General features: G+C 43.7%; 3 protein-coding genes and 3 long non-coding RNA genes across 6 annotated transcripts; 3 read left to right on the forward strand and 3 right to left on the reverse strand.

Annotated features, from left to right (window-relative positions):
- Positions 1 to 731: 731 nt before the first annotated feature.
- GOLT1B (golgi transport 1B) lies at positions 732 to 14,794 on the reverse strand. The gene is made up of 5 exons (XM_068190468.1): positions 14,687 to 14,794; positions 9,339 to 9,430; positions 7,460 to 7,638; positions 4,669 to 4,750; positions 732 to 3,337 (listed from the first exon to the last, which is right to left on the reverse strand). Exons 1-5 carry the CDS (start codon positions 14,709 to 14,711, stop codon positions 3,299 to 3,301), a joined length of 417 nt encoding a protein of 138 aa, XP_068046569.1. The 5' UTR covers positions 14,712 to 14,794; the 3' UTR covers positions 732 to 3,298.
- Positions 14,795 to 16,316: 1,522 nt separating this feature from the next.
- RECQL (RecQ like helicase) lies at positions 16,317 to 30,429 on the forward strand. The gene is made up of 14 exons (XM_068190469.1): positions 16,317 to 16,389; positions 17,489 to 17,686; positions 19,536 to 19,715; positions 20,220 to 20,326; positions 21,275 to 21,473; positions 22,915 to 23,081; positions 23,472 to 23,553; positions 24,611 to 24,759; positions 24,847 to 24,964; positions 25,583 to 25,721; positions 26,438 to 26,529; positions 26,839 to 27,058; positions 28,135 to 28,264; positions 28,457 to 30,429. Exons 1-14 carry the CDS (start codon positions 16,374 to 16,376, stop codon positions 28,643 to 28,645), a joined length of 1,986 nt encoding a protein of 661 aa, XP_068046570.1. The 5' UTR covers positions 16,317 to 16,373; the 3' UTR covers positions 28,646 to 30,429.
- PYROXD1 (pyridine nucleotide-disulphide oxidoreductase domain 1) lies at positions 29,882 to 41,156 on the reverse strand. The gene is made up of 12 exons (XM_068190470.1): positions 41,036 to 41,156; positions 39,769 to 39,849; positions 38,288 to 38,407; positions 37,034 to 37,162; positions 36,150 to 36,223; positions 35,360 to 35,520; positions 34,641 to 34,741; positions 33,696 to 33,825; positions 32,742 to 32,854; positions 31,488 to 31,610; positions 31,102 to 31,239; positions 29,882 to 30,766 (listed from the first exon to the last, which is right to left on the reverse strand). Exons 1-12 carry the CDS (start codon positions 41,114 to 41,116, stop codon positions 30,518 to 30,520), a joined length of 1,500 nt encoding a protein of 499 aa, XP_068046571.1. The 5' UTR covers positions 41,117 to 41,156; the 3' UTR covers positions 29,882 to 30,517.
- On the forward strand, positions 31,912 to 38,750 carry LOC137474172 (uncharacterized). Its single transcript, XR_010999212.1, has 3 exons — positions 31,912 to 32,405; positions 33,729 to 33,770; positions 38,360 to 38,750. It is a non-coding gene; the product is annotated as an uncharacterized lncRNA (long non-coding RNA).
- A 13,600-nt stretch (positions 41,157 to 54,756) lies between the features above and the next one.
- Positions 54,757 to 55,724, forward strand: LOC137474174 (uncharacterized). Its single transcript, XR_010999214.1, has 2 exons — positions 54,757 to 55,478; positions 55,592 to 55,724. It is a non-coding gene; the product is annotated as an uncharacterized lncRNA (long non-coding RNA).
- LOC137474173 (uncharacterized) lies at positions 55,617 to 74,819 on the reverse strand. The gene is made up of 3 exons (XR_010999213.1): positions 74,516 to 74,819; positions 74,020 to 74,412; positions 55,617 to 56,357 (listed from the first exon to the last, which is right to left on the reverse strand). It is a non-coding gene; the product is annotated as an uncharacterized lncRNA (long non-coding RNA).
- Between the last annotated feature and the right edge of the window lie 33,811 nt (positions 74,820 to 108,630).

Consider the following 108,630-nt stretch of genomic DNA (forward strand, 5'->3'; position numbering starts at 1 on the left):
ACTGAAAGTAACTGGCCATGAGCCAGTTTAATTTACAGATTAAAATTATACCTCTCCTAGTTAAACAGATGTAACCAGACATTGCTGTGTAACCAGACATTGTGGGTTTTTTTTTTCCTTTCAAATTAGGAAGTGCCAGTTCTTTGGAATCCTTACTATACAAGCAACTTCGGTCAAATTAGGTTTTTAGGGCACTAACTGGTGCATAGTACCAACAAAACACCTCAACAACCAGTTAAAAGCTTTGATTTGCTGCTCTCCTGGCTCTCCTGTGAAAATCCTCAACAACAAGCCACAAGCTTGCAGAGCACCACAGAATGGTAAACCTGCTTATCAGGCCACTTTCTAGGATACACAGAACTCATGGTCGTATCCTTGAACTAAACTAAAAACCTGCTTCAGGATCTAGACACATGCTCTTTTTCTCCTGAAGTTTCACAGTTGTTTCCTCAGGAAAAAAAGGAGGTAGTTTTCCATGTAACTGAAATTTCATATTTTGTTGTGCTGTGTCTGAAACTATAACTTGAAAAATTAGGGGGATGCGTATGTAAAAGGTTTGGTGTAAAAAGGGAAGGAAACCTTTCAAGATTAATCCAAGCCCCTATTTACTGTAAAAGTCACAACAGTGTAAGACAGCCAAGCAGTAACAGCCTGTACTCCTGACCCTCTGGAAAGGTAAACTTGTCAACCGACTGTCTTAAAATGTGCACATGAAGACACAAAGACAAATCATAGAAAAAGGTTCCCATTTATTCAAGGTATGACAAGGATATTTACAGTATTCTTTTGCTCAGAATAAGATCCAACCATATGAGCTTTAAAGCAGCAATTATAAATTACATTTAAAAGGGGAAACATTCCAAGCATGTTTCTGTTAGAGATATTTTTACAAGGACAGAAACACTTTAAGGCTAAGTTGTTTTGACCTTTGCTGCCACCCACATTTATCTGGGCAAAACCGTCTCACAAACAACGTTACCTTGAGGGATAGACTATGCTAAATTCAACATACAATTCTGTTCCCTCAGATACTTTCCACAACAGTTCACATGTGAAAAAAAAAAGACTTTTGATTTAAAACAATGAATTAAATATAAATGAGATGACCTGCCTACACCCCAGATTCCCAGAGAGGCAAAAGATCATCCACAGCAACACATTAACCACCTCCAAAAGACAACATCAGCTTTCTCGTTGATGAAGGTACTTCAGCTTACCAAGCAAGTTGCTGCAGCCACAGTCATGTGGTGCAGTCCACCTCTTCCATCACATGATTTTTCAAGACAAGAACAAAAACATTCAGGTAGCTGATTTCTAAGGTAAATGATGAACACTGTCTGCTTTAGACAGCACTTGGTTCCCACAGCACAGCCTAGTGCCCTAGCACAGCAAACAGGATGAGTTGGCTAAGCTGCTGTAGTGTTATTCTCTAGTCATTGTAACACACATCAGAGCTTTAGGAGCAGTTAAAATTGGGTTATCTAAAATGGTTTATCTCTTGAGGTAGAGCCAACAAATAATATTTACTCCTGTCTCTAAACTGCAATGCACATGTCATCAAGCAAATATAGCCATTTATAAAGTAAACACACTGATTTTTGAGATGTAATTAACTGCAAAATAAAAGGTTTTGTTGTTTTTCTGGATCATTTTGTGCCTGTTTTAGAAGGAAGCACATTAAATATTGATAATAGTAGATTGTGGCTATTTATACAGTTGCAATGAAAAAAACTCTTGTTTTATACAAATAAACTTCAGAGCAACTTTCAAAAGGGTTGATATATGAGGATTTTTAAACATAAAACTTACATTAGAAAATTCCAATTTTAACTGCATAATAAAGAAAAAAAAAACAACCAAACCAGCCATTAGACCTTTAGGCTACATAGCGACTTTTAATACTACATTGGGTAATTTTTTCAGGATTACATGAAAGGGAAAAGAAAATTAAACACAACAGAACCCCCCCTCCCTTGCCTGCACAAACACAATTCACTAAACAACCACGGTTTGTTAGGTGAGGACACTGTAACTAAGACTATTGAAAGTGCACAACGTTTAACATTCCAACAGAAGCAGAAATGTGACCCGTGCATTAGGAGGGGACATTTATTCCAGGTTAGCCAAGAATCCTCAGTAACAACAAAGCTGCTGCTGTAACCAGGAGTTGTCTGAAGATAACCAGATAACCCAGTAACAAGTTACAAACACATGGAGATTGGCACTTGATCTTTACTCGGCCCCAGACACTCACCAGTTTTCTCCCCAGAGACTCACGTACACAGAACTTTAAGTTTCCATTTTATTACCGTAAAAAATAAAAGTCAATTCATAGTTCCAGAGTAAACAAAGAAAGCTTAGTTTCAAACTGTTTAAAACAAAGCGCCAAATTCTGGTAAGTTACATGTCACAGGGTTCACATCAGCACCTCACCCTAATGCAGTTTTTTGTGAACTGAGAGTATTTCACAGAGTTTCCACGTTAGTGACAAGGGGCTACATTCGCATCAGGATGCACATGGAACATGGCTCAAGGAGAACAACCTGGAAGGACTGCAAGTCAGCTTCCAGAGCTCCCCACTGAGCTCTGCATGTTCAGAACCAACATTTAAGACCAAAGTTATTTAAGATTGACCTTTTGCATATTCTGAAACAGAAGGCAAATACAATCAACTAACATTTGGCTTTGAAACATTAAGATAACAATGCTGTATGTCAGCCATATATTTACAAAAATGTTTATAACAGAACTGTGTAGGGTTTCCTTTTTATTGTCATAATACACTTATAGATGAATAGTCATCTTAACCTTCATGTAAAGATGCATCTCTTGTTAGACAAGAAGTTTCCTGTTTGATTTTTTGCACTCTTAGGATAGCAAGCAGAGGGTTGGGTAAATTTGGGTCACCCTTAAAAAGGTAGGCCTGTTTGCTCTACTACACCTTCAAAATAAGGAGGTAAAGAACAGGCACCGTTAATTCCACAAGGGTTTGTTGCCTCTAGCATGTTTTCCAAAACCAACAAAAATAGTCTTGAATGGTTGCAACATGGTTTATTCCATGACTTTCCCCTCTTCAGTTTACTTCCCGAACTCTGGAGTTACTTTCCTAGAAGCATACTTGCTGAGCTTCTTTTCTAATGTATATTGTTGACTATACATTTTAAATTAAAACTGTTATGTAAAGAATGTAACAAGCTTTTTCCTTTGTACACAATTTAATCTTTGTGCTGAGTATTCTTCAAAGGGATTTTATAAATAATACAGTAAAAGTTTAGGTCAGTCTTCCACCCTCTTGTCATTATACCATGTTGTTGCTTTCTCCAACTTTATCTACAAGCTGTGGAAAAGGAGACAAAAAGGTTTTAGGTTGATGACATTTATGTAGAGTGAAGCTGCTCTCAAATACTGCTTGCTACTTGCACAGTTAGTATGTGACTGGAAATGAGAGTCAAGTAGTACTCACCAAGGTCTCATGGTTTAGGTTTGTGAAAACCAAAATTCTTACAATTGCAATTGTGTTTCTGCATAACATGTTTTTCTCATATAGACATTGCAGTGCAACATGAAGATGCAACAGAATGAGAAAGGAAATAGAAGAATGCAGATAACACTGCCAGCTTAATGGTATAAACAAAACAATACAGTCTCAGCCACACATGCATTAGTAGACCAAGGAAGATATTTCAACTGACCATTACTGTGGATTCTCTTCTGAGCCTACGTAGGCTTTGAATAAAACATTAACAATTATCTTTTAAAAATAAGATTTAATCCCGTCATGATAAAATTAAATATGATTAGGATCAATTGACAAATGAAACATTCAATTGATCATGAATTATGAGCCACAACTTGGCCTAATTGTGAGACAGGAACAGATGATCTGGAACATTCATTTTTGAGAAACAGCCTGTATGCATCTAAGTTATTCCTACTATTAATTTTCAGTAGTAGCTATCGAAACTGTTGCTTTCAAATATTACAAATGCTTGTGTTAAAATAGATACAAAAATTAGCACAGTAAAAGTAGTTGACAAACACCCTAGATTAGCATCTTTCTGTTGTCTTCAAATCCCCAGCCATTTGGTTAAAAAAATGGAAAACTCAATTTGAAAAAATACAAATCATAGTAATAAAAGGATGTAGCCTGGTGCAGTGGACCTTAATAAATATATCTGATGAATGACTATGCATACTGAGAGTTACTGGGTTCACCATTTGAGCTGTAACATAACATTGAACTCCACTGTTTGCTTTTACAGGCCACTTCTCCTAAGGTCACCCAAATACTGCACCACAGTGTCCTCCTCATTGTACAGACAGGAGAGGCCCAGGGCAGTGGCAGGATTCACCTATGTGGTCACCCAGGGCCAACAGTGAAGCAGGAAGAACCCCAGCTTTCCCTGTCACAATGCAGGGCTCTTCCCACTTCACCACCCATGAGCAGAGGCAGCTTCTGCCAACGTGTGCTTTTTTTCGTTTTACCCCTAGAAGTCTCTCCCTGGGAATGAATGGGATGTGCATGGTGCAAGAACTGTACAGGAATGCATTTGAAGTCATTGCTCCAAAGTTATATCTGCTTTATTTTTGATGCATTTCTACAAGTGCTATATAAGTGGAATGAAAATCAGAACATGCTTCAGTTGTTGCATGAAGTACCAAACTTACCGAGCTTATTCCAGGTAAATTCAAGAGATATCCAAGAACTGGAACTCTTCTAATAAAGCCAACCACCACAGGAAAGAACCCCCTTTAGGTAAAACATCAGAAGATTGTATTAGTTTTTGTAATTAAGCTTTTCTCATATTGCTGTAACATGAAAAAAAAATTAAAAATTTTAAACCAAAATTATATTAAACCTTGCAACTTGTTAGCAGCACACTCATTTACCAAATATATCAATACACATTCATCAGAGTAAAGAGAAAACCAGGAAAGGAATAGTGTATTTTTAAATGGATTTAATTTTCTTCATAGCTGGCAACTCTCAGTCAACTCAACAAAAAATAACTCAAGTGAGACTTAGGAAAACTGATTTCTCAAAATTAGCATACATATTTTGAGATAATTTCTCTTTGTATTATAGAAAATACATTCAAGACCCAATGTAGAAAAAAGCAAAGTTAGTTCTGAGTAATTAAAACCATGTATGAGACTCTTTACATTAACTAGAGAAAATGAAGCATGACAGAGTTGTGTATTCATTTATTTCCCAAATTTAAGTCAGTGGTTTGAATGATGACCCTGGGGATGTTGCCACACAGATGCTATGGTGTAGCCTCTGCACTCTCCACCTAACCTCTGCAGCAGAAAGCCAAATTTTCTGTGGCAGTGTCTCAGCTGTTTGCAGGCAGCTGGTGGCATTCCCAGCAATCTTGTGTTGAGCATTCCCTGCATGGAGTAAGGATTAATGTGCAATGAGGCCCCAGCCACAGTGAAACAGTGAAGTTTCACAAGTCACCATCCTCTTCACCACCCTGCTAAACTATTTGCTGGGTAATATCCACACCAACAAGGGGGGTTTTGAGGTTTGTTTTTTTTGGGTTTTTTTTTTGGTTTTTTTTAAGGCCAGATTGTTTCAGTGGCCCAGTAAATTGTGAGGCAGGGCACACAAACCACTTGTAACAGATTAAAACAACTGCTGTGTCCAAGAATAAGGAACAGTCAGTACAGTAGGGATAATATTGTCAGCCACAACTCTACAAGGCTGTCATCTGAACAAGGCTCGAAAAGCACCTTAGATGACAACAGCTGTCCCATAATAGCCAGGGCAGTTTTCTGCTATGCAACCAAGCAGCAGGGTCCTGAGGAACAGTGTAAAATGGTGCTTGAGGAAAGACTTCATTTGTAACTTCAGAAGGGAGCAAGTTGCTGACAAAGAGGAGGATGGCTGAACTGAACAAGACTGAAGCAAAACCAAAAGCTTTGCTTGAAGTAGTCACTAGCCAGTCTTGTAGCAAGGGATTTAGATTCTTTCAACTAAAGAGCTCTGGAAAAGATGGTCACAGAATCATGGAATCATCAAAGTTGGAAAAGACATTTAAGATCATTCAGTCCAAACCACTGGTCTCCAGATGCTTTAAATGAAAACAGATCAGCTAAACATTCACACCTGGAATTATCCATCCCTTGTTGATTCCCTTCAAGCTAAGGGATAGTCCTGGGGATAATTATTCATCTTCTATAAACCTCTCAACATTGTTTTACCTTGCAAGCACCACTAGATAATCCATAGCCATACCTGCCTAGACAGACTAACTTATGACTCTTTTGAGATATTTTAAAAGTAGAAGTGTTCTGGAAACACATTCTACTTGCTTTGTACTGGCTGATTAAACCAAGCAGTACATGCAAGAAGTGACAATGTATTTAGTGAAATACTGTGATTATCACAGCACTTGCAGTGACAGAATTCAGAATAACACAGAGCAGAACAATAAGAAATACATTAAACACACTAAATGAATTTTCTGAAATTTCACTCTCTCCAGTAAGAGCCAAGTTCAGATTTGTTTTCAAAAATAAACATTTTATCTGAATTAAATACCAGATTAACACACACTTTTACTGTGTACAAAAATTACTCCATGAGAACAATGGTTTCACTTTGATTAACAGGAACAGTGTTATTCAGTCATTCACTTCAGGGTCTGAAACTTGATCAATAACCATTAGTGAAACAATCTGCATCTGGACAGAGGTCCAAGAACAACCAGAAGCCTCCCTTTATACTTTTTTGCATATTTTTTGCTTTGTTCTGTAGGGAAGCACAGAACTCCAACCATGGAAATAAAGATAAAAATATAGATATCTATGCAGGTTGTAACAAGTCAAATTATTTCACTATTACAGTTGCATTTATGAAGAACTTAAATTACACATTGTGAAAGTTATAGCATGTTTCAAGATTGCTGTTAAAAAAAAAAGAGAATTTCCATTTTTCCTTAACTCAGTCAAGATACTGCTAACCCAAACAAGCAGTTCTGACTCCAAGGCACAATTGTAATGAAATATGAGAGAAAACATCTTTTCCCTGGGCTGCCATAGTGATGAAGTGATAAGGTTACAAACCCAGGATGGTTGTAACTAAATATTTTGCCCCATTTAAAGAAAAGGACAAACCCCCTACTGAAAAAAGTACCAAGTATCCCTTTTCCATGAGGAGATATTTAAACTTCATACTGCTAACAATTTGGGCTCCCACACATTTTGAAGCTTTACAATTCTTTGGTTAGAAATCAACATTCTCAAAGTCACTTTGGTAAGTGACTCACAAACATTAGCAGATTTGAGTCTTGTAAAAATACTTACCAACTTGTAAATAAACAGTTTTATATAAAATCTGTCCTAAATCTGTCCATTTAAAGGATGCTGCTTTGTCAACTCTGACACAGAAACACAACCTGAATACTTTATTCCTAGATAAACTAACACAAAGTTGTTTTCAGAGAAGACTTACCTGAACAATAGGAAGAACCCATAAATCTCCAGGATCATTCCTATTAAAGGCCAACCAATGAGAACTATGAGCACACCACCCAGGAAGAAGCCCGTTGCTTTCATTTTGTGTTTTTGAAAGAAAAATCTAAATGTTCTTTCTAAACCGATAACAAAAGACAAGCCGGCCACAAATAAAACCTAGAGAAGACAAAAACAAACCAAAGAAAGAAAACAACTAATTATGTTCCCAAGCACAGGATGTTATCACATTTATATATATATTTTATAAAATTACACTGCTTTTCTTGCATAACTTCTTTTAATACCAAAACACGGTTGGTGAGAATGAATTTACTACTGATTTTCTTTTGTAAGGTCCATCTTAAAGCACTTGTAGCTCTCAGCTGCCTGAAAGTAAAGAATCTATCCTTTGAGGTCTCTGCCAAACACACTCAAGACAAAAGATCTGCTGAGAACAGTTGTATCTGCCCTGTCACATCTTTCCCACAAGTGGTGCTGAAGCTTAGTACTACTGACAGCAAAGGTTCCTAAAAACTAAAAGCACATATAACAGCACCTTTGTTCTGTGCCACTGACATCTTCAACAGCTTCTACTGATCTACTCCTAGTGCAAAGCCAGAGAAGGAAAAAGCTGAACAGTTGTTTTTTACTGTGCAGAGACTTTTTATTGTTTATTTATTTGTTCCAGTATAGACTGAACACTATCACACCAGTCCCAACTAGCCAGAACTATTTCTGGCACAGCAAACAGGACTCGGAATTATTTCAGCAACATTTTTGCTCAAAAAGCAATAGTATCTCAGGTTTTACTCAAGACTGTTTTACTCAAGTTTGAGTTTTGTATGGTATTTAATAAATCACTTTCTTAGAACCCCTGCCCTTTCTGATATAACTTTTTTTTTTTTAATAAAAACAACTCTCTGCAAGGATGCAGTACCTTTTCTTGCATTCTCTTTGGTTACCACATAGACTGTCATTGTCTCTTCCTACCTACGTTTTCATTTTCCCTAAACAGTATCTCATATTTCCACCTTACATTAGGAAAAGAAAAAATAAGAATTATTTAATTTTTCACTCTTCCACTGCATGCTTGATTTGATGGTTCACAACAATGCTTCAACTAATGCACCCAATTTCAGATACACAATGTTATATTTCCCTTCAGGGAATCTCAGTGTTTGAGAATGAAACTGATCTGTTTGGCTGCAGACTTTTGGGCATCAGCAAAAGAGGGGGTGAACCTCTACCAACCAGGCTGTGCTTCGGCTGGCTGGCAAAGCTGAGAGCAGCAGAGGCACAGAGACTATCACATGCAGAAAACACCCTGTCATTTGATATTTAGATTGGAAATTTTGTGTACCAGAACTAGGATTTATTTTCTGTGCTGCTTGAGCGACAACTTTGATTTGGTAAAAGCTGAAGATACTGAATCTCTCTTTCATGAAAGAGGTCTGGCTCTTCTAAAGCCAGAAGTGTCAGCAATTCATATTTCTTTCTTTCCTCCTACAGCACTGCAAAACTACATGTGCTAGCATGTACTTAATGATACTTATCCAAATAGATACTTAAATTCACAGTGATCTTAGAGGATCACAAAAAATCATATTTGCAGCAGCACAACTGTGGAACAAGCTGCTTCTTGTCTGCCAACATCCCACAGGCCTGACCCGAGGTGATAATCACATCAGTGTGAGCTGTTCTAACCTCAAGCAGGAAAAATGATTCACTCCTATCACTGAGCACAACTCCTCCTTTATACCAAATCACCACAGTAATCTTTGTCATGCAGCTTCTAACTGATAACATGCTGTTCTATTTTTAGTTTATCTTTAATAGATCACATACTTGATTCTAAGCACTGCAGAAAAGGCACTTACATTTCCAATAGCCAAAAGAGCTTTGTCAAAGAAGAGTATCATTCCAAAGAACAGGAAAAACACTCCAAAGCCTGTTAGTCCCATTCCAATCTCTGAAAAAGAAACAAATTTAGGCATGTAACAAAACATAGTACCAAGAAAACGTCACACATAAAAATTGGGGAAAAAATGAGAACATTCAATCTAAAGACATTTTAAATTTAGGAACTTTCCTGAGTGTACAAATATCATAAATCTTGTAGACCCCCAATTACTTCAAAAGACAGATCTTTGGAAACTGTTTATAACAAAGTCCATGTTTGGAACTGAAAGACACAAATTGAATGCAACCAAAAGCAATCAAGTATATATACATACAGCAAAGACATACATCCCTTTTGATTAATTGCTAGTATGGAGAAAAGGATTGTTTAGAAAGAGATAATGAAACTTTGTTTTCCAGATTAGATCAGCTGGTCAGAACATGGTACAAATAACACCAAGGTTGTGGGTTTGATTCCCATATGATCATTCACTGAAGGGCTGGACTGTGGATCATTGAGTGGATCCTTGTGATCCTTCTCTTTTAATTCAGAATACTCTGGGATTTGCAGATCATATCCCATTATCTTTCCCATAGTAATGTAAGTACCGTGGTCCTCTCCAACCTTCTGAGACCTCATGTTCCATCGCCCATGATTTGCAAAGCAGTTCCACTCCCCTCAGTTTCCAGAGGGAACACAACTTGGATGAATCCTGCAGGATTTTTCCAAGTTACACATGTGCTGACAGCTATCAAACACTAGCCTGGGTCTCCAGACAATTGCCAGTTTTCATAAACTGGCAGATATTAAATATTGAGGGATTAATTTTCAAGTATAATTTTCATACTTCATCTTGATTAATTAAATGGTAGAGCTACATTACACATAAATACAATATCTCTAGACTGCTAGTATTGCATAGCTGTTTCATTATATGAAATTTTTCATTGTATGATCTTAATTTGCAGATTTTTAAAAAATACCTTTTGTACTTAATATATTTGCTTATATTATGGACTGGCCAATGCTGGGTTAACAGCTGGACTCAATGCTCTTAAATGTTTTTTCCAGTCTAAACAGTTCTATAAACTTCGAGTTCTGCAAAGGATGCTCAAGAAATACTGGGAAGCCAAGAGTAGGATGAAAGGTTTTTATGAGAAAATGGGCTAGAAATGTCAAGCTAGGATTAAAACTACCATTTGACTCTAGCCTCTAAAGTATCTTGAAGATTGCTATTAGAAATACATCCTGCTTTTAATTTTAAATCTCTAAAGCCTTCCTTTGACTTTCACATAGACTGAATGGAAGAGGAAAAACCAGGAGCAGCAGCAACAGGGCTGCAAACACACACATTCATTATTGTTTTCACTGTGACCAGACATAGAAACCTACAAGTTTCTAAATTGCAAAACAAAAACAGCTTAGCAAAACCCAGCCTAACACTATGCCTGTATATATATGTATTTTGAAGTTCCAAGTAGTTTTGTATAGCCTGTCCTGAAACAAAAAAACACATCCACAATCACAGCCCTCACTGCTACTCTTGGCCAGATCTATCTCAATGTATTTTAATTGCATTTTGTTGATGTAGTTGGTCATTTGCTGTTGCTTGACAAGCTTGGGAGTAAAGGACGATAATTATGCCTGTTTCAGGACTTCCAAGCAGTTATTGGAAATAAATTTCAACACAGCTCAGAGATTTGTTACAGCAACATTCCACTCCCCAAACTTCTCTAAGGGCTTGGCTTTCAGCAAGGCTGCAGAGCACATGCTGTTAGAGCTGCAGTTCTAGAATACAGCCTGCCACTTTAGACTTTTACTGTGAGCATTTTAACACCTCACAATTAAAAGCACTAAGCAACTCAATCCAATCAATTTACTACAGGCACTCTCCGTACTTGTTTACAATGAAAAATGGAATTGCAAATTGTATTTTCAATGGATCTGCTGACTGAAGGCAACATAACAATCGCAAGTGCCCTTTTCTCCAGTATTCTTTACTTCAGAAGAGCAGAAACAATCTGTATTCTGGAAGGAAACCACTTGGAGGCAGGACTCCAGAGGAATTACCAGCTGTCAGCAAGATAAATATGCAGCCATGGGAAGTGAGTATTCACCCCTCCCAGACACAGCTCAAGGTATGGATCTGGCGAGGAGGCAGAGGCCAACTCCCAAGAGCTGCTGCAATCCCCACTCTGACACCTCTCTAATCACCCCAAACCTGTTTGCCATCACTTCTGCCACAATGGGTTCTGATTCACTGCAGAAGTCACCCATGTTCTCTGCTTAGTGGAGGGAAAAGGAAAAAGAGAAAGGAACATTATTCTCATTATCCCAAAATAACTGCTGGAAGAAGAGGAATGGTCCAGGACTATTATCCTCTAGCGCTGATATCTCAGCAGAGGGTTTTACTGCCTTGATTTGTATCAGAATTTGTAAATATATAGAGGAAGGAAAAGAAAAAGTGCTGGCATTTGGTATAAAATCATTTCAACAACAAACTATGAATATTTATAGTGGGAGCAAACTATTTTAAAATGTTTTCTCCTGTGTCAGAAGATCTTCCCCACATTAGCCAAATACAACATATCAATGCCTAGAAATATACACTAGCCATGTTGTATTTATTCTGGATTATTATGATTTCCTGAGACAAGGGAACAAATCTTCATCAATGTTTCTCCAGAAATTCCATCAGCTGTGCAAGACTACTGCAGCACTGAGTCAAAACAGCTTAGTAGATTTTAAAATTCAAAATTAAGATAGATTGCTTGTGAAAGATTAGGGCAGACAATACATATCCCCAGTCTTTTATTGTGCATAATATAGTGCAAAATAAAATGGAATTGTGTGCTATAGGCTTTTGGAAGACAAAAATGAATGCAGTTTATATTCAATGCATAAGTATTATTTTGCTAGGAGTATTTTTTAGTATTGAAAATTTAATTTGGGAAAAGCTAAGTGAATTCTTTTGCAATTACTGGTGGTTTATAACACCATTCAATGCACCACTTAAAATTATGTTCTAGACTACAGATGCAGAATTAGCTTTCCAAACATCAACAGTGGTTCTCTCCAGGTATTTATCACACTAATCTACCAGTGTCTCTATGGCTAACTCTGTATTTTTCCAGACTGCAGTGAATTTTAAAATATCTGATGAATTATCCTCAGAATTTCAGAAAAACTGAAAAAAAAACCCACTTAAAACCCCTACATGTCAGAGTATTTTATTTAGTACTCCTGTCTCTGATAGTTAAAATCAACAGTCTTAGCACTGGAAATAGCTGAAGGTCCTATATGAGGTATCAAGCAAAATAAAAACAGTGAGTCTCTTTCTGAAGAGATTTTTATTTTTTTGCCCAACAAATACTCTAGACAGAAAGTTAAGGGCAAAAGCAAAGCCCACAAGGGTTTAATCAATCAGAAACCTAAAAGTTAACCCCAAGGATTAGTACTCATCCCAGTAACAGCACAATATCTGAGTATCTCAAGAAATCATTGACCCTGAATGCTGCTAAACTCTGCTGCCTGTCTTCATCCTTAGCCTTAATTGGCTCTCCAATACCTCCATTTCCAGTATCCTGCTATCAAAGTTATTTTAACTTTTTTTTTCCCTAGATTTTTCACACCCTCCTTCATAACTGATGCTATGGTGCTTATCAGGCAGACTCATTTCCTTCTGTGGCAATCATACCAGGAATGCATCATACATGAGATGGTCATTTAAATCAAAGGCCTATCATTGTCCTTTACCCTGCAGATTAAGCTGTTTTCATGGAATCACAATTGGTAGGGCTGGAGATCACCCAGTACAACCCCCCTGCCAAGGCAGGGTCACTTGTTGCAGGTGACCATCCAGGTAGGTTTGGGATGGCTCCAGAGAGGGAGACTCCGCACCTCCCTGGGCAGCGGTTCCAGGGCTCTGTCACCTTCAGTGTAAGGAAGTGCTTCCTCATGCTGAGATTGAACTCCTTGTGCTCCACTTCGTGACCATCGCTCCTTGTTCTGTCGCTGGGCACCACTGATAAGTCTGGCACCGTCCTCCTGGCACCCATTTGAGATATTTATATGCATTAATGGGATCCCCCCTCAGTCTTCTCCGGAAAAAACAGGCCCAGCTCCCGCAGTCCCTCCTCATGACAGAGATGCTCCAGAGCCCTCACCATTTCCGTGCCCCTGTCCAGCAGCTCTCCGTCCCTGCTGCTCTGTGGAGCCCAGGACTGCACGGAGCCCTCCAGCTGTGCCCTCAGCGGGGCCGAGCAGAGGGGCAGGATGGCCCCTGACCTGCCGGCCGCACTTCCCGGAGCGCCCAGGACACCACCAGTGCTCCCGGCTAAGGATACACTTAGGAACCTCTTTACTTTCGTTTCTTTGATCTCTGTTTCCAAGCACTTCAGTGGAAACAAAACTATGGCCACATACAAATATTTTTACTATTTTCCACTTCAACGTCTCGGCCTCACCTTGAAGCCGGCTCAGCGTCAGCTGCAGACGTTTGGTGTGGTAGCAGCAAGAGCAGCACAGTAAAGCTATTTACTACTGAAATAATTAAATGGTTCCAGACCGCTGACGTCCACAGGGAGGTACACGGCAAGAGGGGAGCTAAGCGTTACTTTGTTTACCGCTCAGCTTTCGTTCATTCATTCATTCCCAGTGCTCCAAGTGCCGTGGGTACAAACCCACACAGCGGCTAGGTTAGGCAACAGGAAGTTTTTTCCTGTAAGGCTAGCCAGGCGCTGGAACAGGTAGTCCAGAGAAGCTGGGGCTGCCCCATGCCTGGAAGTGTTCCAGGCCAGCTGGACGGCCTCTGAGCAGCCCGGGCCGGCGCAAGGGGTGCCTGCCCATGGCAAGGGCTGCAGTGAAATGATCTTTAAGGTCCCTTCCAACCCAGGCCACACCGCAGCACAGCACACCGAGCATTCGCAGCCCCGGGCAAACGCCGGCCGCGCTGGTGGCAGAGCTCTCCCAAGGGCGAGGGTCCCGCCGAGCGCTGCCCTGCCGCTCTCCAGCCCATTTCCCTTGCCGTGCTCCCCGCCACCCGCCGCTACCGCGGCGCCGGGGCCGCCGCCGCGCTTTCCATTGCGGGCATGCGGCCGTAAGAGCTCCCCCGCCCCTGTCCGCTCCCACCCCGCCGCAGGCTCCAGCCGGTCTCCAGCGGCCCAGCCGGACCCTGCCCGGCCGCTCCCGGGAGGCTCCATCGCGGACAAAGGCTGCGGGCCTGGCGAGCCCCGCCACCCTGGGACCCCCCGGCCCCCGACGCCCCCAGCCCCGCAGCGGGAGGCCCCTCCGCGCTTCTCCGGCGGGAGCGGCGGCAGCGCTTACTCTGTGTGTCGGACAGGGAGATCATGGTGGCGGCGGCACCGACGGCGGCGGCGGGACGGGCGGCAGCGGGACCGGGACCGGCGGCGGCCACGTCTTCCGGAAACACGCACCCCGCCGCATGAGAGCCGCCCGCCCATTGGTCGCGCCGGCCGCCAATCAGCAGCCCCCTTGTACGGCCGCGCCGGCGCGCCGCCCCGCCCACGGCCCGCGGCCGGCGCTGATTGGCGGGAGGGGCGGCGCTCGCGCCGGGCCCCGCGCGCCAGTGGCTGAGGGCGGGCGGCGGAAAGGGCGGGGCCGGCGCGCGCGGCACAGGTGGGAGCGGGAGCCGTGAGGGGTGAGGGATAAAGGATAAGGGATAAAGGATAAGGGATAATGGATAAGGGATAAAGGATAAGGGATAAAGGATGCGGGAGCGCGGCCGGCACTAGCCCTTGGGGCAGCTGTCGGCCCGAGCCACGGCTGAGCCCGCCGCACGGGAGGACACGGCAGCGAGGCGCTGGTCCTGCTGGCCCTGGCGGCCTCTGTCCCTTTCTCCATCCATCCCGCTCCGTCCTGCACCCGCCGAGCGGGGCCTTCCCTGCCTGCCCGTCCGTCCGTCCGTCCGGCTGTCGTGTCCCGTCCCGCAGCCCTACCCAGCACGGGCTTCCGGCCCGGCAAGCGCCGTGCCCGCGGCTGGCGTGGGTGAGGAGTGCTGGGAATATTGCACTGGATATGTCCGCTATGTATAGTTGTATGCTGTTCACACTATACGCGGGTGAATGTTCCTACATTGGAGTAGATTGCCCAGGGAGGTGGTGGAGTCGCCACCCCTGGAGGTGATTAAGAGGCGTTTGGGTCTGGCCCTGGGTGATGCGGAAGTGTTTTATTCACACATCATTTTTAATATATATTTCCTTCTGCATTTATTGGAGCGGGGAAGATCTTTGTTGTGGTGGAATCAGCTGGTAGTCAGGATCTGCTGAATTCATTCCCTTTCACCTTCCATTGGACTTTGCTTCCATCTATGTAGTAAATAATTCAGGATGCAGTAACAGAAAATACCAATTTCTTGAGTTTGGTATTGTTAAGGTACAATGTGGCAAAGACTGTTGTTCAAATACTGAGCCAATGCATTTAATTCTATGATCATTTTACTAATGACCTGTTCAAAATTGATCCCCTTCTCTAAACCAAAGCATGTTTATACTTCCTCCTAACAGATCCTCTAGGTGTTATGGTGGCTGCCTTTCTGAGGGGCACAGTATAATGTGTTTAGACTTCTCTGTAAAATAATCTTTGAAGAGATCAAAAATGAAGATAGGCACTTGGTGAGTGACTGGTCTACGTTAGAGCATTCCTCTTGCAGGAAATGTACGACTTGATTAAAATTCACCTGGATTCATTTAGACGTCTGGTGAGCTGTGGCCTTGGGAATTGGTTGTGAATTTGTGTTTATCCATTTTTCAGAAGGGAAAAAGCAGTTGTCATCTAGTGGGGCTTCTTTATGTGAGTGAATTAAATTAACCAGTACTTAAACTGTTACATTAACAGCTCTGGTAATGAAGAATGTCCTGCAGTAAATTTATTCTAAGTTGAGAAAATTTACTTATAAAATATATTTTAAAATGTACTTATTTCATTTTCTTTTTAGTGACAGTTTCTTGGTTAAATAAGATCTCCTAAAGATAACGTTCTTTAATCTCCAAAGATGACAGCTGTTGCAGGTAATCCATAATTAGTATTCCATATGTTCATTTTGCTGTCTCTTAGCTAACAAGACACAATCACCTGATGTTACTGATTGTTATTTACATTGATTTAATGCATACATAAAAGAGTTTGTGGGGTCTGTGCTATTATACTTAAGATTTGAAGAAAAAAATTCTTTTACTGGATAACTTTTTATTTCTTAGGTAAAACTAAACCAAAATGCCCCATCCCTGGAAGTGTTCAAGGCATGGTTGGATGGGGCTCTGAGCAACCTGGTCCAGTGGTAGGGGAGTTGGAATGAGATGAGCTTTAATGTCCCTTCCAACCCAAGTTATTGTATGATGAAAATCAAGTTTGTCAAGGAAATTACTTGGTTTTCAATATTTTAAAAACGTGCTTCATATTTTAAGACACTTTTAGCTCTTTTCTGCTGAGTAGCAGTAGGCATTTAGGAAGACAGCTGTCACCATCTTGTGCTATTTGAGAAGAAGATATTTTTTCCATATCACACATTTTTGTTTCCCTAACCATATTACCATATCTGCTCTGGATGGGCCAGAATCTCTTGGTTTTTCTGGGTGAGGGGGAGGAAGTAATTCCTTCTGATGCTTTTCTGACCTGGCTCTGGAATTCATGCTTGGCATGCAGGTGTATGTATTAATTATTCTTTTAAACTCCAGGGACTGGATTCTAGAACACAATCTGCAGTCCACATACATGCATACCGGGATGGAAAGAGGCAAATTCCTGCCAAAGAGTCACTCGTGTAACCCGAGCTTTTGCGGAGCATTTGCTTCACTTCTTTCACATGTGAAGGATGGCTTGTGTCTGTAAAAGCATTTTCCCTCTACATCCAAACCCTGATGTTCAGCAGATCCTCTTGTTCTGTGGAGGAGGGAGATCTTGGTGCATGAAACACAGCTTGTTGCTAATGATCTTGTTTTCAACTCCAGAGGAGTTTAACTTGCTGATGTTAATGTTGCTTCTCGCATGTAAACAAATGCTTTCTATTAACAACTTGATCATTGGCTGGAGTACAGTTAATACAATTAAAACTGGCATCAGCACATGGCTGTGGTCTCTATTGTGCCTTCTCCTTGCTTCTCCCTGCAGTGCTAGAGGAGGTGCTGGTGTCCATTGAGAATGAGCTGCAAGCAGTGGAGATGCAGATACAAGAGCTTGTGGATAAGCAGCAGGAACTCCTTCAAAAGAAGATGAGAGTAAAGAATATGATAAAACAGTCCTCAGGAGACTTGGAGGCAGGTGGAAGTAAAGACACTGAAACATCAGCTGAGGAATGGAACAAAAAAGGTTTGCAGAGTCAAAGCCTAATATTTTAACAGAAGGGTGAACTAATTCAGTTGGGAAAACCGCAGAGTTTTGTTTGGATTATGATATTGTCCTATTTAATTTTAGTCAGCTGGCTGACATACCAGGGTAATGGGTTATTGTTTATACTTGTCTCACTGGACATTCCTAAACACTAATCTTGAGTTGTTCTGGGCAGAATTCTGTTCTGTCAGAATGGCCTGTTATAACTACTTTAATTCTTTGCTTGTTGCAAAGTTACTATTTGATCTGATTTGCTCTTAGAATCCCAGAGTAATTTTTTATTGCAATACTTGTATACTAAATGCTTATATTGCAATACTTCTCCTTGTTTCTATTTTAGAACAAGTTGCTTTAGATTTTCTCGGGATTTGATAATGACAATATTGCAATTCTGCACTTAAGAGTTGGTTTTTGCTGGTTTTATGTTTCCCCTTGCTTGAGTGAGGACATTGGTAGTGTTTGTGATGTGTCATGTAGCCTCACTGTCTTACCAAATTTATGCAAATTAGATAGATGCTGACTGCCAAAAATAACCAAGAATACATTATTATTGTAGAATTAGTGCAAGTGGCAAGTTCCTCGTGGTGGTGGGAGGGCTGCTGTCTTTCAAGTTAGACATTAAGTGAGGTCCTGAATAGTTGCTGCTTCTTGGCCATGTTATACCTTGCCAAATTTGACTCAGATATTATGAATTTTTTTCTTCTTTTTAATTTAATTTTCAATTTGTAAATGCCTATATCTATTACATATATATATATACGCTTTTTTGGCTTTTTAAAAATGAAATTAATGTTGTAGTTGAATCCGTATTTATCTGTATTTGAGTATTATGCATATGTAAGAATACTGATACTTTATAATTGCAAATTATTCTATTGAACACATAATTTGGTTTGTGTAGTTCTATTCTCACCTCCTGTGCTTTGAAAATTAATGTCTTTGCAATCAGCTGCTGTGTATGTATTAAACGAGCAGCAGCTAAATTTTTTTCCCCAGTATAAAGCTCATGGAGGCCAGTAGGAGGCTTTTCTTTTTTTCAGAGAGCCTTGGATTTTAACTGTGCTCTTTGTAAATCTCTTTGCAATGTCACCTCAAGTCCCAAAATTAATTCTTGAATTGCACGTGGTGTAACTTGGACCTCCCACAGTTTTACTGCATTTTAATTTTAATAGTACCAAAAAGATGCATCAGGAAGTATAATTTAAGTTTTTACAGTGTTACATCTTTTAAAAATGCAGTCTTTAGGTCTTTATTGAAGAAAAGAAAAAACTATTATAAGCATGTTGGGGTGTTGATTTTGGGGAAGATTAAACAACTTTTCCCCCTCTTTATTTTTTTAATAAATGCTTATTATTGATGGAATATATGGAAAAATGGTATCCCTCCTTCTTTATACTATTTGTAATTGCTGCATTTGTATGAAGGAAGCATTTGAGTAACTATTGTAGGGCTCAGTGTCTGGTTTTATTTGTTTTCAAGGTGGGGTTCTTATTTCTAGTTATTTTGGACTAATGAGTTAACATGATCATTAGCACTCTGAAGTTCATCTGTTTTCATTTTTTCACATTAGTTCACACCCATTTGCTTTGGTCTGGAGGTGAATCGGGTTTACAATTTGAGTTTTCAAAGGTCCACCCTAGAATATGGTGTTTCCAGACTCAGGTTGTTTGGAGTTTTTTCTGTGCCATTATGAATCTTTAAACACTTTCCCAGATCTAAAATTGTGTCAGTGCTAGATTTAGTTATTGAATATGTAAATTACTACGCCTTCTTGTATTTTAATTTGCTTATGAAATGTGTTTGTTGAGTTTGTTTTTTCCCTTAACAGATTTTCCATGGTATGAGAAGATCAAAACTGCACTGCAGAGCAAATTTAAACTCCAGAAGTTTAGATCACTGCAACTTGAAACAGTAAATGCTGCAATGGCAGGGAAGGATATATTTCTTGTCATGCCTACAGGTGGTGGAAAGAGCCTTTGTTACCAGTTACCAGCTGTCTGTTCCGATGGTATGTAAGGGGAAAAATGGACATAATAAAAAGAGTTAGATTTATTTTCTCCCTTTTCTAGTTATTTGGAGAATGAACATTATTTGGTGTAGTTTTTGTTTGGTTGGTTTATTTTTAATAGCTCATCCAATTGCACTGGCAGTTTACTTATTTAAAAAGGCCAAATTTACCACTCCCTGTCACTTCCTAGTTCTGTGGCAAATCAGCACCTCATGACACAGATATCCAGCTTGTTTTGTATATCTTTATACTCTATCTGTTGGAGCTCAGTTGTGTTTTTGGTCTAGACCTTAAAAGGAGGTGTATGTTATGGACATTTAATAAGAATTATCCCCGTGTGATCTGGCACTCACTTGTCAGCTATCCAGGAGGGGAATCCTCTGCTCTGTATGAATCTTAAGCTTACGTTTGGCCGTTTCTTCAGAGCAGGACTGATGCATCAGTAAAAAAGAATTAGAGGAGATATTTGTGACATCTGAACTGCACAATGATTGATTGTTACAGGTTTCACACTGGTGATATGTCCTTTGATATCTCTCATGGAAGATCAGCTTATGGTTTTGGAACAGCTTGGTATCTCTGCAGCCTTATTAAATGCCTCAAGCAGCAAGGTGTGTTTAAGTTCACGTGTTTTGTGGTGTATATGCTGGTGTCTTCTTACCTGTGAATGTTGAATGGATGAGACAGATTTATCAGCTAATGCTCTTCTAGCAACAGTCTCTGGCCAGGAGGGTGCTGTGATATGGGTAAGGTGATTAAGTATGATTAAGCATCTTGTGTTCATGTTTTAGTGACAACACCACACCACATGGGAACCAACACCTTTTGTGGAATAAATAGATTTCTTGGGGCTGTTTAGAGGGTGTGACGTGCCTTTGGCTGATGCGTGTTGTATATTTTTACTCAGTTTCTAGACTTGGAGTAGGTGATTTTTGTCCTCTACTACCATGTTGAGCAGTGCAGGCTTTTACATATAATTATTTATCTCTTATTATAGGGTGGTTAGCTGTTTGATCCAGAGGCCAAGAAGCAACTCATTTCCCAGTCTCATACTAGGCAATTGCTTTTTTACAGTTATTTTCCTGACTAGCAGGAGGCTGTGATCATTAACTTGCACATGACACTGGATTTGATAAGTCACTGCTTGATGCAATGTGCCAAACTTGAAGCCTGCTTTGATGCAGAATGCTCTGCAAACTCAGTAATAAAAACCTTGTTGTGTGCAAGGAATTATTTTACACTTGTAGTGTCACAGGGAGGTTTGGTACATCACAGTTTATTGGGGAAATATTGATACCACCCGATGAAGCAAAGACACATATTCAACACTTTGCTTCTTCAAAGTTCCATCACGGATTTTCTAAGTATTAAAACGACCATTTTCTATACAGTGATCTTCTACAAAGGCTCATAGTGGTCAATACCGTGGAACACTTAATCATTCTCTGATAATTACACCTTATAAATTGCTAATCACCTCTTAAGAGCCTTAGCACTAAGCAACTTCAGTGTGTTGTCCCAGTTTGTTACCCCCTGCTGTCTTGTTTTGTTTTGAACAGGAACATGTGAAGTGGGTCCACACAGAAATGCTGAAGAGGAATTCACAACTGAAGCTCATTTATGTGACCCCTGAGAAGATTGCGAAGAGCAAAATGTTCATGTCCAAGCTGGAGAAGGCTTATCAGGCCAGGTGCCTGGCTCGCATTGCTGTGGATGAGGTGCATTGCTGCAGTCAGTGGGGCCACGACTTCAGGCCTGGTATGCTCCTCAGAAATCCCCTTTGCTGGGCTGTTCTGGCATCAGTGAATAATGACCTGGGCCTTAAATAAGGCCAGCTGCTTCCTTCATGTGTTAAGTGCATTCTTAATGTGTGACACATGCCTGTGTTAGCTCAAGGACTGTAATTCATAAATCATCCAGGAGCTAAGTTCATGCAAATGATGATTTCAACATAGATTTTGCTATTAGTATTCTGAAAAATTATTTATTCTGCTTACTTTAATTGGAGCTTTATAAAATCAAAGGTTTTGCTTGGCATCTTTAATATGAACAATAGTTACCTTTAATCTACTGCTACGTGAAAGTCTCATCCTGTACACTACTCCCTAGCACTTCTGATGAAGGAGATAGAGCATTTTGTAAATTCATGATATATTTTAATCATCTCTAAAGCAAGTGGAAACAAATGCCCTTCACTTATAGGGAAAGAAAGTGTACTTCAATTTTTTTCTGTCTTGGAGATTGTAGAATATTGCAATATTCTGTTGCTGTTTCTTTGTCTTTGAAAGAAAACCTGATTTGAAGCAATATTAACTGTAAAGTCACTCTTAGCAGTTTAGCTAAGAAGTGGTGCCTGAGCCAAGAGCTAGGCTAGTTCAATAGGCAGTGTGGAATTTGGATATATACCTCTGGCTGCACTTCTGTTTGAAGGCAGCAGTACGAAGCCTTTAAACATTTTTTGTTATTACACTCTGGTCTATGTATCCAAATTCCACATTGCTTGTTTATTAGAAAAGCTGTGTTTACTCAAAAGCTGTTGTAAAAATGACCCGAATGCTGTTTGCAAAATAACCTGAATGTTGGTTAATACAATGCCACACATATCTTTCTAACTTTTGAAGAATTTCTATTTCCATACACTTTTGCCTTCTGAATTGTGACTGATAATTGCAGCCTTTCCATACCTGGAGGGGAGCCTAAAAGAAAACTAGGGAGGGACTTTTTACAGGAGCTTGGAGTGCCAAGCTAAGGGAGGATGGCTTCAAACTGAGTTTAGATTGGGTATTAGGAAGAACTGTGAGGGTGGTAACGCACTGGCACAGGCTGCCCAGAGAAGTTATGGATGCCTCATCGCTGGAATGTGTTCAAGGCCAGGTTGGATGGGGCTCTGAGCAACGTTGGGCTAGTGGAAGGTGTCCCTGCCTGTGGCAGGGGGTTGGAACAATATAGTCTTTAAGGTGTCTTCCAAACCAAATGGTTCTGTAATTGATTCTTTAAAATTCAGTTAGACGACATCTCTTTTGCGAAGTGCAACCTGCTTGTTACTTCCTTTGGATGTATAAATTAGTTCTGTAGTAGATTAGCAGTAATAACATTTATTGTTGTATTACCCCATTAAATACTATCTACATAAATGCCTTAAGTTTGCATTTGTGGTATGAGAAATCATTTTCTTTCCCCTTTTTGTTTTCTTGCTTAGACTACAAGTCTCTTGGTATCCTGAAAAGACAGTTTCCCAATACTCCCTTGATTGGATTGACAGCAACAGCTACCAATCACGTTTTAAAGGATGCTCAGAACATTTTGCACGTTCAGAAGTGCATTACCTTTACTGCTTCCTTCAATCGGCCCAACCTTTTCTATGAGGTATGTCTTGTTACCTGGTTTGTGCTGTTGTGCTGTCTCCTGCTGGGAGAGGGACAGGCAGCAGGCTCAGACTGCTTCACCCTTTTGGAAAATATATCCTATGATGGCAGAAAGGTTATGAATTATTCTGTTGTGCTGTGAATTCTGTGAAATTTCACTTTGGCCGCAGGTTTCTTTATCGTTCTTGGTGGGGAAAACTTGCAGGTTTGTTTTGGGGTTTATTTTTCAATGGACTTTTGAGTTGTAATCTGACTGTTCATAAAAAGAATATAGTAAATTTTTTTTAAGGGCAGAATAGTTATATTTATTATACTGGAAAAAGTAAAATAAGGATGTTTGGCAGACTGTTTGCCCACTTGAACTCTGACATGTGCTTAATATATTTTTGAGGTTCGGCATAAGCCTTCAAATAATGAAGATTTCATTGAGGACATAGTTAAGACCATTAATGGAAGATACAAAGGACTGTCAGGTAAAAAGTGTCACAAAAGACACATGTTCTTTCATAAGCTTTAGCATTGCAAGGATGTTGGGATGTTTTCAAATGATCTTGAAGCATCTAGAGAAATTCTGCCTTCAGCCTACATTAAACATCCAGCATTAGAATAAATGAAATTTAGTAAGATCTATACCATGAATAATTTCTCTCTTCATTCATTAATGTTTAAATGTCTTTACTGTTTACTTGTATCTTCTGAAGTATTGAACTGGAATGTTGATGTCTATAGAACAATGTTTACATAGGTAATAATAGGAGGGTTTAAGATTGTAAAAGCAAGGCTCAGAAAAGGTGATCTCTGTGTTCTTAAATCACACATTGTTTATTATCCATGTGTTAGGATACTTGTTATCTTTAACATGTTTTTTCATATTTGATCAGAAGAGTCATCTGTTACTCAGTGCCCAGAATAGGTGTTATGGGGTGAATTGCAGATAAATGCAGAATTGTAAAAGTTGAACTTGTGTAATCAATAAATTCTGCAGTGGAAGTAAAGAGGAGAGACATCTTGCCAAGGCAGCAGAACCCAGGTTCTGGAGCAGCAGTCTGTCCCTGTCTCTGCTTGGAGCACTGTGGCTGGAGGAGCAGCTCCCTGAGCAGAAGTTGTGCTAAGATGATCAAAAATCACATGGCTTTGTGTTTAATCCCTGACTTAGCCCAGCTTGACTAATGATAAAAGGCAGATCTAACTGAAACCTCATGTGAGATGCTATAGATGTTGTTGTATGCTGGGTTGCATAAGGCATAGCACCCCTTTAAAAAGCATTGTCTTCCTTGAACATTAATAGAATGCTTCCATGGTTCTATGGATTGGCACCTGTATTTCCTCTTTAGCCTTCAGGTCCAAGCTGATAACTGAATTTTCCTTCATGAATAACAATACTATGGACTACATAGGCACAAAGACTGTATAATGCTTTTTAATTATTTATTTCACAAGCTAATAAAGCTTTCACAATTGTTTTTAAGTATTTGGGATAGTTTGGCCTTTTTAAGGCATTACAATGAGGCCTCTTTCACTTTTGTGCAGGAATTGTTTACTGCTTTTCTCAGAAGGATTCTGAGCAAGTTACTATGAGTTTGCAGAAACTGGGAATCAAGGCAGGGACTTACCATGCAAACATGGATGCTAAATATAAAACCAAAGTTCATAAAGGATGGGCAACAAATCAAATCCAGGTTAAGTAAATACTTTACATGGACTTAATGTTTTATTTAAACAAATTGTTGTTTGGTATCTTGATGATTTCTTGTTCTTTTTCACAGGTTGTAGTGGCAACTGTTGCTTTTGGCATGGGAATTGATAAACCTGATGTGAGGTTTGTAATTCATCACTCTATGAGCAAGTCAATGGAAAACTACTACCAAGAGAGTGGACGTGCAGGTATTGCAGGAAGTGGCTTTTGCGAAGTTGCCATTTACATCCATTATACCAGTAAAACTGTCCTTCAGTTTTCCAGGCATTTGTGCTAAGTCTCTTGCCTTTGAGACAGTTTTCAAAGGGTGCAATGAAACTGCCTCTGTAAAGAGGCTTTAAATATAAACTGCATTCATGACTGGGCCTCTACTGCAGTGTAACAAATAACAACTGGGTATCTAGACCTCCACTCAGCATTTTTTAAATACTTGATTTTCTATCAAATCTGTGTCTTACCAGAATAATATGATACAGATTTGATATACAATTTTAGTTTTTTTATTTTGTATAGCACCTGGGATGTGTGATCTGCTCAGATTGCCTCTAGATGATGTTTAATCACTGTATGAATTTCAGAAATACAAGTGGGATGGGGAATTTTAAGGATTGATCAATTTTTAGCAGCACTAAATACCTGTTATGGCCAAACTCTACCCCCAAAAACATTTTGCAGTGTTTTGGGTTTTTTTGATCTTGTTTATCTCATTACTTTTTTAAAGGCAGATTTGAATCTATGTGGTGTCAAGGAACTTGAGGGGCAATTGGTTGAAATTGTAATTATCTGTTCATTTGAATGCATTGCAGGTAGAGATGACCAAAAAGCTGACTGCATTTTGTATTACGGGTTTGGAGATATATTCAGAATCAGCTCAATGGTGGTGATGGAAAATGTTGGCCAAGAGAAGCTGTATGATATGGTGTCTTATTGCCAAAATATGAACAAGTAAGTTACCGTGGTGGCTTGGTTGCTTAGTTTTTAAATGGGCTAATTTTGTTGGGGTTTTTAGGTGATGTTTGGAAAGAAAAAAACAAAACAAAACAAACCTCTGAAACAAAACCAAAATGAACCCATCACCAAACAAAACCACCTATAAAAACAGGAACAAACTTACCAGCTTCAGGATACAGTTCTGGAAGTGGCTATGTTGAGGTGAAATGTCTGTCAACAAACACTGTTTGGATTTCAAATCCCACTCAGAGGAAATACTGGAGTTCTGTGGTTTTGACTCTAAGCTACAGTGTTTAATGGTCACATAGGAATCCACGTGTGTTTGCTGCTTCTTCTGCTTCACTGTGATACCTGGAATACTTCATGGAAAACATCTGTATCTGTGTTGTGGACAACTGGTGCATCTAGTAAAACCTTTTGTGGCCTCAGTGTAGCAATGAGTTCATATTCTTACCATTTTTCATTCTCTTAAAACTGCAGATTATACTCTTGTGCTTCAGCCAAACTGTTCCTACATTGGTATTGGCATAGCTGATAGGGAATACTGGTGTTGCTGTATTTGTTCTCTGATTTTTCCTCTGGTAATTTTTTGTGCTTGTTTTGAGATCTGAGCTGTCCCTAGAACCTTTTTTGCCATTTTCATGCTGTATAAGGCAGGTGTTACATATCCACCTGGGATCTATAGCCCCCCTCTGCTCTCTGCTCTTCAGGTGTCACCGGGTGCTCATAGCCCACCACTTCGATGAGGTGTGGGATTCTGCAAACTGCAACAGAATGTGTGATAACTGCTGTAGAGAGAATGGTAGGTAAAGGACAGAGAACATGGGAAAAGTTGATTTAAAGAAGTACCTGGTGTAGAAAAACTGTAAGCAAATTTTCTGACCTTGTGCTTGTAATTTTGTGCTTGTATTACTGACTGTTTTCAAGGTGCAGATTTTGTTATGAATATCAGTTTTTGGTGGCCTACTGTTGCCAAGTTAATTTAAAAGCAAAACAAAAAAAAAAGCCTTGCTATTATATAGCACAAATGTATGTATTTATAACTACATATAACTATATATACAACTACAAAGAGCTTTCTATATGAATGTTCCTTGACTTTTACTTGCAGTGTGTGAGAAGATGGATGTAACAGGATACTGCAGGGATCTAATAAAGATCCTTGAGCAAGCTGACAGCATGAGTGAGAAACTCACCCCACTGAAATTAATCGATGCCTGGTCTGGGAAAGGTGTGTCCAAATTCAGGGTCCCTGAAGTTACTCCACCCAAGCACCCTCGAGAGGAGCTGGAGAGAATTGTTGCCCATTTACTGCTGCAACAGTATCTGAAGTATGTAAGATAATTACTTTGTTTTCTTTGTTTTGGTTTTTTAACATTTTGTAGTAATTTTTCCTTGCTCTCTTGTTACTTCTGTATAACATTAATGGATACATTCTGTAGTCTTGTTTTTATTTCAGATGCATTTAATGTAGTTTTAAAAACCCTTCAAGTATTGCTATATTTCCATTTCAGAAGTTGGAGGAACAGTTGAAATGCTACATCTCAGGCAATTTTAAAAAGCTGGGGTCTCCTGTATTCAGGTAGAATGTTTAAATCTGCAGCAGGAATAATTTTGGAGAAGTCTGCAGTTCATACAGATCTCATTCACATTCCATGGATAAGGAAAGCAAATGGGGTTGCCCACACGATATCTTAAGTCAGGAAAGACTGGCTAATGTGAAAAGTGGTACTCAGAAATTTTAAGAAAGCATAGTGGAACTAACAACAGTGCTGCCTCTGCAACCTGTGTGCTATGTTTTGTCTTCTCATATAATTTTATAAGTTTAAGAATATCTACATATATCTAATCCCTTTATTTTGACTTAATTTTTCTTTGCATCTCTCTGTACAGCTTTTTTTAACATTATTAAGAGGGTGAGCAGATGACTTTTTTTTCCTCATTTTCCTCCATGTGTTTCAAGAGATTGACAAGTGTGCATCTAAGTGTTTTTGTGTGTGTCAAGGTCCACAAACTGAATTATGTCAAGTGTTGATCAGAGTAGGTCTAAAGTCACCTGACTGTCTACTTGATTAGATAAAGCAGAATGAAGCTGCTATTTGGAACATCCATCAGAAGGGTTAATGTGTCCCTGTCCTTATGGAAAGAGTTGTTGAGATCTAGGCAGGCTGCCTAGGGAAGTGGTGGAGTCACCATTCCTGGGACATGTTTTTTTTTATCCACATGTTTTGTGAACAGTGTTCAGGTGCCAGGATATGGCACCTGAGGACATAGTTTAGTGGCAGTGCTGGGTTGGACTTGATAATCTTAGAGGTCTTTTCTACCCTTGATTCTATGATTTTTTTTCCCCCTGCATATTCTGGCCTGTCTCCAGCCTTCCCTTGTAACAGTGATTTCATTCATGCAGGGAGGATTTCAGCTTCACAGCCTTTGCTACAATATCCTACCTGAAGGTGGGACCAAAAGCCTGGCTGCTGAAAAACGAGGGACACGTCATCACCATAGAAGGGATAACAAACAGCAAAAGATTTTTCAAGGTATTTAGATCTGGTCTGATTTGCCATATAGGTATCTTCTCCATTACAGCTTAATTTAATGATTTGGTATCTGCTCAAAACATGTTTTGTAGTAATGCAATCAACCTCATAAATATCTTCTGTCTTGTGTGGGAACATGGAAAAAGGAGGAAAACAATGTTAGAATTTTAATTGAACTCTTAAATCTTACAGGTCAAACCATCTCAATCTTCAAATTCAAAAGGAAGCAGAGAAAATGCCCAGAGTGGATCAAAGACTGTCCAAGATGTAGTGGTGAAGAAATCACAGGAACATAAACGGCCCAGCTGTGGTCCTAACTTAAAAGCAAAGAAGCCTAAGCTTCAGGCAGGTGCAAATGACCAACCAGTGGTTATTGACTGAGCGTCACAGACTACATTTAGGATCTAATCATGATTGCTGCTCCATGGACAATGCAGCGTGCAAGTTCAGTTTGTGCTTTAGTAGTGGTATTTTTATTAAATAAAACACTGAACAGGGAACAAATATCTTTAAAAACTGTCAAGTCTAGAAGGCTAGTAGTGAAGGAAAAAGTGTTTAATATCAAAATAATTGGTGCATATCTTAGGATACAGCAATGATTACAAAACCTATATAATGACCACGTTGCCTTTTTAACTCTTTTGGATGTGTAGTATATAGTAACACTGTGGCAGGTTCAGGCAGCCTGGAAAGGACTGTCAGACACGCAGAGGTTTCCAGACTTCCTTCCTGTGGGAGTCTCCACTCACTGCTCCCCTGAGAGTCCTCTTCAGATTTCTCTCCTTTGCAGCACAGGACTTGATGGTCCTTAGCTCTGCATGAAGGCCCTGTCACCTCCTGTTCCTTTTGCCTGCTGTGCAGGTGACTTTCCTCTTCACCAGTGACTCCACTGCAGCCAGGGCACTGCTTTCCGAGGGCAGCTGCTGTCACCAGCCCCAGGGAGTGACATCAGACAGCTGGAGACTGGGATGCTCCAGCATCCTTCCTCTGGAGCCCTGGCTGGGTCAGAGCTGCTGCTGTGCCAGGGCTGGTTGTTCCAGCAGTTCTGCAGTTCAGAGTAGAGACGTGTCCCTACACCCTCTGTGGCATGTTTGAGTGAAATATTGTATGTATTTATGAGTGATTGTGTATTTATTCCTTTGAAATATGTCTGTTGCTCTTAAAATTGGACTTCTCTAGGTTGTTATTCAAATAGAAATTTGTGACTTCTGTGCTTGGCAGAAGTACCTAAATTTAAGTTTACACACAAGACAACCTGCCAGCCTAGGATACACTTGAACAGTTACTGCTGCCTGCAGTGCATTCTCAGGCACATATGCTGACTACTAGATTCAGTTTTGTTTTCTTACTTTCAACATCTTAGTCAAAGATCAGAAAGGCATGTTCAATTTCATTTAATAAATGCAAGTTCTGGGTGGTTGCTTTTTAGTTCTTCTCTCTTACACTTACATGTATAACAAATATAAAACTAATATCATTAAGAACATGCTCTCATCTTTATTCTTCTGGTAAAATTGTGACAGTGACTAAAAGCCTATCATCTTTCACCCATCCTTTAGCTGAGACCTTTACCAAAAATTGAAAATTTAGTTAAAAACAGTCATTCTCTTAAAAAACATTAAGTGATTTGTCTGGGACAAGTCTCAATATGTACTGCCAGCTTTGTATTGAGTACAATAAATTGTTCCAAATTTGACCCAAAATAAATAGCAACTCTCAGGCAGCAGCTGTAGAAAAAAATCAAAAGCCAGGATGAAACAACTGCTGTCCAGGGCTGGCATTATCCAGTACAGTACAGCTCTACCCCAACACCTGGACAGCTGAAGGGACAAGCAGTTAAAAAAACTGCTTTCAACTGACATCTCATCCTAGCTTTCATTGTGCAAAGTTTGTGTTCTGTACTTAACTGAGTACAAAATACATTTATTTCAGAAGTAAACTTATGGGGGGAAGAAAAGGAGGAAAAAAAAACCTGAGTAAGGCCATATATTTGCAACCCACATTCCAGGCAGCAACAGCTCTGAGCACCCTGTGCCCTAAAACTGTTCTCTGTTCATCTGGGCCAGCTCGACAGAGATTGTACCATTAGCTGGTACCAGTGGCAGTAACCAGTCAGTATTTTGGCAAGATCAACCCAAAATCTTAATAGAGGATTGCATTTATCCCTCATTTCTGATAATCCTGAGAAAACAGTTTCCTAAGATGTATGACTTGGTATCAAAGCTTCATACAAAATGGGAATGGGGGCATTGTTCAATCAAAATAATCTTCTATATCAATATCTGGATTTAGGAGATCTTCACCGTAGGCTGAAAGATCCATTTGATTTAGAATTAAGTTTTCAAAGGTTTCTTCCAAGTCTGTTTCACCAATGAGCACAGCTCCCATCATTCGGCCGTTCTGCATCACCACTTTCACGTACTCGTGGCCCTTGGTACATCTCAGCATCAGCTCGTGGTCTGAGCCCAAGCCCTGGGCGTTGTACCTTCCCAAAACCACCACCTAGCAGAAGGAAAAGGGAAAAGCTCTCATAAAAATGTTGCAGTGCCTTTTAGCATTTCTGCTGCTAATAGTTCTTGGCCTCAAAAGTGATGCAAACAGGGAAATATTTGTCCCTAGGGTCCCTCCACCCATCGCTGGCTAGCAAACACACAATGGACTCAAAAATCTTCCCCTTGAAATATCATACAGATTAGTTCAAATGGAGAAAATCTAAGCTAGGATTAATTCTATACAAAGAAACCTGTTTTCTCAAAGCATCTGCTCAGTGTCAGCAAGTGAATATAAGCAAGCAGTATGTGTTACTCAGTAGTTTACATCTATCAGACTGCACTGACCTTGTAATTGAAAAATTTTGTAATGTGAGCAAATAGTTCAAAGCTGAAATCCATATCAATAGATTCCCCTAAAGCATCTGCTGCCATGCACTTTGCTGCATACCATCCCATCTGCCGAGCTTGGGTCCACAGCCTCATCTGGAAGAGAAAATTGGGAAGATTTAAGTCACAAGACCATCACTGTGCCATGACCACACTCACTGCAGTGAGTACTCAAACAAATACTCAAAACAAATACTTTGTTTTTAATACTCAGAAGGGCTGGCCAGCTTGGTTTCCAGCCACCTCCACGAAACTCAGTCACCAACCACCCAGGACTATCCGCTGGCTTAACCTTTCCCTCCTTGGTGTATAACTCCCCATGGATCCCACGTGCGAGGATGTACCTGGTGCCACACGGGGCTGGGCTCCCACGCTGCCGTGCAGATATCTCCAGCTGCAAACACATCTGGCAGCGACGTGTGCATGTGCTTGTCTACCTTCAGTCCTCCATCTTCACCCACAACAAACTGAAGGGGTTCACACATCAGCCATGAAACAAGTCAGCAAGGCATCCAACTCCCTCCCCCTTCAGCAATCAGCTGTTCCTTTATTATTTACCGTATGCTGAGTGGCAAGAGCTCCATGGAAGGTACAAGGCATTACTGTTATTATTATTTCTAGAGCACAGCACAGGTTTTTAAAGGACTATTACTGATACCTAGGCAGGGAAGTCACAGGGCTTGCCAAATTCCAAATCACACTGTGTGTTACAGGATACCCAGTCTTAAGAGATGACTTTACTTGCCAAGGCAAGAAAAAACTTAATTTTTTTTTTTTTTTAAATTTAAATTTTTAAAATTGCAAAAACTTAATTCCTGATCTAAGCTTATAGCATAGGCCTGGAAATATCTCATGGCTCAACATCAGATCTATGTTTTCAGCATTTCCTTCTTTAACCAGAGCACAGCCTTTTACTTCCTAATCAGATGGCACCACTTAACCTGAAATACCACAACATCCTGGTATTTTATGGGATCATTTTTTGGTAGTAGCTGGTATGGGGCTATTTGTTGGATTTGTGATGAAAACAGTGTTAATAACCCAGGGATGTTTAGTTGTTGCTGAGCAGGCACTGAACACAGAAACAAAATGATCTTGAGGTGTGGAAATTCACATGGCAGTTATGAACTCTGGAATCACCATCTACATTTGGTTGCTGACTTCTCTTAATGAACATGAGCCCCTTGACAGCTCAGTGTCCCAGATGAAAAGTACTGGAAATAGTTGCTTTCTTTCCAGGAGCAAATACCAAGATTAGTAAGGTAAGACTATGGTACAGAACTAACATGGAAATTATTCTATATTTTTGCCACATTAGCCAATTATACAGAGGCTTTTCTCTCTGCACATGCTTAATACTGCATATGTACTATATATAAACACCTGGGGAACAAACATAATAAACCAAGACCACAAATCAAATACACTTGTATCATGTTGGATATCTCACTATCAACATAACCTGCCTTATTTTGAGATGGTGCACAGTATTTAAATCTTTAGCAATCCATGTTTCATATCAAAACACAAGCATAAACCAGCAGAAGAGGTTTCTTTATCCCTATTTGAAAAGCTTCAAAAGAAACCAATATACTTACATTATTGCCATCCAGAAATGGTTCAACATTTGGCACAACCCCAGTTGCACTGACAATGAAATTGCATCCATAAATTTTTCCATTAGTTAATTCCACATATACAGGCCACAGCACTGAAAAAGGGGAAAATTTTGCCCCAAGAATGTAACCAACTGAAGTTATTTTATTAATTATGTCTTAAGATATGAAAGGGAAAAAAAAAAAAAACCTACAAAACCTTTGAAGTAACTGCATTGGTAAAGAAAGATTAAAAATGAAAAAAATTATCAGAGATTACCTATAACTTTTCTTAACATCGCTCAGAACTAGAGAAAAAATATTTTGGATGTCAGCTCCAATTCCTACTAATAACTTTCTTCAAAATTTTCCTAAATTAAAGCCCTCTGTGTACTGTGGGATGTTCTCTCAAGTATGCAGTTGCCAAATATTCTTTTATGTAGAAATTTACAGATGCACAGAAGTGCCTCAAAAGCAAAAGAACGGCACAGATTTGACTTGTGCTGAAAGTAACAGATTACTAAAATAGTATTTTAAATATTCATTTTAATTCAGTGGAAATTATAGGCATAATTATTCATTTTTAAAAAAGGGAATATTTTCCTCTATTTGGAAGGTTTATTTCAGTTTTGATACAAAATGTTGGTGTTTTTTCTCCTGTTTTAAAATGTTTTTTCTCCTGTTTTAACTTTACTATTAAAATATTTAATGGATTTTGTTAGGATGGAATATTCTGCATACAGGATTTTGGTTACTTTGTGGAAAAAAGTGTCTGACCTGTAAAATTTTGTAATTTAATTGCAGTCCATAAATTTGATTACTGTAAACTGCTAGGCCTCAAATTATAGAGATAAAAGATTTATTTTTCAAAACTGTATTTGTTTTAAAACAGCAAACAAGATCAAACATGCTCCAGCACCGATCTATCTTCAAGGTCTTATCAGCACTGGCACTCACCCTCATCTGCTTCTACATTTTTCTCTCCTTTAGGAAAAGTCAAGGAAGTCCGCTGCAGTTGGATAAATTCTTGCTGTAAGTGTATTTTCTTTACTTCACACAGTATTTCAATATGTACTTTATGAGAAAACTAAAGAAAAAATGACAGAATTATAAACATATTGATTAGCGATCACAAGATTGAGAATAGCAAGGATATCTTCACCTAAATTGATATTACTAAAGTGGAAAACCCCCCACAATATATCTCAGCCCACTAACTGGATTCCCACACTTTCCTCATTTTGGCACAGGTTTAACCATAGCCAATGGCAATTTACCTGCTTTTTCAACAGGTATCTGATGTTCCTTGAAAATTCCTAACAATTAGATTTTTCTGGCATGCCAGAAAACATATTCAGGTCCCCCTAAGCTTACAGGAAGAGAGTTCAAACCTTATCAGAACAGAATAAACTAAACTCATCTTTTCTGTCTTTCAGGATTGCAAATCCTTTGTTTTTCTATCATGAATTAAATTTTGGTAACAATAATAAGTTTATGTTCTAAACACTGTAAAAAGAAAAAATATTCCGTACCATTGACCCACATTTCAACCATATTCTGATCTCAAGCCAGAAGTTGGAAAATTACCTGTTTCTCTAAATTCTTTTGTGAATTTGGGTGTCATTTTATTCTCCACTACACAAATACAGTTCCACAGCCTTCAACAGCCAAACCATCACTGATTAAGCTGCTAAATATCCTAAACATCCTTTAGCTGGTCTATGTCTGATCATCCTTGACAGGTCATTTTTTAAATGCAAAACAGATGCAAACACCTAACAGTTCAGGAATTCATAAATGAAAAAAAAATCAAATGTGAGGATTTTTGCTTTATTGCAAACTCTTGCCAGTGCTCATGCCCACAACATTCAAATAAATATGCCAGCAAGGTTATACCCATACCTCCTTAGTCCCTTTAAGGTGTAAGCCCTCGTGCCAGTCGGGGCCTAAGGCACTGCCCAGCTTGTCAGATGCTCCTGTAGGTCTTCCTTTCTCCTCACTTCCTGAAGAAAAGACATGGAGTATATCAGATTTAGTGTGCATACTGCCTTGTCTTCAGAATTCAGAACGAGGATTCTCAATTAATAGAAAAATACCATCTAGTGTAATATCCTTATTCTTCCTGCCTGATGTCTAGAGCCACGCTCTTCTTTTTGTTATGACTTTGGTCATACATATGTTTGTGTGATATGTGTTCATGCAGTGCTAGTTAATTGTTGTTTCTGAGACTGCAGTTTCACTCCACCTGTAATAATGTTCTGTGCGATTTCATCTGCTCCTCCAATGTCTTACTATGTGACAGCTCCTCCTTATATAATGGTGAGTTCACATCAAAACATTACAAAAAATAGAACAAGTTCTTCACAGAAGGAATGCAGGGAATTAATATAAATTTGGCACAAAGGTAAGCACTTTTTTACAGCTCACAAGAAACTATTACATTCTGTCTGCATAAATTTGGGATGGGTTTTTATGTTGCTTTTCTACTCTCAGTTTTTGAAGAAGGAAATGTCATTAATGATAACAGTAAGCCTTATTCCAAGTTGCTAAATTGACTGTTTTTAAGACTGTCTTTAATATGAAATGCTGCTGCTGCAGTGTCAGGAAGCTAAACCCCATACCTTCCACTGTGTACTTGGTTCTTTTACACTCAATTGGAGTCTCTTGGCCTTCAGCAGTGAGCTTTGGAAGGAGGAATTCAGCTGCTCCTGCATCAAAGAAAGTATTCCCAATGGCTTTGTCTTTGATAGCCCAGATTACTTCACAGCCTTGAATTTCATACCTGTGGGCATTTAAACAAGGGATAAAGTGACAGACTGCCTGAAAAGGAGCTGACTGTTAGCAACACAAGCAGAAGTGTGTCAAGTTTCCTTCCAGAAGCCAGAACTAGGGGATCCAAGACTTTCCAACCTATCAAATCCACTTCTACATATTTACATAAAGAACCCATTTAAAAAAAAAAATCTCTTCAAGTTCACAAGTCATATTTTCTCACCAACACAACCTTGACTGAACTGGGGTAGGGGATGGGGGGGCAGATCAAATTTATAATACTAATAATTACTATTTCTTCTCCCCATAATGAAAAATAAGTGCATTTCTGCCAGACTCCTACTGTCAAAAACAAGCATTTGGATCTTGTTTGCACTTGGATCTTGTTTGCACTATGTGGAACATGAACTGAATATTCTTGATATCTATGTGTCAAAGCTTCTACTGGAGCTTTCCTAATTTTATGTGTCAGTAAAAAACACTATGTTGCAAAAAACAAAAAACAAACCTGTAATCAGTTTTGCTACTAAATGTTCTAAGAGATAAAATTTTATAAGTCAACCTTCTCCCAAACTCAGGTACACTAGATTTAGCATTGCATTGTTCAAGATTTTATTTATGTATTTTTTGTTCACTTACACTAATTCAAGGGCAATCCCACCATTTCCTACCACCACTATTCTCTCAGCTTGAGCCAAATTCTTCTGAAAAGCCTGCATTAAGAAAGGAAAAATGTCAATTAGAGCATGTTCCCTCATACTGATCAACCATATCTTTTCCAGTATTTTCTTGCTCTTAGTCTTGATTTTCTCAGACTATTGATACACATCTAGCTAGGCTGAGACCTGTAACAGAAGCTGCTGTTGTAACAAACAATTTCAGTTTCACTTCAGATTCTTTGAAAATGTGACTCCTTTTTTTATCCTCAAGGTCCAGCTTTATTTGATGAATGGCAGCTCCATGTTACAGAACAGCAGTGCTCACACTGCCTCCTCTAATTCTGAAGACCTGTAGCAGTGAAACTTCACCTTTGCCTTCCAAGCTTAATTTTTAGTCTATTAAGTTATTTCTCAGGTGAAAACTTTTCCACATCTTTGACTATTTCTAACTCTTTTCTGTACAAAGAGGAGAAGCTACAGTAGAACTACAAGAGAATAAATCATTCCTTCAGTAGCTTTCCACTGTACAAAGCAGCCGTTTGTACCAGGTACCACACACACCTTCCCAGGGAAATTTCTTTACATTTTCCAATTGGATTATGCCTGGAGGGTGAAAAAAATATTGTTTATTCCATATTATCGTTTTAGAAATAATGTGTATGAGCTATCTATAAACTTAACAAATAAAGTGACATCAATTTAGTGGCATTATAAGGCTGTTTTTCTGCTAGTGAAAATGTTCCTATTTAAGAATATATAATAACAAATTATTTCCTTTTTCTCCATTTCACTCCGCAATAATTCTGGTATTTTGCACCAGATGCAGGAATATATTACACATTTTTAATTCCCAAACACAATTACCTGTGCACTGTCAGTGTCCCGGATTCCTAATACATACGGGTTCCCTTCAACAATTAATTTTGGTTTGGCTCCAGCACACAGGCAAAGTTTTTCATATATGTATTCTTTCCCATCTTCAGTGTAAATTTTCTGTTAGCAGCGAAGAGAGAAGAAAAATCAATTCACCTAAGAGAATTAATCTAAATCAAGACATCTAAGAGCACATCAGCTTTCTCTTTCTGTAATGTCACAGTAATTTGCAGATATTAAAAGCTGTAAGGGGCTTCTTAAGGAACAAGGCTTCATACTCTTCCTGACTGTGTGTCATTTATTCCCACCACACCCACCACAAATAAGTGACCAATAAAATGGGAAGTGTACACAGTGCACTCGAAGCAAGATCAAGTTTACCACTGGGTGGCACTTTGTACTCACTGGCTGTGCTGAAAGAGTTCTGTGTTTTCTATGTGACAAATGTCCCTCAGGCCCAAGGAACAGAACTATGCACTGCTGTACATTAGCAATTGAGAATCCCATTCAAACATTTCAACAGCAGTTGCTGTGCTCTGAGTTAACCAGGCACAGGATAGGACACAGTTTAGAAATCTGTTCTTTGCTGAAGAAAAAGTGAAGGCACTAAACAAGCTATGTCATTCTGAGAAAGACCTTAAATTTTAACATTTTATGACATTATTTGTTGTTCTGCAATCCAGAAGCTGCATTGTTCAAAGTGGTTTTGGGCAAAAGAGCCTCCAAATCCACATAGATTAATTATTGGTGTCCACCAAGACCTATATTAAAACACTACCCTAGTAATGCTATAAGAAAACAATTGGATTCAGAATGTTAGCAGAATCTACCTGGAATTACATCTCCAAACCTTAAAAGTGACCAAAACCAGTTTGGGATGTGAATGTGAGTTTCTCATACATGCTGAAGTGAAAAATAACATGTTGACACAGAGCTAACAAGGGTGTGTACATGCTGTCCATTGTTGATATTTGCAATGTATTTCCTGCTAAACAAGGAAGAAAAAGTGGAAATGTTGGTTCTTTCAAGATTTTTTTTGTCCTCTGTATATATTTCTACTAGAAAAACAGTGTAAAGAAGTAAGTGAAATTAGAATTAGGAAATATTTTCTTGTAATTTTGGTAACTTATCAATTCAATAACCAAAATGTTCTTGAACAAAATTTCTCACCCAAAACATTCAGCTACTTCTTATTTTTATATACATAACTTGAAAAACCAAATAAAAAAGAAAACATTAGCTTACATGTTCATCACTTTTCAACTGTTTTACTCCAGACTGTATAACTCTAATATTGGGATATCGTTTTTCTAATAGGGAACTTGGTTGCTCTTCGACATCAAATTCCTCAAGTGTTTTGGAGACCTGTAGGAGAAAGAAAAGTATTCAAAAATATGGATCATTTACCCATTTCTTTTTCTAAAGCTTTTGACAGAGGTGCTGTGTTCATTTATAGTAAAAAAGTCACCACATAAAGCCCATATTGTCTGAAAATGTGTTATCACGTAACTGCTAAAAGTTTCTTTTTCAATACAGAATCTTTTCATGCCTCTTCCTGGTTGAAGAGTCAAAGTACTACATGTTAATCCTAAAGATAGAGATTAAGCAAAAATGGAGAACCCTGGCAGTTGCTCTAACTGCTACAATGTTTTATTCCATAAAGAAGTGTATTATCAGAGTTGTTAACACTGCTTTTTCATTTATGTGACGTGATGTTAAAATCCTGGTTTTTCTCTTTTTTGTAACTTTGATAAAATAACTCATCCAGAGCCACTACCTGATATTTTAGAGACCTAGGGGGGATGGACAACATCAAACAGAAAACAAGCATAAACCAAGTTAAAACCCCAGAGAGGCAAGCCAGAACTTGAAAAACATTCAAATGATGATGACAGTTTTGTGTTTTATCCAAAAGAGAGTGGCTGCATGGAAACATCCAGGCCTGCTACTTTACTGAATATTCAGAGTTTGGAACACAGCTAGGAGCCAGAAGCCACACCATGCTTGCAATTCAAAAAGAAATTAAGATGCTCATGTCCAAAACTTAGATGCTTCTGCCTTCCAATAGTGCTGAGCTGTTCCCTTATTTTTCAGATATGTAAATTTCTGCTGATCTGAATTACAGACTTTACATCTCTGCGCTGTGCAAATGTCTCTACTGGACACTCAGCACTTTCAGAAAGCATTCTGTAGTTGGATGTTCTTTCAACAATCCCACAGAGGGCTCTCAGACTTAGCTTCATGACCCTACTAGCCACAAATCTGAATTTATGCATACATTTGATTTTCTTTTTCAAACCAGCAGGAAAGATGGCACTGAATCAGCAGCTGCTGGAGTAGGCAAAGCTCAAATCAATTCCCCAGAAGGCTATCCCTTCTTTTGCTACTTGTCAGAAGGCTGTTTCTGCCCCAAATTCAAACATGAGCAAGACTATGATACCATTTCAGTGCTTCTGAAAGGTCACTCACTAATAGAGCAGTGAAATAAAGCTTCAGTAAACACACCTCAGCCACGTAAGTACCTGGTTTAACCTTTGCCTGAATGGTGTGTGTATATTCACCAATTACTAATCACTGTAAAATAGCTCATCAGTCTTACTAACACCACTGCAATCACACTAATATGAAAACAAGCTCAAAGTTCATGAGCATCTTCCCCACTGGTTCTAAATTATCTGCACAAATAAACTTTGAACATGTCTTACTGTAAGAAAAATCTCTCTTACCTGCTTGAAATTAGTTACAGCTTTTATAACTGGGGAAGCTGTCACTAAAAAAATGTCTTCTGATGGGAATTCTGCAGCCAGCTTGTAAAGAAACAGAAACCACGATGAGAGTCATCATCAGACTTAACACAGTAAAACTACTGGTGAAAAGCAGTATGCTAATACATTACTTTGATTTTGTAGAATCTTATTGAAAAAGCACTACTGCAGGATAACAGAAGGATAAGGACTGAAGAGAATTTGGAGGCACAACATTTATTTCAATCACACATAAATATACCTTCAAGAACTGCAGCCATAGTGTAAAGGACTATTGTCACAATATTCCAAAGGCCATCTGATGGATCAGACTGTGGGGGGAAATGGCACCAAGGGAACTTTGAACTTTTGAATGTTCTTGGCCTCTCTAAGTCGAGGCAAGTGACAACTGCAGAGACGTTTTCCACGATAGCGCTCCTCTCATCTGTGGACATTGTACATATGTTTGCCAGTAGGGCTAGAAAATTACATAACCCAAGGTAGATGCATTTAGCTTGTTTTGTTTTATTACTGCTTTTTACGGTTTTTCTTATTATTTGTTGTTCTTGTATTGTTACATAATGTTCTTTATTTGTAGTGTTTTATATTTGTTTTAATTATCAATAAATTAGACAGCAGCTAGGAGCGTAGGGCAGCCACAAGCCAGTTAGGTAGAAGATAGTAAGTAGGGACAGAACCTATTATTTCATAACGCGTCAATTTACAACCAAATTGGACCACACTACCGGATTTGTCCAAGGTGGACGGGCCACCTTTACTTAACCCGGAAAAGGAACATATATTATTTATATGTGTTCGAAAAATAGCGTTTCATTACCTGCTTCGAAATAACCTTATCAGCTTTGAACCTCTGGAGAAGTACTTCTACATAGAAAAACATCCTTACATTACAGCTCTGCTGCCCTGGGGCTGCGCTTGGCTTGTGTTTTCTCCAGCGAGACGAATTATTTTTAAGACACGGGGATTAGGGGAGTGTAGGGCAGAGTATGGAAGTACTACATGCGAACACTTATGCAATTACAGGGTAGATCTGTTTCGATGACCGCGCACAAGCGCGGGCAGCGGGGCGCTTCCAGCCGCTCTCAGCCGGCGCAGGCGGCAGCACAGGGCCGCCAAGGGCCCGGCACACCGAGGCTCCCCACGGGCTGGGGGAGCCTCCCGCATCCCTGCGGACAATTCCCGGCTGGCGGGGAGCGGGGGAAGGGAGGGAGAGCCGCGGCCCCGTTACCTTCTCGGCGCAGGTGACCCCCGCGATGCCGCCGCCCACCACGGCGAACCGGCCCCGCGCCGCGCCGCCGGGCCCCGCCATCGCCCCGCCCGGCGCGGCCCCGCCTACGGCGAGCAGGAGCGGCACGACTTCCTCTCCTCCCGCGGGCACGCGTGAGCGCGTATGCAGCCGCCCCGAAGCGGCCTTTCCCCGCCGGTTTGGTTTTTCGGTGCCGTGTGTTACTATCTGCTGTACGGCTCTTGGCAAACGACGGGGATCAGACCCCGTCTGGCACCCATTCCGGGATCTAGCTGTAATCCAGTCCAGGTTTTACCCCATTCCGTGTTCCGGCTAAATCCGGTCCGGGTTTTCCCCGATTCCGTATTCTGGTATAATCCAGTCCCGGTTTTCCCCCATTCCCTACTCCAGGAAACCCAGTCCGGGTTTTCCCCCACACCATCCCCCAGGCACGCTCTGTAGCAGCAATCCCTATAAATTCCACACATATCCCTATAAATTCCATTTTCCCTCAGATTTTTTGCATATTAGGCAGCTTCATATGTAATATGAACAGCAGCAAGGCTTGCTCCGTTTATTGAGTGAGACTCAGAGTGGGATTTAGTGAAATTCCTGCGAAAATCAGTGTCCAGGGCAGCCCCAGGTGTGGTCAGTGAGGATGAGGAGGATTTGGGCAGCCTCAGGTGTGGTCAGTGAGGATGAGGAGGGGTGATACAGCCCCAGGTGTGGTCAGTGAGGATGAGGAGGATTTGGGCAGCCTCAGGTGTGGTCAGTGAGGATGAGGAGGGGTGATACAGCCCCAGGTGTGGTCAGTGAGGATGAGGAGGATTTGGGCAGCCTCAGGTGTGGTCAGTGAGGATGAGGAGGGGTGATACAGCCCCAGGTGTGGTCAGTGAGGATGAGGAGGGCCAGGGCAGTCCCTGTGCCCCAGGAGAGCGCAGGAGAGGGAGCAGCACACCTGAGCAGGTGGGGTAGCACCTGGGGGTGCAGGGGTGATCTCTTGTCTTTCTCTTTCAAATTCATCTTTCCAGTTCTATCCCAGTGCCTTCAGACCCTTCCAAGTGCCCTCAGTCCCATCCCAGTGACCCCAGAGAAAAGAGGTGTTTGAGGGGAAAACTTCCTTTTCCATTACTGGCTGTGTTTAAATTGGAGGGGATTCCCCTTCACCATGATTTTAAGGGTATCAGTTGAAGGAAAATCTCTCTTCCACGACTTACCTGCCCATCAGCTGATGGACAATTGTTATTTTCTAGTTTAATGGGAAGGAGAAAACCCTTATGATGCCATTTTATGGGTTTGAGTTGAGGGCAAACTCCCCATTTTCATCATCTTAAGGCTTAAATTTCAAGTGAATCCCTGTTATCCCTTGGCTTTAAGAGTTTAAATTGAGGAAAAAATCCGTTTTTCTGACATTTAAAGTGTTTCAATAGGAGGGGAGAGAGAAAATAGAAGGAAATGAGAAGTGGAAAAGGTCAGGAAGGAGATGAAAAAGAACATGAAAGGTGAGGGGGAAAAGAGGGGGAAAACAGAGTGAAGAAAGGGTGGGAAAAACGAGGTGGAAAAAGGCAGGAAATGTGAGTGAAAAAAGGATGAGAAACATAAGTGAAAGGCTAAAACTGTTTCCACTATCTGGCAGTAGGGATAAAGGCTAAGCTTTACTCTTCAGATTCTGCGCAGCCTCTAATAGCACTGCTGGCCAGTCATGGGGAGTGAGAGGGGGAGCTGTGCATGCACCTCTTCTCTTAAAAAGGCATTGATCCCATTGGATCAGCTTCTCTGAGGTGAACGGTATTTCATCCACTCTGTGCCCTCCATGCTTGAGCGTGTGTGTGTGTATATATATATATGTGTGTGTGTAGAGAGTAAAAAAAATGTAGATAGTTAAAAATAGTAATATTTTTATTATATTATTTTATTATATATATACTTATTTTAGTATATTTATTATTTGTTACTACTTAATATTTTATATTTTTATTATTTTATATAAATAATATATTTTATATTTTTATATGTTATATCTTATAAATTTATCATTTGATATAATTTTATTATATTTATTCTTTTATTATGTATAAAATACTATATATTATATATAGCATTATATAATATATATTTTATGATTATAATAGAATTTAAACATATATAATGCCATATATTATTATATTTAGTATTATACACTATACTATATACATATTAAATATATAGTATATATTGTAATATTATATAAATATCAAATATATCTTATAATATTATATATAAATCTATAATATTATGTGTTAGATATATTAATATATATGTAGATAGTGAAAATATGAGTGTAAAAACATGCCTGTATTTTTTATTTTTACCTAGATACACTTCATACATACATATATATAAAGATATATAACATATATTCAATATATATGTCCACAGAAGTGTTGACATGCTATAATAATAGTTAATGTTGACATGCTATAATAATAGTTAATGAAATTAATAGTTGGAATTTACATGCTGATAGAAAGGAATGATATAAAGTAAAAAGTGGGCATGGGACCCCACACATCCCCAAAGTGCTGAAGGGGCTTTGGCATGGCTGGGGAGGGGATGATCTAGAAGGCAGGGGATGTCAAGGTGGGGGTGTTGATGCATGTGTGGTACAGGAACAACAGAGATTTATTTGGGAAAGTCAAGATACTTGTCTTGACACTGAACAGAATGGTTGTCATCTTGAAACTCATCCAGATTAAACTGTTGAAGCTGTATATTAGTGTGTGTTGGAAAAGGATGCATTTGTATACAACCCCTTTGTGATTTTGTACTTACAGACAAATACAAAATGCAATCACTCAAATCCTGCATTTGTAATTTTACTAAAATTATAGGATGAGAGTTCAGTTATTGCTTGTGTTGCAACCCACCATTTGTTACAATCCAGCCTAGACATTTTGTCAAGATTTAGTGCCTACTCCCATTGCAATGAGTCTTACCTTGGTGAGAGCACTGTTGCAGCCTGGTGACCTGAGCCAGGTGCTGCAATGAGTCAGGACAAGTGGACAAAGCCCTCCTCTGATTACAGCCACCAGGATGGCGATGCTGAGCAACCTGGTGAAGGTAGCTTGGTCTGCAAGCTGCAGGTTGAGCTCTGGGTGGGAGCCAGAGACAAGAGGCCAGGAACACTTTGTTCAACAAAGGGCAAGAAAAGGTGTGGTGCCAGGAGACACAGCAGGAGCAGAGGAGTCAAGGGGAGGGCTTGCATGTTGCTTGGACTGTGAGAGGATAAAAGCCCACAGACCTTTGTTTGGGGTCCCTCCTCAGAGGCACCAGCTTGAGCTGTTTCTGCATTATTGTGCTGTGAAGAAATGGCTTTATGGAACGAGAGACAGCTGAGACTCTGCTGAAGGAAATCTCAGCTTGAACTGTCACCAAATCCACTGAAAACTAGTTGAGTAACACTCCTTAACACCAATTTAAAGCTAAGAAGGGCATAATTTATTCAGGCACCTGGTTACATGGGTGATAACTGCTAACTTTGTGTGCACACATGATTTTACAAGTGTGTTGCTTGCATATTACAATTTCCATGTGTTAAATGTATGTTATAACTTGGCCGATACCACAAAACCCTCCCCAAGTTCCCAAACTCAGTCCTTGTTTTGGCTATTGCTGCATTCCTGAGCCAGATGTCTTCTTCTCTTCCAGCTGTCCTTGCTGACAAAGCAGATTTTGCATGCTTTATTTCTCAGCTATTTCTTGCCTGTCACAGCGAGGCTGGGGAGGAACTTCAACCCTTCTGGGGGCTGCCCCCCCTTTCTTGTTCTAGTAGAGTCCTTTCGGGGGGGATGTACCTGTGGAAAGGGTTGGAAGGAAGTGCTGCGCTGCTGTCCAGGGCAGTTTGACTCGTTCTGTGCCTTCTTCGGGGGTCAGGAAAAGGGGATGAAGACTCGGGACTCTGATGTCATTTGGGGCACCCCAAGGTCCCTGGGAGGGCGAGCCACACTGCGGTGGAGGAGCAGCTGGGTGGCGAATGAGGGGGGTCATGCTGGGTATCATCCCCCAGAGGGACCAAAAGGTGCCACAAAATCCGCAGGGAGGGGTGTGAGTAGAATACTAAAACCTGTCAAGTGTTTCACGTTTTTATAGGTATTGCTAAAGAATAGGAATTTATCGCTAAATTCATTTGGAAAGAAACCCTCTCTCTATCCACTCATCTGTATACAGGAATGTAGGAAACTCTGATTAGAGATGGGTAGTAGTTTTGAAAATAACGCCATAACGTTTTTATCTGGGAATCAACCAAAAGCAAGTAGCATGAAACCATAAGAACTGCTGCAGGAACTCAAGGGAATAGAAAGGGCTCTCTTGCTCCTTTTGCCTCCGTTCTCTGCCAGTCCCCAAATCGTGTCACGGTCCCAGAACAGGTGTTTGTCATCCAGACTGCCAAAATGAAGACCTGTAAAATCCTAGCTCTGCCTTGTGTTTAATGTGTTTTGACTTCATATTTATGTCATCACAGAAAGCAAGGAAAGAAGAAATGTGACTGGTTCCCACTATTGCTGTGTGCAGGCTTTTTTTAAAGGCTGGTGTACTTATGTTCTCTTTTTCCACTCTAAACTTGGCTTTTCCTCTCCTTTTTCGAGGTCTGCTGCTTTGGGTGTCCCAAGGAGGGCTGGGTTCCCCAGCAGGGTTCTTAGGAGCTGGTGCTGATTCTGCTTTTTCTGAAGGCGTATCAAAGTGTGCCAGCAAAATGACGATTTTCTCCAGTGGAAAGCTTTCCCTCAATGACCATCAATGCATGCATGTGTTTTAGTTGTCTAACCAGATGGACTAAGAAAAGCCAACACTGCAGTAGATTTCTGTTCGGTCTGTGTCTTTGAGAGGTGGGCTGTGTGCTGGAGAGGGAGAGGTGCTGTTGGAGAGTGGCAACAGCCCCAGGTGTGAGCTGGGAGGATGACGAGGGCTCAGAGCAGCCCCGGGTGTGAGCTGGGAGGATGACGAGGGTTCAGAGCAGCCCCGGGTGTGAGCTGGGAGGATGACGAGGGCTCAGAGCAGCCCCGGGTGTGAGCTGGGAGGATGACGAGGGTTCAGAGCAGCCCCGGGTGTGAGCTGGGAGGATGATGAGGGTTCAGAGCAGCCCCGGGTGTGAGCTGGGAGGATGATGAGGGTTCAGAGCAGCCCCGGGTGTGAGCTGGGAGGATGGCGAGGGGGCAGCTCCTGCCGGGGCCTGTTTTAGGGCGTTTGCCTCAGCTCACTTTTGCATGGAGCTCCTGGAGGAGAGGGGTTTATGGGGTCTCCCCAGAGCTGTCTCATCGTCATGGAAGGACGATGAGAGCTTCTGACAGGGTCTGGGGGAGCACCTGGATGCACTTGGATATGTGGAGCATTGCTTAAAGGAGGTGCCAAGGGATAAACCTTTGTGCCGGGAACCAGCAGCTGAAAAGGCGAGGCTGTGTGGACTTGTAGTGGGGATTTTTCTCTTTTCCCTTTTCAATTTCATGCTGCCAATCCCTCCCCGGTGCCCCCAGGGAAAAAAAAAAAAAGGGGATTATGAGGACAAATGAAATTCAAATTGAGGGAAGCAAGTTCTGTTCCATTCCTGTCTGTATTTGAACTGGGGGGATCCCCCTTCAATTGTGGTTTTAAGGGTATGGATTGAAAAAAGACCGGCCTTTTTTATGGTGTTAGGTGTATCAAAGGGGTGTCAGGGAATCCCTGTGTTCCATTTTAAATGGAAAGGGAAAAATATTGTTGTCATATTATGGGTTAGATTTGAGGGTAGCCACCCCTCCCCCCATTTTTGTCATCCTAAGGTTTAAATTGAGGGGGTAGCTCTGTTGTCCCTCCTTTTAAGGGGTTTGGATTGAGGTAAAAATCCCCCTTTCTGTAGGCAAGAACATATTTATTTGCCCTTGTGTTGGTTGAAGTGAGGTGAGCACCCCCTGTGGTGTCAGTTTCGGGGTTTCAATTGAAGGGAGCTGCGTTTGAAGGGTTGAAAGCGGGGTGTGCCGCTGCATTGGAGGGCGCTTCTTCTGCCCCTGGCCTGGCACCAAACGTTCTCGCGTGGGAGCGCTCCTGGCATTGCCCGGGGAGCTGCTGAGGTGGAAGGGGAATTGGCGCGGCTGGGCAGCCGCGGGACCGCCGGAGCTCGCCGGTGCGAGCCGTGCGGAGCCGAGGGGAGCTCTGCCGGGCCGGCGGGCGGGGGACGCGGCGCGGGCGCTGCGCTGGTCCCGGCCGGAGCCGGCCGCTCCGTCCGCTCGGGGCGCGGGGCTCGGGCGCCGCCGGGGTCCCCTGGGCCCGGTGCCGGCCCCGCCGGGCAGGGGAGAGCGGGCGGGGGTCTCCCGGCGCGGCACCGCCCCTGTCTGCCCGAGGAGCCACTTTCCTGCCAGGAGCGCGGGGCCGCCCCCGGGCCCCGAGTGCCGCCGCTCCCGTGGCCTCCCCGGTGCCCCCGCACCGCGGAGCGGCGCCAGCCCGGGAGCGAGTCCCCGTAAGGGGCGCTGGGGGACACTTGTGGCTTGTCAGCTTTGGAGAGTGCTTGCCAAAGTCACTGAAAGTAGGAGAGAGTTAAAAACCCAGCCCCGACCGCGCAGGCTTTTTGTCTGCGGGCTTTGTTGGTGTTGCTCTGTAAGGAAGCCACAGCTTTGAATAATCCCGTGGGCGCCTTCTGGAAACAGTGTTCGATGCATTTCGCACTCTGTGGTGAGACCTCCGGGTCTGCCTTTTTTCATTGCTGCGTCCATCCAACGGCACGGGCGGAGGTAATTGCCGATGGGGTGTGGCGAGAGTCTTTTCGGCATGGGATTTTTGGTGGTGGTTTGGTTTTTTGTATCGGAGTAAAGTGTAATAGTTTCAGAAGAAGGAGTTACAGTTTTGGCCAAACTTTTTGTTTTAGCTAATACATGAGACATTAGGTAAAATAAGTAAAAAAAAAAAAAAAAAAAAAAAAAAAAAAGGATTTTTTCTGTTATTGTTTGTGTTCAGTATAGTTGAGAGAGAATTTGAGTGAGGATGATAGAGGATATCCTATTATAGTGTCATTTCAGGATGTTTTATTTTCTTATATTGTCGGCTTAATGCTCGAATTAATATATTTTAATTGTATGTATACATTTATATATGCATACAGGTAAATATACTTAGTGGCAATGCTATTTAATAGCGGCATTTAGATGTAGTTTTTATTCAATCTTTTTGGTGGTATATAGTGTCTTTTTTATTTTTTGGAATTTTTTACTATGTGTAATTTGGTTGTGATTTTTTAAAATAAGTTTGGTACAGCAGTGTTTAATGGTGGAGTTATTTAAGGTACAATACTTTATAGTTAATTTTTATTTGTTTCAATTATGTGAGTAGGCTAAATGGGGTTGTTGAAGGGTGAGTGGGTTTTGCTGATTTTTTTTTTTGGTGTTACAATTTATGGAGTATTTTTTTAGAAGGGAATTATAGTATTCTGAGTTGTTTGGTGTTGCTGGTCGTGTATTGTTGAGGTGATAATTGGTATTTGTTGGGGTGTTTTTTAAGAAGAATTATTATAGATGGTTTTAGGTAGTTGAGGTCAGGTGTTTAATTGTTTACTGATTTTGGTTTTATAGTAGTTATTTTAAATGTTTATTTGAGATTTTTGGGGTTTTGAAATATTTGTTTTGGAAGAAGTTCATGTTTAGAATGTAGGAGTTTTCAGGTTATAATAAATTATTAAATTTTATTTTTAGAGAGTTTTTTAGGTTTTATTACAGTTAAATTTTGTGATGTTTTTTGTTACGTTAGTAATAGAAATAGGTTTTGTTTTATATGTTGCAATGAAATTAGTGTGTACTGGTGTTCAGTAAGGTTTTATATTTTTGTAGTTTTGATGTGTTAGGTTAATGATTTTGTGTAGTTTAAAATACATGTTTTTTTGGTTCTTATTTGGTTACAGTCAAGATTTTTTTACTTTTAGGTGTTTTGTTGGCATAGATTTTAGAGGTTTTATTAAGGGGATTTGTGGGAGGCGGCCCAGGGGAAGACCATACAGGGTTGCCCTGGGATACTGCAATAGTGTAATTGCTTTAGGGTTCCTGCCTTTCCTCATGTCTGTCATTGGTTGTATCCTCCCCTGTTAATGTCCATCACCCTGTTGTATCATCCCCAGTTCTAGAAAGTTCCCTGTTCTATCTGTTGTTATTGGTTCTCTGGTTGAAGCCACACCTCTCTCCTTCTCCCATTGGTTTTCCCCCGATCACCCCATCCTATCCTATTGGTCCTTTGTACCTGACACTGCCTCTCCTCCCTCAGATATAATGTCCGACTCCTCCTCTGGGGGTGGGCTCTCAGAGTCAGCTCCCCTCTTGTGAGATTGTTCTCCTGAGCCTTTCCTGCTTCCTTTTTCCCTTGCTTCACCTACAATAAACCCACAAGAACAGCAGCGCTCTGAGTCTCCTCCTGCCATTTGGTGGGTAGGAATTCAAGCTATCTGGGCTACCACGGACTGGCCAGTAGGGGCGGGCTCCCCTGCAGGACCAAGGTCTGGGAAGGACGCCTTTACAGATGGCGTCAAACCACCAGTGTTATTCAGGGACCCCGAGTCCAAGGAGGTAAAAGGCCCATACCCTTTAATAATCTGGGGAAGAGGGTATGGTTGTATTTCTATAGAGGCTCGCCTGAGATGGATCCCCGGAAAATGCATTAAGCCATATTTGGATGCACCATCAGAAGAAAAAGTACCCATATCTGCACCTCCTACCATGACTACACAAAACATTTCTGATGACGCGGTGGCCTGGTGGTGAAGGAGAAAGAAGATACCCAACCTTGTTGCCAGAGTTTTAATCACCAGGAGATATTTCCCACCACCCTACCAGGATCCCAATCCCTTTGTTCCCTCACCCTGGATTCCTCCACCTTTCCCCTTTTACCTCTTCCCTACAACCCCTTAAACCCCAACCCCATTTTGCCCACATACCTTTCCTTTTTGTTATTCCTATTTTATTTAAGAAGGGGGAAGAGATGGAGGGGAGGAAGGGAAAAAGGATGAGGATATAGGGGAGGAAAATGTATTTGCACTTTTTAATACATGTTTTTTCCATCCCTGAAAAAACAGAATGGCATCACCTATTAACTACCCCAGCAATGCCCAGAGGGTTTCCTCCCGCTACCATCACCATCCTAATCGCTATCCAAGTAGCCGCAGGATGGATTGTGCCACAGCCACGTGAAAACGTCCGGGTCACGCTGGCGAAGTCACAACAGCAAGACAACTTTTGCCTGGCCATGGGAAGTGTTGATGACCCGCTGTCCACTTGCCTGGTGGGGGTACCCCTGTCACCCAAAGACTACCCTTATGCAGGTAAGAAGCCCAACCCTGTGGACACTCGGGACGAGTGGACAAGGATTTTACCACATGCACCAGAGGAGCCTCAGGAATTGGATCTACTGGGCTCCTCGCAAACCTCGGTGTGAGGTTTCTCTACCAACACACAGAGCAAGATTGGGCAGAGATAACAAAATTCCACCCTGTTGGATCTCATGAGATTAATAGAAAGGATGTATCTTCCCATGACAGGAGATACAATGCAGCAAATTGGTGCAACTACACCAGCGATACTGTATCCAAGTCCTCCTCCTTTCCCAAGGTGCTCCCTAGGGGGGTCTTTCTTATCTGCGGTGACAGGGTGTGGGCAGGGATCCCATCTAAAATCAAAGGGCGTCCCTGCAGCCTTGGCCAGCTTACCATGCTGACCCCCAACAAAACTCCAATAATGAATTGGAGGAAAGAGAATCAATTGGCCTGTCAAAAGAGATCCTATTCTGAATTTGACCCAAATTGTGATTCCCAAATCTATAATTGGAACCAGGCTAAGAGGGTAGCTGCATCTATCTTCTTACCATGGTATGCAGCAGCAAAGGCCCTCAGTGAGCTTTCTCACCTGGGGTGTTGGCTGAGTAAGCAGGCCAACGCTACGTCCGCTGCACTTTCCTATCTGCTGGCGGATGAGGAAACCACCAGGCACACGACACTTCAAAACCGGGCAGCCATTGACTTTCTACTACTTGCCCATGGCCATGGCTGTGAGGACTTCGCCGGAATGTGCTGCTTCGATTTGTCATCAAGAAGCATGTCAATCCAGACATCCAAAGAATCAGACAACAAGTCAAGACTCTTCAAGTGGAAAGCGTGGCTGCGGACCCCACCAACCAACTGCTAGCGAAATGGGGCATCCCAGGATGGGCTGCGTCAAACATCAAAGGACTGCTGTGGGTTCTTTTAATTTTCCTCATTGTAATAACAACTTTAAAATGTTTCCAGAGAGCCATTAATAAAGCTTTGGGGGATGTTTATTTATTTAATAAAAAGGGGGGAGATGTGGGAGGCGGCCCAGGGGAAGACCATACAGGGTTGCCCTGGGATACTGCAATAGTGTAATTGCTTTAGGGTTCCCGCCTTTCCTCATGTCTGTCATTGGTTGTATCCTCCCCTGTTAATGTCCATCACCCTGTTGTATCATCCCCAGTTCTAGAAAGTTCCCTGTTCTATCTGTTGTTATTGGTTCTCTGGTTGAAGCCACACCTCTCTCCTTCTCCCATTGGTTTTCCCCCGATCACCCCATCCTATCCTATTGGTCCTTTGTACCTGACACTGCCTCTCCTCCCTCAGATATAATGTCCGACTCCTCCTCTGGGGGTGGGCTCTCAGAGTCAGCTCCCCTCTTGTGAGATTGTTCTCCTGAGCCTTTCCTGCTTCCTTTTTCCCTTGCTTCATCTACAATGAACCCGCAAGAACAGCAGCGCTCTGAGTCTCCTCCTGCCATTTGGTGGGTAGGAATTCAAGCTATCTGGGCTACCACGGACTGGCCAGTAGGGGCGGGCTCCCCTGCAGGACCAAGGTCCGGGAAGGACGCCTTTACAGGGATTGGACATGTGGTCTTTGTTGTTATATTCGATACTGTGGTTATGGGTAATTGGAGGGGGCTTTGTCTTTGTGGAATTTTTTTGAGTTTTGTTTTTTTTTAATTTATATATTTGTGTGGTTAGGATGGTGGTGTTTCTGCTGCAACTCTAACTATTCATTGTTTGTGTGCTTTAGGTGATCCATTCGTGTTATGCTGAGACTCCCTCACCAATGGGTCAACAGACCCAGTTCATCACTCTCATAGGAACTCAAGAAGCAGTACACAGCTCTGAGATGAAGCCTTGGCCTTTTCCATTTGAAGGTGTCACCTGGGTAGCCTTCAGGAATGGCCGAGGAGTTGCTGTAAGTTGGGGAACTAGTGAGGAGCAGCCAGGGTCCACTCAAGATTCAGCAATGCCACATCACCTTGTCTCCTCTTAACCCAGGCGGTTGCCAGGTTGACGGTGTCGGCCTCTGAGCTCGGCCGAAGCGTGCGGCCCAAGAAGCCAGGTGTTCTTAGGAGAATAGTGAGTAGGAGAATTGTTTGGTTTTCAACCTCTGTGCAGCTGAGATCATGCAGTAAGGTTTGATGTTCTTGATTGTAGCTGGCTGAGAGACAAGGGCCTGGTGATGGCAGGAAATCCCCAGTGGGCGAGGCGGCCTTCCTTTACACCTGATATGGATTCTCATCCCCAGACATCCGAGAGATGAGCCCAAGGCTGGGACCCAAAGAGGGGATGAAAGCGAGCTGCCAAGAGAGCTTTTTGAGTCAGCTTTGAAGGCGGGGATGTGCAAGAGTTGGACTCTTAGGCCACATAAAGGAAAAGTCTCGCAGTGCTGAGGTGCTCAGGGCAGAGCAGTCGCAATGCATGTCGTATCGCTTCTCTGTCATGCATTCTGTGTCTTTTGGGTGTCTCATGTCACGTGTCTTTTGCCTTAGCCCTTTGAGGGGCTTATCAGAAACTGAGGTGTCCATCTTTGCATCTCTGATCTCTGTGTTCCTTGGCCCAGTGCGGATTCCTTTGAACCTTTGACTCGGGAGCCCAAACAGGCATTGGAAGAGCATCTCATTTTGAAACATCCAGTCAGATGTCTTCTATGGTCTTGCTCTGAGCTGTTCTCGGCAGCTGTGCATCACAAGGATCCATTCTAGTGGGTTTGGACTCGTACAAATGCAAAGATAGGTAGAGGATTCTGACCACAGGACTTGTGGGTGTCCATCTTTCTGGTGCATGGAAAAAGTCATTCAGTTAGCATCTTGTTCCTCCAGGATTCTCTGAGCATTGTCAGCTTGCTATCGGTGTCACCTCGGTCATGTCATCCTGCATTGTTCTTGCCAAGAGTGTTCTCTCGCTGTTGCATCCCCTTGTTTGTCATGTCCCATGTCTCACTGGTGGTGTCTGTGTATTTGGCCTGGAGCTGTTATCACCGTGGAGATGAGATCCTCAGTGGTCCAGCCACATAGATTTGCCATCATCCATAGGGGTTAACCGAAGTCTTGGTTAACTTAGGGGCCTTTATAGTCCTCTGCCGTCTGGGTGGAAGCAGGTAATGGAGGAATGAGTCTATTGAAAAGCGGGTACAGAGAGTTCATGTTCTGAGGCAGGGAAAGTCAATTTTAGCAGTGAGCGAGACCCATTGTTTTCTTGGTCCAGCAAATACACCTGTAGGCAACACTTGGCAAACATCCTGCTTCAGTCAGGCCAGTGCCCTTGATTATAGGACTCTCAGTCCTTGGGAGGGAGCTTCAGTCTCCATCCATCATGGTGGTTGTGAGGCAGATTGGGGATCTTCCATAGGAGATCACCAAAGTTACCCCAGAAAGTTCATTTGGCCAAGAGGTGGGAAAATTCATGGGTTCAAATATCATGAAGCAGGTGTAAGCGTATGTCGCTGTTGAGGCAGGGACGGGAATGATGAGACTCCATCTTCAGAAGGCAGAGAATGAACCTTATTAACAAGTAGCATTCCTCTTTTATAACCAGGATCACTAAGGTGAAATATGATTGGTCTCAAAGTGAACCTTTCACACCATTGGTGCACTATGAATAGCACACAGTGGTAGAACATATCTATAAACAATATGAATGGAAAGCAAGATAATAGATTGTTTACAATCCTCCTGGACTGACTTTTTCCCAGGCTTAGCCTGGCAGAAATCTTTTTCTCTCTGACTGAACTGAGAATATCCAGAAGCGTATAGAGCAAACCGCTCCTTGCCAGGCCCTGCTCGAAGCAGTGTAGTGTGGCGACACAGCAAACACACCTGCAAACAATCATTTGGCAAGCATCCACCTCAGCTAGGCCAGAACTCCAGTCGGGGTCTTCAGGATCTTAGTCTCTGCCATTATGACGATTGTGAGGCAAAAATGAGGGGAACTTCGGACCGTCTCTTACAGAGATGGAGCAGGAGAGAGGGGGAAAGGGGCCATGACTTCTCCTCACCTGCCTAGGTGTCCCGGGGCATCTTCCTCTTCCTTGCAGCCTCCTCCTCCATCCAGCCAATCCTGGGAATGGGAAATCCTGGTTTGGGGAAAACAAGGGATGAGCACATTGACTTTGAAGGTCCCTCTGCCCAAGTCCATCTCTAGAAGTCACCAGCCATCTGAGGTCCATAAAAACCTCCCAAACACCAAGATTCAGCCCTGAAAATTCCTCCCAGGAGTTTCCTGTCCTTGGTCTCTCCCCTTTGGTGTTCGGGCTTCCCCCCTGTCCCAGCTGCTGGGATCATGCTTGTATTGGGGGGTCCCCCTTCTCCTTGGTCGCTGCTCTCCCCAGGCTGCTGGAAGTCCCAGGAATGTGAAAAGCTCCCCCCTCTTGGGTCTCCTGTTTAAGGATGTCAGGGAGTTTTGGGCTCCTGGGTTCCCTTCTCCCCTTATTCTCTGCTTTGGGGTGCAGGGACTCCAAGGAGTCCCCCCCTCCCCTCTCCAGGCTGTTGAGGGTCCCACCAATGGTAGCACTCTGCCCTCTCTGGGCTCCCCACTTTGGGCTCCTGGGGGACACAGGGCTCTGCTCCTCCAGGCTGCCTCTGCCAGCAGCCACCACCAGGACCCCCAATGTCGCCCCAAGGGGGCTTTTCCACCCAGCTTTGGAGTTCTTCATTCTCCAAACTTCCCCCCAAAAACAAACCCAACTGGGAGGAACTGGGAGTGACTGGCTGAATGCTGGGTGTGACTGGAAACAACTGGGCTGATACTGGGATCAACTGGGATCATGCTGGAGGTGACTGGGATCATACTGGCAGTGAGTGTGACTACACTGAGGCTGACTGGGAGTGCTTGTGAGCAAATGGGATGATACCAGAAGGAGCTGGGAGTGACTGGGAACATGCTAGAGGGAACTGGGGTACATTGGGACATACTGGGAGTGACTGGAACGAATGTGAGGGTGAAAGAGAGCAAGTGGAACCATGTGGAGCACAACTGGTTCATACTGGCAGTGACTGGAAGCACACTGGGCTCATATTTGGATCATACTGGGAGTGACTGGACTAATACTGGTAGTATCTGAGAGCAACTGAGAACATACCCTGCACATCATCCCCCATACTCAGGGTGACTGGGAGCAACTGGGACCACACTGGGAGCAAAAGGCATCGTACTGGGACTGACTGGTTTGATCTAGGAAGCAACTCGAACCATGCTGGGGGCAGCTGGGACCATAGTGGGAGAGATTGGAAGCAACTGGGTTTATACTGGACACAGTGGAAGTGCTGGCATGTGACTAGGACCAAAGTGGAGCTTACTGGGATCATATTGGGGTTGAAAGGGAGCGACTGGGATCACACTTTGGGCTACTGGGAGCAACTGAGAGAAACTGGGATCATGCTGCAAGCAAACTGGAGTAACTGGAAATGACTGGATGCGTCCTGGAGGCAACTGGTCATGACTGGGGGATCATATTGGGATAACTAACACCTTACTGGGGCCACTGGCAGTGCCTGGAAATGATTACAGACATGCTGGTGGCTACTGGGATATACTGAAAGTGACTGTAACCATACTGGGGTGGCTGGAACCAGACTGGGAATAACTGGGAACATACTGGGGAGAACTAGGACCACACTGGGGGCAACTTGGAGTGAGTGGGACCATGCTGGGAGGGACTGGGATCATATGGGGAGTGACTGGGACTATAGCAGGGGCAACTGGGTTCAACTGGGACCATAGTGGGAGTGTCTGGAACCATAGTGGAGTGCTGGAACCACACTGGGACCCGCTGGGCCCATGCTGAGAGCAACTGGGATCACCCTGAGGGTGACTGGAATCATGCTGGGATTGACTGGGAGTGGCTGTGAAGAACTCGAATCATGCTGAAAGCAACTGGGAAGAAGTGGCAATGGTTGGGAACAAGCTGGAAGCAACTGGGATAAACTGGAAGAGACCGGGAGTCACTGGGATCATACTGGAGGCTACTGGGGTCATGCTGGCATTGACAGGGAGCAACTGGGAACACACTGGGGGCACTGGCATCAGACTGGGCGTGACTGGGATCATACTGGGAGTGGCTACTGGGATTATAGTGGGTGTGACTGGACCCTGACTGGGGGTTACTAGGAGCTACCAGGCCCATGCTGGGGACACTGGGGACACACTTAGAGGAACTGGGAGCAACTGGGATAAAAGTGGGGGAAAGTGCACCAGGCTAAGATAACTGAGAGTGCTTGGCAATGACTACGAGAATGTTCAGGGCAACTGGAATATACTGGGAGTCTCTGAGACCATAGAGGTGGTGATTGGGACCACACTGGGAGGGACTGGGAGTGTGCTGGGGGAACTGGGAACACACTGGGGGCATGTGGGAGCGACTTGGGCTTTGGTGGGAGAGAATGGGATCATACTGGGAGTGACTAGGACTGTGCTAGGGGCAACTAGGAGAACTGGGAACACACTGGAATGAAATGGGAGGAACTGGGAGCAACTGGGACCTTGCGGGGGGCAAATTGCATCATCATAGGGAATGACTGGGAGGGACTGGGCTCATACTGGTAGCAACTGGGCTCATAGTGGGAGCAGCCACTTCCGGTCCCGGGTCCCCTGAACCCCTTTCCCAGCCATCCCACCCCTTCAGCCCCCAGCACCCCCCACCACGGTCCCAGAAATCCCTGGGGTCCCCCTATCTTGGGGTCCCCGCTTTGGCCTTCTGGGAGTCTCCTCTCTCTGTGTTCCCACTCAGGGAAGCCACGGCTCTCCTGGGGCTCCCCAAAACCAGTGTCCTCCCACCGATCCCACTGCTCCTGCTCAGTGTCCATGTGGCTCCAGCAGAGCTCAGAGGGCCTGGCCCAGCAAGCTCAACCCCCACCACGGAGAGACCTTGGGAGTTCCTTGAGCTAGCGCTCCTACCCCCCCTCCTTCTGTGAAGTGGACATACAAATCAAGCAGCACGCCTGGATCCCATCTCGAGCGCGAGCCCGAGGACATCTGACGTTCAATGAAATCAAGCGAGCTTATTGCCTCTGGGGTTAAAGACTTTTTCTCCCATGGCCGATTCCCTTGCAAAAGAAGGTATAGCGGGGACGAGATTTTGGGGGGAATCAAGACAATGTTGTGAAGCCATTGTAGAGATCCCAATGGTGTGCATTGTGGAACGTATTGATGTTCCTACGGATTTTTATTTGTGGAGGGCTTACATAGGAGCCCATGATTTGCACTCCTAAAAAGGTCACGCAAGGCCCCTTTTTTATTTTAGTGTCTGCAATTTCAAACCCATTTGCTTGCAAGGTTTGTGAGACAGAAGACATTAATCAGTCTACTTGACCTGCTGATGGCACGGCGATCAGGATGTCATCCATATACTGGATGATGGTAGTAGTTGGGTCTTCACCTCGGATTGATATCAATGCTCGATCCACTGTGATTTGGCAGATAGTGGGGGAGTTGACCATATCTTGGGGTAACACTGTCCACTAAAAGCGCAGGTTGGGGCGCTGGCCATTCGGGAGCACAACGGAAAAGGCAAACCGCTCTTTATCTTCCTCATGCAGCGGTATTGAGAAAAAACAGTCTTTGATGTCAAGTACCGTGCAAGGCTGTCCTTCTGGTATCATGGAGTTTGCGGGCAGCAGCGTTTGGACAGGGCGCATTGGTTGAATTTTCTTGTTTACTTCACGCAAATCAAGACAAAGCCGATAGCCTTCACCACTTCTTTTGGGAATCACAAAGACTGGGGTGTTCCAGGAACTGGTGGAGGGCTCTATGTGGCCTGGTTGCAACTGGCGATTAAGTAACTCAAGAAGGGCGGTCATTCGAGGCTCTGGTAAGGGCCACTGCTCGACCCACACTGGGTTGTGGGACTTCTACGTCAGTTTGATTGGGAAGGGTGGGTGTGTGGCAGTGGCCCTCAGGCTAAATTTGTCACCCTGACTTTTATTTGAGCTAAAGCATCTCTTCCCAATAAAGGCGGAACACCTGACATGATACATGGGAAGAGAGTGATGGTTTTTTCAGGTCCCTTCTCCGTATGGAGCGTTATGGCTATTAGTTGAGCACTCTTTCAGGCTTGGGACAATCCTCCGACTCCGCCTACCGAAGGAGCTTCTTCCAATTTCCAACGTGGAGGCCAGTTTGTTTCTGGGATAACAGTAATGTCCGCTCCAGTGTCGATCAGAAAAGGGATGTTGATGGTGATGTTGTCTGAAGGGGAATTTTGGGGGAACATGGAGAAGTTGTAAAGGCAGCAACTTCCCCACACTGTGGGAGGGTTATTGCATTCTACAGCCAGGGCCACCCAGGGGTCTCATTCTCTGAGAGCGGTTCTTGTTGATTCGAGGTTGTTCCCAGGTTTGATTGAGTCATCGGGTAGGTAGCAGAACCGGTTGCTATTTGGGAGGATGGCAGATTCGGGAGCCCCCCGTTCCATCCGGGATAGGCATAGCTGGGCCGCTTCACATCCCAAGTGGGAGGGGGCTGCACACAGCCTGCCCGCCCACCCCCCATCCCGTTTCCCTGCGCCTTAGACCTGCAGTCTTTTGCGAAGTGCCCCTTTTTTACGCAGGCCCAACATGGTCCTCTGGATCGGTTTTGATGCAGGGGTAGTGAGAGGACTGAAGGTTGCGGGTCATCCGCTTGGGGACAGTTTGATGCGACGTGGCCCAGCCGGTCGCATTTAAAGCATGCCATCACATTGGCTATCGCTGTACAGACAGCTGCCTGAATAGGGGCTAGATGTTCCTCTTTTGCGACGTGTTTAATCATGGTCGCGAGGCTCGCTCCAGCCGGCAGTGAGCGTAGAATTTCTTTGGTAGCTGAATTGCATTGTTGATGTAAGCATTCCTGTACAACTGGGCCTTTTGCTTCCACGGGCAGAGACGAGGAATCGATCGCTGCCTGGAGGCGGTCTACAAATTGGGTGAACCTTTCGCTCTCGGCTTGTTTTATGGTAGACCATGGCGCTGGTTTGGCGACTACTCTGCAGGCTATGCGGATGGCTTCTCTGGCTGCACGAGTGGTCACCGCAACTTCAGGGGCCCGTAAGTGCTGAGCTTGTGCCTGAGGTGTAATCATTGCTGGGTCGGTACCCATTAGTCGCTGCAGGCTGGAGCCATGTAGTGGGTGGTCTGTGCCGGTTACCTGGGAAAGCTGCTTCGTGCAATTATTCTCCCACTCCTGTTTGAAAACAATCATTTCCACCCCGTCAAAAATCATTCTGCACACTTGTTTTATGTCAAATGGGAGCATATCATCATTCCCGAACACACTGTCCACAAGGGTGGAGACCATAGCGGAGTTGATTCTTTTATCTGAAATTGCTTTAATGATCACTTGTATATCTTTGGGATTCACGGGGGTGTAGGCCCTTTGCCCTCCATCTGTGACTCGAACCAGGAATGCCAAAGTGGCAGGCAAGACCAAATCGGCACAAGCAATTTGTATGTTTTTTCAGTCCGTGAATGGAGTATCCCTCTCTTGTCCCCTTTTTGTCAGTGCAGGAGAGTTATCACTTCTACTTTTACTTGTGTTGACTCCCTCGTATTCCAAATCTGAATCGGTAATGGACCGGCTGTCTGACCACTCATCCCAGCTGGTATCTGATGCAGAGGCGGAAGTTGACTGACTGGACAGTTCCGGGCTCCGGTACCTTTTTGTCAAGCTCCGCCCCCGCTCCCTCTTATGATGGGTGGGCCGTTCCCTTCCCCTAAGGTCACTCCGTCCCCTACTTACAGAAGGCTTAACCATATAAAGGCATGTCTTGCGGCACGTGTTCTGATTGGGCTTATCCCCTTTATTTACATTCTCCACCCCTCTGTGGTCATTCTTGCTGTCCCCCTTTTCTTGAACCTCCTCCCACTTCTGCTCGTATGCACTTGCCACACTCAACGGCTCCCCCATTCCACCCACCCGTAACACCTGGACCCTGCCCTTCGATCTGCTGCCCGGAGAAATTTTTTGGGGCATACGGTGGGAGTCTGTCCCACGTTCCTCTAGTTCTAAGTTATCAGCAATATTTCTGACCTCGTCAAGTAACTCGTCCCACAAAGATTTTTGCTGCTGCACAGACAGGGGCTCAGGGACAGGGCTGGATGGGCATGGGGGCAACAAGAGATCGCCCCGCTCTTGTGAGCTGCTAGGCTCGGTCAGAAGGTCGCCATCCGAGGTCTGCGTCGTTGCGCCAACCCCCAGTTTGGGGGTGGCGAGCAGGTAATCTTGGGCGACCCTACAGGTTTCCTGCTCTTGTAAAGCAGTTCACAAAGCCTGCATGACTTTGCCCCATGATTTAAGATATTTCCCGCTACCGGAGGACATGGTGTCCTCCGCCAAGGCTTTAGTGCACCTGTCCCACACGTCCGAGTGGAGTATATCCACCAGGCGGTCAATAACACCTATTTGCAAAAGCCTAGTAACGGCAGAAATGAATTCTTTAGGTCTGCAATCAATTCCCCATTGCTTATGTAATTGTGGTACGACCTTTGTGAGGGCTTCCATTCTTCTTGCTGGTCCGGGAGCGTCCTCCCCGCCGGGCTGGTCCCGCCGTTCCAGCCGCCATTCACCCATCCAGGCGAATCCTGTTCCCCACTTCCTGGGTTTCGGCACCACTTGTTGCCTCCACCGAGGCGTGACGACCTGGTTCAGGGACGGCACGGCAGCCACCTCAGACTGCTCGGGCCAAGTACTCACAGACACCAATGTGGTGGACGGTAAAATGGCATTTATTTCCAAGTTACACAGCATTATATAGCTTGGGGTTACATCACTTCCGTCTGCTTGCGTCACAAGCCGCTCAGTCTTGGCTAGCTCGGTAAATAGACAGCAACAATACTAACAAACAAAGGGGAGATCCTATCTTTCCGTACAGCACGTAATCTTCCGATTGCTTGTCCCTATCTTCCCACACACTACGACACGAAATAACTCATGCACGTTAGATGCAAAAGAGGGAAGGAAGGAACCAAAAGAGAGAAGTTTATTTTCTGACTCCCCAATATATAGAATCCTAAGAGTGACAGTGGATTGGAGGGTGAAATTGCCACCTCTCCAACCGCACTGGTCAAACCAGCAGTCAATCAATTCTCTCCACCCACAAGGAAGAATGCAAAGCAATCATTTTTTACCATGAACATCTGTGAGAACTCCAGTAGAAATATGTAAACATCAGAAGGCATGAAAAACTTTTAGAAGAACTTTGAAACTTTTAAAATAACAGGGCAACATCTCACCCTTTTTCCGTTAAGAAAAAAAGGAAAAGAAAAATGAACAATGTTAAAAGAGAAAAATTTGAACAATGTTCAGTGTCCACTCTTGGAGAAATCATCAGAGTGATCACTCATGTCGTCTGCATCTAAGCCATCACTCAGTGATTCATCCACTTGATAACTTTCAGTTTGGTCATGGTTTCCATTTTGCTTGTTGGCAAAATGATGGATTCTGTCTCTGCGGTCACAGGTCAGGATGAACACACTTCGAAGGTACCCAGCGTACCCAGTATCCTGCATACCCTGTGGATATGCACGCATACCCACACCCTGAAACAATAAGGTCATAGGGACCTTCCCACTGTTTGGTGACTAAATTCTGCACCCGAACCTTCGCTTGAGGCTGATGTGTCTCGTCCAAAGCCTGCAACGACAGGTGATGATTTAAAATGACAGGGTTATTTGAATTCTGCAGCACAGTCAGATGACTGATGGTATACAAAGCTTTTGCCAACTGACTGTGCAGCGTTTCACCCTGCATTCCCTGTTTTTGCTTTTGAAGAACCCGCTTCAGAGCACCATGACCGTTTTCTGCAATAACATGACCAGTCGGAGAATGAGGGATACCAAACTTGTGTGACACAGCCCGTGACTGCAGGAACTGCTGCACCTTCTGCGGTGCGTAAGCAGGACCACTGTCGGTTTTCACAGCAGTAGGTATGCCCAGAATGTCAAAGGCTTGCCTCCAGTGGGCAAGGACATCGCGGGCCTTTTCTCCAGTGTGAGCAGAATCCCACATCACAGAGGAGAACGTGTCCACAGTGACATGCACATACTTGAGCCAGCCAAACTCAGCAATCTGGGTGACATCGGTCTGCCAAAGCTCCAAGGCCCCAAGGCCTCTGGGGTTTACCCTACCAGCAAAGGTGCAGCAAGAGCGTGACAGTCGTCACACAACTGAACAATGTCACAAGCCTCAGTTGGCATCAACTGAAACTGCTTCTGAGTTCTGATGGAGAAACCCATGCGATGCCCTTGGCCTGCGCGAGTGTGTCAGGCTGAGGTGCTACCCACACTGGGTTAGCCAACTTGTCAGCCCTTGCGTTACCTTCTGCCACAAACCCTGGCAAATTGGTGTGACTCCTTACATGCAGAACGTAGTACGGATGAACCCAGGCCTGAATGGCACACCACAAGGTCTTCAGTAAATGAAAAAAGGCAGGATTACTGACCTTCAAAACTGAATAACCCAACTGCTGTGCGATGTCGGCCACATAGGCAGAATCCATGACCAAATTGAAAGGTTCCTGGGAAAATTTCTCAAATGCCATGACAGCAGCCCTCAATTCAACCAATTGGGCTGACCCATCCTCATGACCTTCCAGAACCTGCCACTCGGATCCATCCCTCCAAGTAACAATGGCCTTCCCTGTCTTCCCTGAACCATCAGTGAAGACAGTGAGTCCTTGCACTGGCTCCTGACTGTTTTTGGGCCACAAAGAGATTTGTGTGAATTTCACCACCTCCAGTAGCATGTGACTGGGCAGATGATAAGTGATCTGCCCTGAAAAGTTTTCCAGAGCACTTTGCAGGGACACACTGTGTGCAAAGCTCCAGTCAAAATCCTCCTGCTGTACCAGGAGTATGATCTTTGTGTGATCCGCACCCATCAATTGCAAACACCGTTGCCGGCATTTGATTATCAAGCGAGCAAGTAGCTCAAACAATGCGGTTGCTGTCTTCTGTGGCTGATGGGGTAGGAAAACCCATTCCAGGATGTACAAATAATTGGACCATTTGTCACTCCATTGGCCAATGATGCCTGTGGGATGTGAATCTGGAGTGGTAATGAACACAGTGACATCAACGGAAGGATCAATGCGATAAACCTGGCAAGCAGAAACAGCTCACTGAACCTCCTCCAGCACCTGATGTGCCTCAGGGATCAATGTGTGAGGTAACTTTAAATCAGAGTCTCCCTTTAACAAATCAAACAGATGAGACAGCTGTGTGTTGGTCAGTCCCAGGTACGGACGTAACCAAGTGATGACACCTACCAATTTCTGGGCATCATTCAGTGTCTTCACTGAATGCACAAATTGCACCTCCTGGTGTCGGATTGTCCCTTCCAGAATTTTGACCCCCCAAATACTTCCAAGGAGGTTGTTGTTGAACCTTTTCTGAAGCCACCTGTAGCCCATGAGAATGCAAAGCATCAAGCAACTGAGGCTGTATCCTCAGCAGCTCATCCTTGGGTTGACGCAGCCACCAAAATGTTGTCCATATAGCGATAAAGATGGGCATCAGGAAACTGCTTGTGAACTCCAGACAAGGCACGGGCTACATACCATTGGCATATGGCCGGAGAATTTTGCATTTCTTGGGGCAAAAATTTCCATTGATATTGCTGTGCGGGCTCAGCAGTGTTGATTGCTGGCACCGAGAAGGCAAATTTTGGTCTGTCATCAGGATGCAAAGGAAGTATAAAAAAACAAACCTTCAAATACGCAATGAGGATCGGCCAATCTGCGGGAAGCATGGTAGGCAACGGCATGACCACCTACAATGTTCCCATGCTTTCCATCACTGCATTGACCTTTCGGAGGTCTTGTAACAACCTCCACTACCCAGATTTTTTCTTGATGCAGAAGACAGAAGTGTTCCAGGGACTGCTCGAAGGCTCCAGATGACCCTGGTCCAACTGCTCCTGCACCAGGTTTTGAAGGGCAACTAATTTGTCTTGAGGGAGGGGCCACTGGTTCTCCCAGACAGGTTTGTCCACCAGCCACTGTAAAGGAGGCGTAGGACACTGTGCCCTTCATCGCAGTGACACCCTGTGAGTTTGCGGGCCCCAAGTTGGGCAACTCCCTGAGGGCTCCCCTGGCAGGGGAGAAACCCTCCTGAAACAGTTCTTTGTCAGGAAAAGCAGACGCACAGGACTTTTTCGGTCTTCAGCTTCTTGTTTTATTGTTATCAAGAATTCAGCACACTGTCTGCGCCCAGACCTTGCATGCAGGAAAACAGCACAAAAAAGGCTAATGACCTCGTGTTGCAAGGCTTTTTTAAGTCTAATCAAAAACTAAACTACCCAATTAAGAAGTGGCACCTAGATTATTTCCCTTTCTAACCCAATAACTGACCCCTAAAAACCCACAATGCAGATTTTTCAATCCAATTACAAGATACCACCCAAACCCAAGAAGAAGAAGGAAGAAGAAGAAAGAAGAAAGGAACTTGAGACAACACCCTGTATCCTCCATCTTGTACCCCTCTACAATATGCTAAAAATCCTAAAACCTAAACTTCTCACCCATGGGACATACTACACTACTCTCTACAATCTCTACAATCTATTTCACACTTTCATGGTCTCTAGTTTACTTTGAAGCTTTGGAAGCCTTCTCCATGAATGAGGGTCAAAGTCAGCGCTTTCCTGGGAGTCAGAGCACCCCAGGGCAGACAGGAGGATATTCCCCTTGCCCTGGGTTCCTACAGCCCCCATCAAAAATCCGTCCCAATGCGCACCCCTCACGCAGACAGAACATCCCTCCCCTAGAGGTTAACACTAGTTTGAAGTAACATGAGACCAAATCATGGCCGTCTGTCCCTCTGGGTTTGCAATCAGCAAGGGCTGCTGGCTCATGTAGCAATATGCTGTTCCTTCCAATCCCACAATAGGCGTCTCCACTGGATCCAAGAGCCACGCTGGGGGCCAGGCGGAAAGGGAGAGAACTGTGACGTCCATGCCGCTGTCAAGAAGCCTGCAGAGACGAATCTCCAGCAGCGTCATGCCAGGGATGGACAGGGTACACAGCATCTCGGGACATTTTTTGGTCAGGACAGCAGACCAGTGAACTTGAGGCGGCCCAGTGGATCCAAAGCCGCCATCACCTCACAACCGATCAACTGTCCTGCGAACAGAAGACTTAAAAGATACAAGCTAAGCAATTCGTGTCTCTTTCGGGATAGTGGTGGGGGAGTGGGTGTGGAGACGATGGCACAAATCTGTCCTTTCAAATCTGCATCAGCGAGTCCCACGTGCACAATGATGCCCTGAAGGGTGGCACTAGATCTCCCCATAAGGAGAGCACTCATGCCCTCACCCAAGGGACCAAAGGCATCCAGGGGAACCTTGTGTTTTTTGCCAGGATCTATGACAAATGTTGCTGCGGTGCAGATACCAATACCTGCTGAGCTGCGGGTGCTGGCTGCAAGCTGGCTCAGCAGACCTCCATTGGCTCCGGGGCTTGGAGAGAAGCTTGTGTCTGGGCGCATCTCCCCTTCGTGCTCTGCTTCCCGTTTCCCAAGCCCAGCAAAGCCTGGCCATTAGCATGAACAGTCGCCTTACAGACATTTGCAGTATGGTTCAGCCTTCCACACCGACCACACAAAAACAGGGGAGTTGCAACCTGCTGTACCTTCTTTCTCCGTCTCTTGGTGGCTTGAGCATTCCCTGGCTGTCGCTGCCCGCCCTGTGGCATCACCCAGACCGGCTGCACAGCAGTAGCCACGGCAGGCTGCACAGCAGTAGCCAAGGCAGCCATCTTATGACCTGAGGTGCCTACCTTTGCACAGGCCTCGGCCAGGGACAGAAGGATCACCAGGAAGAGCCTTTATGATTATCCTACAATTGGCATTGCAGTTACTTCTCACAAGGTGCTTAAGCAAAAGCTTCCTTGCCTCAGGATCTTCCACCAGCTTCTGCACAGAGGCAGACAGCCTGTCTGCAAATCACAGGAAAGGCTCATCAGCTCCCTGGACAACAGTCACAAATTACTCCTTTGGAGCAGCCACTTCTATGGTCCGAATCAACACTGCCATGCCTGTTGTCTGGCACTGATCCAGCACCAGGGGAGCAAAGCCAGCCTGCCCCTGAGGATCAGCATAAATGCCTGTGCCTAGCAGCACATCAGTACCAATCACACGTCTGGGATCCTGTTGGCCCAACATAGCATTTCACTCCACTGCTCTAGCTGCCAGCTGAGTCCATTTAGACTCAAAAAGGTCGTATTCTACAGGCTGAAAAAGGACACGAGCCAAGCTTCGCATAAGGTGCCAGCAAATCAGCAGCAAACACTCGAAGCATCTGCATGACTTCCACAGAGCACAGACCATATTTTCCAAATTTACCACGGCGTTCCATCAAAGCTTTCAATGGTAACGGCTGATGGGTGTTGTTAGCAACGCCCCTGAGCACAGGGATAGCCTGGAGACCCCCTGGTAAGGCGGCAGCACCTGCTAAGTCCCGTCCCGTGGACTCCACAGGGACAGAAGCAGATGCCTGACTGGGAGTCGGCTGAACAGCACCCGATATCGCGTCCCCTGCAGCATCAGCAGGGCCAGAGCAGCCATCTCCCCACCAAGAGAGGCTACACACAGAGGCACCATCAAGCACATTCCTGACCTTAGCTTTGACTTCTCGCCAAAACCACTCGTGCTCCCTCGGACGCGCAGTCACCTGCGCAGACGCAGAATCGATCCGTGACATCGACCCCGAGCGGGAGAGTGGGGGGCGAGCAGCCGACCCCGCTCCCGCCGCTCCCAGGGGATACGTTGTGGAAACCCCGCAGTTCGGACAAAGTGCTGTCACCGAATCAGGCTCCAGCGGAGGCTGAGCCAGGGGCTTCCTGAGCGCTGGGAAGGCTTGGAGAGGAGCAGTTCCCGTCCCGCTCCGCTGCCCCCCGGACGTGGAAAGGGACGGGGCTGGCACCGATCCGCGCAAAGACTCAGCATTCACCTCTGCCTCCGGAAAGACTCCAGCGTCACCCCGTTCAGAGGCTGGGCGGCTGAAGTCCTGCCAAAGCCTATCAGTCCGTCTCTAGCTCAAGAGCATTGCCACCACGCCGGCACTATAATCAACAGAGAGAGAGAGACTATGAGGTGTACTCCCAGGAGACCCCACGCCTCCCCGGAGAACGCCTCCTCAGGAGCTGAAAAGAGCCCGTGATCTTTGCCCAGGTAAAACACTTGCTTAAAGCCATCCCAAAGAACAGAAGCCCTCTTTCGCTCCAGAAGAGCTTCCCAGACATCCAAGACCGGGAAGTCCTCCATAGAAGGCACAGGGGTTGCCCTGGACACAAGCACTGCAGGTAAAGCGAGGCAAAGCGGGAAAGAGAAAGAGCCACGCCTCACCCGTGGCTGTCCTACACGCGGCGGCCACCAGATGTCACACGACGACACGAAATAACTCACGCACGTTAGATGCAAAAGAGAGAAGAAAGGACCCAGAAGAGAGGAGTTTATGTTCTGACTCCCCAGTATACAGAATCCCAAGAGTGACAGTGGATTGGAGGGTGAAATTGCCACCTCTCCAACCGCACTGGTCAAACCAGCAGTCAATCAATTCTCTCCATCCACAAGGAAGAATGCAAAGCAATCATTTTTTACCATGAACATCTGTGAGAACTCCGGTAGAAACAGGTAACCATCAGAAGGCATGAAAAACTTTTAGAAGAACTTTGAAACTTTTAAAGGAACAGGGCGACATTTGCTGATTTTTTTAATTTTGGTGGGTTTTACTGGGATTTTGTGGGATTCTCTGGAATGTTTGGGTATTTTAGGGGGATTTTTAGGGAATTTGGGAAATTTTATAGGAATTCTGAGGGCATTTATTGGGAATATTTGGGGGGGTTGTGTTTTTTGGGGATTTTTTTTTTTTGTTTTTTGGGGATTTTTGGTGGGATTTTGTGGGGTTTTTTGGGTGTTGACAGGATTTCTTTTAGTCTTGCGAGGATTTTGTGGAGCTTTTTGTGGTTTTGGGGACATTTTTGGGGGGATTTGTGTGGTTTAATTGGGATTTTGGGGAGTTTGTTGAGATTTCAAGAGATTTTGTGGGCTTTTATTGGGATTCTAGGGTGTTCTAATGGGATTTTGTGAGATTTAATTGGGATTTTGTGGGTTTTATTGGGACTTTCAGGGTTTTTTAAGGAGATTTTGGTGCCTCTCAGCCCTTTCCCATACCAGGGACAACCCCAAAGCCCCCCAAAATCCCACTAGAACCCCCCAAAATCCCCTAAAAATCACAATAAAATCCTCCAAAACCCCAGAGAATTCCACAAAATCCCAGTGAAACCCACCAAAATTTCAACAAACTCCCCAAAATTTCAATAAACCCCTACAAATACAACCCCCGCAAGACTCCAATAAAATCCCCCAAAATCCAAAACCCCCCAAATCTACAAAACCCCCCAAAGCCCAATAATTCCCTCCAAAACCCCAACAATTCCTCCTAAATTCCCAACAAAACTCCCCAAAGCCCCAAAAAAGCCCCCCAAATCCCCCCAGAACCCCCCAGACTCACTGGGGGCCATCCTGGATCAGGGGGCCAGTGGCTGGGGGGACAGGAACCATTTCAGGGGGCCCTTGGAGCTTTTTGGGGAGGGGTCATGATGGGAAACACCCCAAAAACTGGGGGGGAATCCCTGTTGTGCCCCCTCCCCATGAAACCCCCAGACCCCGGTTCAGGATGGCCCTGTGACCCCCGAAATCTTCCCCAGGATCCCTTCCAGGTACTCCAAACCCCCCCCAGAGCCCCCCAAGGTTCGCCCAGGACCACCCTGGAGCCCCAAAGCCCCCCCAGGACCCCCCATCCCCGTCCCTTGCCCTTCACCCTCCCAATCCCTGCCCCAATCTCTCCAGCGCCTCCTGCAGGACACAGCCGAGCCGCGGCGGTGCGCCAGGGGGCGCTGTTTGCGGCTCGCCTCTGATTGGCTGGAGCAGCATGGGGAGGCGGGCAATGATGGGAGGAGCTGCGTGGTGATTGGTTGGTTTGGGGAGGTGCAGGATGGTGATTGGTTGGTTCAGGGCGGGGCGCGCCGCTATTGGCCGGGGGGGCTCACAGATGCGGCGGGTTTTGAGGAACAGTCCCAGGTTTTTGGGGAACATTCCCGGATTTTTTGGGGGAAAATTCCCGGGTTTTGGGGGGGATCATTATTGGATTTTTCTTGGGAAAAGTTCCTGGATTTTCTGGAAGAACCTACTCGGATTTTTGGGGAACATTCCTGGGTTTTTGGGGCGAATGTCTCTGGATTTTTGGGGATCACCCAGGGCAATACCATGAAGATCTCCTTCACCAAAAAGTGACCTAAAACACCCCCAAACCCCACCAAAATACCCCCAAACCCCCAAAAAAGGGGCCCAAAATACCCCCAAATCCCCCCAAAATTCCTCAAAACTACCCAAAAAACTGCCCCAAAACACCTCAAATCCCTCCAAACTACCTGAAAACTGCCCAAAACCATCCCTCAAAACTGCCCCTGAATACCTTAAAACTTGCCCCAAAAACCTTCAAGCTGCCTCAAAATTCCATATAAACACCCTAAAGTCCCTCCAGACCACCCCAAAATCCCATAGAAATACCCTGAAATCCCTCAAAACCACCCCAAAACACTCGAAATCCCATAAAACTGTCCCCAAATCCCATAAAAATGTCTGCAAAATGGTCCTGACCCTGCCCTAACCCCCCCCCCCCTTTACCATGCCCCCACTCCCCCAGGTAAGTTCAGCTTGGCCCAAATCCTCTTTTTTTTTAAACCCCAAATCCTCCTTTTTCTAAACTCAAAATCTCTTTTCATCCCAAATCTCCTTTATTGACCCCAAATCCTTCTTTGTGCAACCCAAATGTCCTTTTTAGACCTCAAATCCTCATTTTCCCACCCCAAATTCTCCTTTTTCCACCCCAAATCCTTTGTGTGTCCCCAAATCCCTTTTCCCCTCCCAAATTCTTCCTTTTCCACCCAACCCCCACCCCCCCACCCCAAAAACCACTCCAGCCCTGGGGGACACATTGGGGTTTGTTTGGGGTTATTTGGGTTTCTCTGGGGTTTATTTGGGGCAGCTCCAGGTGCAATGTCTGCAGAGAGACCCTGGGTACAATGCTGGGAAAAACCCCCAAAACCCCTCAGGAACCCCAAAAACCCCTGGGAGGCTGGGAAAAAGGATTTGGAGTGGAGATCTGGGGTGGAAGAAGGGGATTTGGTCTTAGACACCAAACTTTAGGGATTGGGGGGGTTTGATCCCAAAACTTGGGGATTAAGGAGTTTGACACCTCGGGGTTTGGGGGTTTTTGACCCACACTTTGGGAATTGGGAGATTTTGACACCTCAGGGTTTGGGAGTTGGGGGTTTTTGACCCCAGAATTTGAGATTTTGGGGTTTTTTGCCCCAAATTTTGGGATTTGGGGTTTTTTGATCCCAGTATTTGGGGTTTGGGGGTTTTGGCCCCAGGATTTGGGATCGGGGGTATTTGTCCCCCAAACTTTGGGATGAGGTTGGTTGGACACCCCAAATGTTTCAAACCCCTGGATTTGAGATCTGGGAATTTTAACCCCAAAATCTGGGAATTTGGGGAATTGACCATAGGATTTGGGGGGATTTTACCCCAAAGTTGGGGGATCAGGGAGATTTGACTCCCCAGCATTTGGGATCGGGGGGGCTTTGACCCCAAAGTTTGGGGATTGAGGGGTTTGACCCCAAACTTTTGGTGTTGGGGATGTTTGGCAGCTCAGGATTTGGGATTTGAGGATATTTGACACCAGACTTTGGGAATTGGGGGTGTTAGACACCCCAAATGTTTCAAACCCCAGGATTAGGGGCCAGGGAGATTTAACCCAAATATTTGGGAATTGGGGAGCGTTTGAAACCCCAGGATCTGGGATTTGGGGGGTTTGATCCTAAAATTTGGGTTTCGGGGTGGGGGGGAGGTTGACATCCCAGAGTTTGGGTTTGGGGGTGTTTGACCCCCCCAGTGTTTTAACCCCAGGATTTGGGGTCGGGGGCAGTTGACCCCAGGATTTGGGGTGTTTGACCCCCCCAGGTTTGGAGTCGGGGTTGGGATCAGAGCCATTCCCTGGAAACAGCAGCGGGATTGGGATAGGGAACAGGAATGAGAACAGGATCAGGAATGGGATCGGAAATGGGAATGGGAATGGGAATGGGATCAGGAACGGGAACAGGATCAGGAATGGGATTGGGATGTGGATCAGGATTGGGATCAGGATCAGGAACATAATCAGGTGTGGGAACCCAGGGCAAGGGGAATATCCTCCTGTCTGCCCTGGGGTGCTCTGACTCCCAGGAAAGCGCTGACTTTGACCCTCATTCATGGAGAAGGCTTCCAAAGCTTCAAAGTAAACTAGAGACCATGAAAGTGTGAAATAGATTGTAGAGATTGTAGAGAGTAGTGTAGTATGTCCCATGGGTGAGAAGTTTAGGTTTTAGGATTTTAGTATGTTATAGATGGGTTCAAGATGGAGGATACAGGGTGTTCTCTCGAGTCCCTTCTTTCTTCTTCTTCCTCCTTCTTCTTGGGTTTGGGTGGTATCTTGTAATTGGATTGAAAAATCTGCATTGTGGGTTTTTAGGGGTCAGTTATTGGGTTAGAAAGGGAAATAATCTAGGTGTCACTTCTTAATTGGGTAGTTTAGTATTTGATTAGACTTAAAAAGCCCTTGCAACACGAGGTCATTAGCCTTTTTTGTGCTGTTTTCCTGCATGCAAGGTCTGGGCGCAGACAGTGTGCTGAATTCTTGATAAGATAACAATAAAACAAGAAGCTGAAGACCGAAAAAGTCCTGTGCGTCTGCTTTTCCTGACAAAGAACTGTTTCAGGAGGGTTTCTCCCCTGCCAGGGGAGCCCTCAGGGAGTTGCCCAACTTGGGGCCCGCGAACCTGCAATCGGAAACGGGATCAGGAACGGGATCAGGGACAGACCCCGACACAATCCCAGACCCCAATCCCAGGGAGAGACCCCGGCCCAGTCCCGGAATGGACCCATCCCCACAATTCCGGACTTCTCTCCAATCCCGGCCCCTCCCCCAGTCCCAGACCCCTCCCCAGCCGCTGAACGGAGCCTCCCTCAATCTCAGCCCGCTCCAATCCGGATCGGACCCATCTCCAGACCCTCCCCCACTCCCGGACCGGACCCTTCAATCCCTTTTTGGGGCGGCTCCTGCCGCTTCCAGCCCATTTTTGGGGGTTCCGAACGGCTCTGGGGACACTTCCCATTTTGGGGCTGTTGGGGTGACCCCCAGGGCCGCACCGAGGGCCGAGGGGGGATCGAAACCCCCAAACCCGGGGGGCTCCTAGGGGTCCCCAGTGCCTCCCGACCCCACCCCAAAACAGATTCTGGCCAATCAGAGCGCGGAGCGTTGATGACGATCCAGTTACCGGGCGGAAATTCGGGGCCCTGGCCCCGCCCAGCGACTTTCAGCCAATCAGCACCCGGCATGGCTCTGACTCATCAGTTGCTAGGCATAGCCCAGCGCTAGCCAATCAGAGACAACGTGGGGGCCATTTCTAGCCAATCAGAGCGATTATTGCTGATGACTCATCAGATGCTAGGCGGACCCGCCGCGCCCAGCACTCCCCGGGAGCGGAATCTGGGGAGGGGGGAGGTGACCCTGGGGATGGGGATGGGCCGTGGGGGGGGCAGCTGGGGCCGTTCTGGTGGCACTGGTGGTGCTGGGAGCCGCCCCGGCCGCGGGGGGAGCGGGGAGAGCGGGGAGAAGGGGGACGGGGGCCCCAAATTAAACGAAAGGGGGATCGGGACCCCCAAACGGAGCAGGAGGGGCCTGGAATCCCCCCCAAAAAAAACACGGGGGGGGGGATTGGGAATTGGGGGAACGATGGGGAATGGACGGGAGCGGGGGAAAGAGGGGGATGGGACCCCAAAATTGAGCTGGGAGGGGGATGGGATCCCCAGAGAGGATGAAGCCAAATTGATGGACTCAAGGCCGTTCAGCTGGCCCTGGACATTGCTGAAAGAGAGAAGTGGCCAACTTTATTTGTGGATGGTAGCCAATGCTTTCTCCCGGTCCATGTGATCCCAGTCTGTATAATCCCAGTCCATATGGTCCCAGTCTGTGCAATCCCAGTCTGTACAATCCCAGTCCGTGCGATCCCAGTCTGTATAATATATTGTGGGTAAACCAGGGCTCCTGAACAACTGACCGATGCGATCAAGCAGAAGCCCTTTTTTGTTTACATTACACACACTTTTATAGAGTCTACAAACTACTGAGATCACTCTTCTTGACTGGTGCTTTTGTCCTGTTCCCTCGGTCTCTGCCTCCATTTCCCAGTGTCCGTGATTGGTTACCGTGCAGGTGTTCTACAGTCCTCTATTTTCTAGTTCTTGCAATCCTGATACGTCTTTTCTCAGCTTCTTCTTTCTCATTTTAGCACAGTTTATGTCTTAGCAACCTGGAATTCCACAGTGTCCTGAGAAAATTCTGAGAAGAACAGTTACAGAAGGGATGGCTGGTGCGCACTGAGGCCTAAGTTGTTCAGATACATTGCGACAACTGGGTTTGTACTGACATCATACTGGGATCATACTGCCATGCCAGGCCAGACTGTGATCACACTGATGGAGACTGGGATCATACTGGGATCATACTGGGAGTGAGTAGAAGCCTGCGGGGGGAAATTGAGACCATGCTAGGATCAACTGGGAGGAACTGAGAGTGACTGGCTGAATGCTGGGTGTGACTGGAAACAACTGGGCTGATACTGGAATCAACTGGGATCATGCTGGAGGTGACTGGGATCATACTGGCAGTGAGTGTGACTACACTGAGGCTCACTGGGAGTGCTTGTGAGCAAATGGGATGATACCAGAAGGAACTGGGAGTGACTGGGAACATGCTAGAGGGAACTGGGGTACATTGGGACATACTGGGAGTGACTGGAACGAATGTGAGGGTGAAAGAGAGCAAGTGGAACCATGTGGAGCACAACTGGTTCATACTGGCAGTGACTGGAAGCACACTGGGCTCATACTTGGATCATACTGGGGGTGACTGGACTAATACTGGTAGTATCTGAGAGTGACTTGGGACACACCCTGTACATCATCCTCCATACTGGGCAAGACTGGGAGCAACTGGGAGTAAATGGCATTAAACTGGGACTGACTGGGTTGATCTAGAAATCAACTGGAATCATGCTGGGGGCAGCTGGGACCATAGTGGGAGAGATTGGAGGCAAATGGGATTATATTGGACCACAGTGGGAGTGCTGGCATGTGACTAGGACCAAAGTGGAGCTTACTGGGATCATATTGGGGTTGAAAGGGAGCGACTGGGCTCACACTTTGGGCTACTGGGAGCAACTGAGAGAAACTGGGATCATGCTGCAAGCCAATTGCTGGATCTGGGAATGACTGGATGCATGCTGGAGACAACTGGGATATTCTGGCCATGACTTGGGGATCATACTGGGATAGCTAACACCTTACTGGGGCCACTGGCAGTGCCTGGAAATGATTACAGACATGCTGGCGACAACTGGGATCTACTGGGAGTGTCTGTAACCGTACTAAGGTGACTGGAACCACATAGGGAACGACCGGGACCATGCAGCGGAGAACTGGGACCACGCTAGGGGCAACTGGGAGTGAGAGGGAACATGCTGGGAGGGACTGGGACTATTTTAGGGTTAACTGGGATCATGACGGGAGGAACTGGGAACAACTGGAACTATGCTGAGGGCAACTGCAATCACACTTGAATCACACTTGGTCCATGCTAAGTTAGACTGGGATCACCCTGAGGGTGACTGGAATCATGCTGGGATTGACTGGGAGTGGCTGTGAGCAACTGGAATAATGCCGAAAGCAACTGGGAAGAAGTGGCAATGGCTGGGAACAAGCTGGAAGCAACTGGGATAAACTGGGAGACAGGGAGTCACTGGGATCATACTGGAGGCTACTGGGGTCATGCTGGCATTGACAGGGATCAACTGCAGAACTTCACTAGCCATACCTGAAGTGGCAGTGATATATAGCCCACAGAGAAGGGGTGTAGCTATTTTTTTCTCATTCATCTCATTAAGGATTGGTGTATGTGGAAACCCAGGGCAAGGGGAATATTTCTCTGTCTGCCCTGAGGGGTTCTGACTCCCAGGGAAGCACTGACTTCGATCCTCATTCATGGAGAAAGCCTACAAAGCCTCAACATAAACTAGAGATTACAAAAGTGTGAAATAGATTACAGAGAGTAGTATAGTATATCACTTGGGTGAGAAATTTAGGTTTTAGGTTTTTTAGTATGTTGTAGATGGGAACAAGATGGAGGGTATAGGGTGTTGTCTTGTGTTCCTCTTCCTTCCTTCTTCTTCCTCTTCCTCCTTTCCTTCTTCTTCTTCATGGGTTTAGGTGGTATCTTGTAATTGGGCAGAAAAATCCGCATTGCAGGTCTTTAGGGGTCAGTTATTGTGTTAGAAGGGAAAATAATGTAGGTGTCCCTTCTTAATTGGGCAACTTAATTTTTTATTAAGCTTAAAAGGCCTTGTAACACGAGTTTGTTAGCCATTTTTGTGCTGTTTTCCTGCATGCACGATCTGGTGCAGACAGCATGCTGAAGATTAGATAAGATAACAATAAAACAAGAAGCTGAAGACTGTAAAAGTCCTGTGTGTCTCCTCTTCCTGGAACTAAAATGCTCCTGGAGGGTTTCCCCTGTCAGGGGAGCCCCCAGGAGGAGGCCCAACTTGGGGCCAATAAAGACATAGTGTAGTCTAGTTCCTGTTTATGAGGGAATGAGCAACACTTTTCCTCTGCTCCAATGCTCTCCAGCTGTAATAACTGTTTCTGCCTAGCAAAATTCATCTAAGGTTGCAAGGCAAATCAAATTGCATGCATGTGATCTCAAGTATTCAATTAAGTACAACTTTGTGAATTTAAAGGCTTTAGAAAACATAGAGGCTCAAAAAAAATTTCAACAATAAACTCAGTATCAGAAAAATCCCTATTTGCTTGACACTTAAAATTTACTAAAAGCATGAGTCAATGCAATAAGTGGGCTACTGGCAACTCATACCAACTTTTTTCACTGGAGTTGGTAGATCATTGCAATGTACCTGTGTCATGATCCACTTGTGCGGGGTGTCATGATGGTTCGTTAACCGATCCCAAAAGTACAAAAAGGCAAACAGCAGGGGACTATCAGTTTAATCACAACAAAATGCACCTTTATTTAGGTACCAACAGCAAATGCGATTGAGGGGACAGAGAAGGGAGGGCTTCTCCACACCTTCTTCAACTCTCCTTTGTTCTCTCTACTCCTGTGCTGGTAATCACTGAAACAGGTCTCCTGGCACACCAACGCACCACCCTAAGTGCAGCTTCTGTTAGGAGAATTTGGTTCAGTCTATGGCTAACAAGAGAAGTCCAGCCACAAGCCACTCCATCATCTCCTTCCAACTCGAGAATTTCTTCTTCCATCATCTCGGATCCCAGACTGTCTCTCTTCTACCTCAAATCAAGGAGGAGTAATATTTTACAAAGCCTTCATTTCTCAGGAAAGGGTTAAAAGCTCAGACTCCCTGGACGGCTGATATCTCTGCCCAGCAGCCGATTCCCAAGGCCAAGGCTGGGCGCCTTCCCCCCCCCCTCCTTCTCCTCCGCGCCGGCAAAGTTACAGGTGCCGTCCGGACTCTCTATCTCTTCCCTCTGGGGGGGGGGGGGGAATGACAAAGACATCTCCGCTTCTTTCCACCCTTCCGTCCACAGGAGCTGGCTCAGTTCCAGTCCTTCTACCCCTCGGCTCACCTCGACCAGGCCTCATGGCTCCCCCTCCCCCACCCAGCCCCATGGCTGGGCAGGGGAGGTCTGCACAGCACCTTGACCGGAACCAAAGAGAGCGAGCTCTTGGGAGTTCTTGCTTTTAACCCCCTGTATTCTCAGAGGCGTATCCATACCTTCAGTGGTCACTTCAGGTGCCAATATCTAAACTTGACCACTGATTGGTTTGACTCAACTTCCTAAAAAAAAAAAATCACTTCCATGTCAAACCACGACACTCCACCCTTCGCCTCTGAGAACACACATTTCTAAAATTATATCAAAATTACATCCAACACACTTCTACATAAAACAATAACGTACACAAACCTTGGCCCAGTCAGGACGGGACCAGATGTGAAGAACATGCTCTATTCTGCAGCCGGGAACCATGGCCTGTCCTGGAGCCTTTGGCAGAAGGTGCCTGAGGAGACCCGAGGCCGACCACTGGGATTCTGGAGTCGGAGCTACAGAGGGTCTGAAAGTAACTACACCCCAACGGAGAAGGAAATCTTGGCTGCTTATGAAGGAGTCCAAGCTGCTTCAGAGGTGATTGGTACTGAAGTACAACTCTTCCTGGCACCTCGACTACCCGTGCTGGGGTGGATGTTTAGAGGAAAGGTTCCCTCCACCCACCATGCCACCAGTTCTACATGGAGCAAGTGGATTGCCCTCATTACACAGTGTGCCCAAATTGGGAAACTAAATCGTCCTGGGATTTTGGAGGTAATTACAAATTGGCCTGAGGGTGAAAACTTCAGGCTCACTGGTGAAGAGGGAGAAGAGCAAGTGACCTGTGCCGAAGAAGCTCCACCGTATAACCAACTGCCGGCAGAAGACATACATTACGCTCTTTTTACCGATGGTTCCTGTCAGCTCGTAGGAATGAACAGGAAGTGGAAAGCAGCCATATGGAGCCCCACACAACAGGTTGCACAAGCTATCGAAGGAGAAGGTGGATCGAGTCAACTTGCGGAACTCAAAGCTGTTCAATTGGCCCTGGACATTGCTGAAGCAGAGAAGTGGCCAAAACTTTACCTTTATACTGATTCCTGGATGGTAGCCAATGCTCTGTGGGGATGGCTGAAGAGATAGAAGGAGGCGAACTGGCAACGCAGAGGAAAACCAATTTGGGCTGCTGAAGAATGGAAAGACATCGCTACCTGGTTAGAGAAACTACCTGTGAAGGTTCGCCATGTAGATGCCCATGTCCCCAGAAGCAGGGCTAATGAGGAGCAGCAAAACAATCAGCAGGTAGATCAGGCTGCAAAGATAGGGGAGTTGAAGATAGATCTTGACTGGGAGCACAAAGGAGAGCTGTTCCTAGCATGATGGGCCCATGATGCCTCAGGCCACCAGGGTAGAGATGCCACCTATAAGTGGGCACGAGACCGAGGGGTGGATCTAACCATGGACAGCATTTCTCAGGTTATCCATGACTGTGAGACGTGTGCCGCCATTAAGCAGGCTAAGCGGGTGAAGCCCCTCTGGTATGGGGGGCGGTGGTCCAAGTACAAGTATGGGGAGGCTTGGCAAATTGATTACATCACACTGCCTCAAACCCGCCAAGGCAAGCGCCACATACTAACCATGGTAGAAGCCACTACGGGATGGTTGGAAACCTACCCCGTATCTCATGCTACAGCCCGCAACACCATTCTGGGCCTTGAAAAGCAGGTCCTTTGGAGGCATGGTACTCCTGAAAGGATTGAGTCAGACAATGGGACTCATTTTAAAAATAATCTTATTAACACCTGGGCTAGGGAACATGGCATTGAGTGGGTGTACCACATCCCCTACCATGCACCAGCTGCAGGTAAAGTGGAGAGATACAATGGATTGTTAAAAACCACTTTGAAAGCATTGGGTGGGGGGTCTTTCAAGAACTGGGAGCAGCATTTAGCAAGGGCCACCTGGTTAGTTAACACTCGAGGTTCCACCAACCAAGCAGGTCCTGCCCAGTCTGAGGCCCTTAATATAGTAGATGGAGATAAAGTCCCAGTGGCCCATATCAGAGGTTTGTTGGGGAAGACAGTATGGATTAATCCTGCCTCGAGTACAGGCAAACCCATTCGTGGGATTGTCTTTGCCCAAGGACCAGGTTATACCTGGTGGATAATGCAGAAAGATGGGACAACCCGTTGTGTACCTCAGGGAGATCTGATTGTGGGATGATATCATTATTTGCTGAACGTTACCACCATTGTCTGTACGTTAGATCATACAGACATGAGACAGAAGGAAACGTGAAAGTGTCAAAGGTCTGAGCAAGTAAGATGGAAGGAAATGTGTAAGTGTGGAAGGTTTGAGCACGTGAGATGAAAGGTTTTACATTGTGTTCATTAACATGTTCACAATATGGGATAAGGGGTGGAATGTCCTGGGGTGACAGGACATTTTCATGCTTTGTATCCCAATCGTATTCCTGTTCCCGTGCTCTCAGTTTGTTTTGTCTATAGCTGTGTCCCTCCCCCGGCTGCTTGCTCTGGCTTGCTGCTGCTAGCTTTAGGCCTGCTTCGCTTGCTCTGCTCGCTTGTTTTTTTTGTTTTTTCTTTGCTTGCCTTATTTTGCCATTTTTCTATTTTTTGTTTTTCCCTTCCTTCCTTCCTCCCTTTCCCTGAAGACATCGGACCTGCTTCGGACCTTGATTCGGGAACGTCAAGGAACTCCTCCGGAGTCTGCATTACAGAGAAGCTCAGCACCCTCCTCAGCAGACTGCCCAAGCCGTTCGGCCTCTCTCGGACTGGTGAAAACATTTGTTGTCATCTCGGGCTGTTTTTTCTTGTGTTGGGGAGTGTTTTTTGTTCTTGCTTAATAAACAAGTTTTTTCCACTTATCCTCCAAGGAAATTCCTCCCGAACCCGGTAGTGGGGAGGGGGGAGGAGTTGTGGAGGTTTGTTTCCTTTAAGGGGCTCCTTTGGAGATTTTCCCCTAATTTGTCCTAAACCAGGACAGGACCACAGGGAGAGCGACTCCAAGTGTGCTGGGGGAACCATGCTGGGATCACAGTGGGATCATACTGGGAGTGACTGGGATCATACTGGGATTGTACTGAATGTAACTGAAAGTGACTGGGATCATACTGGGTGTGACTTGGAGCCACAGGGCCCATGCTGGGAGTGACCTGGGCACCCCAGGGGGGAACTGGGACAACTGGCCCAGCTGGGGCTCAGGGTTGTTCTCCCCCAGGGCTGCCCCAGGTCCTGCTGCCACCTCCAACCCCACAGAGCCAAGGGACAGGGGACAGCTGAGGGACAGGGGACAGGGACAGGGGACAGCTGAGGGACGGGCACAGCCAGGGAACACAGCCTGGTCGGGGGACACTGAGCTCCAGCACTTCAGGTTGTTGCCCTTGGGCTCCCAGCACAGGCCAAGGGGGAGAATCCCCTCCAGAAACTGTTGTTTGCTTTAAGCTGTTTGCCCTGGAACATTCCCAAGGAGCCACCTGCAGTGGCTGGAGCCCAGCCAGGTGCCTGGGGCCACCAAAGCTGCTCTGGCATCCCATCTGCCCCGGGCAGGGCACAGAACACCCAAAGAGAGGCTCATGCTCGGCTGAGGGCAGGGACAGGGCACTCCCCTGGTGTTGTCACGGGCGCAGCAGAGGCCTGGCTAAAGTATTTGGATTGATGTGCCACGGAATCCCAGCAGGGATTACGTCTCATTTCACTGCTGTCATTGGATCGGTCATCAACTCAAATCATTTCCCTATGGGATTCCCATGGCAATGGGTTGGGGGGAGATCCATCCATGGAATTCTCACCTGACTGAGATGAGAGTGATATCCAGCTATGGAAATTCAATGGGAATATCTGAATTCCCAAGCTTCCCATTCCTGAAATTCTACAGTCCCGTAGGAACTCCCCTCCTCCTCCCACACCCACCTTTGTGCTCCAGAGCGTCCCGACCATATCTGATGTATTTTAGGAGCTCTTCCACACAGGTGTGTGCCAGGTAATGTTTAATCTGCTCCACCATGATCCCTTTTGATTCCCAGCACCTCTGGGTGATCCAGGTGGCACTATCAGACACTGCAAGGCTCCCGGGTCTCAGCTGGAAAGAGATGACATCCCACCATTCGTAGCCGTACCAGTGGGATCCATGGACATTCCATTGGAAAGGAGGTCACAGCTGGAAACCACCTGCAGCATGTGGAGACCTGGAAACAAGGAGAGAACAGACCCATGGAGTCGTGTCCCAGCCCCAGGGAGCCCCTTGGAGCTCCCTGGATTCCCATTCCAGCCCCACAGATCCCTCCCCATCCCCACAGATTCCATCCCAGACCCTCAGAGTCCTACATTCCCACAGATACCAGCCCAGCCCCTGATTCCCCTCCCCACCCCCAGCTCTGGTTGTACCAGCCCTGTCTCCAGGTCATTGTTGGCCACAGCCCCATTCCTGTCCTTGAGCTGGGTCTGGCTATCCCAATATCCCAGCTCTGGCTATCCCAGTATCCCCACTCTGGCTATCCCAATATCCTGGCACTGGCTACCACAAACCCCAAGAGATGTCACAATGCATAGGTGGAGCACAGATGCTGAAATGTGGCAAAGCTGAATAGCCTGGCTCAGCTCCAGAGGTGTGCAATTCACAGAAGGCGAAGAAGGAAGCAGCAGAGCACCGGGCTTTTGCGCCCAGTGAAGGGAATTGCAAAAATCCAGCAGCTGTCTATGATCTTGTTTCTTGGCAAACTGACCGCTGCCCTTCTTTTCTGCAGCTGCCATCGTGTTCTCTGCATCTCGCAGCCTAAAGGGAAGCACAAGAATTTCCAAGGAAGGATGTATCAGGACTAAGTAAAGACCCAGGCAAGTTGTCCTGGAACACTTTCCATTCGCATGCCAAGAGTGAATTCAAGAGGCAGGAGAGCGGCAGCCACCGTCCTCCAGCAGTCGGAAGGCTTCGCACACAAGCCCGCTTCTTTGCGGCTTCGTTCTTCGCCTCTTCCAAGCAACCGCGATCTCTGCCTCTCGGAGGCGAAGAAGCGGCTAGTTCGCGCACAGCTCAGTAGAGCGGCAGCGGAGCGCTCCGGAGCGCCGCTTCTGCCAAAAGACGCCGGCAACCGGCACTTCCCTCCGGATAGCTCCAGAGCCGCGCTTCTGCTTCTCTAGTCGTCTCTATCTTAGCGAAAAGCTTTCCCACTCAATTTGGCAAGGGGAGAGTGTACCTGCACTGCACACTAACCGCGGTTTGCAAAGAAAGAGGATTTGCTGCACATTCCAAGGACACGGCTCTTTCCGAGGCAATCTGCAACCTGCTGTCAGATGGAAGTGCTCTCTGCCCTCTCCTGCCCAGCTCTATGTACCAGCGGGCACTTTCCAGCCTGGGCGAGGCAAACAACCTCGAGAGATGTCACAGAGCATAAGTGGAGCACAGATGCTCAAAAGCAGCAAAGCTGAAGAGCCTGGCTCAGCTTGACTAGTGTGCAATTGACTGACTGCGAAAATCAAAGCAGCAGAGCACCGGGCTTCTGGGCGCTGTGAAGGCAATTGCCAAAACCAGGCAGCTGCTCCTTCCCAAGCACAGTCAGCTGCCTATGTTCTTGCTTCTTGACAAATTCACTGCTGCCCTTCTTTTCTGTAGCTGCCATTGTGTTCTCTGCATCTCGGAGCCTCAGGGGACGAGCAAGAATTTCCAAGGTGGGACGCATCAGGACTAAGTAAAAACCCAGGCAAGTTGTCCTGGAACGCTTTCTATTCGCACGCCAAGAGTGAATTCTACAGGCAGGAGAGCGGCAGCCACTGTCCTTGGATTTCTATCCAAAGAGCCGTTCCTAAACACTTATTTCTTGCCAGGAAAGCTGTATAACTGCCCCTGTGCCCAGAAATAAATAAGCGATATTTGCTGGGCTGAAAGGGAAGTAAGGACAGAGCAGCAGAATGATATTCCAAGCTAACTTTCTCCCTACTGGAGATTAGTTTTGCTTAATTTAGTTGCCCAGCCTTGGCAAGTCCCAGCTGAGCTGTGTTTAACCACAACAGGCTGATTGGTGGCACCTCTGATCAGATTTGGTTGGACACTGTTGGTGGAACAGGGTTTCCAGGCAGCTTAAAGGCAGGCAAGGAAGGAGTTCTCAGCAAATGCTTGATCAAGAGATGCTGCAAGTTTAGGAAACTTTTATCATGCAGATTTTTCTTTGTCATTTGTTTCTTTCTAGGCCACAGTGTATGTATAATTAAAAGGATATTGTACTATTTATTTTGAAGGCAAAGCAATGCAGTGAGATTATTAATACTTTTAATGATTTGAAATTAGGTTTCTTTCTCTTTCATGAGTGAACAGTTGAGGCAAAAAAAATCAAGCTTTTTTTTTTTTGGATCTAGATAGAACAGAAAATTCTGTCATTATTTTTCTTACTTTAACAAAAATGTTTTTGGCAGCTTGGCAAAAGAGAAGGTTATTATCTGCTGAGCATTCTGCTACACTTTATAGTAATTAACAACACAAAAGCAGACCAACCTCAGATTTTAAAGTAGACTTTTTGCTACCAGCTGAAGTTACACCTGCAGAAGAGAATGATTCTTAAGGCCTTTTTCTTTTCCAAGTACTATGATTTCTTCTCTATCTGTCTAGGCTTACTAATAAATTTATCAGTATAAACGAAATGATAATAACTGGAGTTGTATTTGATGCAACTTCTGTAACATCATTGCATGGAAAGAGTAATTCAGTATTACATTTTGTGTTTACACCACACCAAAAACTACTTCAAAAGGAACGTTACAGCAACTAAGTCAGCATGAAGGAATAGGGAAATTGTCAAATCTCTGCCTGCTGTATTTGTTTTCCTGATGCTTGTCAAGAGTTAGCAGATAAGTAGATTAGGTAACTTTGGGTCTCCATGCTCAAGAGGTTGGTCACTCCCAGCTTTGCAGCGGAGGGATCCTCCAACAGGAAGACTCAGAGCAAGATCATGCCTTAGATACTGAATCACCCTGTGGTTTTGTCTCTCTTACTCATAAACTGACATGGGAATTCACTTCATGCTATTTGGTTATTAAGCCATCAAATATTTTGATTCCATTCCTCACTCCAGGGACACAATGCTGTCACTGACCAGTACAGTCTCTCCCATTCACAGTTTAATTACCCATCCAGTCCTTCTTTTCCTCTTTCCTGCTTTCAACCAATCTACTTTCATCCAACCTCTTTCCAGGCACTAAGCTCTGTATCTGTTATGTTATCCAGATTCTCCCATACTACAGTTCATGCATCACTTCCTTATGTGCTATAGAAAACACTGCAAGTTGCTATGTGATTGTAATAAACATGTTGATACACCTCCCAGAGCTCTCTCTACTATTTCAAATATTAGACCAATCTGCTGTTTAAAAGGAAGCTGCAGAACTAATGAAGTTGTTCTTTGCTGCTACAGATTTCTAGCCTATGTCTGACCTCTTTCTGCATCTTGGTGAGCAAAGATTATTTCCTTATATCATCTACAACCTCACTTCCCTTACAGAGTATTTTCATATCCTCCCCTCACTACTTTGTCTCATATTTACTCATAAAGTAAAGAGTAGTTCATAACTAATCACCATCTAAACACTAACTGATGCACCAGCATACCAAAGGCAAGAGAAAACTGAATTCCTGCTACAGTTTCCATCCTTTCAAGCAATGATTTTTAAAATCTTGCAATATTTGGGAAAGCTCTACTCCTCTGTCAAGTTTGGATAACACAATCCCAAAGCTCTTCTGTGAGCCTTACTAAAAATCAATCCACTGACTGTTCTTTTTCAACAAAATACCCATATCAGAATCTAAAGTATATAAAATTCAGTGATGCTGTATGTGTAGGTTAATACCACTTTGTGGACACTACTGGACCTACGTGCAACATGAACTGTTTAGTCAAGGGGAATTTTCCTTGCTGTAAACAAACACAGAAATTTTGCTTTAAAAAGATAGCCAAATTTCACAAACCATATTCACAATGTGACCATCTCAGATATTTGACCAAATGAGTTCTATAATGTATGCAATGTATGCAACACACTTGCAGGAAAGTAAAGACTAACAGCAAGGAATTAATTTAATTCAGATTATCCAAAAGTATGGTCTTGTGTACATTAGAAATTATCATTATTTGCTGCTGCTTGCAAGTATAATCTTTAGATGAGACTATCCAAGTTCTTGTTCTTACACATTGGCAAGGCACCATTAATTTCAGTACAAAACAGTACTAGACCTACTGGAGCACTGATTCTCTGCAGCATCATAATGACATGATAATGGCCAGAAGAAATATTTATGACCTGACTTCTAAGACCAAGTCCCACCACAATGTTCCCCATTATCACAGCTCTGAGAGCTAAATCAAAGGCTATGAGTACTCCATGAAAACAACTCACTCATAAGAGAAGCTTCTGCCACCAGGGCCAAGTTATTTACATCATCCTCAGAGAAGAAACATAGTCATGCAGTGACTGGGCAGCCCCATTAATAAACTAGTCTTGCTAATAAACCACAGGGGGTGGGAGATGAGGTCAGTATTGAGGCCAACGTTCCAGATGCCAGTGAGGAAAAGCCTGCAGCAAATCAAGGTAAGGGAAAAAAATGCACATTAATTTTAGCTTTTCTAAAAGGGAAGTTCTAATATACTCCTTGTGTGTCAAAGGATTTTATTTCATGTATTTAAACCCTAAACACTCAGAGCAGCTTTTATTAAAATTAGTCAAAAGCCTCACTCACTCAAATGGGACCATCATCAAGACTTTAATGTGTTTGGAAGCTGTTACATCTTTATTATTGACAATTTAAGCTCATGGAACCCATTCTCAGCTTCTCTAAAGTTGCGCTTGATTGCATTTTCTTTCTTACAGCTGCTCACTCCAGAGGAACCAAATAGCAACCCAGCAGCTTTTTTAAAATGTTCTCTAATTATTACTGTTAGCCATAAATGTGTTTCCAGTTTCAGCGTATAAATAGCAAACTGATTATTTACAGCACTTGCTCCTGTTGAGAACTAGCATATCTGTCAGAGAAGTAAAACAATTAACTAGGCTATAATTTGTAATAATAAACCCTACATATCACTTTCTTTTTTCTAGGGAAAAAAGGTACAGCTGTACAGTTCCTGCACTTCTACCATTTTCTATAGGATTCCAGTTTCCCTTGAAGGAATGGTTCTGTTCTCAGTAAAATGTACAAGGTTCTCAAAAAAAAAAAAAGAAAAGGTATTTTAAAATAGAATAGGATATTCCCTGACAGTCACACGCAAAGGATTGCTCTGTTTGTGAAGCACTGGGGTGAGCTGGGCTGTGTATTTTCAGGGCATTTCACACTGTGGGACACAGCTTTCACTTTACTGGACCTAAAGTGACATAAAATGATCAGGACATTACTTCAGTTAATGTAAATCAGACCAGCTCAAAGATCAATGAAATGACACCTCTGTCCTCTCTTTTTGGATCCTGCCAAGCAATCCATGTTTCTCCTGCCTTGTCCAGGATGGTGGGATGAGCTGCCATGCCTTATGATGGATTATGCAAACTGTCACTGGGGATTAGGTGGTGCTACAGGCAATTTCAAATGTGATATTTTCTTACTCTTTCTGCTTAAGTGGTGAGCAGAACAGAGCATTTCTACAGTGCTCGGTACAGCTTCTGGAAATGATTCACCGATCTCAGTCATATTACAGCAATGTCAGACTCCAGAAAGATCTATTCTGGTAAACACAGTGCCAGGGAGAAGAACTTCTCACTGTAGGATACATGATCAATTACTGCAACTCATTACACACCCACTGACTCATTTCTAGACAGCAGACAGTTACCCACGCAAGGCCTTCACACATAGTACTGAAATGTCATTAGGTATTCTTGGCTGATAATCTTTGTCTTTCTTTGCTTTTCCTCTCCCTTTCATTTTCTCCCTGCTGAGGCCCATGGAGGTTTGATTTAGAATGCATTCCTCCTCCCTGGTCATCCATACACAGCATGGACAAGCAGAAAGATTATGACCAAAAGGAAAGCACTCTGAAATGTTTATGGTAACAATTTAACAAGAATAAGCTGCACAGTTGTGGCAATTTTTAACATTTTCTCTGTCCCCTTTCCTCCATCCATGGCATTATATAGAAAAAGAAAACATTTCCTGTCTTCTCACAAAAGATATTTCATTTTAGATTTAAAAACTAACCCGATAAAACAGAACAATGTCAATAGCTAGTCAAGGCCAACTCTGTGTGCTGTATTTGAGCTTAGCTGTGACCTTCCTTGATGAGAGAGGCAGTCAGGTGCAGCAATAAGGGTTTATCAGAGCTTGCTGAACATACAGCACGGGACAATGATGCTGTTTGACCCATAGAGTCAATTATTAATTCCTTTGTTGGAATTTAGGACAGTTCATTCATGCATTTTAACTGTTCTTATCTGATCTACAAAAGCAGAGAGTCCCCTAAACTTTTCCTTGCCTTTTTAAATATAAAATCTTTACTAATGGCTTTTAGAAGAAAAATCCTATTTTTCACCCTGACATGCAGAGCAAACTAAAGTAGATAGATTCTGAATAGCTAATTCCTCCTGCTCCACATTTTTTGTGTGAAGAAAAACAAGGAAACTAGTCTTGCTGTAGCAACACAGTTCATGAGCATTGTTTGAAATGTCTGGGTTTATGAAAGCAATAGCTACTGGTAACAGAAAGTCATTTCCATAGTACTGTAGTACTCTGCTCTGAAAGTCTCTGATCACTACAAGCTGGTACTTACAGCCAAGGAGGAATCCTTCGATGCCTGCCCTGTTTCAGCGCTATTCCCTGCCATTTCCCTCTGCCGAAGACTTGAGGGGAGGCTTGATTAACCTTTCAGCTACCTCACTGTGGTTGTTGCTCTCCTCACTATCTGCACATAAGAAGGTTGAATTAGCCAGTTAGGGCAGGCCACAATAAACAGCAAATGTGCAAAGCCATCCCAGCCATTCTGTGTGACACATTCATCAGCACACATCAAACCTGAGCACAGATTCCCATTACATTGTAACCAAAAAATTAAGTGTGGACATAACTTCCTCAGAAGGATTGTTTTGTCTGATATTCCCATGAAGATGAACATAAATTTCAGTTGTCTTATTTTATATTTTTAAGCAAATCCCACTGTTTTTAACATGAGATCAAACCTTCAAAGGCACAATCTGGCAACCAGGCAAGCCACTCAGAAATGCTATAGAACGTGTATCATCCAGCAAACTGGGCAAGCCTCGTCTATACCTGTAGCCATAAAGAAATAAAATAGGGTAAGAGATAACCTGTTGTGGTCCCCCACACTTTATTTAAAAGATGTCATATAAAGCAAGTTTGGATTATTTAAATGCCTTTACTAAGTTCACTAATTATTGTTGGAATTAGTGTAGTTTCGGTGGAAGCTTCAGGACAACTTGTTACCACATTCGATTTCAAGCTGCAAAGACCAAATTATTCAGTCCTTACAGAAGCTTACAATGAGGAAAGTTTTCCACTTCACATCTGTGCCTAATACAAGCTCCATGTTTAAATCCCAGACAAGAAAATATAAGTAAAGCTGGATGGACACACAAGATTAAATCAATTTGGCATGTGTTTGTTTTTGTTCTCCACGAAGAACTTAGGGTGACTCTGAGGGTTTAAAGACAGCAAATGCAGCCTTTTTAAATTTAGATTTTGCATCCTGAGTGGATGGGGGTAACATAGGGAAGAAAAGTTTTGAATTAACCTGATAATAAGCCCTTCTGTTCACTTATAAATTAACCCAAATTCTGTATAGATTACAGTTCCAAGAATTATACTCCCAGTTCTCACAGACCCTTTATGATTTTTTAAATGCCCAGTTGCTTTCCATAATTTTGAAAATCCAACTCTACAAGGTTAAAAATGTCATTGTGAGTTAAAAGATTCCTCATGGCAAGGTACTGGTCTTGGAAACTTACTGATTTATCACTGTCTAAATGGAAAATTCCTTCAGCTTCACTTCGCTGTCCTAACAAAAGAGGATTTTTCCCTCCCATATGTGGGACAAAAGTGAGATATTTTGAACCGGCGTTCTGCTCTTCTAGTTTTTAATTATAGGTCATGAAAGCAAATGCATTTACCAATATAAATTGATAAAAAAGTTACAGGAGGGAGTGTTACCAGAGAGAGCATTGCCTGTTGCTTCTAGGGAGGCATGTTCTAAAGGGAGTGGCTTTACCACCTTCCAGAGCCAGACATCACTGGGATCCCATTATCAAACATCTCAGCAAAATTAGGCCACCTAGACTCCTAGGCTGAAATTAAGCCATTTCAGCCCTCCTAGGCTTTGGATGAAGCCCTTTCACACATCTTTTACTGACTGAGTAACAATCATCATCCCAGAAGTACCTAATATGATGATATCTCAGGTCCATGTGCTTTATAATTTCTGTTATTAAACGAAAGAAAGATTCCAACAAGAAACTGTCCTTTAATGACAGTAGCTTTATCTAGGCAGTTTCCCTGATAGTGCATTTTTTACTAACAGTAATGAAATACACAGTCCACATCTTCCCATAAACGAGTATAAAAATAAAATCAGTCCTCCTGTAGATCTCCTCAGGGAAAGAGAAGAGCCTTTCAAACAAAAAAAGCTTTCAAACCTGTGCTTTTGCCAGACAGCTGGGAGATCAATGCTATTTTGTCATCATTGTCTATAGAGAACATAAAAGGAGAGGGAATAAGCAGAAGCAATTGTCTCCTCAAGTTGAAAGTTGATACCTTATTTTTTTGCTTCAGATTTTAAAAGCTTTCAACACATTATTTCCCCTTCTCCACTTCTACCTTTCTTTACAAATGTAGTCTAAATTAACCTATTTGTTTCTGATTTAGAAGTTACAGGGGATTTGTTTATTTGTAATTTTAAGTGGTGATGTTACACCATCTCTTCAACAAGAGTGAATTAAACATGGCATAAACACTGTCCTTTTTAATGGCCCAGTAGATCCCACCTGAAAGATATTCTCTGAACTAGGGAAGTGAATTAGCCATGTTTCAAGTATTAGGCCGAACTCTAAAGAGTTCATAAACATAAAAGTTAATCTCACAGTAGCTCTTACACAATAGATATTGATTGTATACTAATCTCATGTCTTCTAGAAAGGACTAATGCTTAACATTAAACTAGAGAAAAAAACCTATTTTGTATCTCATTTCCAGCTGAGTCATTAGAACCAGAAAAGTAGACTGGGGGTAGAAGGAGGCATGGAAAAAAAATTGCATGTACCAGATAGCCTAAACTGCCTTTGCTGAAAGTGAACAATATTCTTCAGCTGTTTTCTAGAAGAATAAAAAGATGACAGAAATGACTGTGGGTAGGAAACTAGGTTTTGTGGTCTTTTTTGTTGTTGTTTTTTATTAAATTGAATCTTTCAAGTCCTATTGCCATCCCATTCTTCATGTAAACTAGGCAATTTTTTATACTAGATATGGTGCTGCAATCTAGGCAAACCACTATTCAGGGCATTTCTGGAAGGGCATGATGTTATCCATTTCATAAAACACCAAAACGATGTGTGAGCAACAAAACAACAAAGTATAAAGGCTCAAGCACCCATTGTAGCTTTTTGCAGTCACTGTGGGACCTGAAGCTCTGTTTTGGCTTGGCTACCCATAATCTAAACATCTCTAAAACACTTTCAGACTGTCAGCATCCACCAGTGACATATCGGCTTGAAGCTCTGGCACATACTGGCAAACTTTTGTCCACCAGAAAAAGTTGTGCAACCATGATAGCATTGCCTATCCTAAAGATACTGTAACATGAAAATCAGGAAGGTCAGTGGGACTGTGAGACCTGTCCTGAATTCATATTGTCTGGCCTCAGAGTTTAGTGGCCTTTAAAGGGAAGGAGAAACTAAACATATAACAAAAAAAAATTGTTTGCAGGCAGTCTGGTGAATATGCACATTACAGAAAGCTGCAGGGTACAGAAATCTTGTATTTTGGGAATCTTATGGCTTACTATTGCAGGCTGTTATCTCGTATTTTGGGAATCTTATGGCTTACTATTGCAAACTGCTGGGTAGGCAGAGGTGGCCATGGTGGAGGAACCTTAACCACAGGTGGAAGTTTTCCCTTCTGTTTCCTCCAAAGATTTTCATCATGTCTGCAAAAAATCAAGATTTCAGTGATATTCTGTGCACCGCAGATGACAGACTGTAGATGTGAACAGCTACAAGTATTGCTCATGATGCTGATCTCCTGACAATAGTGTATGTGCTACAGGTCTTACAGAGCCTTGTCTTACAGAATTTCAGCAGGAAGAATTTTTTAAGTAGTATTTGTGGTAGAATACTTAAGCAAGACATAGAAGAGCCTTTTTGCTTTAGCCAGTGGAGCATAGTAATAAATGTGTCCAAAAAATAGAATCACACTAAAATTTAACAGCAAATTCAAATATTTTTGCTCCTCAAATTACAACTCCCTTTTCTTTGGCAACCATGCATTCCAATTTATAACCTCAGAGCTCTGAGGCATTTTCTGTTATCCCATATTTACACAAAAGGTGTGTAAAAAGCCACCAGGCATGCGTAAAATCATAATCAAAGCTTCCAGTTGCTTTCATTCAGCAGTGACATAAAATCACTTTCTGTCGGTACATGAAAGCATTTCCATGTAAAGCATCATGTTAGAAAAACTTATTGACACTAATAATGGTGCTTGACTATCCTAGCCCTGTGCAATTCTTTTCATCTCCCATCCACTCTCAAATATTTCCCCCTAACACACACGAATAAACACCACATAAACATAATGGACCTTCTAACAATAGATACATCCATAATGTTTAAAATCAATCAACACTTTGCTGATTAGGAAAGCTCTTCATAAAATGAAGTCAATTTATTACAATATGTAAGGAAATAGGTCAGGATTACAGTTTTTTCCCAAGAAAACTGTGTGATACTGTTAAGCAGCAGTGACATATGGATTGGTTTTGCTAACACACAGAAGTAGCAACCATATTAAGAAAATGCTCCATGACAGAGATGGATTTTTTCCAAATCTGTAGAAGACTAAACACCTGATGCACTTCAGTATGTCTCTGATGGCAATGCAGCTTTCAGAATTAGTCCAACCCAGCACAAACAGGTAAATTACAGATTTCCAAGAAATAGATTCTTCTTGGAATACAGTGATCAGGATGCAACTCCACCTGAGAAAAAAAGTGAGGCAATGTATATTAAATTTGCCACATACCAGATGGCTTCTTGAGGGATATTTAACTGGTCATATTTGACATGATGTCCCAGGTCACCTAAATAGTTCGAGTAGGTGATCTTTTTCCCAAACTTTTGGCTAAAAAAAAAAAAAATTAAAAATCACGAAGTAGTATAAAAATTAGCATGGAAGGAACATTTATAAAGGGTTTTTTTTCTAATTCTACAAAAATGCAAGTGCTGATGCAACTCAAAATTAGACTGTAATTGAAGCAGGAGGAGACATAAGATGTATTTCATTTCATATAATCAAACGCATACAGTTCATGCCTGAGAGTCTGATTTGAATAAAAGTAACTGACTTCCATCTGAATGTTTTGTGATTTGCACAGATATGAAAAACATCACTTTAAAAGGCACTGGAAACTAGGTTTCACATAGCATCAGAAAGCTTACTAAAAGAACTGTTAACCTTTGAGAGAATGTTATCTGGCCCACAGAACAACATGTTTGTATTATGCAGGTATTCCACTCTGCAAAAAGACAAAATAATGGGGATGTAGAAATAAGCTATGGAGTAGTTAAGCAACCTGTAAAATTTTCAAAGCATTGATCGTGTATAGCCTTGAAGTGCTAGGCCATCAGCTTTACCCCTTTTGAAAAGGGCTGGATAGCTTCTAGGAAACACCAGGAATACTATTTCATTACTACAAGTTGTACAAATCAGACTTCCAAATTTGAAGCTCCATTAGTTAGGTCTTGAATTTCAGCCAGAATACACGACTATACAAGCCGAGGTTCTCAAACAAGGGTCAGGGACGTGTTTGTACATATGATCTGAAATACTGTCTTATTTTTCCAACACAACACACAATATCTGAACTGTAATGAAGTGTCAAAAAAAAATAGTAGGTGCTGATGGTAAAAAGTGTACTTTGCTGCAACTTACTTTCATAGTAAGATTGGGGAAAAACTCTGGCATGGATGAGTTTATCCCTGGATTGTCCAATCGCATGCACATGCTCCCTCTAGCGGTACATGGAACAAACAATCACTTCCCTGAACTTTCCTAACAGGAATTTTGGGACACATGAGGAATATAATTCTGTGAATGCACAATTTCAGAGCTCTCCAGAGTGTCACTTATCCAAAAGAGCTCATAGAAATACGGTCTTCCTACAGTTATCTTGCACTTTGGAGAAAATACTCTTGGCTTAACACATTACCTTCTTGCGCGTTTCTTTTGGGACTGGAAAAAAGATCAATCAACTTCAGGAACTTGAAAAAGTTCGAGTATTTACATTTTCTTAAGTACTACCAAATGAAAGTACGCTAAATACTTCATTCTAATAACTCTGTCATTTGTCCAGTGCTTAGCAAATATGTTGTCATGTAAAAGTACTGAGGTCATGTGTTAACAGGTACCAAATGTACTAACAGATCACTGAAAAATAAATACATGCCTCTTAATAATGAAATCTCTTTTACATCTGCTATTTTTATTTGCAACACTATCTACAAATGAGTCTGGGCTATAATTCAGCAAAGCTAGGAAACAGAAAGTCTAGAGGATTTTTCTCCCTTATTTTTGTGAATTGGAGTCATATTGACACTTAACAGCATGATTTGCCAAGATAAGATTAGTCTAAACTCAAACGAAGAGGTACTGTGAAAAAATTTTAAATTGTACTACTATAGTAAATTAACAGTATTAATAAGTTTTAGTCTTCGATGAAAGTATAATTTTGCCAAATTGTACATGGGCCATTTCACACTTAGTAAGTAACCCAAATTTTTTTCACAAACCCAAACGACAATCAACCTGAAAAGAAAAGGCATGGTTGGTCATTATACCATTTTAAGTAGTAAAGAGGGTTTTTCCCTAGGTTCAGCTGACTTCTGCTTTCTGGCTTGTGGATCTTTTCAAAGTTTACTCATACTTTCAATTATTTTGTCAGTCCCAATGAACAAACAGCTTTGTTGCTGTTGGTCACAGATTTATAAAACAGAGAACAGAGTGTTACTAAGTTACACTCAGAACCAGTATCCAGGTACACAGTGGTAAAAGTCGAGTACAAACAGAAACAACAAATTGTGATGAAACAGGGTGATCAGAAGGTCAAGATGAGGATGCATCTAAGATGACAGGCATTGGTTTTAATTATTTATTCTAGATATGAATGCTTAAGTGCATCAGGATGACTCACTTTTCAATTGCCAGTCTATCATACATTCCAAGAAAAAAAACATTTAGACATAGTAAGATCCAGGGAAAATAAGTATTTGCAATGGGTACCTGTAAAGTCGTAATTTTTAAGAATTAGTAGGCAATTGTTGTTGAATGTCAAATAGTACCATTGCTGTCCACCTGTAGTTCCACTGAGGGAATTAACATGCACAGGAAGAAAATCACTGGTGTCCCAAAAGCACCTGCTTGGAGCTGTTCCCAAGGATCTCTCAGCTAACTCTGAGAAAGAAGATGGTTTCGTCAGAGTATTGTAAGGTCCATCAAGAACTTTTCTGGGTTAATTGTTGGGTTTTGTTAATTGTTTTGTTTGGTTTTGTGGTTTTTGTTTGTTTGTTTGTTTGGTTTGGTTTGTTTTGTTTTTGTTTTTTTTTTGTATGGGGTTTCCATACCCATCCTAAAACAAATCAGGAATAAACAAACCTAAACAAACTAACCACAAAAATAAATCCATCTCCATTCCTGAGACATCATCAGGTATTGGACATCGTGTTCTGTCACACTTTTCCCACCACTTCTCTGTGTCCTTGATCAGTGACATTTATTTTTCTGCCAGTTAAAATAAGGATCTGGAGTTAGTTTTCTTGTTTCAAGAACAGCATACCTATGGAATGATTTTTAGTTATAATTAATTTTTTTTAAGAACTTCACATGCAATTTAGTTATCGTGATGTGTCTAGAAGTTAAATTCCCCTTTTCTACTTAATTAGCTTTCTAGCACTCAGAAACTGAATCAATTGCAAGTAACTGTAGTGGAAATATTTGGCTGGGTCATTATGGCTTCTCAAGATTAGCTGATTCTAATGTACCAGCGGGCACATACAAGCCTGGCAAAGGCAAAAAACACCAAGAGATGTGACTGTGCATACATGTAGCACAGATGCTGAAAGTGGCAAAGCTGAATAGCCTTGCTCAGCTTCAGTCCTATGCAGATCACAGAAGGCCAAGAACGAAGCAGCAGAGCACCGGGCTTTTGTGCGCAGCGAAGGCAATTGCAAAAATCCACTAGCTGCTCATTCACAAGCACAGTCACCTCTGTATGCTTTTGCTTCTTGAAAAACTCTCCAGTGCCCATCTTTTCTGCAGCTGCCATCGAGTTCTCTGCAACTCGCAGCCTAAAGGGAAGCACAAGAATTTCCACGGAGTGTGGGAATCCTTAAAATCAGAAGGTTTTGGGCAAGTTGCAAAAGGCAAGCCTCAAAGACAGCAGAACTGCGATTAGAGCTAAGCAGCAGCCATAAGATTTGTCAACAGAAAGATTATACCAGAAGTAGAAAGTAAGGACAAATAGAACAATGGTCAGTGTATTAACGCTTAGCTAAAGTAACTCCCTAAGTTATAGAAAAGTATATCTAGCGAGATATTAGGAAGTTTTAAGCTTAAAAATGGAGATCTGTGCATTGTATCTTAAGGCTTACAAGCAAGTATTGTATTCAAAATAAGCGAGCATTGTTTTAACCAAAGGTACATGTGCTTACAGTGGTTGGATAGAACTACTGTCAATATGCTTTTGCTTTGTGTGATTGGTCAAAAAGCTTTTAAAGTAAGTTGTAACATTAAGTTCTTTGTCTGCTGCCTGGGATGTGAGCTGCTGGCGTCTTCCCATTGTCATAACCATGTGATGAGACTGATGCTGGAAAATAAACAGCTCAAGACGTGTTCCTCAGCAGTCCCATCCCGTTCGTGATTTGTACATAGTCCCCCGGCCGGAGATAAGTCGTTAGCAAGGTACTTCTAAAATCAGCTTTCATCTTTGTTAAAAAAATAAACCCAGGAAAACCTAGTGATTTCATGTACTACATGATTTCACATATAAAGAAACCAGGCTATCTTTACATTTCAGTGACATCTTCACAAAGATAAGTGCATTAAAATTTGAATTCTACCCTTTTCTTCTCAAGAAGTGCATTCCTTTCTTTTCAAGTACAAAAGCAACAAAGTCATTGTAGGTAACAACAGCAGAGTACGTTGTTTCTGTCACAGGGACTCCAGCTCACTTCACCAGCTCCTTTCTGTTGTTTATTGCTGCCCAGTGAAGAGGAGTCACATTTTCTTTGTCTGGTTGTCCAACACCATATTCTGCTTCTACCAGTTCTTTGCATCGCTCTGGCATTCCATACCCTACATGAGACAAAACCAATTTACCTATCATTTTGTTAAATATCCTCCAGTCTGGAGACAGTTGCATGCTAAATAAAAAATACATCTCAGTAAGCATCACCCAGCAATTCCAACTTGAGCAAATTCCACATTGCATTCAAAGGAAACCTTGTAAAAAGAGTGGGGCAATGGCCTGAGGAGTAGAAGTTTCTGCTTAACAAACCTGCCTGAAATGCTTTTGTTTTATTTACAATAGTAGCTGTGATTTTTCGTCTTCCACTACAGGGAGAAAATGAAACTGAAAATCTTTCCTTTGTAATAATGGAAGCTTTGTAAAAATGGACATCCAGCTTCCAGGGAATATGTGTCTCAGCCCTGGGAGAATTGGCAGTCACTGCTCCGGTCTGTGCCCTGGTCCCCCCTAGGGGAAAAGATCAGGGAGACCCATGAGCCTTCCCCCTAGGCGAGAGGAGGCTGAGACTCCCTGGCAGCCGCAAAGGGAGGTGAGGATGGGGCAACCCCCGGTCCCCCCAGAAGAGAGGAGGATGGAGAACCTCCTGCCCCCCCCACACCCTCCCCCCAGCCAAAGTTAAGGACAAATGCAGACCCCTTCTGTCCCTCCCACAAAAGGGGAGGAGGCAGGGACCCTCAAGCCACCGGAAAGAGGAGAATGGATGAAGGTTCCCTGGTCTCCCATAGGGCAGATGAGGATGGAGACCACCCAGGCCTACCCCATAGGGGAGAGAAGGACAGACACCCCTGGGCATCCTTAAAAGGGAGGAGCACAGAAGCTCCCCAGCCACTCCAAAGGGGAGAGGAGGTCAGAGGAGCTCCTGTGCCCACCCCCTGCCTTCCCCCAGGCACCACTTCAGGCTGTGGGCTGCTCACAGGAACAGCAGCTTTGCAGAAAACCATTGCGGGTCACGCTAACACGATGAACGTGAGACAGCAATGGGCACTCGCAGCCACGCAGGGCAAAGATTCCCTGGGCTGCGCTAGGAGGAGTTTTGCCAGCAGGGAGAGGCAGCTGAGAACCAGGCTCTTCTCCGGGCTGTCCAGTGATGGGCAGGAGACAATCAGCACTAATTGCAAGAAAGAGAAAAGAAAAAGAAAATGCATTTCAACAGAAGACAAAGGTGCTTTTACTCCAAGAGTGATTGAGCGCAGGCACAGGTTTTCCAGAGAGGTCATGGAGTCTTCTTCCTTGGGGATATTTGAAACAGGATTCAACATCTTGGTGGCAACCTGGCCTAGCTTACCCTGCTTTGAGCAGGGCTTTGGACTAGGCAGTCTCCAGAGGTACCTCTCAGCCTTAATAGTTCTCTCAGTTTGTTATTTAGGTTTACTTGCTGGTAGGTAAAGTTTATGTAAGAGATAAACAAGTGTGGAGTTCATTTATAGCCATTCTGGTACCATCAAGAGCTCATTGTAGCAATCATCACCAAACAGCTTCTCAGCTCCACTCAACATTTTAGTAAATTAGCTGAAACTCAGTGGCTCATGTCTTCACCTTGAAACAAAGAACTTAAAAAATTCCTTGGAAGCAAGGAGATAAAACCAGAATTATGTGGCAAAAAGAGTAAATCAATGTACCTCTCTAAGCAGGGCATGCCCTATTAAAGTCCCTCTCTGATTTTTGGGTGGCAAAGCTATGCGGGCAACCCCAAACCCAGGCCTAAGGCAAATTCCACATTTAGCCTTAAGCCTAATCTCAGGGTCTTGTGGTTTGATGCTGGCCCAAAGCCAGGTATCCACAAAAGTCACTCCCTCACCCTCCCCTAGCACGGCTGGGCAGAGGAGAGAAAAACTGAATGAAGGCTTCCTTAGTTGAGTTAAGGACTGTGAGAAACACACTCCAAGGGCAAAACAGACTCAGCTTAAAAGCACAAGGTGAATGTATCACTAACAAAATCAGAGGGGGATAATGAGAAGTAAAAGAAACCCATTAAAACAGCTTTTTTCTCCAACCCCTCCCTCCTCCCCACCGACAGCACAGGGTCTGGGGGTTCGGTCAGTTCATCGCATGAGATCTTTCACTGCTCAGGGAGAGCAGCCCTTCCCCTGCTGTGCCGTGGGTTCCCTCCCACAGGAGACAGTTCTCTGTGAAATTTATTACCAATCAAATCAGATTAGGATAATGACAAAACCAAATTTTACAAACATCTTACTCCTACCCCTCCCTTCTTCCCTGGCTCAGCTTCACTCCTGATCTTCTCTAGCTCCTTGGCTACAGTAGTATAGGGAGATGAGGAGACAGGGTTGTGGTCAGTTCCTCACATTGTCTCTGCCACTCCTCTCTCCTCAGGGGAAGGACTCCTCACACTCCTCCCCTGCTCCAGTGCAGGGTCCCTGCCAAGGGAGACAGTCCTCGAGGAGCTTCTCCAGTGTGAGTCCTTCCCAGTGGCTGCAGTTCTACACAAACTGATCCAGAGTGGGTCTCTCCCTTCAGGAAGGGTCAGTCCTTCAGGAACAGGCCTCTCCAAAGTGGGTCCCTCATGGGGTCACAGTCTTGAACAAGCCTGCCCAAGTGTGAGCTTCTCACAGGTCACAGCATGCTTTGGGCATGCCCCTGCTCCGGCATGGGCTCCTCCATGGGCTGCAGGTGGATCTCTGCACCCCCGTGCCCTCCATGGGCTGCAGGGGAGCCTCAGCTGCAGGAGCACCTCCTGCCCTTCCTTCTGCCCTGATCTGAGTGTCTGCAGGGCTGTTCTTCTCACATGTTCTCACTCCTCTCTCCAGCTGCAACTGATGTTGCACAGCAACTTTTTTCCCCTTCTAAATGCATCATCCCGCCATCCCTGATAGGCTCAGCCTTGGCCAGCGATGGGTCCATCCTGAAGCCAGCTGAAATTGACTGTGCTGGACATGGGAGAAGCTTCATCAGCTGCCACAGAAGCCACTGCTGCAGTCTCACTGCTACCAAAACCTGGCCACGCAAACCCAGTGCAATCCATCATAAAAGCACCAGTTTTCTTTGGCAGGTTGGGTGCCCCGGGTGAGTGCTATCAGTGAGCTGAGTCTCTGCTCATGCTATCTAAAGAGTGTGTCTCCCCTGAGCTGGATGCACACCTCTGCACCCCTGATGCACCCCTGATAGTTCTGGAAATGAAAGACAAGTGCAGAAGAACAAGGTCTCTGAGAAAGAGAGAGACACTCAAACACTCAAAATAAATACAGCTGCTGGGACCTGTGCTGTTTTTGGTAGCTGACAGCACTGCTGTTGTGTTGGCTCATCCAACACAATGCCAGGTTGAGTGACATGAAGAGACTGTAAAGATCTCTGGCTGAACATATGGATTTCATCTGGTTATGTGGCTTCTCGTTTCATGTCTTAGTCCTTTTCTCTTTCTTTCTTTTTTTTTTTTTTTTCAAGTACCATTGCTGGGCTGTGAATTAATGACAGATGTACTTGGTTTTGGCTTTGCAGATTCTGACTATTATTTACCATTTTTTATAGCTTATTGATGCATCAGAGTCAGGACTGTTCTTCCACTTACAAATGAGTTTAAGGAATAGTATCTCACCCACTGGTTACATTGTAAGCAATTCTAAAATGAATAATTTCCTGCTTAAATTAGAATTTCTATGATTTTTTTTCAAAAAATGAGCGTGTGTTTCTTGTGTTTCATATGTTTCAGCAGGCAGCACCCTAGCTATTTGCAATCATTGTGGTTTTAATTTTCCATTTCCATTTATAAGATTAGTATTTGAATAAATTGACTCTGATTGCCAGTGGCAGGGAGACTGAGATGGTTTTGCAGAAACAAGGATACTTGAAGCAGAAAAGTCTTTATCTCACATTTTGATCATTTTTGTTTCTCACATCTCCTTGTTCTTTTTTCCCCCCTTTTTGCTGACAAGGTAGTTCGTTCAGTCTTCAGCATGACTCTGTTGTGCTTGTCCTGGCATTTGCATTTCAGAGCTACTTATCCCTTGCAAGGAGAAGGTTGTTCCTGAGTACCTTTCTAAGGAAACTCATGCTGAAGCTATTCTGGGAGCAGCTGGCACTTTTAAACTTTGGGCTGTGTCAGACCTTGCCTGTTAGCATCAACCAGGGATATGCAAATCACCACTGATGTAATTGTGTTGGTTTCATGTCCTGAGCTTTTACAAGTGATTATTATAAGATGTGGTGTTTGTCACTCAACTTGTTCATCACTTGTTATGTGGTGGAGTAAGAGTGGGTGTGGGACACTGTTATTAAAAGCAGAGATAGATCTCTCACTGAAATTTCATTACTTGTCCAGTTTCTTTCAGTTAATACTGAAGCTTGGCCTTTTTATAAAAAATGTTAAAAGTAATGTCTTTGTTTAATGTACATATTTTACTTTACATAAGCACAAGCCTAATGTTTATTTCTGCTGTATTGGCTTAGATTATTTTTCTAATATTCCCAGAAGTATGAAGATAAAGAATAGTCTTCTAATTATCAGACCAACAAACTCAAAACTCACTTTTATGCACTAATATATTTCTTTGCATATTATTTGGTAGCATAAGATTTTATTTTGTCTTCTGTATAGCTATAAACTAAGCAGAAGATAGTACAGTACACGTTCCTACTAATTTCCATTAAAAAAAAAAAAAAAAGAAAAGATATCTTTATTTTATTGTTGTTCCAAAGGCAATTTTAGGAGTCTCCTTGTAAAAGCAAGGTCCCGTATGTATCTCCACACATCTGGAAGTCATGTACCGGACACTTGTGCCAAGTCAGCAGACCTGGCATTCTCCAGCCTTGCAGCTGAAAACATTACCTGACTGCTACGAGCATGGTTTTATTTCAGTCACTGCACTGTGGCTGTGCAGAGGAAGTGTAGATGTGACAGCCTAGTCAGAGAGTGAGAAAACCAGAAAAGTTTTCTCACAGCTAGCTTGTGTGACTCTCGGAGTTGTAGAGAAATGATGACAGCTTGTTATTGTAAACAACCTACAGGTGGTGTTTTTCCTACTCTCTGCTTTCCTGTTTTTCTAAAAGATTGTTTATTAAAAAAAAATTTTTGTTAATTAACCAATTAACAAAGGTCTCTGAGAAGTGAAATGTATTAATTAATCAACCAGTCTAGTCTGTCTGTATTGGAACAGTCTATAAATAGAGAGATTTTCAAAGTAAAACTGACACACTGTGTTAACCAACCTTCTGGTGGGTCTCTTGTCATTTCTTACTCAATAGCAACAAGGAAGTGTGACTTATTCTGGAGTACAAGATGGCTTTTTTCAAGACTTACTCCTCACTGGTATTTCACCTAGTTTGAAGGTCAGGAAAGTACTGAATGTCAAGGTTCACTCAGTAGGAATCCTGGTTTTTCTCCTGCCCCCACCTTCTGTGCAATTCCTCTTCCAGGGCTTCTTTCCAACTCTAAGTTGTTCCTGAACTAGGAGAAGTGCCATGGTGCTCATCCTACTTGCAGTGCCTCACTGGGTGAGAATTTTTTGGTCAGCAGCATACTCTATTGCTCCTGCAAACTGCAGGAGCAAAACTGCATCAGGATCCTCTTGTATTTTTCCAGCCCTTCTACAGCTCAGAGACTGTGGCCACATGAAAATATTCTCTCAGCTTTCCAGTGGTCTCAGGTTAACACCTTACAGGCCTATAGAGACATCAGGAAGCCACTTTCCTCCAGGACAAGGGCACTGAGGAACATCTGGAGACACCTCTGGGATCTAGCCAGCATCTGGCTCTGTGCTCAGCATTGAAGTCACTCATCTGATCCATCTTCTGAGCATCTGTTGAGCTGTCAGAAAGTCCTACACCTGGCACATGCCATGTCCCTCCTCAGCCCCGGTCTCCAAAAGCATCTCTGGAGAAAGGCTGTAGAGTCCCCGTGGCTCTGGGGAACCCCAGGAGCAAAGAAGAGGTCCCACAGTGAGGGATAAAAGTCTAATGAGATCTGACACCAGCACTGGCGCATTAGTCAGCCACCTGTGATGTAACCTGGTGCAGGAGAAGAGAGAGAACAGCACATCGCTTATAGAACACCTTTTCTTGGATGTCAGCTTTTCCTTCACAGGTTGCCATGGAGCCTGTGTGCTGTTCAACAGTCTCCTCCTGCCAGTCCCTGAGCAATTCATGCTTCTTAACTATCTTCACTTTTCCTGTTTCTCTGCGGGCTTTTCTACAGGTTTTGTGGAGCTTTTCTGTTACTATCATTTTGTGGGTGTTTTTTCATTCCCTCTTTCCTCCTCTTACCCTCCTCACAAACAAATCCTGTAAAGAAGCTGGCCATGTCTGTCTTCTTTCATGCTTCAGGTACAAAGCTCAAATCAGGAAAGTAAAAAAGTTCAGCAGCCTACTGAGATATCTGAGAGCTTTCTTTCCAGAACACCCTCTGCAGTTTATTGTGGGATATCACCAACCAGGGTGATATAACAGGTCTAGATGATGACAAGCATCATCTTTGCATAGAATGTCCCTGCTAAGAAAGGAACAGACCAGATAAACTGAAACTACTGTTTTAAATAAAGTAAAAAAAAAAAAAAAATAAAAAAGAAGAGACAGCACCCTTTACATCACCTGCTGAAATAATTTTTTAACTCTTCAATTCTTCCTTGTCAGCCAAAACATTCCAAAACTAGTTGCTTGTCATTGCTTAGTGCTGCTTAGTGATAGCATGCATCAAATCCATTCCTGGTAATCATACGATAGTCAATACAGCCAGCTCATGTGGTACTGCTCTCTTGCTATTCCTGTTCTTTAGGCTGAGAGTTATTGTTGAAAAAAAAACCACCATCTCCTGAATATAGTTTTATATATGAGGCATCAACCCTATAAAATTAATTGTGACAGCTCAAGCTTTTAACCTCTGATAAAACAGGAGTTTGTCTGCTCGCTGTCATTTAACATGACCTGACTACTAAGCCATGTAGTGTGAACACCTCCTGTTTCTGTTTGGGGCTGTTTTTGGGTGGTTGGGTGGTTTCCAAAGCAGACATACCCTGAAATACTGCCTTCCATTCATCCTTTTGCTTCCACAGAACAAGCCGCAGCCACCACGTGGGGCTGTTCTGACATGCTTGGTGTTCTGCAAACACAGACCCAGTGAGGGGAAAGGCGCCTTTTTGTTTCCTCAACTGATGTATTTTGCTACATCCAGCCTAATCAGAGCTCACTGCAAAAACTGGAAAAGCCAGGTTACTGATCTGTCTGGGCTGCATTAACCAGGGTCAGGGAGTTGTTACACCCTCCTCATCTCTCATTAGCATTTCCTGGGTGTACCTTCAGGGCCTCAGGACGGAGAAAGCAGTTCACTGGTGAATTCCTTGTCTACACTGTGTCTCCACTCCTCCCTGCTGGTGAATAAGGTGAATTAACCCCTCTGATATGTTTTCCTTAGCTTCAGGAAGAAATGGAGATCTGGATATGCATGGATGTCCTCCTGCATTATCAACAAAATTAATTTGGATACTGTCTTGGTTTGGAAAGACAGGTGTCTGCTAAGGAAGGCAGGAGTCTCCCCTGAAACAATGTAGACCCCCTCCCTCTGAATTGTTATAAATTAGAAATTAAGGGGGGCTCTCAGGCAAAAATATGGAAGCAGGAATAACAGTTCTTTATTAGGGAAGGAAATAAAAAGATAAAATAAACAATGCAGTGAACCAAAACAACACTGACAGAGTCAGAATACAAGCTGACACCCTGTTGGACAGGGTGTTGGCAGCAGTCCATTTGGAATTGTGGCTGCAGTCCTCCTGGAGTATCAGGTGTGGTTCTGTTGGAGCAGTGATCCTGTAGGAAAGGGTGCAGTCTTCCTCTGAAGAGGCAGTGGAAGAGGCAGCTGTTCCTCTGGGAAAATCCAGCGCAGAAAAAGCTGTGCTGGTGGGCCAGAAACTCAAGATTCTATCCAGGTAGGAATGCTTGGCTCCTCCCTCTGGGCAGAGCATCTCCCAGTGGGATGCTGTAACTTTTATCAGTCATGCAGTGACATTCAATAGGCCATTACCAGCAGATGTCTCCTGGGGGGGAGTATTGGTTTGGGGAAGAGATAAGGAACAACTGCCCAATTAAGAGAAGATAACTGCCACACCTCTAACAGATGGCAATTGAATACATCTTGCCTTGCAATCTAGGACAGATACACAACAAAGCAAAATGGAAAATAAATCTCCCCAAACCCAACTGCACAATGCCACTATAAATTTTCATCGATTTCAAGGGAGCTGTGCTCTGTTCCAATACTTCCCAAAACCGCTTTCGATGAACTATGCAGCAGCAGTATGGTCACCTCAGTGTTCTGCTGAAAGAATTTGACTGTCACTAAAAGGTGTTCAAGAATGAGAAAGGACACACAGGAATACTTGTACAGTTGCTTTGCACCTTATTCGAGTGCGGGTTGGACGCTACTATTGTGCTTCGGTAGCATTTTGTGATGCTGAGAACTAGAGGGCAGCAAAGAATCCTTTTGAGAGGAAAAATAAAAGGAGCGAGAAAATGTGCCAGAGCAGTGTAGGCAATAAGCTGAAATCAGAGTACAGAGCAGGGCATCGGTAATTGGGTGCATCCTAGAACTGCTATGTAAGTGTGTCAGACCACACAGTGCAATGCTGCAGGAAGAACTAAGTTTTCACAGAGCTCATTCAGTGGATTAAATCTCACATTTGCACAGTTTTGAAAACGGAAAACAGCATATAAGGCTTTTTCACAGCATCTAACTTTAGATCCTCAAGGACAATCTTATTAGGCTGCATCCAGAGCAAAGATTTTCAATTTCTTTTCGATGCAGTCCTTAACAATCTCTTACTACAGCTGAAAAATCCTGTAAGGTGAATTCAAATGCATTGTGAAAAGGTTTGCTGCTCTAAGGTACACCTTGCAGCACCCTTAGAGGTACCTGTGGAATACAGGATTATTGCTTTATGGTTGAGGAAAAATGGACAAGTTGTCCCAGTGTGCCTTTTAGGACTGAAGGCATGTGCTGTGTCAGACCCTGGATGAGCCTCCCTCTTTTCAGGGACTGCAGAAGGGCTCTGTGAAGACAGGATTGCTCTGATTGAAGCTGCCCATTGGAGGAGGAGGAGGAGGAGGAGGAGGAGAAGAAGGAGGAGGAGGAAGCCTAGCTGTATTAGTTATTGTCCTAATCATTCACTCTAATAATGATGTGCACTTCACAGAAATTTGATACACATACACAACCCCCATATGACCACCATCCTTCTCCCTTCCTGAGAATGAAAAACAGGCCTCATAGATTATCTCAGTGCAAATTCTTATTCATCTAATTAATACTGGCAGAGATGAGGGTTATCCTACTCTGTTTTTCTCATTTGTTTGTTCTCTTTCCTCTGGCCTTACTCGGATCAGACACACAAACACTTGGATGAGCTGTGCTCTTGACTTGTCATTTTTTTACAACACATTTTAAGTACCTCAACTCCCTCGGACAGTAGTTAAGGTGACCTCGCTGTTTCCTCAGTGTTCCGTAAGTGACAAATTTATTTCCTTACAAAGTCAGTGTGTGTTAAGAGGCATCAGGAGTAACTGAAGGGACATTTGGAGATGGGATCAGGTGGCTGCAGATGGAGGCCAGGACTCCAACTTATGTTACTGCTTTGTTATTTAGGCACATCTGACAATCTCATGTGTGAATCTGGGTGACAATGCCACGCACCCCAGCTAAAGAAACTCTCTAAACAAGAAGGGAAAGGGATGAATGATCAGAGTGGTTCAAAAGGATTGGGAAAATCAGATAAAAAGTGTTTATTCAAAAGTTGTCTACAAATAGCTTTGGTGCTTATGCATGGGCTTTTATTTTTTGCACAATTTGTAAATTCATGATGTATTGCATGATTTCAGTGTCTTCTTACAATACTAAAATATAACTTTTCTTCACAAGATTATGAAATACAGTAGCTAATTTGTACCGGGTGAAATATCCCCCCCTCAAACACTTGACCATTTATGCTGTAGTAATACAAGTAACACCCAGTCAAATTTACTTAAGAAATCTCAGTTGTCAGTAAGAGACAAGTGTCCATAATACTTTAAAAACACTCAGATGTTTTATTTCATACTAAAGTAGACTACTGGGAGCACTATTACTCTAATGTTGTTATTGTTAGTAGTGAAAAATCTAAAACTAAAACTAAAAATACTTTTTTTTTTTTAATGCCGTGTTCTGGTTGACACTTCATATTTCAAAGTGCAATTTTAAAATGGCAAATTCCCCAAAGCAATTTTCTTCAGTGACGTTTTCTGAGCTCTGAAAAACAAAACCAAAGGAAAACTGGTTCCACAAACTGATTTTCCTTCATCATTTAGACAAAGACAAATTTCAAAACTTAACCAAAAAATAGAAATGCAGATTTCAACCAGTTCTACTAATGAATCTCTGTCAAAAGCTCTATTTTATTTTATAGCTAAATTATATAATAGAACCGTGTTCTATTGAAAGGGACCTTAAAGCTCATCCTGTTCCACCCCCTGCCATGGGCAGGGACACCTTCCACTATCCCAGGTTGCTCCAAGCCCCATCCAACCTGGCCTTGGGCACTTCCAGGGATGGGGCAGCCACAACTTCTCTGGGCAAAAGAAGCTGTCAGGATGGGATCCCATCTGGCTTTTTTCTAAAAGAAGGGCTGCAATAACTTTATAATTTGGAAAATGTTCCTGCACTGGAATTTATTATGCTAGAAGATAAAGTACAAGCCAACCTTTTAGAATTTAATAACAGCTACAGAGTTGGTATAAATTGCTTTAAATATCTGAAAATTTTATCACCTCTTCCCTCTCTGCTGAGGAAATTGAAACAGCTGGGAGTGCTAGGAGAATGACAGAGCTGGGTACAAAGAGCAGGCATCATGACTTCCAAGTCTTTGTGTTCCTTGGTCCAGTGGTTAAAGTACAGGTAGTAAAACTAAATGGACCATGAGGAGGCTTTTATTTAAACACAATAGCTCAAGAAATTAATAGGAAACATATTCCAATTTAGAGAAGGTGCTTTAGAGTTGAATTGATTCAGGAGCGATGCACATGAAATCTTTTCTCTTTAAAAAGATTTGTGTTCAAACTATTGAGCTTTTACAGCTCATGTCATAGTACTAATAACCCCTATTGGGATCCAGGGCTTTAGTGGTAAAATTAAACTGTGTTCAACACAGTGCTATGAAACCATTTCTTAGATGAACAAGGGGGAAAAAAAAACCCATAACTAAATCAAGCAGACATTAATCTGGCATTTAAAGCAGGTCAGACAAAGCAATGCATTTTTTTATATTTTATTCATGCTACTTCCTTCCCCTCTCTCCATCTCTGTTTAGAACATACAAATGATTGAGTCACACAAATTTTGCTTCCAGGCAATCTAACTCACAGCAATAAGCAGAACAATTAGGAAAAAAGTCATTAAAATATTAATCTAGAGATGGAAAGCGCCCTTCTTACAGAATCCAGAATAATGGGGCTCCAAGGGTAGAAGATGCCCCAGCTCAAAATATTAAATTAGACTCTGAAAATGTGATGCAGTTTGTGGTAGTTAGAAGTTGCCCAAATGTATGGCTAAACATCATCCCTCAAGTGGTGTGTTTAATTTGCTCTGCTAACTGTTCCCTTGAACTCACAGCAAGATTTCAAAAGTTTCTTTATATGGGGCCTGTTGTCCAGATATTCGGGCATCTTGTGCCCAATGATGGTTTTTCAAGCCTCTTTTTAAAAATGTATTTAATTGATGTACATATTTTTCCTCAATACATTTAATAATGAGTTTGAAGCAGTTTTTATAAGCTGTCTCCTTTTCAAGCTGCCAAAGTCACCACTAGGCAGAGATTTCAAAGTCCTAGTTCTAAAAGTCATGTTCAAGATTTAGATTTTGTTAATATTTCCACTGAAATCATAAGACAATTTTTACATACCTTTCCTTAGGGCCCTGCTGGGATGTGCATGTCCACAAAGATATACCGTCTCCTGGGCAAATTCCTTGGAATTTCAGAAAGAATGATATAAACAAGATTTTCCACACTTTTTGCAAAAACTGAAAACTTGCTTGCTTGGATATATGCACAGATTTACTTCTTACAAGATGGAGGGAGTCTTACTTATTTATAGCAACATCTTTTTTCAAAAAGAATGTGGACCTTGATCCAACA

Source organism: Anomalospiza imberbis, chromosome 5 (genome assembly GCF_031753505.1).
Source record: "Anomalospiza imberbis isolate Cuckoo-Finch-1a 21T00152 chromosome 5, ASM3175350v1, whole genome shotgun sequence".
Classification (NCBI taxonomy): Eukaryota; Metazoa; Chordata; class Aves; order Passeriformes; family Viduidae; genus Anomalospiza; species Anomalospiza imberbis.

Bases quoted from the DNA above. Each gene is read 5' to 3' on its own strand.
- PYROXD1 (XM_068190470.1), bottom strand. From the start codon at position 41,116: ATGGCGGGGCCCGGCGGCGCGGCGCGGGGCCGGTTCGCCGTGGTGGGC. The intron at 39,850-41,035 runs GTAACGGGGCCG...TTTCTTTACAAG, and splicing joins GGGTCACCTGCGCCGAGAAG to CTGGCTGCAGAATTCCCATC. The intron at 31,611-32,741 runs GTAAGTATATTG...GAACCCCTTCAG, and splicing joins CATTTCTGGATGGCAATAAT to TTTGTTGTGGGTGAAGATGG.
- GOLT1B (XM_068190468.1), bottom strand. From the start codon at position 14,711: ATGATCTCCCTGTCCGACACACAGA. The intron at 9,431-14,686 runs GTAAGCGCTGCC...TTTCTTTTTCAG, and splicing joins CTCCCTGTCCGACACACAGA to AGATTGGAATGGGACTAACA. The intron at 7,639-9,338 runs GTAAGTGCCTTT...TGTCTTCTCTAG, and splicing joins CTCTTTTGGCTATTGGAAAT to GTTTTATTTGTGGCCGGCTT.
- RECQL (XM_068190469.1), top strand. The intron at 24,760-24,846 runs GTTAAGTAAATA...TCTTTTTCACAG, and splicing joins GGGCAACAAATCAAATCCAG to GTTGTAGTGGCAACTGTTGC. The intron at 24,965-25,582 runs GTATTGCAGGAA...AATGCATTGCAG, and splicing joins CCAAGAGAGTGGACGTGCAG to GTAGAGATGACCAAAAAGCT.